We start from the raw sequence: 144,179 nt of genomic DNA, 5'->3' as shown, positions 1-144,179 counted from the left end.
TATTTCCTTAACCATGAATGCATGAAAAGCATTCACTGTAACAAGTGTTATAAGGCTTAAGCCCTAAATTAAGTGCAACTTCTTTTGATCTTGAATGCTACTGGAATTTCAGACTGCTGGTGAGGGAAGGAACTTCAGTTTAAAAACAGCAGGGCTCTGCCCACCTCGAGTTTGATTTACACAAGTTGAAATTCTGGCTCATAGGGTTTTGATATGATCCCTAATACATTCTTCCTCTGTCCTCTTTTTCTAGCTGCTCACAAGTCCTTCCCCAGAATAATTAATAAAAATGCCGATGCTTCCTCTGCTAAAATGCCTACACTACAGTGAGCAAGTAGTCAGTAATGGCCTTAGTCTGGTTCGCCAAGCACAGCTCTTTACATTAATTCTGGATTGAAAAAAGCAGTCACCTTAAGGTTACAGTGGTTTTGATTTCATCTGCTCAGAGTCCCTTCCTTGAAGACCCAAATTTTAACTTCCATGATTTGTGTGAAGTCTGTGGAGTAACTTCTCTCATAATCAAATGCAATTGTTTTCCTCCTAAAGGATAATGTGGCAATCAACTTAAAGTGCAAACACAATCTCCTTCTTGTGTTTTCTCTTTAAATAAAAATGTCATGCAAATACCTGGTTGTAACAGAAACAAAAGGTAAGACAAACACAATCAAATACAGCCCAGTATTACCCCTGTAAAGTCACATTATTTCCCCAGTTAACCTTAAGTACAAAGCCATCTTTTACGTGCTCCACAGAGTAGTATTTTTTGCAAGTCACATTTCTACAGACTGAATTCTGAATTCTGTGTACTAGGAGTTATTGAGTATACATATATAAACCAATGTCAGGATATCTTGTAGGGAAAGTATTTTACAGTTCTGTGAAAAGTCAATGTTGCTTTGGTTTTATTTTTGAAGTATTGAACTACCAAGTGCAGAAACATCAGATTATGTTTTTAAAAGTGCTTTTAATAAGATCAAAGTAGGAAAGGATTATATTTCTCCAGAAAATTATAAACTAAAGATTTTTGTGTTTTTTTTTTTTTCATTAAAACCAACTATTCTTGCAAGAAGTATTGTCTTGCATAGCTGAAGTTTGGATGCTTCATTCTGATATTTGACATTCTGGGGAAGTTGTGTTTTTTCCAGCATTCTCTCTCAAGATACATTCTGGTTCTCATTTTCAGTAAACTATAAGATGAGGGCTATAGAATTCTATAATTCTGTTTTGCTGAATGTTAAAATGGCTAAGCAGCAATAGGTGGACAAAAGAGTAGAGCACAAATCAGTGTTTGAACAGGTTACAGTATGGATGAATAGCATCTTTATAATGAATATCTCAGATAGTTTATACAAGTCCACCCACATTGTTTTTAAATAATACAGCCATGACCAAAACCTCTGAGATTAAAGATCCTGTTGTGGAATTGGAAAATTTAGCAGCTGAAGGACGAAATATAACCATCAGTGGTCTGAGGTGATTTTCAAATTGTCAATAGATGAATAAAAACCTTCCTTATATTTATTTTGTTATGGAAAATTCTATTCACAAGGTGCTCGTGAGGACTAGAAATTCAGTCCAAATTAAAACTGGGCTTAGTAATAGAAGTCATTTGACTCCAGAAGCAGGAATCTGAATAAAAATAACTGCTCAAGCTTCTGCTACAAATCTGATGATATCTAGCAGCAACAAATGCAGTGAAACAAGGAATATGGCAATGGAAGCGAGTAGAAAGTCTGGGGTTACAAAGATACTGGCATGTTAAGAACTGGTCAGAGCTACTTGAAAGATAAATATTACAGAAATGAGAGGGGTGAGTTTTAGAGGCAAATACCTTTAGTTTTTCTTTTTATCCCACAAAATCTATTCAGATGTTCCTCTGGATTTTGATAGCATACATAGAAAGAGATATACAAGTGGGTTTTATATTCCTTGCTAGAGATCATCAGAAGATTTTTATGTAGGTATTCTGATGTTCTTGAAAGCATTTTTGGTATATCTTTAGAATTTCAAAAGAAAAGCATACATATGAGCATTCAAACACAAATAAAATGCATTTAAGTTTTTGTTCGTTTGCTGATGTAAGTTGAGAAAAACACTTGCTTCTGTGTTTCAAGTTTGGATAGCTAATAAAATGCCCAACTTGGATTTTATGAAGCTTTCAAAAAAAAAAAAAAAAAGAAGACATCACCTTAGGGTAAAAAACAAGTGTGAGAAACCTCAGCCTAGGGGGCCATCATTTTACTTTTATGTCCTTGAAAGCAGCATCGTGTTTCTTCAACCATAACAATAGTGATATTGCCACAGTGTGTTATGACTTGCAGCAAGAGAAAGGCAGTGGCTGTCTGTAATGAAGATGATTTTATCATGAAGTTGGAGAGTAATTCCTGGGTAGCTAAGAGTGAAAACTAATTTGACTGGCTCAGTACAGAACTGCTTTTATTTTAAAAAATAATCAGGATTAAAAAAAAATTAAAAAGGTAAAAATTTTAATGTGCAATATATATAATTTGCCATTCTCCTGATCTTCCTGTCCACTTTTCACTCTTCCATATAAAACTCATTTGCTTATTTTTGTGCCTCATTAATTGGAATTTAAGCATATATTTTTAATAGGACAAATGCACCATCTCATTATGCACTTCAAGGGGACATGAACCCAAGTGAAAACTGGAACAATAAATTCCTAATAGACCTTGAGTTCAAGGAAACTAAATCAATCAACTCATAAAGTTACCAAGGCTGCTTTCAACTTTAGTTGGTTTAGTTGATTGTACTATATTCCATTACCAACCTAAGCATCTCACAAAAATGAATTAATTTATCCACACCTATATCCCCCATATAAGTCTACAACAAGCGTTGTTATTTTCCTTGGAGCAACAGCAAAGTGATACAAAGGGATCAGACTGGCTCAGCACAGGAATTACAACTGTATGGACATCAGTTACATCTTCAGTAGAGCCAATCCTCTGAACAGAAACATCTTGTGATACACACAGGAAATTACATCACTTTTTTTTCGCTCTCTGGGGAATATATATGGAATACAGGCTATTTGCAGGACTATTCTTTCACCCAGTTCAATGAAGTAAGAATTTCCACATTAATTATCTTTTCAAATTTGTAGCATAAATATACAGGAATCTTGGTGTAATTATCATATCAAAGATTTAAGGTAAATGGATTTTAATGGGAGGCTTTTTTTTTTTTGTTGTGGTTAATATTCAGTCTTTAAAACTCACAAGTTTTATAAAAAATTGTTTCCATTTCAATTTAACCTGGAGTTCATAATCAAATACCTAAAGTACTTCAGTTAACTTAAAATATCATAAAGACTCTATATTAAAAATGAAATATAAAGTAAGAAGTATTTGTAACTAAAATGGCACATAACATATTGATTCTCTACACAGGAGTGACAAAAAAATTGGATTGCCTTTATGCACCTGTTTTTCTTTTTTTCTTGTCAGCCACATTCCAAAGTAGCATTTAGGATCTACAAACGTAACTGATCACACAAATGTGGATTGTAATGCCCTTCTGCCCAAGGAACATGCAATAAAGTACCCCCATCAATGCTTGGATTTCAAACATGGCAAAATAATTTTTCTTTGCGTTTCTGGCCTGCATAACAGATTTCTTGGATAAAGTTATGGAATCTCATAAGAATTTAACTTTTTAAATTACTTTAGATTTCAAGCTACATGTTTATATGGTTCTTGTTTCTTTTAACAGAAGAAGAATCAAATGACTTTTGGCCCTAGAGGGAAAGCTCCTTCACTGTAACAATAAATTCTCTATAGATTCTTTAAAGCTACGCTGTTAGTTTTAAATGGAGTTGGTTTTTTTAGCAGCTGAACATGTTTTAATTTTTTAAATGTGATAGATACTTTAATTTCCTGTCTCTTTTTAATTTAAATTTAATTAAAATCTGGCCTCACTGACTTTTACTTTCAGGTTCTGATTTGTCTCTGTGTTTACCCTCCAAGTGTTTCCAGTACTTTGAGCACATTAGGAATATTAAGCAGTTAATCAAGTGTAAAAAACATTAATTTGTCCCCTAGCGTCTTTCATCAATAGCTTTTTTTTTTAATCAGAGGACTATCCAACAACTTAGCCCACAGATTCACAGTAAACATTTCATCAACAGGCACCGATATTTTGGTGCACCAAGGATGGTGAAATAAATCCCTGCTGACGTGAGTGAATGGTCTTCTGTACAGGAATCGTCCCAGTCCCAGTGTAATCACTAAGACTCTCCCATAGAGGTTTTTAAATAACCTAAATAACCCCAGTCAAACGATGTGTGTGTGATTGTGTGTATGTGTGTGTGTGTTTAGAACAAGCTGATTCCTTGAAGTCATATTAAATTCTCTGCCCTATTCCTAAAAGCCCAGTGTAATCAAGCATGCCACAAGCTCCATCACTCTCTGGGTAATTTTCTCTGGTTTCTGAAGCCTGTGTCAGAGCTGCCATCTGTTCTATTTCTGCCAGTGAACCAAGGCTCACCCTTCCATGGGCTAAGTAACTAAAATTTGGCCAACTAAATGGCAACTAAAGGTGAAATGCATTTTACATGGTATATCTGGCCTAACATTCTAGCACAAACAACAAAGATACTGAAAGAGACAGAGACTTGTCAAAGAAAGAACTGTGTTGATATCTCTATTTTTATTGGGGACTTTGCTGCTATTGGCCCAAAATAAACAGCATCTGGTCCAGAAACAGCACAACTGTAGATCTGGAATATCCATTACTCCTGAATCTGCCTTATGTCAGTGTAGGTGTACTAATTCTTGGCATAAGGCTGCTTTGCCCTCGGGCACCAGCAATAATAACCAGCCCTAGCTAATGGGAGTTGATGGATCTAGAATTCATTTTGAATTCCACTGTGACCCTTCATTTGTGCAGAAACTGTTTTATGAGCTGCAGTGGAGTTATGCTTTTGAACTCACTAATCTACGCACATAGTGCTTTGTGCAAAAGTTATAAAACTAGTGCAACAATTGTTCAGATTATAAATAAGAAGCCACATTCATTATGCAGTGATTCCTTTCCATACAACTAAAAACACCTAAAAATTCTCTTATAGATTTCCCCATATCATATTCAAATAGCTATGTTTTCAGTCCTCTTTTTATCAAAAATCTTCAATCTGGGGCAAAGCGGAAACACAATTGTCCCACAAATTATACAAGTTTCTGGGGAACCATGAACATGGCCTGAATAAAGCCAAGTATAGGTTTCTGTCACTGGAACTAAAAAAAAGTTTATCCAGCTATTTGTATTGAAGTCCTTGGTGAACAAACCTTCCAGTTCAGTGATAAACACAAAATACTTCTAGAACTCTTTGGAAATGGTTTCTGATCCCTTTAATAAATGTAAATGGTTTTTGTCTTTTCTGGGAAAACTTACATAACTGACTGAATTTGTACTTTTCTGATGAAAGTATGCAAAAATACTTATCTTTTTTGTTCTCCTCTATCTTGGAGACCTGGGACAAAATCCAGGTGGAAAATTCCTGTGGGGAAGCTTATGTTTACTATTAGATTTCAGGACAGAACTTATTGAGAAATTCAGTCTTTGTCAAGATAAATACTTAGAAATACCACCCCGCTATGAAATTCTGATGGGCAAGCTGTTTTGTAAAGATTCATTGGACAGCTATTCACTGGTAAATTCAGAGTGACTGCATTGATAATACAGCTGATTCTTTTTTCTTTGTGTCGTTTAAAACTCAGTATCTCCTATGAGCAAACACTAACACTAACATAGCCTTAAATTTTGCTTTTGAAAGTAGAAAATATTATCCTTGATCCCCATAGAGAGTTATGAAGCAGTAAATGAGGCTTGCAGTGCACAAAGTGATTTTGAAAGCCCATGTATCTTACTGCTTCAAGGTGAAGTAGTCCTACTGCAGCTCCATCTCAAGGACAAGTGAGCACCCTGAGAAACAGCTGATGAATCACACAACTGCCCAGTTTGTTGGTCTAAGGCAAACTGCCTTAAAGCACTGGGCTGGAAACTGCAGGAGAGCAGCTCACCTGAGTGCAGAAACAGTAGGTTGAACAGTGGAGCAATGTCAATAGATCTGCCAATTTAAATTGTCCTTCATGAATCAGAACCTGAGGAGTGTCTATATATAGGAAGAGAGAACACTAATACATTGTAAAGTCCTGCCTGCACACACTGCACTTTGGCATCTCCATGCAGAAAGCCCTTAGGGAGAAGGAAGGAAAACAAAAACAAAGAAATTAATGTGTATATATATACATATATATACATATACACGTATATATCTCAACTGTTTGCAGACTTCCCTGTTTCTGCTTACAGAATAAGATGAATGGGAAGGGAGCACTGGAACTTGTCTGGTCCAATGCTCTGTTCAAAGAAGAGCTAACAAAAAATAAGATTTTATGTATAGGTTTTTCTAGAGAACTATCAGAAATTTCCAAGAATGGAAATTTCACCATTCTCTGGACCTTCTTTCCATGCTTGACCATCCTCTTAGTGATTTTTCTTTTATTTTCCTGTTAATCAGGATTTACCTTCTTTTGCCTCTTGCACGTTTATTTTGCCCCTCCAATGGTCTGGCTCTGTCTTCTCTGATAGTGCCTTTTGATAGAGAAAAACTGAAAGTAGATTCTCCCCACTTTCCTCCCTATAAAGCATCCCTTAGGGCATCTTAGTGCCATTATGCTCATACTCCAATCAAAATCATGCCTTTTAAAGCTAGTGAAATCTGACACATGAAATGTTTCTAAGTAGGTGAGATTGTGCAGCATTCCAAAAGAAGTGCTTTGTCAAGGTGTGCACTTAAAAGTAGAAAAAAGGGTTAAATTGGTAAAGTTCATAATTTATGCCATCTCTCTAATACTGTTTACTGGAATACTCTTGTTCAGTGCCATCTTTTTAACTGAAAAATTACATTATTCAAGGAAACATGGTCACTGCAGTATATGAAACCCAGAAGAAACATTGAAAAGAACAGCTGTATTAATTGTATTTATGAATAGAAAAATTCTAGGAAGTTACATCAAGCCACACACAAACACACACACAAAATAACAAGTCTGGCAGAGAAAATTGGCATTTTAGCAGCATATCTTACTGTCTGGTGTTCTAAATCTGGGGATTAGATAAATATCCTCTTGCCTTCACTTCTGTTCTCCAGCAACATGGCAGAAAACAATGCCATGAACATGAGCTATTAAAAATAACACTTATGTTCTGTGGCTTTTAAGCAGAGTGTTGTTCTACTAAAAAAAATCATAAGGTCCTTTACCATCAAAAAAAAACCAGATCATTTGTCCCTGCCTATAGGGATACCCAGCCTGAATAAAAGCCTCTAATGGAGGCTAACATTGCCTTGAATTATTGTGAAAGCAACACTTGTCTGTTGTACTCTTTCAAGTGTTGATACTGATGAAAATACTTGTGAAGCTGCCAAGCTAATTTAATGACAGATAAGTCAGGAACCATACATAAGAACCTGATTTTAGGCATAAATATAATGTCTAGCAAAACATCTGGGGAGGAAAAAGAAAAAAAAGAAAAAAAAAGAAAAAAAAAAAAAAACCACACAAAAAAACCCAAAAACAAAACAAAAAAAAAAACCAGACCAGCATTGAAAAGAAGTAATCAGAAGATCCTCTAACAATGCCAGCAGTGAAGATATCAGTGCCAGGTATTTATCACTAGGATTATAACAAGTTTACTAATGTCCGTAAATTGGAACAAGAGATACATTAATTCTGTTCATTAGGTACCTCCTGCTGTTACAGTTTGATTATTATTCATAGTACTTGGACACTTCACTTAGGATTAGGTTATTAAGAATTTTAAGTACTGCACATAAGCACAATAAAAGCCCAGTCCCAGCTCTGCTTTACAGCCTCAACAGCAAAACGGATTTAATTTGCAGTTTGGGAATGGGTACGGGATGAGGTTTTGCAACTTACGCCTTCACCAAGAACTGAATAAAGACATTCTTCATCAGCATAGACCTGTACCTCAATGCCTTACCTTCCCTTTGGGTTTCTCCCACTGAGGTGACATTTTCTTTTGCTTCGGCTTTTTTATAAACATCCAGCTAATTCATGTCAGCGGCAGCCATCACACACTGGAATGTCAACAAACACTGACAGATTTGCACTGCTGTCTGTACCAAGGAATTCCACACCACTCCAGGAATTCCCACTTCTCAAACAAGGTCTAGGTTACTCTGTGGTAGCTCAAGTGTTACAGTGTAATTCCATTTTTGGTAGCAAAGGTCCAGCTGCAAACCTTAGCATTTACAATTGGCACAACAGTGTCATTTTCCCCCTTAGCAAGTGTCCAGTACTTCTCTGTTGGATTTTATATTCCTTCAAGAATGTCACAAAATATTTAGTACCCAAAAAAAACAGGTAAAAATACCCTAGCTAAAATGCTGTTTCTCAGAGAACATTTAACAGGGTTGTATGAAAAATGTCCAGGGTAGAGGCTGCTCTCAGAGGCTTGTATCAGCCAGATCTGGATCTATATAGCATGAACTCTCAGAACACACTGTAGATCAAACTTGAATAAAATACTGAAGTTGAGAGGCTCGTAACTGGATTAACTGCATTGATACATTCTTCTTCATCATCATCATAAATATGAAATTTATCTGATTTTGGCGTAAACAGGCCTCAGTGCAAATTTTGAATGTCTTTGTGAATCATTTCTTTCTCACAGTTCTTACTGCTAGAAAAGTGATTCTCTCAGAGGGCAGAAATGAAAATCAAACAAACACACCAACAAAAACAAAACCCAGACTACCCAAGACTGTGAATAAAATTGCTTTATGACCCTGCCAAAGGGATATTCAAGGATTTTTTACCTAGGTTAGAACTGCGGAGTGCTGGCCAGTTATCCTACTGTGCCCTGAGATTTTCTTTATGCTTTTTGCACAGAAGGACAGAGATATCCAACAGTGTCTCTATGAGTCTGTCCTGCCCTTAGAACCAGCTCACCAGCCAACAGAACTCTGTTCCTGTTTGCTTTAGCAGTGTAAATCCAAAGCAGATTAATGCAAGAGATGAATCACATGAAGAATTTTGAGGTTGTGAAAATTATTTCCCCCACTTATAATCTTTCTTGGACCTTTTTTAGTTTAATTTTTTTATCATTATTATTAGTAGTAGTAGTAAATATATACCCAGGCTCTAAAATTTCTGAATGCTTTAATCTGAACTGGTAAAAAGTCATGATGTTCAAACATAAGTCCAGAAGTGTAGTAACCCTAACTATAAATCAGCTCCCTGGAGCATCAAACACAGCTTGTCAGCACAACACAAAAACCTGATTTTATTTTTACAAGATCATCAGATATAAGAAGGAAAAACATTGTGCTTCTCTCCTCTCTCACTAAAAATAAAACCATTTACACAGAAAAGAAAGGAGTGGATGAAAGAGACTATTTAATGAGCATAAGCCTGATAAACATTTTTGCTGGGAAGAGCACACTGATGTCTGAGAGGAAGTGCTCAGGTGGAAGAAGGTAAAAAGCATGATGTAATTCCATGTAATTCTTAATGTAGGAGGGGGAGGAAATCTACTTCAGCTTAGATTTAATTTTACAGCTACTACTAGTACAGATAAAATTTATAGTTTCATAACTGTAAAGGGTTTAGATTTAATTAGAGGAACTGGTTTCCATTTATGTGGCAACTTTTGCAATGAGGAATGCTCTGACAATTTGTATTAGTGTGCTTCATATAATTTTTACTGAGTTTCTTGTTGTGAGCTGATAACTAACAGTACCGTATTTTAGAATAAAAATAAGAAAAGCAGCCTTTAATTCCTTCTTGCTTACATTGGGAATTTGGCTGTTATTGATTGATTCTAGGAATGATGGACACAGACAAATATTTCCATGAGCATGTCCATTGATTAGGTTTCAGTACGCTTGCAATAGAAAATTCAGTATTAATGAAGTTAATGAAAAATTAAGTCAGAGTCTTTCTAAGGGGTTCATTAACACCTTCACATGATAGAAAAACCTCATTCTGATACCTTTTTTTTTTTTTTTTTTTTTTTTTTCCCCCTCACTTTCTGGTACATACAAGGGGAGGATTTAAGATTTTCTTGATGACATATGAGTTTATATACCTTCAATGATGTTGCGGTCTAACTCCTGCTGGCAATTCAGCCCCACACAGCAGCTCATTCACTCCTCCTCAGTGGGATGGGGGAAAGAATTAGAAGAGCAAAAGTCAGAAAACTCTTGGGTTGAGTTATTTTAATAATTGAAGCTAAACAAAATTAAATAATAAAATAAATATTTAAAACATTAATAGGCAATTGTAATGAAAATGAATATATCAAAAAAAGAGAGAAATAAACCCTATCTTTAACAAGTGGTTCAAATGAAAAATAATCTCTTGCCAGGAACTGACTGATGCCCTTGGCCAGCTCTCCCCCTAGTTTGTATACTGAGCACAATGACATTTGATACCTAAATTTTAAAGTTCTACCAAGAATTTGCTTTATTCAGGATACATTTTTTCCTGCTTATTCTCTACATTGTTCAATACTAATATTTCTGGGACATTTCTAGGTTCGCTAATCATTCCTCTGCTTTTTAAGTAAAAAATGGTACTCTCTTACATAAGATAAAAATACATTTTCCTTCTCTTTCATTTTGTTCTCTCTTGTGTTTTGTTTATAATTTCTTCCTTCAAATTGAATAGTGATAGCTTCTTGTCTTCTTCACAGACTGCAGAATCAAAGTTTTTTGGCCATCAAGGCACTTACCGTGCCTACTATTTTCATTCACTTTCTTCCCCCTAAATCCTCCCAATTCTTTCAGAAACCAAGTCTTCTAAAAAACTGTGTATTTAAATATAGTACTAGCTTGTGCTGCTCTATTTTTTTTTGCTAACTTAAATGTAATCCCATCAACAGCATTCCCAAAGTAATTGTTAACTTCCATTATGATGCTTAAATCTTCATCAAAATGGATTTGCTGTTTGATATTTTGTTTTATTAGGTCAAAATTATCTATATTTTATAGAAACTAATGACATTTTATTATTTGTTGCATAAAGCTTACAAACTGAATTTTGTATCCATAATGTTTTTTCCTATTCTTATATTACTATCATTTAGGAGATTAAAAAGGAATCCCTTCACTGGAATTTGGTGGCCCATGAAAAATATCTTCATGGTCACTACAGACACTACATGTACCCAAATAAATTTGTTTAGCCACAGTTAGTAGCTGACAGTAATATGTAAACAGCTAGTCAAAAAAAGGGTGAGCACCAAGAAAGCAGAGAGAGACTACACCAGGCAGTGCCTCATGGAAAATTCTAGTTTAAAATTATGCTTGTGTCAGGATCACCTTACTAACAGCAGGCACTTTTTGGCTACCTGAGGAAAATTGTTTTACTCTTCCCAAACTCACTGATCTATTAGGATTTCAGCTAATGCTAACATTCTCTGAATGTTTTCACAGAATCACAAAATCACAGAATCACAGATTATGCTGAGTGAAAAGAGGACCACAAGGATCAACAAGTTCAGCTCCTGGCCCTGCAGAGCACCATCACTACAGGTCACATCATGTGCCAAAGAACATTGTCCAAACACTTTTTGAACTCTGCAGACTTGGTGACTCCTTCCCGAGGTAGCCTGTTCCACTGCCCAACCACCCTCTGGGTGGAAATCCTTTTCCTAACATCCAACCTAAACTGCCCCAACACAACTGCAGACCATTCCCTTGGGTCCTGTCCCTGGCCACCAGAGAGAGGAGCTCAGTGTCTGCCCCCCTGCCTCACCTTGTGAGCAAGTTGTAACTGCAATGAGGTCCCCCTTCAGTCTCCTCCTCTCCAAGCTCCAGATCAAGTGACCACAACCTCTCCTCATATGGCTTCCCATCCAGGCCCTTCACATCCTCATAACTGAGAGGAAAACCAAGTACCTTAGTATTTAAATTTTAAATCTTAGGTAATTTAACTAAATCCAAGGTGCTGAGTCCTCTCTGTTCAGTCTCCAGCCTAGCTATCCATTTTGGCTTCAGCTTTGAGTGACTGATGCTGTAGGCAAGAAAACCTGGGGGCTGAGGTGGGAGGAGAAACACAGGGAAGTTCTGGATTACACTTGGGCTCTGTTGCAGGGACTTTGTCCTGAAGTTCAATGACAGGTGGCAGAAAAACCCTGGTGTTCAACCAGAGTAGCAACAGTCCCAGTAGAGCACCTCTTTGTAAGGTTGCATGGTGTCTCCTCAGCAAACCTTCAGGCTACTGTAGCCTAACAAACAGTTTCATTATTTTCTTTCCAACTTCTATTGCAAACTTCACATGCAGCACATTTTATTGTATTTAGCTAGGGGTGATATAGTTCTTGAACAAGTTTTCATCTCTGGAAGGCACATAAGAAGGATTTATGGGAGCAATGTAAATGCCAAAAATGAGCACTGCCAGTTATCCTGTCAACATTCCAATTTCCACAATGAAAAGGTACTGGTGTCTTCTAGGTCCTAGGTGTTATCAGTCAACCCCAAAAGTATGTCTTCGAACTTTTAAAATAGATATCTATTAAACATGTGAATTATTTCCTCTGTGGTGGCAGACAACAACTCTTCCTATGTGTATGACTAGCACAGTACTGGTTTTGCAGCCAGTGACAAAGATGTCACAAACAAGAAGCCTCACAACATCCCGCGGGTTATGATCAATTCAGAAGTGAAGCTACAAACTGGGCCCAGATCTTCAGGCCGCTCTGAGACTCAGCAGCTGATTCCCAAACCATGCATGGCTGCACCAGCTTTGGCTGCTTGGAATTGCAGAAAGCTGGGTGCTAACTTCAGTAGGCAGCTCTCTCTTTCTACCACTGTTACTCCATTTTTCCTCTTTCTTCAGGTATTTGCCTAACTCTTGGCCTTTCAGCTTCCATCAGTCCATGAATTCTCTTGAACATTTCAGAGACTGCTTTTAATTCTTGAAATACTTAAAAGTACAGGTATTTTAAACAAGTTTCACCGATTTGTATAAATCCAGCAATCTACTACTAGTCTGTCTACACAAAAATCAGAATTTAGATGTTGTTCATCTGCATTCATAACAGGCAGGCTCCTTAAAACCAAAACTAAGCTGATTCATAGGTTCCTCCACTTTGGTGGTTCTTTAGATGTTGATGTTGATATGTTGAGATGGATATCAGTGCAAGGTGGGGGTTTTGTTCACATTATTTTACTGGGTTACAAAGGAATATATAAATCTGTCATATGGATACTGGAACTCTGTCTCCAGAAGTTTCTCAAGAACATGGTGGTAAGAAAAACCAGACTGTGTTTAATTCTAAAGCTCTTCATGATAACCAAGTGAAGCCTTCCCAGCAGCATGCAAGTTAGAAAAAATTCATGTCTATTACACATGAATCTCTATATTTAATAAAAAATTTTCTGCCAGTATCCTAAAAGCTTACAGAATTACCTTCATCCCTTTCACGTCAATGATCACTCCTTTAAGATCAACTTCACTGCATTATCTCTGTAATACTTTATTGTTACGTTTTGTCGCTGAAAGATGAAAGTTTTTTATTCTTCTTCTCACCTCAGTGACCACTCTATCTGTGCTGGTTTTGGCTGGAATAGTTTGTTCATGGTAGCTACTGTGGGGCTGTAGTTTGGCTTTGTGTGCAAGCAGTGCTCATAATTCATGGTGTTTTCATTGTTGCTGAGCAGTGCTTACACAGTCAAGGCCTTTTCAGCACCACCCATCAGTGAAATGGCTGGGGGTGCACAGGGAGCTGGGAGGGGACAGAGTGAGGACAGCTGACCCCAAGTGACCACAGGGATATCCCATCCCATATTGCATAACGCTCAGCATAAGGAGCTGGTGGACAAAGAAGGGAGGGAGGGAACCTTTGGAGAGATGGTGCTTGTCTTCCCAAGCCACCTTTACATGTGATGGAACTTGGTTGTCCTGGGAATGGCTGAACCCCTTCCTGCCCTTGGGAAATGGTGGATGAATTCCTTGCTTGGGCTTTGTTTGTCTTTGCTTTACCTATTACACTTTATCTCAGCTGATCAATTTACTCACTTTAATTATTCCACTTCTCTTCCCCATCCCATGGGCAGGAAGTGAGTAAGTGGATGTGTGGGGGGGTCAGTTAACAGCTGGGACTAAACCATGACACCACTTCAATTTGTTTACTTTAGTTTAAAGTTGAACTGATGGGCCAAATTATTCACAGGGTTGCATAAAAATCCCAGCTGAATTATAATTAAATACAGTATACCTTCTAACAGAGTTTAACTTGGAAGTTTAATAATTACTTCAAGAAAATACAGTCTTTAGTAAATTCTCCCTGTCACATCTTCTCAGTCATCAAATTCTGCTTGTATTTTCTTGGGGATAGAGAAGGATTACAGAGCAGTCTTCTGTGCAATGTCTGGCACAATAGGTCCTTTAGGTTCTACCGGAGTGCAAATAATCACCACATTCTTAGGGTGTTTAAATATCACAGAGATGTGTTTAGTCTAACCAGGTGCACAGTCAGATGAAAGGAAGATTTAACTGGAGAATTCCAGCTTCCGAATAACTGATTGGATTTTTCACCTCAATTAAAATTATTAGCAAGGTCTAATGCACTTTCATCAGAGGATGTTTACTGACAAATGGGTGAACCTACTGTTGCCCAGATTAAACAGAATGTCTCTTAACTGCTTAGAAATTACTAAAGATTGAATTTACTGAACAAAGAAAAGTGGGTTCCTCTGGCAGAAATTCCAAGGATCTACTTAAAGCTCAGAGAATAACAGGATTCACTAACCCAATGCAGGGCTTCCAGTCCAGTGAACTGCATAATCCACTTCAGGTGACTCCAGAACAATGAGCAAAATAATCCACTCCAGTCTTCATGGGATTTCAGACCAATGAACAACATAATCCCAATTTTTATTAGAAATTATAGACAAAGGCAAAAGGTTTTAAGAATAATCAATATGTAAATGTGCTCTATATAGTCAGAAAGGGAATTTGTACTACAAGATGTTAATAAATTAATTTTAACACTCAGAACATCTGTGGACTCCCATTAACTCAAAAATAAGAAAGCAATGGCTTCATTAACCATAACATGCAAATATTTCTGTTCCAACTGACTATGGGTGATTACCAGCCCGGGAGGACATGCTTATCATTTCCAAGTGTGCTCATGCATACTCTTGTTGTTGCCTTTTATATTTTATTTTTTTTTTTTTTTTTTTTTTTTAATCAAAACCACCCAAAAGATGCAGAATTAAAGACTGCAAAAGCAGTTCTTGGAAAATTCCATTTTTGCCTTTCAGGCTGATGCTAAGGAGATTTACTAATGAAGAACAGAATACTACAAAGGTTGTGTCTGGAGAAAGGAACAAAGAACTTGGTCCTTGAGCAAGGTGATTTGGCCCCGCTTTAGCAGGAGATGGGCATAGATGACCTCCAAAGGTCCCTCACTCCTAAGTTAGGCTAAAACAATGAACAGTAGTTAACTCATTTCTATGAAATTGAGTGAAAAATGTTGAATAAAGAGAGTTAACATTTGCAAGCAGACTTCTTCTGCAGTCACCGAAGTCTCATATAAACTCTGAGTGTGGAAGGTCTGTGTTTTTAGTACTTCTCTTCCGTATCTAATTTGCCTCTCCCTTTTTTTAGGATGATTTTTCTGTTTCTTCTAAATATTCCATTAAAATCTTTCTGAGATTTTCCCTAGTAAACACAGAAGTATATGATAGAAAGCCTTAATTATGTTCATGATGAAATTATAATTTTTCAAAACAACATTTAAACTCTCAAAATTAAATTTCAAAATTGAACAGTTCACTGAGAAATAATGTATTATAATAAATTAATCAAATAAAATATTTGGTCATTAAGTGGCACTTCTGGGGGTAAGAAAGGGCACTTTTCTTTTTTTTTTTTGCCAAAATTTCACGTTTAAAATAGAAGCTTTTTCTCTCAGCTGAATGAGCTCTGAAAACAATGGGAGCTCCCATGTGTCTGTTTTCTGCTTATTCCTAAAAACTTTGATAATTAAAGTTTTCTATACTAAAAAAAAAAAAAAAAAAAAAAAAAAAAAAAAAAAAAAAAAAAAAAAAATTAAAACGTACCAAGATACCACATATTCCCCAAGGTGCAAATTATCTCCTGATCACTTTGAACTGTTAAATACTACTTAAAATGTCTTCTTATCCTAAAGCTTATGTTTTTCTTTATCAAACAATAATTTTGAATACGCTTGGATTCTGAATTTGTATATGGTTTGCAGAGATGTCATTGTGACAGGGACCATTCTAGATGTGGACATTAGTATTACATGAATGAGCTCCTGCCTGTCCAAAATACTAATAATATGTCCTTAGTTCAGCCTATTAATTAATAGATTAGCCTATTAATTATTTTAAGATTCTGACATTTAAAATGCTATGGAAGAGCAAAAATGCTGCCATGTTGTCATCCAGATAATTTCCTTCACTTCAAGCTATGTGGCTCTCAACCACTTTGACTGGCACCGAGAAATCTACTCAGCCACCCATCTACTCGACTGTTAGCAAATGGAGAGTGAAAAAAACCATCCAGCATCTTCGGAACAAGGGCGGTTTGCGGACAGATTGTCTGGCCACTGCACTCTGATTCCCATCCAACTCTGAAAATGTTTGCAAGGAAGAATAAAACTGCCAAGGAGTTTAAGGGCAGACAGCTAGTTTAAAGTGGTACAGAATTCAGTTTCCTGGCAAATGCTCTAACAAGCTTTGCTACAAAATGTCAACATTTGGATTCACAGCATCCCGAGATACCTGTTAGTTGCAGCTCTGCTGAAGCTCTGAAGGTTTAACTATCTGAACAGTGAAAAATTAGTTATAGCTGGAAATATAACAGCATTGAAGCCTAACTTCTCCTGAAAAATATGTGCAAAGAATAGGCAAGAATTCTTCTAAGCTGAAACAAACATACTAGCTCTAAAGTGGTTTCTGTGCTTTGGTAGTGTTCTTTTCTCCCAATACAAATACCATTTCATGAGTTATGAGATGGAAACTTTATCCAGTGAACTGGCTCATCATGTCATGTGTTCAAAAAATAACACCCCAGCTTCTTCTGCTTTGGTGATAAGAGAATTCATTGTAGAGCTGTGTTAAAAGTAAAAGGACGTGAGTGTTCAACCCCATACCAATTTGCTAAATAATAGGTTAATGATATTTTTCAAAGTGCCTGCTTGATACAGAAGCTTGAAAGCTGTGTTCATAACTTTCAAAGAAGCACAATTGCCACAATTCTCTTGATACCTTTATTTTTATGAAGTCTTTGGTCTAACCAAGGTTTAATAAGCAGTAGTGAAATTGTCCACTTGAAATGACAAAAGTATCACAGGAATTAAGAACTTAAGTCTCGTGGACTATCAGTGGAAATCTTTGAAGACCCTATTTTTAAAGATATTTAGGTGTGTCAGTATCCTGACCGTCTTGTGTTTAAGGATCTGTAGACTGTATGTGTTTAAGGATCTGTGAAAAACTTTAAAACAGAAAGTTTAACAAAAAGTTAGGGGTACTACAGTATTAGGATAACCTGAACCAGGCACACATTCCTCTTGTGTTATGCATTGCACAGTCTAAGCAGTTTCAGCAGGCACCACATTTGCCAAAAAGATGTTTATGCACACTATAGTAGGAAAAAATAAAATGGCCTAGGCCACGACAAGACCAAGGCTTTCAGAAATCCAGTTCTGGGGCTGATTTCACACAAGTCAGGCAGTTCATGGTCTGAGCTGCCTGACTAAACAGTAGTGCAGGGAAGCAGACCTTGCTCAAAGGTCTTTTTTTTATAAAACGGGGATTTGGAACTGGTGGAATAACATGACAGAACACTCAAACACACACACTGATCAAGACCAGATATAAAAATGTATTTCTTTCCGTTGGTTTTGTTCTCACAGGACCCAGATATGGAAGTTCTGAGCCGCTGCCTGAGAACTGAAATGTAACAGCACACTGTAGTATCAGGTGGCAGCTTGCAAGAAGCTGGGAAAATACAGAAGATGTGAATGAATCTCAGGAACTTTCAGTGAATTAGATCCGAAGTTTCACCTTCAGTCTCAAAGCATACTTCATCTGCAAGTTGGTAGAAATTAACTGTGAGTGGCATTGTATATATATTTTAAAATTAAATTAACATATGCCTCAATCAAGTTTCTCAATCTGCCATCCTGTATGACTTCAATATAACTCAGCTACAGCAGAAACCTGTTTTCAGTAAACATTCACAGTTAAAAAAAAAAAAAAAAAAAGAAAAGTGAGGACTGAACAGAATTTCAGGTGTCTTAAAAGAATTTCTACTACACATTAAACATAGCAGTTACATACTTAAAGGAAATTAAGCATGCACTGAGTCTCATTAGGGTAATAATAACTGAAAAAATTAAAAAAAAAAATCTATGAACTGGGCTGACTAAATATCTTATTGTCCCCAAAGTGCGATGAAGAATATCTTTTCAATAGTTATGAAATAAAAAAGACATAATCTAATGTCATAGTCTTTTTTTCCCAAGGATCATTTCTAAAATTGATGCTGCCACTTACCCTTCTGCAGTATATGTTAAGTGCTGAAGTCCATCATCACAATGTTCTTCCAAAGGATTTTTGAGGACTTTTAAACATTTTGCTTTTCCATCACTGAGCCAATACATTGCTGCTGAAGTTGTTTCCTGCAACAAATTTCTTCCAGTCTTCCACACACATGCTAAGGAAACCTGGGTATGAAAAGAACACCCAGGTTTTCTTCTGGAGCAGAGTTTCACTGCTCAAATTACAAATTACAATCAGCAAGAGGTACTTAATAATGAGAAAATAAAAGGAACCACGCAAGGACAGTCCCAATTGCAGCAATTGATATACGTATATATAAAACCAATAATTTCAAGTGGAGAAAAAGTTAAATCTTCATGGGAGAGAATGTTGGTGGTTTGTACTTTAATTATATGGATCCCCTGAAACCTGATCAGTCTTTAGTGTATTTTTGGACCTCTTTGGGAAATGGTTTTAACGTAATACATCCTTCATACTATATATTTATTAGTGTACTTTATGAACATGTCATTAAGGGAGCCATGTTTTAAATAATGGATGGGATATGAAACTACTTAAGCAACATTAAAAAGTCCCATTCCCAAGAGTTCCACATCATACTAGTTTAGAAATAGTATTTTTGTGCTATTTTATGGCCGTAGAATGTTTGGTACTGGCTAAAAGCTCAATTGCAAAGCATAACTAAAAACAACCTACTCCTAAAATATAATGAGGATCTGAGACCTTTTCCATATATACAGATCACAGTCTGTATAATTACTTTATTTTTCTATCAAATATCTCTTATATTTGAAATACCCAATTCAGAAAACAGAAGAGTAAAAGAAAATAGTAGAGGCACTTGGACACTTCATAATGAAGCAGATATTCAATTGGAAAATGTTAATAAGATAATAGAGTGTTTTAAAATTTGTAGAAAATTTCTAGGAAATTTCTGAGCAAAACATTTAAACACACAGAGCCACAGATATAAGGAATAAGACCATACATTTTGTAATTTTTGTAACAAGATACTTTGAAAAGGACAGTGCAACTTTTTTCCTCTATTCTCCATTTTTCTAATAAAAAATCAGTTTTATTTCTCATTTACCATGCATTGAGTTTTGTGCTAATACACAAGAAAATGAACATTTTAAGAACCAGGAGTTCGCTTGCAGATCAGGAATTGTGATATTTGGCTAATTCAGAAAATACCATGCACAACCATTTTTATTACCTGCTTCTAATACAGTAAAATTTAATTGGTTTTGACCAACATATTCCAGCCTTGAAAGTATCTGTAATGTGCTCTAGCTCAGGATTGAGACTTTATTCATTTATCTGCAGAAACAGAATGAAGAAACAAAATATTGTTCTACAAGTAAGTTGAGGGTTTTTTCTTGGTTTATATTTTGTAGGATAAGTTCAGCTTGCTGGTCAGAGGCAACACAGAGAAGGAAATTATTTGTCTCAGTTTAAGTAATTAAATCCTCTCTACCTAGAACAATAGGACTATTATTTTGATGGGGCAGCAGAGTACCAGCACAAGCCATAAAAATCTTAAAACTACTACCATGTACACTACAATCCAACATTAACTCTCCAGAGGGTTAGTATAGAGACACTATTTCTTCTTAGCTATAGCTACTAAATATTTTGGTGATGAGCAGAGTTTTTGGGGATGTATCTGAGGATATATAGATGAGGATCATCTATGTCAAGATGACCTAATTAAATACTCCATAGGATGTCTGAACCTTAAATGTAGGCAAAGGGGTCTTAAATGAAGAATCTTAAATAAAGGCAAAACCCAGTTCTAGTAAAGAAAATTTTCTAAACTGTACTAAATTTAGAGTAGAAATACCTTTAATTCACGTTTTTCTAAACATGGATTTTCCTCACATGAATGACACACTGCAATCCCATGTTTTTACCAAGATGTCATTTATTGACGACAGTCATTTTTGTGTGAAAGCCAGTGCAATGCATACGTGACCTCTTATGACACTCCAAAGAGTTTGCTGCTCTTAACATCTCTAAACTACCACAACAAATTCTTAACAATGTCAAAAAAGAAGACAAGTGGGCCTTGTCAGGATAACAGAGATTGTATCCTGTAAAGCAGATGATGGAAACTAGAGTCTCAACTGACAAGTAACACAGATCTATTTTCTAGTAGTCCAAGAGCTGATTTGTTATTTAAGATCTAGATCTTTGTATGTCCAGTGCATTCTATGAGCAGAGCCATTGCCTGTATAATCCACAGAATGTGCACCATGTGCCAAACAAGCAGGTAGTGTAAATGGGTCTAACTTTATTGATGGCCTCAGAAGTGGCACGATTTGCATACATTGAGACCTGGCCACCCATCACAGGGATGTGCGTAAACACACATATTCTGGAGTATATTTGCTGTCATTTCTGCAGTGGGAGCACACTTGAACACAAGAGATCCTTATGGCTGCACTGAATTAAACCTCAGCTTTATTATAAACCATCTTGGAAGGTGGCTAAAGGCATACTAAAAAGATTAGCTCATAAAGAATTGGGTTTGCCTAGTGTTTACTTCATGCTATTCTCTAAACTAATAAAACTGCCTCCTGCTTATGAAAAGAAAAAAAAAATCATCTACATCTAGTATTCTTTTCCTCTGCTCAACCATTTCCAGAGAACACAGGATAATTAGTCTAGTTTTCTGTGTATATTGTTCATTTAATTACACTTTCCTTTTATCATCTGCTGTAATCCTGACTGAGGGTTTACTACCAAGAAACATACATCAAGAAAACAGACTGATAGGAAAGCATCCTTATTTTTCCAAATGATTTCATACACATAGCAATTTTCTTCAGGGAAAAATATAGAAAATGAAGCAAGGAGAATTGAGTTCTACTCCTAGCCTTCCCAAACAATGCCCTCCTCACCTGAGGAAAGTCACTTCACCTCAGTGTACATCTCTTACTGGTTTGAAAACATAAACAGTAATGTGCAATCTGCTGAATTGGAACAACATTGTGAGCAAGGTATTCTAAAGTCAAAGCTCAAATAAATGCCACAAATTTATGTTGATTATATAAAAAAATATTTTAAAGGAGTCAAAAATCATCTGTATTAGCAAATGCTTCCCAAAATATTTAACGGACTCACAGAGGGGTTTTATTCTTTATGACTTTAGTTGGAAATTCAGAGTTGTACTGCTGACTCACTTGGCAAGCAGAAAAAATGGGGTCTATTAGCTGTAACTCAGAAATACAAAAGGAATCTATAAAAATTCTTGTCACAATTGAAAAAAAAATAATAACAACAGCTCATATTTCAAATGTTTGTTTCTGCTATGCACTGGATTTGAGAGTGAGCAGGGCGGGAAACAGAAAGACATATCCAGCTACCCCCACTATATCAAAATTAAAATCATTGAAGAGACAGCCAATCAAATCATGTTTTGCTGCATATTCTGGGACCTTTAGCAGATAACTAGACTTCGAGGTTGTAAGGGGGAAACTTAAAATCCAATATACACCTGTATCTATATATCTATGTATATGAATGTGATGTGTATACACACATAGAGGGGCCTCGAGGAATAAACACCAACACCAAACAAAAATTGTAATGTCTAATTCTAGGAAGTTGAGAAGATTTGAATAATGATCACTTATGCTTTTCAATACCAAACTAGTCAGGTTTAATATTAGCAAATGGTGTTGCTCTTTCCTTTTCACTATAGACAGATTTTGCTCAAAGGCTCAGTTAATACCGTTTACCCTTCTACAATAATATTCTCTCTGTCATGCATAGAAGCCTATCTGCAAACCAACTTGCTTCGCTCCGATATTAACAATGATAACCAGTTATCAAGTGAATGCTCACACTGGTTTCATCTGACAAGCATCAGAATTAATAGCTATGAAAGGTGTGATAAAGACAAAAGAGAGAGAACTCATTGATGGATGTGTTGAGATCTATCAGGTAAAAATGAAACATTTTTAGATGTCAGTTGGTTTTCTGTGTAGATCTACAAAATAAATATTAACAACAAGTTTTAAATTAAGCACATGATTTACATTTCACCTTTTCTACTCCATTCGTTCCATTCTTATAGTATGAGTCAACCATTGTACACATCAGCTTTAGCAGGCCACAAAAAGTAATTTTTGGCTTCAGATTCAGTGATAAATTTCTCATCAGAAAATTACACGTCAGTCTAATTTCATGGCTGTATTATCCTTCTGTCTAAAATTTTAACGAACTAATTAAATTCTGAATTAACTGAAATCAGAATAAGCCCCAGACACTAGCTGCTAAGCTGAAAAAAACATCTCTTGACAGAAAATAGAATTAATGCGTGTCTCATGCTTTGGAGAAGTTTTCCAAAAAGCAGACCCCTTACTGTTTCAGGCACATGGCCTTGTTTCTACCACAGATGCTGTTTGCTGATATAGTGTTTCTCTTTCAAAGATGCCAATGCCCCTTTGTAAGGAATTCTAGCCTTGATACACCAAAGGAACGCAAAGTGTCAGCCTAGAAACTATACTGTCAAGACAAGAGGGTCAAGTGGCTCATTTTTTTCTTAAATTCATATAAAAATGAATTTTTCACATAGTACAGTGTTCTGCAGTCCTTTTGCAACTCTTAGGATGCTTGAAGTGCAGGAATGCAGAGACTAGTATGACTTTTTCACAACAGCAGTAGTGTGGGGAGGTAAATGAGGAGGATATGCCCAAAGGAGGCCTGGACAAGAAAAAACAAGGAGACGAAAGCTCAGAATGTGAAGGTAGCTATACATTCCTTTTCGTTTCCCTATGTAATTTCTAAAGGAAGCGTTTCCCACCTGCACACTGTCTGGGTGACCCCAACAGCCCAAATGGCCAGATGCAGCACTCTATACAAGAGCTTAACTATAGAGCTAAAGCAGATCTTATATTACTGCAAAGAACTGTCTGGTATATCTGCACGTGTACAAATATCTGCTAAGGGTGATTTGCACCTACCAGGTCCCTTAGCCTGCCTTTCTTCCTTGTCAATTAACAGCTTTCACTCTTGAGAATTGTACATACGTTCTGTGGCTGTTGCCAGCAGGACATCTCATCTCTGCCTCCTGGCTACATTTAAATGTTAATGACTAATTCTATAGCTAATACATGCAGTTGATTTTATCTTAATGTCTATCAGTTAAAAATGTCACTGCTTAGACTTGTCTGAAATGATTTTTTCTAAACCATCTCTTGTTAATTATCTTTCACCATTTATAGTTCTATTTAATGGTCTATGTTGCCAACTGGGCTGCTAACAGGCAGTTCTGCTTTCTGCCTTTGAGAAGGGGAGGTGGAACAGCCAAGCCTTCAAAACAAAGCATAATCTGATGTTTCCTGATGTGAAAAGGACTATTTGGAAGGACTCAATAAATAGAAGCCAGTAAACTTGAACTTCCAATGCCATGAAGTTTATCTATGTCTTTAGCTGCAGAACATTTACCTAAGGGATGACTTGCTTGTTCCTGAAGCCTAATAGCAGCCTTTTTGTAAGAAAATGATGATCCACAATCATTAATTTCAAGTAAAGAAAGTAAACAGGAAACGAAAGATCAATTTATATGTCATAATTGCCACATTTATAGTACTCAAGAAAAATAATATTCTTAGGCTAGCCTAATTTATAGACTGAGTATAGAATTTTCTGTATAGTTCTGTTCATGGACATATGAGCAATTTTGAAAAAAAAAGAGCTTAGTAAAAGGAAAAAATAATTTTGAGAGTATCCATTTTCATTGTTTTGCTTTTAGCTTTTGTTATTGTCTTAATTGTCAAAAACAATTTATACAGTAGATGAAAAGTCTCATTCTCGAGTGGAAAGGTATTTCTCTCCTACCCCCCTGAAACTCATGCTCCTTGTATGATTTGAGTACAACGAGGTGAAGACTGGAGGTAGTCATGAAGAAGGCAATAATAAGTTCTTTATATTAATAATGCCATAGGTAAGGTTAACAAAGACCCCAGCTAACTGAGCATGTCCAAACTAGGACTTAAAAGAGCTGATATCAGGACATTTGGTGATGGACAAAAACATAGTAGGTGTAGTTATCACCATGTTGGACAATTTCAGTGGCTTGAATCCAGATGACGCCACTAAGTCTCTAAACTTCCAGTTATCTCCAGAGCATGGGCTGAGGCGTCCTCCCAACAAATGCTCTACTGTTTCATACTTTCAAGGAAGGGCAATCTTGCCTTCAACAGTGGGTTCAGATTTGCATTTGTCAGGAGCAGTGCAGAGAAATCTCAGCATCAGATGCACATACAATAACACCGAAAATGAAGACAGGGTCCTGGAAAACCATGTGAGTGTGGAGTGAGTAGGGACGGGACAAACATTTGACACATTTGGACAGAGAATGCTGTTTTGGAAAGAGTTAATAACAAGACCCTTATTGTAGTCATTGAGTGCACCAATATCTTTGCAAATAGGATCCCCTGTGCCTTGTTACTCTGTCTGAAAACTGTAACGGCAGCACTTCACCATATCACAGAGGAAGTGTACAGTGCTCAGATGTCATGGGTGCTGTGAGCCATATATATGTTTAAGAGATTGTCTACAGAGAGATATTCATGCAAATTAAATCCTCATAAAGACATTTTAGAGTGGAATATTAAATTCTGATTAAATTGCTGCTCTCTAAACAACATTGCCTCTTCCTAGAATCCTTCCAGAATTCAGTAAGATTTCTTAAATTTTCTTTGCCTCAATTAATTTTCAAAATTAACCAGAAATTAACTACTTCAGTGCAAATAAACATTTTCTTGACATGTAGATCTCAGGATCAACAGATTCATATTCCATTATGAAAGATTTTCAGTAGGCTTCCAGTTTAAAACAGAGGGCCTGAGATGTACATTTTCATTTTGAGGCAGTTGACAACAGTTGCAAAACCTTTTTTAACAACGTCTGTTGATGTAAGAACACTCAGGGCTACATAGTGATGCTAAATCAGCGATAGATCTGGAACATTGGTTTTAAAATCCAGCAGAGGCCTAGCCCTGATTTACAACTGACAATATTATTATCTGTTCCATGTCGCAGTTGGCACTAAATTTCTTTCTTATGAAAATATGATCTTGCCAAAGATGAGTCTCTTAGGTTGTGATATGGTTCATCAAATCCTGTTGCCTATTTCTTTTCTATTTATTTTCAGTTTCTAGGATTGAATTAGATAGAAGAAGAGAAATTTAAGAGCAGTTCTTGTAGCAAAAGCTGTGGGGATCTCGGTCAGCAAAGGTTTCTTAGTTCTGTTTACCTGTGCAATAGGTTCCTCCAGTCAATCAAAAAATTATGAGTTGTAGTTTGTCCTCTCACTGTATAGTTCTAAACTATCCTGAAAAAGCCCAGTAGATATGGCTCTCTGACTATCATGATAAAGCACTTAAGAAACTCCAACTCTGCTAAAGCTCCTTCTGCTCAGGGCTTTAAAAAAGAAGGGGGGGGGTGGGGGGGTGGGGATGGCGCGGAAATCCAAAGAGGAGATAAAGGTTTTATCCAGACTGGAATGTGAAATGGAATGATGTGCATCAGCAAATGCATAAAAATGCTACCACACAAAAATCTGTTCTCACAATAATGTGTCCTTTTCTGAAGTACTTTTATTTAGCACATAAAATTCATGTGTGAGGTGTGCCCACGCTCTCAAAAAATTCATGTGTGAGGTGTGTCCACATTCACAAATGCACACATACACACATATAACTCTATAGAGACAGGCATGAAAGGAGGGCACCTAAATCTGTGGAATCAGTCATTCCCAGCATATTTAGGAGGAAGCACAAACTGGAGGTAAATTTATGAGGGTCAATGCCAGCAGCTGCTGCCACCTAGAGAAACTCCAGGAAAGCCTGTGAATGGTGAAGAGGGGAACATGGGGTAAGTCTAGTATTTGTACAGACCTCTGATGCCGGAATAACTCGACGTGTACCCACTTGCAATTGGTTAGTTTGTCTAAAGTTGCCCACATAATTTTTACAAACCTCAGTATAATTTGGTGGGTAAGGCATTTTCAAGAGACAGTGGAGGACTCTCCAATTGGCGGAAGTGTCTTCTTCCTCCTCCTTCTGGAAATAACTAACTTTTTCATGTGGTCAGAAATGGCTGAGACAGCAAGAAGATCTGACACTAACTTTTCCTTGGCTACTACTGCTGCTGAGCAGTATTTAATCTTTCATAAGCAGGTTCTGTTCCTTATTTATTTAGAACAGTTTGATTCCACAGGACTTGACAGTTTTCTGACATCCTCCAAATTCTTTCAATAATAACAGAGATAATGACAATATCATTAGAAATCTCTGTCATGGTGTATGTGAATAGAGCTACATATCTGAGTAAGTAAGTAACAGAATAATGAAACAGCAAATTGTTTTGTAGAGGGACCTGAAATTAGATTTTACTATGCTGCCAAAAGAGACAAAAAGAGACAGATAAATTTCGGAAGGACAAGAAATTGTTATACCCATGAGAACTGCTGGTTGCTATTCCTTACCTCAAAGACATACAAGCTCTTCCCATCTTGGTGAGAGATAAAAACCCTGATCAATTCATAAACCTCTAAAATTCTATAAAGAGGAAGCAAGCAGTTCCTTCCACTTAGTGACTAAAGTAACTCAGCTGAGAATCTCTACCTGTATATTTGCTGATTAAATCAGCAAATGCTACTGAGAGCCACTGAGAATTCAAGCCCTCAGAAGCAGTCCTAGGTGATTCTGCTGATAGAAGTAACTCTCCTCCCCATGTATTCCACAAGACCTTAACCTAAAGTCACATAAATGTTTTCTTTCCCAGCAGCAAGCAACAGTCTGGAACTTGAATGGTCTTGAAAAATAAGCAGAACTATAAGCAATGGGATGAGATACAGGGCAAAAGGGATTTCTTACTTTAGCCAGCATCCTGTTCCGGACTGAAGCCAAACCCAGCTTTTTTTAAAAAGACAACCAAAAGGCCAAATTCCCAGGTGTTAAATTTTGTGGAAGATCTGATGATTTATATATGTGTAAAAAATAATAACATTTAGGTCCATTACTCCTAAGGAGCACATGAAGAAGAGGTACAAGACCAGTTAATTAAAATTATCAAAAAGCAAAAGAGAATATGCATCAAATAATATCCTTGGTGATGTTGAATGTGTTTCAGAGCTATTTGGTCCGAAAAGTTGTATATTCTATAAGTTTTCCATTCATGAATGAAGTATTATGTTTCACCAATCATTATGGCTCATATCGCAGCAGAATCAGAACAAGGAGTAAGGGGGTGTAAAGTTTCATTTCACTTCAGTTATTCGCTGTTTGGTGTATGTTATGCTGTATAAAATGCAATAATGTCTCTCCCTTTAACATACTGCCAGTCTCCCATACATAAAAGAGATTTTAAAAAATCTTATAAGGCAGAGCTTCAAGTACTTGAAACAATTTTGCAAAGGCTAAAGGGTAGGACCTGTAAAAACTCTTTCATATCACTTCTTAAATACACTGCTTACTATATTTTTATGTTGTTTAAATACATGTATTATAAATTATTCAAGATTGTCTTCTGGTGTAAATTAGAATAGCTCTAGGAGATGTAAAGTAATGGAATTGCTATTAATTCAATTCAGTACCTTCAGGATTATCAATTAAATAAAAAGGCAAAATCTAATCTTCCATTACCACATTGATACTTTTTTTTCTCTTTTTGCTTCTTTATTAATTAAAAAGTGAGTATTTCATTACATGTTATTGTGAAAATGAAGGATGGGAATAAAAATAGGCCAGAATGAGTAATGCTTTGAGATTTTAAAGAGGTATAATTTCGTGTTTAGAAATACTAAGACGTAGGCAGTAGGGGGGTTTGAATTTGGGACAATACTCTCAGCTCTCATCTGGCCATCCTTCTGCAAGTAGGGTTTGGAAGAGTAGATACAACTTTTGTCTTTTAAGATTAACTGTAAAGAATATTGAGATGTTTTATGAACACATTTCTAAGATGTAGGAAATACTAGGTCTCTACTGCATATATTTTCTCCATTTGGATGGGATTCCTGTGACATATTCAGAATATGAGGAAAAGAGTCTTTTGGATATTTTCGCCTCTCACTCTTCACACTGCTAAATCCATAACCCAAAAAAAAAAAAGTGTGTAAACTTCAAAACTGGACTAGCTGACTTGAGAAGAAACTCATCTTGAGGGAATGAATTCACAAAGGGATAATCCCAGAAAGACTCATCAAAAGGAGAGGAAAGAAGAGATGTAACTTGCAGAGCATGAGCACTGTGCCATAATTTATCAGATATTCATGATTCCTCATTGCCTTTGGCACTGGGAACCTAAATCCCACATCTGACTGCGTAAATATCCTGGATTTCATTACATTGCCTTGTCGTAAATTACATGTGAAAATATCTTTTGTCTGAGTCATTGTCTTTGCAAGGAAGAATTTTCCCCATGTGATCATTAGATCCCACCCAGTTCATATTAGAAGGCACAGGACGTCACTCTTTCCTAACAGTGACTCTCCAAAGCCCACCTTATAAGGACTAAAGCCCAGAAAAAGGGACATTATATATAGCAGGTGTTATATACATAAAATCTGACTCTCCATCATTACTAAGGTGTGAAAACAACTATAATGAATCATCTGAAACTGCAAAAGGAATCAAAACTGAATTCATTGCAATTACTCAAGCTGGAATTTGGCCAGAATATTACGGTTAGTTTTCCCACCTGTGGTGAAAAGCAGAGGATTTTTAATGATCATGAGATACCTCTGACCATTGTTCATCTCTTCTTCTTCCTACCACACTGAGTCCTTACCACACAACAGAGACCAAACTTCCCAGTAGCCCTTTCCTACTGTGCCACATGATTTCAGTAATCCTTGGGGCACTGCATGGTTCTTTAACAGACAAAACTCCTGACTCTATAATATATGGATGATGAGTTGTGTCAAACAGACATGCTGACTCAGATTATTGTCAGAAATAAAGCAACTGTCAGGAATAAAGAATACACCCCTGCTGGTTTATAACTGTTTTATCCTAAAAATCAGACCCAGAAATCTGCTGAGATGCTTCCTGCATGAAAAAGAATATAGTTGTCAAATATTCTAAGACAGATTTGTAACCTTTTTTGGACATGGCTTCATAGAGCCAGATAATCCAAGCTGCTGTGATCAGTAGGAAGCTGTTGGAAAGACATTCAAGGCTTCATGAAGGCTATTTCCTTTGTACATAGATTCCTGTGTCTTTCAGATTGTAGAGAGGACTGTCAGATACAGCTTCTGATGGAAAAGGGAGACTGCTAATAAGGAAAAGTCTCAAAGAAGTGGACTGGGTGAAAACAAAATCTTTATCCTCACAGAAACATCAGTGCTTGCATGTTTCTCTGCTTCCTGGACATTCATGCCTCCTGCACAAGTGTACCTTCTGTCCATTCCTACCTGCTCTACCTCTCCTGGCATTGATAAGTTACTCTTCAACAGCATGATTTACAGAGAACTTGAATGGAGAAGTGCAAGCTAATGTACATGGAGACCTGGGGCTTCATTTGTGTGTAACTGGAAGGTGCAGACTGGAAGGCCTGCACTTTTTCAGTTAGGTGGCCAGATAAAATGCAGGGGCTGTTAACAAGCATAAATTGCTCATATTCTTACAGACTCAGTAAAAATGGATGTGCACAACAGTTAAAATGTGGAATATTCAAGTTTCTCACAGCATCTCTGACCTTTTAGAAGGACTTAATTTGAAAGATATGAGGCTGTGGGTCTTTAATTGACCTAAGGTAGTTAGTTGATGTTTAATTGATTTGGGGCTCTGGGTGAAAGGAAGAATGAAAGATAGAATAATCTTTAGTATGCAAAAGGAAAAAAATAATCTTTTTTTTTTATTCATGTACTAAGATATTTTTTGAAAAATCTCTTGGTTTTTTATTCTAGTAGAAAAAAAAGTCCAATTTTGGTTGGTTTTTTTTTTTTTTTTCTCTAAATCTACAGATTTTCAGCATTTTCAGTATAATTTCTTTGGATTCAAAGTGTCTCTTACTGTCTCTTACTTGGCCAAATAGGTTGTCTTAGAGAAATTAATAACCCCAAAATTTACTGCTAGTTATGACTTCAGATGTGGTAAATTTATTTATAAAAGACAAAAAAATCATTTCTGGCTACCTAAGTCTCTTTAAAATACAGATTTGAAGTTATTCCAAAGTTGACACACTGTAACTAGTAATTTGCCATATTTATCTGAAAAACAAAAAAGAAGATGTCTACAGGTTTTCATAGAAACCACTCCTTTCCGTTATTTTCCCAACTGTTTTGGCTTTCCAGTTTCTTCACTGGTTTCAAGGAGAGCATGAATTCCTTTATTATTCCTGTCGTCACAGTTGATAAAAATGTGATCCAGCTGTCATCCTGCCCTACCTTAATTGCTTAAAGCTTTTTGTCTTGTTTTCCCCCTGCCAACCTCATTCTTCTGCAAAACTCTCTTGTGTGCAAGTCATAAGACAGAACACAGATAAACCAATCTTTGAGCACATTGAAGATGCCTATTAAAAAGCAGTGTTATTCCTCTCTTTAGTTTAAAACATGACAAAATCAATTTTTAAAGCTTCACATCTTAAAGTGATTTTGAAGCTCTGAACCTTTTAAGTGATGTGCAAATGGCAGAATCATATCACATTGCCAATCAGTTGCTTGCTGCTACAAACTCCATTTTCCATGCTGCTTCAAAAGCCTGGTATAATCAACAAGTAAGCCTTTAAAATGCAAATTAAACAAAGTGCACCTTTAGATTGAAACAAGAAATGACTCATTTTTTCACACACCAAGACCAGAAGAGTCTATTTCATCACATCACTTAGAAAGTGGCACAAAGTTATTGGAATATTTCAGAGGTTATTTTACCCAGATGCCCCAGTACTGAAGCCCCTTGCTTTAATTTTTAAGACCTGTGATTATTTAATGTAATTAAAATTTGCATGCTATCCACACAGAAAGTGTGTTGCAAGTATCATGGAACTATTCCCGTCAGACACGTGCTCTTTGCTTCAGAGAACATGGAAATGAAAAATCAACAAACAGCAGGATGCCTTTCTTATAAAAAATATGGGAGGAAAAACTTTCTGGTCTTCTCTAGAGAAGAAAGCAGAAAGGGCAGCCAAAGCCATCTTAATATGTTCATAATACTGATAATTGTGCTGAGGGAAAAGCAGGAAATTCAATTGGTTTTCTCCAAGCTGCCCTCCCCAAGTCCCCTGCCACCTCCCCCAATTACTGAGGGGGAAGTAAAATGTATTTATGCTTTCTAAGACAGAAAGGATTACCATTCCTGAAAAAGACAGCACTTCTTCACCATAGAAGTGTGTTTAAATAGGTAACAATGCATTACTTTGCATGAGCAGTATATTAAAAAAAAATCTCTTCTTGCTTTAAAGGCATGAATGATTGCAAACCTGAAATCTTACAATAAACATTTGATTTACACTTAGTCCTAAAAACTGCTTCTCGTTCAATGTTGACTTTGTGTAGTTTTCACTTCTCAGTGCTAGGTCTGGTTATCCTTTCTCACTAAAACTGATATTCTTTCTTCACCCTCTGCTATCAGACATTTTTCTATAGCTTAAATAACTATCCCTGGTAATTTAAATTGCCCCTCAACTGCCTGTACAAATTTCCCTCTGCTTCCTTGAATTATTTTCAGCTATCTTTTCATGAGTCTTCTGCAAGGGCACATGCCAGAACTGGATACTGTACAGAGAGCATTTAGAAACAAAGCTGTGTTGGGGTTTGGTGTTTGTATCACAGAACAAATAAAACTGCTGGAATGCATACCAAAACAAGAGTGGAAATAAAGTTTTTGTCCAAATTGTATAAGAACACTCAGGATACCTTTAAATTATATGTTAATAGGTCAAAACTTATTTGGATCTCAAATCTGGAAGCCTAATCCTGGATTAAGATTTACCATGGAAATCTTGCTTCCCAGGACACCTAACCCTTAACTCCTCCTTTCAAATATCCTCTAGTGGCAAAAGTGCTACAGTCTTGTGACTACAGGAGCTGAAGGTCAGTGAGCTTATTAGGCTAAAAACAATTGCCAAAACAGGCTTAATGGGGCACTAGACAAATTCAGTTGAATTAGGGTCTGGTATTTTGATTCCGAAAATTAGGATAGAAATACGAATAAGTCTGGATGTTTGTATTACAAATGCTCCACAGTGAATTCACAGAGTTGGGAACAAAGCAGCCGTGAATAATTATAGCAGTATGGAAAGTTTATTGAAGGCTTGTAACACAAATTATTTCAGCAGCCTGAGATAACAGAAGGAGGAAAGTGAGCCTCGCCTTGCACAGAACTAAGATGTGCTAACTGCTCATGAACTTAGCTCTACTAAAGCAGTGCTGAGAAGTTTGACTTTTCAGTACTGCCCAATAAGCAGCAAATTTTGACAATCCCCTGCTATAAAGCTGAGTTTAAAGACTTGTCACAGCCTTTTCTACACTTGAGATGATAGCTTATTTCCTTTAAAAATAAGCCACATCCTATTATGCCACAAGTCTGACTTCTGGAACATAAAGACAAGGGAAAAACTGCAAAAACAGGACTGGATAGAAAATATTATCTTCAAGAAAAAAATAGACCCTATTTTTTTTTTTTTTACCAAGGTACGAGTATACTCATTAGGTTGAATTTTCATTTTCAAAAGAAGGGAAAGAAAAATATGAACAGCAGTGCATGTCATGTGGCTTTTCCTCCTCACACCTGCTAAATGCTTTCTGCACATCAATGCCTACCCAGGAGAACGGCTGCCAACTCCCAATCTGTCCTGTGCGTGACCAGCCAGCAAGCAGGGTAGTTCTTAGCAAAATGCTGATATTTGTAGGAAGGAAAATTCCAGCGCTCCCTCAACAATTGCAACCAGTTTAAATCCATCCTAGCAGTTGTTCTCATTGATCCACTGAAATCATTAGTAAATATTCATGTTACAACTCATGGACTAAAACCAATACTGCATCTATATGTTTTGTTGGACACCAAAATTCCCTTGATGCATAAAGCATATGGATAAGTGCTGAGCAGGAGTCCATAATTTTGTCCACTTGTACAAAAGAGACAATAATGCCCCTGTTTCAGGAGACACAGTAACATAAGTTGAATGATCATTTTTCCAATTAATTTGTTTGCGGTTCCAGCAGCAGAATATACTAACTAGTTTACCTTGTGAATCTAAGGCCTCACAATCAACTTGAATGGGAACATCTCAGCACGTGATCTTTAGACTTACTGGAAGTTTACCTTTATATTTCTTTTCTTTAAAACTGGAAAAAACTCACCTACTAGAACCTACCACCAAGGCCTCATCTCTCTCCATTGAGTATTTCTAGTTCACGAGCCTTTATAGAGATAAAGGTCAGCTTATAATGTCAATTTTTAATGCCTAATAAATAGACATAGTCCATGATACTGGGCTAGTTTGGAAATGCTGGAGAAGCACAGAGCTTTGTTGAGGGATTTAACTGAATTATCAGAAAGAACTCTTAAGTGCAAAAAAACTGACATAACACTTTTAAAAGACATCTAATAAATGCTTTCAACATCTTAAGGAAACACCTAGTTTAGTCTTAAAATAAGCTTGGAAACTCCTAATAAAAACTGTGAAAGCACCTCAGGTTTGTGACAGTAGGGTCTCTTCGGGGTCCCTTTAACAACATAACTTAGGCAGCTACAGCCTTTTACAGGGACCCTTTTGCAGAAGTACTAAAAGGAGCCTACAGGGTTAATGAAGTGTCCTGCTTGGTGCTGTTTCCCTGTTTGAAGCAGTCTTACAGGCGTTAACAGCTCCCTGGAAATAACAACACCCATGAGTTTAAAAAGCTGCCATCTTAATTGTAGCTCACTCTTCATCACAGTATCTGAGTGAAAAAGGAACCCAGGGGATTACAAACACAAAATATAAAAGCATGTATGTCTCTCCATGATCAACAGATATACTGATCCTATTTCTTCATTCCAGACTACACAGCATACAGTGGATAAATAAAACAGTGAACTGAATATTTCAGTTTGCTGGACAAGAGAGTGCCTGCATATGTGTTTGTGCACACACGTGAGATTTTTTTTAATCTTACGCTATCTTTGGTAATGACTGAAAAATATGAAAAATCAAAAACATGCAAAATCAGAAATAAGCATTTTCAGTACTGGACAGCAATCGTTCAAAATCTGATGCTTTAAAAATGCAAAATCATTCCTTCCATGAAGTGGATTAATTTTTTCTCTTCACAAGACTAAACAACCTCTGCATATTCCATACAACACAAACCAAGGTCTGGTTGTTTAGTGCTGTTAACAATTCCAGAATACCTCTCCTACTCCAAAGATCTTTTTCCTTGGGACTGGATTTGAAATCCAAAGTTCTGAATTTCTGTTTATCACAGCATGGTGATTTTAGACAACTGCCTTATTTGTAAGCTAGTGACAGAATACTTGGGATTCTGCTGTCTATCAGTTTTAGATACAAACTACTTTTGCCTAAGTAGTTGGCTGAAGCTTGCCCACAGTCTATATTCTCTAACAGAAAATAGCTCAAGACCAACTGGAGAAGTCCCCTAAACAACCCCATATCACTGTGATGTAGTCAATTTCTTTCCAGATTATCCTTACCCCTACAGTGATGTATTAAATATGCAACCCACTGAAAGGAAAAAAAGGAAGAAAGATAGTTGACACTGTAGCAAAATCATCATGAAATTATTATTTATTCTGTCAGACACAAATGATCTGAACTCACAGAATTGTGCAAGGAACAAGATAAATATGCAGTTTAAGAAGAGAGGTACTTGTGACAGTATTTTTGGGTTTAGGAGTTTGTTATACAGGAAAAAAAATCAGGTGTAGAACAAGTGAGAGAGATTAAATTGAATAGATGCTTTACTGGAAATCACGACCCTTCACACTGCTCACAAAAGGAGAATCACACCTTCACACCTAAAACATCTTCTGCTTACAGAAGAGAAATCAGTAGTAGGTTTCCCACTGCTCTGAAATCCAAACAGTAGGATTGTGACTGCTTTGTTTCCCGAAATATTTGTTTCCTGATATTCCAGAGTCCTAAGGCAGCTGGTTGCAATAGTTGCCAAGCCACTCTCCATGATACTTGAAAAGCCATGACATTCAGGTGAAGAGAGAATTCACACTGATCTAAATCTCCTCAACTACAGCAGCAGTGGGGCTCTGATGGACTGTCTCATGCCAAGACATACTTTGTCTCATTTGATGGTAAATTATTCAAGCTGTAATTAACTAGGAATGGGCACTGTTGACCACCTGCAGGAATTTCTTTGGGCTCAAGGTCAGCATGCCTTTCTGAATTCACTGCCAGTTTGCCTCACAAAGAGGCAAAAGACCCTAAACCAGCATGTTCAGACAAGTTGCTGGCTGCTTACATGGATTCCCAGTAATACTGGTGGGCAAATCATAAACTCTCATCATGCAAAGACATCACTGAACAGTTGTACCACTTCAAGGGTGTACCTACGGATAGCAGCTCCATATGAATATCCACAAACTAGGTCTGGATAAGCTGGGATCACTGCTTGGCTCTGCATTGCACAGTGTACATGGTGATCCTCTAGTTCAGGCGTGGTAAGTGAATAATGTCTCTCCTAATTCAATTCCCTGAATGTTGGCCAAGAGGGTTTCTGCCACAGGAGCAGTTACAGCAGCAACATGCAATCAATCAACTTGCTTTAAAATCCTTTAATTTTTTTCTGCAGCTGTTTTGAACAGCTTCTCTACAACTACTAATCGATCAATAAAAGAAAGGTCTATATTCATTGAAAACAGCACAGGAAGAATATTCAACACAGAGCCAGATGGATTATTACTTTTTTCCTTTCAAATATGTTGAGATGCCAAATATTGTCAGTGTGTCATCCTCGCATTTAAACAAAAAACGTGTAGGAAAATAAGATATTTCAGAGATCTTATTTGATGTGGTGATGAAAATACTGAGCAAAGCAGTACAGAAGCCTTTGAACATGAGGAAAAATGAAAGTTTGTGAAAGGGAGTTTTCATCTTATCTCCACAGTCAGGGAGAAAAAGGATAACCAAAAGAAGGTTGGAAAGGCCCCAGGTTAAATCAGTTTCCCTTTCAAGGTAAAGCTTCCATTTTTAAAACATTTACAGGGAAAATTGCTTACAAATGTGAGTACAAGATTTATGGTTAAGGAACAGCATTTGCATCATAGAGAGCGTATGCTTGGAAAAGTAGATATTTTTCATTCAGAAGGCATAATTATCAACCCCAAATAGAATAAAATTTGGCTCATTTTCACTAACTGATCTTTTTAATAACTTGGAGATTGCATAGGACAACAAATACGGTAGGATTATAGATGGAAATGGAAGCTCTGAATATGTGTATAAATAGAAATGCTTGTAATATTTCAATCTGCATCTCATATGGCACAGCTGAGTTCTTGAGGTTAGTGTGTAACTTTGAGGTTTGGGACCTCTGTCACACCTGTTGAAGACCCTTACCTTATTCATGGACATATTCCTGTATTGCACAGTCTTCAGACAGCTTTATGCATGACACAGTTTCCCTGAACTCAGAGGGCTTCAGGATGAAAAAATCCACATATTTCTATCAAATGGATTTAGCAGCTTCCCAGAACTACAGATTAAGGCTGTATATATTAAAGTATTCTGAGACTGGTGATGTAGTTTTCTTTATGTGAGCACTGTACATAGCACAGTAACTTTTTATTAGATCTCTATGTAATTCTCAAATACTCATATTTATATTGCACATAACATTTCATATTATGCTATGAATATTTAGCATGCATAATGGACTTCTAAAGGGCTTGATGCAATCTGAGCATATTCCTATAAAACAAAGCAAAACAAAAAGAAAAGACACAGAAGAACAAATTTTGACCAACTGCATGCTCCATCCAGGAAAACACTTTAGCATCTGTTTTATATCTTCTCTGGGGAGTCCTTCTATGCTTAAAATTAAGCAGCCTCTTAAATGCTTTACTGGATTAGCTCCCTAGAGCAAAAGCACAAAATTCTACTGTTTGTCACAATATTTCTGATTTAATAAGTCCCTGCGCTTTTGTCAATTGGCTTCTGAACATTAATGTTTTCGTAGGGTTGTTGCTTGAGTGAATACGAGTAGTAAAAATCTGTAGTGTTGCACAAAGGTGATTGATTCTGTCCTTTCACTTGCCAAAGTATATTTTCTGAACCAAATTAATAGTGCGACTTAATTGTAAAGTAGCAGCTGTTATAGTATTCTTGAACAGTTTCTGAATGCAGTGTTAGAAGGAATAAGGTCTTGAAAGACTACGCATATCTTTACATTCTCTCTCCCTCTTTTTTCTTCTGTGGTCATTATTTTAATGAACAGGTTTAGCTAACACCTCACAGGGAAGGTAGGCATTAACAGACCCAATTACTATAATATCCACAGCTAATCAAGGGCTATGAAGTGGCTCAGCAGGGAGTCTAACTCATAGTCTAGGACTGATCTCTTCAGAATTTGTGTGTGGAAATAAAATTATCAAATTCCCACCAAATGCAGCTTAAGGCACTGTGAATATTTGCCGTCCATTCTCTACTATCTCCCAATCTCCAAATCCTCTAAACAGACATTGGTCCAACAGAGGAAAAAGATTCCAAAATAACAATAACAGAGACTAGGAATGCCAATCCCCAAACAGAGAAGGCATTTTTTCTTCTCGTTGTCTGCACTCTTTCAGTCACTGCAAGGTCCAGTACTACATGGTTACTGTATTGCTATGTTCTCTCAACAATAACTGGTAATAGAAATATATTGTAGGGTTGGGTCAGCTTTTGGTACAGATATTTAAATTTTCTTACTCTGATATGTGCAGCATAAAAAACAACAACAACAACAACCACAAAAAACCCACAAAAAACCCCACACCTTTACAATTTGAGCCAGAATAAAGAGCTGTGACTAAAAGGATAGTTTAAATATACACATCTAATTAACTTACTAATTGTAATTCATTTAAACCAAATCCCAGTTAGCTTAATATTTGCCTAAAGAAAGATTTGACTAAGAACTTCAGAATCTGATCTTCTTTCATTTTCTTTTTACTTTTTCTTCTTTTTTTTTTCACCATGTGACAACACCACCATGTAAGCTCACTGATATAAGAGAGAAAATAACAAATTTGTCACTTCTAAGTTATGTAAATATAGTAAAGATCACAGGCAAAAAAAAAAAAATGTTCCATTTCATTTTACATCTGAACTACAAGTTTAGTATAGAAATTGAAAGCAAAATTTTAGCTGCAGGAAAAGTTTTCTGAACACTTTAAGAGATCAGATAATATTACAGGACACTGAATTTTAAGAAAGAAAAAAAATATTTCTTCAAGATTGAGTTCCCCCTTAAGCTAAAGGCAGAACATCTGTTTTGAGAAATGCAATGCAGAATGTGTCATGTTCCTTAAGAAGTGAGAAGAAAGAAAAAGAGTTTTCCGCATTGTTAGCAGATGACAAGAAAACAAACTATATGATGAGCCAATCTACTTTTGGGGTAATCAATGTTAGCTGCATGAAAGTGTCATTTTAAGCAAAATAAGAGTCCAAGTCCACACCACTGCATTTAATTCAAGACAAGAGGATAAACTTGGCAGCAGGGAAAAGTTCTGGCACAAATATTTGAACACATTCAACATTTTGGTCAGTCCTACTGCCCTGAGGTGTCTGGCCAGACCTAAAAGCTACAATTGTGCATTTGTAGGCTGAACTTCTCAAAAGTAACAAAGAAGTTCCCAAAGCTTTAATTGTTAGTTGTTTACATTAAGAAAATATATATGTTGACACTGATTTTTACCCTATAAAGAATCCAGGTACAAAGCCCTCTATGAGCACCTATGTATGCAAAAAAAGATCTCCTAGAGCTAATGAAAGCACAAAGGTTATCACTAAGAGGCTGACCCTTTCACTTTGATAGGAAAATATGGAAAAAAATGAAAACAAGTCAGTTTTTAAAGGAGCCAAATTATTTCACCTCTGTTACAGTTACCAGAGTACTTTTTTCCTAGGAAATAACCTTCTGTTTAGGAACTATATCTTGCACAAATTGCTTGTGTTTTGCTGGGTTTTGAATAAATAATTTTGCAGCACAACTGTGTATACATATACAAATATTTCTAAGTATTTCTAAATATTTCAAATATATATATATATTTGAGAGAAGGAAGGTGATGTTTATTTTCTCTCTTATGAAAACATAATTTCAGAACTAGGTCATAGAAAATTATTGTCAACCAAATAATTATTTTCTTTCCCTGGGTCAAGATACTTTTGACATTCTACACATCCTATGCAACATGTCCATCTAGACCTAATGGCTACTACAGTGCTTTCAGAGGATGGTTCATGGTACAAAATTACAGAGAAGCAGAAAGAAATTGCCTCCATAAAAGTAGTTATTCTATCTACCTTCTAAAGCCATAAACACATCAAAAGCAAGCCCTTACTAATCTGCTTTATTTGCTTAGTACTACTGCACAAATTTTAAGCCCAGGGTATTTCACCACTTTGCTTCTAGACACACAACAGTTTTTCAATGACTCATCTTCCCTTCTTAGGAAAAATAAACACAACATCCAGCAATGTAGAATGAAAAATATCTACAAAAATGTTTATTTTATTTTAATTTTGTTTGCTTCTTATTAAAACAAATCTCTTATGTCATCTTCTCGAGCTGAATAAAATGCAATATAACCAATGAGTTATTTGAACAGGTCATCATAGCAAGATTGAAATGATCTGGTCTCTCTACTCACTCATGAATGTTTCCTCTTACCCTCCCGGGAGGAACTTGTATCAGACTTTTTGTTACATGGTACCATCATAAAGCACGTGACTAAGTCAAGATTGAGCATTATACAATTCAACATCAGTTTACATCACGCTATAAATTCATCTCAGTCAGCTACCAGATCTCAGTAGAGTTTGAACCAGCATGTTTCAAACTCTGAAACAAGGAAAACACCTGAATATATACATAGATATAGACAAATAATACATATACTAAAAAAGAAGAGATCATGATCTTGAGGTTGCTTGTTTTTCCAACATTGTACCTAAAATAGTAAGTACAGATGCACAAGAAACAGACATGAAGAGATATGTAAGAAAATTAAAATATGTTTATTTCTAATTAATTACTTATTATAAATCAAATGTGATTGACTGCTAGATTTTTCTTCAATGAACAGGCTTTATTTATTCATTTTTATTGAAACTGCCTCTTTTCCCAGCAACTTGTAAGGATTACTATCTCCTTCAGCAATAATCTGAAAAAATGTCATGAAAAATGATAGAAAATGTTATCCTGACTTCAAAGATCTCAAACATAAACAAAAAATGAAAAGGGGCAAAAAATCATCTCTACATAGGAATGCAGCTACAGTTACTTACCAGGTCTGTACTTCTATAAATATTTTGTCAGTGCAATTTCTACTGAACTCTGTCAAATTTCACTTTAGGATTTAGCATTTTGATTTATTAGGAGTGTGTGTCATTGATAATATTTTATCCATGCTCTGGGAATTTTTTAAGAAATAAATAAGGAACTAAAAGAAAAAATATTCTTTTTAAAAATATAAATAATTGATAGTTAATATCTGCTGAGTGTAAAAATGATATTTAGAATCCAGATTCTTAACAGGAAATAGGCTCTGAACTTTCAAACCTTTGGAACATTCAACTACAAGTGTCAGAATAAAGCAAGAAAAGTTATTTTTGTGTTTATGAGTTCTGTCTGATTTCATAATTGATAGAATACACATGGCTATGTTTGATAATATGAAAGAAATAAATTATTGCTGAAAAGAGTGGATTAATTTCTGGTACACACACGAGCAGCAAAATGTTCTGAAACTGTACTGGGAACTGAAGATTACGCCATATAGTCAGGCTAAAATATAAGTCTTGACTGCAGGCTTATCAGGTAGCTAAAGGAAAGGAGGAATTCTTGAAGAAAATGTGTAATTTAAACTTCAAACCATTGATTGTTTTTTTAGGATAGAACAGTAAACAGCAACTATTGCAAGCTGGACTGGAAAGAAACCATTAACAATAAGCAGAATTTTGCCACAGGAATTACAACATAATTTTAGTATTACGGATAATTTATTAAATATATTTATGAAGAGTTAATAGGTAACCAATAGATTGTAATTATCCTAATCCATATTCCCAATAGGTTTCACATGACGACACTTTGAAGAAAATGCTTTTTTTGCATTTTGCATCTTTGGAGAAAATGTAGTTAATTGTGGATATTTTCATCCCATACAGACATTTGAATTGTATGAAGTCCAACAACTGATGAAAACTATGCCAAATCTGGGTTGCTGATACTTTTAAAACCACAACTGATAGATACTGCAATTTTAGTTTAAAAAATCAACCTTACAAACACATTTCAGACAGTGTAATTTTTCCCAGCTAAGAGTGGACAAAGAAGAGGTGTAAAGCTAGAAACATTTTTTATCCTGCTTTTTCTTTGTTCATAGTGGTGAAAATGATGATGAGAAAAAGTAATAGTTTTATATAAACTACAGTGATATTCATATGATTTCACGCAGGAGGAAATTTTACTCAGATATTCAAAGACATGAGAAAATTCAAAATTATTTCTATCTCCTTGAGTTTTCTTCTCATGGCTCCCTTTTTTCTCCCAGCCAATCAGTTCAACCTCTAATAAAATACAGAGAAACACTCCCTGAGTATAGAAAAGTGAGACCAGGTGGTGTTTCAAGTGAAACTGGAGATCAGTTTGCAAATTCCTCTAATTGCACATTAGTGCTTCAAAAATGACACAGCAGGGAACTAAGCACAAACCTCATAGAAACACTATTTTTTCCCCTCAGAAAACCCTACTGCGCTATGCCCTGTGGGGGACCCAGTCACCCTACTTAATTCAGTTTCTTGTCATGTTCCATCGAAGAATAACTTCAAAAAGTACCCTCTTGTTTCAAAGTAAGACTAATTAAGTTTAAATATACTTGAGTTCTAGAAGATTGGGGTTTTTTTTCCTTGAATTACATCTTCAAACCTTCCTAGAAATTACTCTAAAGACCCTCAGATGTATGCCTGACCGTTCAGAGCATAGTCCCAACCATAACATGTTTGGAGGTATTCGTCGAGAGGAACTTAAAGCAAGTAAAAGCCTCACTGTACATCAATGCAATGACCAGTAAAGCCTTAAGGGGATATTTGTGATGAATATGGTTTCAAATAAGGTCATGTTTGAATGGGTATGGCTGGAAGGACAGCCTGTTCAGAGTCCCAGCATAAATGAGGTGTGGCTGGAATGCCAGTTCATGCATATATCTAACTGATTGAATTTTTACCTCACAGCCTGAAGAATGCTCATTTAGACACTGGGAGCCTTTTCTGACTGAAATGCAAAATGTTCACAATATATTTGGATGTGACACATAAGGAGTAGCAAGGAGCACAGACATTCCATGGACATACCTTTCTCTAAATAAAAAAGGATAAAGCAAAAAGAAAACCTTAGAAGGATATCCAAGAAATACAGCAAGTGGGGGAGAAACGGCACTTCTCAAGGTTAGTCAGAGCAACAGTCTGACAAAGGAAATCTCTGGCACCAAAATAAAGGGAAGTCTGCTTGCTGCCAGCCTGTGGCTGGTATTTTAAAGGGTAAAGCAATAAAGAGCACACAAAGTGACAGGGTCAGAGGACCATGAAGTCATATTTATGTGTTTGGGTTTATCAGCCTTGAAGACTCTGCAAGGTAATTTTACTTTAACTTTCTTGTGAGCAACAAGAGTCTGGCTCAGTTCTCAAAACTACCCCAGAGAAACTGTGTGCAAATGATTAGAATAAAAGTAGGTGCAAGCATATTTCACGCAGTCATCTCTGTTTCCCAGAAATACCAGCCTTCATTTGAAAGATACAATTTTCCTGCTTTGTCCTTATATAAGACACTTCTGCCATTGTTCCTTCTCTCATGACTGGCTGATGTAGGTGAAACTGAAGCCACACTGATCAGCGAGTGACTGCCAGTCATACAAGGGTCATATAATCTTGTATGCTCTAAAAACAAAAAACAAAACAAAAACAAAACAAAAAACAAAACAAAACAAAAAAAAGCCACAAAAAATCATTAGGAAAAGCAGGTCTTAATGCCTTATTGGTCAAGACAATGTCCATAAGATCTCTAAACTGCATTGCATAAGGACTAAAAAAGGTTGAAGTAGATACCTAAAAGCTGCAAGCCATACTTGGGAAATAATTTTTTATACTTTTCCACGTGAGGTTTTTTTCCCTTAAAAGTACACAGAGTCACATAGTGTGAATGTATGTTATAAACATAAGATGAAAAACAAGAATAGTAATAATTTGCATAGCAAAAGTGGCCAATAATGTGGATATTTTCTTTTTTTCTAACAATCTTCCCTGACAAAAATATACAGAACAGGCTAAGTGCCTTTTCTTTGTCAGGTAAGAGTCTGGATGTCCTAAGCCATTTTTATATTGTGCACTGTGACACCTTGCCTTTCATTCTATTTGTGGTAGGGTGACCCTGATATTAAATGGCTACTCAACCATTAATGCTGTTTAAGAAATACAGTGGCTCATACACATCTCATTAGGTTTAGAATCAAGAAAGTGACCATTTGAGTAGGAGAGACAAAAAGACTTCACTGTCCTCTGAACCCGATAACTGCCTTAATATGGCGTACAGCCGTAGACTCAGGAAATACAGAGGCTACCTTTCCCATTAAATGTCTAAAGGATTTACTACCTTATGCCCTTAATATACCTTTCAAAATTACTACAAAGTTCCAACCTTCTGGCTGTCAGCCACTAACACAAACCTACTAATTTGCTTCTGTCCATTTTATTTTAATTGTAGCTCACAGCTTGCACACAACATCAGTCCTCTTCTTCAAGCCTGATAAATATGAAACATAACTTGGACCAGACATTTCCTTTCTTGTCCCACCAAAACTCCAGTGAGGGACACAGAAGAGCTGCTTGCAAGCCAAAGATGACTTTCCTGACTGAATCATCATCCAGACTGAATATTTTGCCAATGATTTTCCTGAATGCATGCCAATGCCAAGCAGCACCACTGCAACATTTAAATGGATTAAACATATAAATGATTTATATCAAAGGCACAAACCCCAAACTGGATAGCACATGGGTAGGTGCCTTTGCGCTGTTCCCCACAGAAGGGCATGCCATGATGCAGAGGACAGCAGGTCCACCTCAATGACTACCTCTAACACAGCCCTTGACATGCAAAACCTCTATATTCACTAAAACTATACTGCATATCATTTTCCAGTTCTTCTGGTGGATATTGGTCTCCCTGTGTCAACATCTGTCTGTCACTGCTACTATGGTCATGTCGATGGCTGAGACACCTTCTCAGGTCAAAGATGTTATTACTCACTTAGATGTTAAACAGTTCCTTATCCCTGAAAGCAGTTTTGTCAATGTCTGCAAAATGCTTTGAGCAAGTTACTCCCCCTGTCCAACAGATGCCTCCGATGGAAGCTGACTTGCCTGAACCCAGTGCAGGAAAAGAGGGAGGCCTGCATATAGGAGACAGGCTTTCCAGGATGAACAGCAGCAGAACCTGAAGAAGTGCAGCAGATGGGCATGGTTCAATGTAAGTAGCACAGAGGATGACAAGGAGAACACCGGGAGCAGCCAGTACTAAAATGGTGTTCGTCAAACCTTTTTTAGTTTTTTTACAGTTTGTTTCCTGTCTTTAAGCTTTGCTTGGGGGATGACATCCTTTTTGTATTGAAACAATTAGCAGCTTAATGCTAATTTATTTGACCACCATTTCGCTGCGGTGTTCATCTAATACATCTATCTTTTTCTCATTACAGATATTAATTTAACCTGTGCGTGGTACGCAGCCCGTGCATGAAATATTTAATCACCCTCATTACTCCTCAGAAAACATACAGACATTTACAATTCACCTTTTGTTACAGTTATGAATAGAACAACCTTCCTTTCAGTCATTACATTCTGTGCTTCTTGACCAAGCCTGAGAGCAAACACAAAACTGATTTCGGTTCTGCAAAGATGCAAATGGCACTAGTGGTATGAGGAGCAATTTCACCACTTCTTGATATTTCAGGGTTGATATTGCCTGACGCTAGAGTGGATTTACCTGACTACAAAGATGCCCCTCAGCTTTTGCTGGTCTTTACCCAGCACAGAATTCCCAGCAATTCTTGAATTCTCTATAGGGATATCAGACTACTTTTGTCAAAGAGACATCCTTTAGGACAATTTTGTGCTAACACAGCAATTTAAAACACCGTAACAGAAAGCCTGAATCGTAGCTCAGATAATAACAAAACAGGTGCAAATTAGGCACATATAATTCCCTGAAGTTTGTTATTGGGTTTCTTTGACATTCATATCCATTTCATGTCCATTTTTTTTTTCCAAGTTACTTGCCTTTCACCAGTATCCAGTGCCTTGGATTTTGTGCAATTTTTAGTGGGCTTCAGTATCACCTCAATTACAAGTGCAGCATTGTAGTTATCATTAGATGAATTTCCCCTTTACTTTCAACTCACTAATGAAGAATCTTGTGCCAGAAGTAAATCTGGCCCAACCTAAACTGAGGAAATGGAGAGACTCATTTGGTAGAGGATTAAAATTATGCTTCATTAACAACAAACCAGAACACAGCCATGCAATCTGATTAACAGATTTTTATTTCTTGTGTAGCCTTCACTGATTTTTTTTCTCCTTTGTATTCACTAATAACATGTCTCTGATTTTCTGCTAATGAATTAGACTTCAGCTGTACGGCATTAAGCTTTTCTTCAGCTTGTTCCACTGGATACATTGTTTGCTTGAAATAAACCCTTTACAAGTGAATGAATATTAGCCCTAAGCCCATACTTATGAATGAAGGCTTATTTGTGATAGCAAATTGTAGTACAGATAGACCTTTTGATGTAAAGCAAAAATGCAATGTTATCTAACACAGAATATTATATTAGGGTAGGAGAAAAAAAAAAAAAAAAAACCAAACACCTCTTTACTTTGATTAGGACTTTTAGATAATTACAACAATATTTTTCCTTGAGGAACACAGACTTCATTAAAATACACTTTTTTCATTAAATGTACTTTTTTCACCTCACATATATTTCAAATTAACCTCTTTCTAAAATAACAGCTACAAGTTGGCGCATTTGTGATACAAAAAGTTTGCTACACCCTGATGATTTATTGTCCACAGGCAATAAAAAAAAAAAATCTTTACTATCTTAATCTCACTTGCCTGACCTCCAACTACAAACTACCATTTTTTTTTTCCTTTTTACCAAGAAAGTGGGTGCAATCCCAGTAGGGATGACCTATATCCTCAGTAGGTGTTAGATGCTTTACTGCAAGAAAGTGATTTTGGCCATAGGGTGCATTGGCCTCATCTTCTGTAAGCCATATATTGCAGTTGGGTTTCTCAAGGAAAAAAAAAAAAAAATAACCCAAACCAACAAAAAAAATCCCCAAAGAATCCTACCATGGAAGTTTTCAAGATAAAATTTTTGACTAATAAAATACTTCTTTTGTTTCCTCATGCACAGTCATACCTATACTAGAGAAGCAAGAGAGGAGGTTGTAAAATAAAAACGACATTAGCAACTTAAAACAGGCAAACACTTGCTAAACACCTTACAAATCCTTAAACTGTTTTCTGCAGCAGCCAGTAGCAGATATAGGATTGAATTTTATAATTCTCAGGTGAAAGTTTAGAGAGAAGAATAACATTGCCCTTTTGAATGCACTTGCCCTTGCCAGAGAGTGTGTCCTTCTCATCCAGGCAAGGTCACCAGGCACAACCCTTTTGTCTCATCAGCTGCATACTCTTATTAGTGTGCTTTGAATCATTGAATTTTTCACACATCACAAGCAGTAAGACCATTTCTGGTGGAATTTCTTCTGATGAGCTCAGAAAAGGCCTCTATTCATCTCCTTTGTTGGAAGTAAGAGACACTTTGTAGGTGAGCACTGTCAAGAGTACTCTTTTATTTAGGGGGAAGACTTCTCATTCATTTTCTGGTTCTGTTACTGAGGTGTGCTATATTTATTGTACAGTGTCTTTTGAATTTCAATTTGATTTCAGTCCTTTTTTAAAGACTGGTGTTCAGCAAAAGCACAGAGACCTGTGAAGAAATTAACATCCAAAAATCACACTTCTGAGTGTTTAGGTAGTGGCAATGAAATCAGTAAGACACTAAGCATATGTATATAAAGTCCTCCTGAGCTACAGCTGTTCTCAGGGAGCATAAACAACAAACAATGTCCACACAAAGGTCTGGGGTGCACCTGGCAGATTTTTGGGCACACATCCCCTAAGATTTATAAAATTATAATGGGTAAAGTTGCCACTCGATATCTGTTCTTGCCAGCATGTCATTAGACAATGTAGACCATTGTTTTTTATGACCAGTGAGGCCATAAACCAAATCTGGTACTCAAGAATTTTAATCCACTCTACACTAGACAGCAAAAGAAACTGGACTGACATATTACTAGAAGAGATCTTTTCATCTGCTACTCTTAGTCCTCAGTGACTTCTTTACAATAAAAAATTGATGGCATTTTTTTTAACAGTCAATATAAAGAGAGTTTGTTGTGCTTCATAGAAATGTCCCCCAGAGAAAAAATCTTTTATCCTATTATTTACTATTTCTATACACACTGAAACAATTTAAAGTTAGAAAGATTTCTAATGTGGTGGAGGCTGGAATACAGAGGTGAAAGCCTTTCCATCACTTGGAAAGGGTTCTGAAATATCAGCCAACCAGCACCTACTCGCTCAAATGCACTGCAGTCCTGATGGATGGATAGCTTAATGCTGCTATGGTGCCCTGCTGATCAATTTATCACACCAGCTATTTCTCCACCATGATCCCCTCAAGGAAAAGAAGGGAGTAGGGAGAAAAGAGCCAGGGACATAAAAAGAAGTAAAACAAAAATAATCTCCATCAAGCTAGTAGCAATTTCCCAGTGGCACCAGCATCTGACAGGGCCTTTGTACGATATAATGATGGAACCTGTAGTAAGTGGTGTGTCAGCTTAGAGCTCTTAGATGCTTAGAGCATCTTAGAGTTAAAACTGCAGGGCAGAGGGTGTCAGAATGACAGCTGACAAAAAGAACTTAGAAACTGAATTTCATTTATAAGGGATTTTTGACTAAAACGAGTTGTTTCAACTAGTAGCATGCCATTATTTTTTGTTGTTGTTTAAGCAATTCTCTTTTTATGAGTGCAGATCTCCTGTCAAAGTTAAAGAGACTGTTGATGTGTGGGTTTTAATCTTTTGCTACATCGCACACTTAAAACCTCCTGTACTATTCTTTAGTAAATACAAGAAGACAAAGATGGTAAGCTCTGCCTTCAAAGAGGGAAGTTTTGTTACCCTGTTAGTTCTTGCTGAAACACCAATAATGAAATTTGGACTTAAAAAGGCATTTTTGAAACTTTTAAAGCTTGTTCCATGTATAAAGAAAGAACATTTAGAAAGAGCCTGGTAATCTTTTTCACGTAGCACAATGACAAACTTTGCAGAATGACGTATTCAAATCAGTGGTTACTTGCACTGAAGAAATGAATAAATTAATCGTAATGTAAATTCCAAGAGCTGAGTTTGAGTTTGGGCAGTTTAGCATGGTCTGACAAATTATTCTAGGGAACTTACATGGATCTTCAGTCACTGGTAAGTGAACTGATTTTGAGTCAGTGTTAAAACTCCTACATTTGAAAGACAAAGGTGTAGAAGTACAGATTAGGCCACTCTGGATAGGGTAAGAAAGGAAGTCTAAATAATATTATTTACTTTTTCAAAGCAGAACTAGGAAACAGATCTGATAAGAGATTTGGCTCAAAGCAGTGTATATTCAGTGAAGGAGTCTGGAAGCAAGAACAGTAATTTCCAGTAGAATGAGTTCAGATATCAAATGGAAAGCAATAGGCTTGGATGATAGAATGGCAGTTTCTTTTCTGTCCCTTCTTTAGCTATCAAAAAACTTCAGTAAAAAAAATTATCTACACTATTCCATTTTCTGAATTTTACAGAGGCAATAGGTCTAGATTTCACATTATATTTTTCATTAAAATGTTATTAAAATAGTTATTTCTCTGCTGTTTACAGTGACTCAAAGCCAAGGATTTGTCAAATGAAGTAATATGCTTTGAAATATTTTGAAATATGCTTTTAATCATATTTAATACTTGAGCAGGGAAATTATTCCCCTTCCTCTCCAAATCAAGAAAGAAATAAAGAAAAACAAACAAAACCAAACAATCTGTAGAGTACTTTGATAAGACTTTTGCTGTCTAATGCTGGAAGAGTATTATGAGATAATGTATTTGCCCCATTCTTTTGTTGTCTCTTATACATCTGATACAGGCCTTAGCTGAAGATGAGATGCAGATTTAAATTAATCTTTCATCTAGTATGTTCAAGAGGAAGGTGGTGCATCACTGGTCACAGAGAGAAGCTATACCTTGTATCACTGGAGGTTTTCAAGACAGTCACAGAAAGCCATAGCTGACTCTATCCAATTATTCCATTTCAAGCAGGATTCTGGACTATAGATCTGCAGAGGTATCTTCTAACCAACATTTCTGTACAGAATTCCATGAATATCATTATATTGCTAATTATATTCTTATAAAATACTTCCAAATTTTAAATAAGTTGAAAATAGTCATGTCAAACATATCTATACATTTTTAAATTTCTAATTTTTTAATATTTAATAGAAAAATGAATAGAATAAAAAATTCCTTAAGAAGTAAAGTAGTGTTTCATGTTTGCTATTTCAAGCCAAATAAAGCACACATTCCCTGATCACTCATTCACAAAGAAATTAAAAACACACCTAAGCAGAGGTGAGAACAAATAGGTCCACAAACACCTGGTGGTCTCCAAAATTCATAAAATTAACTTGTAAAGCATTATTTGAATCCATTATTTGAATCTACCACTATAAAGCAGTGAGGAGAAATTATGGCTCCTGCTAGACGGTGGGTTGGGAGGACAGATTTGAAGTGTCATGAAACAGCTTGCTAACCTGTGTGTGGTACCTAACAGCACAGATAACCCAGAGTCTTTTTCCACTGGAAAAGGTGGCAAGTAGAGAAAAAAGCTTTTAGAAGACTGCAGATGAAAACCCTGTCTGCAGCAAGCAAGACAGATAATATGTGCATCCTGCTTACATTCAGATAAAGGGAGAGCCATTGAGCTGCACTGCCTTAAAAGCCCTGAACTCAGGGTGCAAGAACAGAGAAAGAGACCATTGGTAGCAACCAGATGAATTACTATTTAGCAAACTGCTTTAGATTGCAACACAAAAAGGTTCCTGCTGTGGGTGCTGTACTTCAGTAGAATAGTAGAGCTCATCGACATGTGGTTGTCACTGATTTGCTGCCTGATACTAAAACAAGAAGAGAGAAATCATTTCTGTGAGCTTTTAGAATATGTAAGCTTTTAGAAATCCTTTCTTTCTGGTTACAAGATGGTCATAAACAAATATATATATATATATATATATATTTTCCTGCTTCATGGGAGGGAGAAAACATTTAAAAAGCCTCAACATCCTGCATCCAGATGTGCTTTTTTAGTACACATAATGGAGTTCTTCCTAGGAAAAAGACTTTTTCTAGGAGTATTTGTTCTCATTTTCCCAGAATATTCTCTTTGTTTACTGCCTTACATTGAACATGAGCTTAAAAGTTATTTGCCTAGAGACAGCAAAAGAATGGGGGTTTGGCTTTTTTTTTTTTTTTTTTTTGCTTTCTGAGCCCCTAACACAGGAAAAATATTATGATATTTACTATAATTATTTCTTTTAGTCAAGGACTTTCACAAAGACATAAATATGATATTCACAGCCCCTTTAGACACCTCACTTAAGTAATTGTATCTTTTGCTCTTCAAGAGTAGTCTATTACAAAGCAAATTGGTGCTTTGTTTCTCTTTAACAATTTTTCTTCTGTGATATCCTAATCTTGCCAGTCAGTTAGGAGGAGCACGTTCTTCCATTTGCTTGAATAAACTACTATAAAAAGTACTCAATGACCTACATGAACATAATGTTCAATTTACTCCCTAGTAGGACTGAATGACAAAGGAAAGGTGACTTTTAATGATTCTAAAAGCATTGAATGAGATCAATAAACCATCAAAGATTTGATCCCAGGAGACCTCTTAGCAGCTCTCCTTGCTCATAGTTTCCTTTCAGAGAAGATTGTATGTGAAAATGAAGTTCTCTGTCTGTTAATGGATTTTTAGACTCTCGCGTATGCATTAAGTAAAGTGTAATTAGCACCTGCATTCTTCAAGTTTTCAAGAATGTTACTTGTGTCTGTCTGCTATTTTCTCGTTTTGATGAAAGCTGCAACCCTTCATCCTCAAGAGTTTTGTTATAAAAAATATTTTCTGCAGGAAAACTGTGCCATAAATAATTACTTGATTACTGATGATAGCAAGATTTTTTTTTTTTTTTGCACAGAAAAGTCTTAAGTTTATTTTGAACAAATGGATTAAAAGCTAAATACTACAGATAAATATAGACTCTTCTAATGTGTCTCATTCTGTTCATTAGGGGTATTTGTGTTTTTCATGGCAATGTGAGTTCCTTTTTAAGTCTATTTTCCCTGAAGAGAGAAAGCAGGATGTCTAGGTAGTTCCTGGTTTCATGCACCATGGGAATGGTATCCATATGAAAGGGTATTTTGTGGGGAAAAAAAAAAAAAAAAAAAAAAAAAAAAAAAAAAAAAAAAAAAAAAAAGTAGCAAACAGTTCAACAGCAACTGAAATTAACTAGTTTCAACAATAAATTAAGTTTACCAGAGGTTCTGATTTTTATTACTTACTCCCACTAAACAGATTGATACAACAGCAAAGAATTACTATTTTAAAAGTCTACATTATGGTAACATCTATGGCTTTGGGTTTTTGTCTTTTTTCCTTCCCAGTTCATAGGGATAGCCAGAATTTCAGGGGTTTGACAGCTGAACTTTTCTAATGGAAGCTTCTTCCATTTAGCAATTATTACTGCTTTTGAGTATTCACTTGTATAAAATCTGCTTGTAATTGAAGCAGCTTTTTATTTAATTTCAAATATATAATTTCGGCGACTGGAACACAAATGTTCCAGTGTTCTACTAGCACATTAGAGACATAAAAAGAAAGCAATCTGAAAAAAGTGGAATTGTTCTACTTCTCAAGCTGAGTTCTATACAGAATCCACATCTTTTAAACTAAATTATATCCACCTATTTTAAAATATACATATGTATTTGTAAGACAAGAGAGAATGAAATGCATATGCATAGATAAGTACAGTAACTGCCAAAATGAATGTAAATAGAAACTAACTATATAGAAACCAACTTACCTGACACGCTTTCTCTGACAGAGGTACCTGATACACCAAAGAATAATTAGATCTCAAATCAAAATTTTCAAAAGAGAATTCATGTTCATAAAACTACCCTTGTTACAATTTGATAGAATGGGGATTTTGACATGTTAGATTACATTAATGGACACATTTTGACAATATAATCTTGTCACCCTTTCTTTAAAGGAACTCTGTTATACGTTTAGTTATGTAACACAGTTACGAAGCTGCAAGTTTAAGGATCAAATGGACTTGCTCTCTGTTTGTAAGTTAAATTGACATTTAAAGCAGTTTGATGGAGTATGGCTACCTGATTCAATGGCAGGCCTGAATTTCAAGGTATTTTCTGAATTCTATTGCTTTCTGCATTACTTCTCACAGAACAACAAACCCACCACTGGCTGTCTTTTCCTTCATTTCCTCAGTGGAAAAATAGAAATGACAAAGCATAGCCATGTTTTTAATTTGATCAATTCACAATACTCTCTTTGAGCCTGAGGCTGGCAGTCAGGAAAGCACACACATGCCAGTGAGAACAAGGAGACCCATCTTCCCTGTGCTCTTTAAGGATTATGCATGTATACAATATGCACACAGGCACTCAGTAATATTTCTTACTAAAGGAAAGACACCAAAAAATATTGCTCAGATAAATTGAATGCTTGGTTATGTTATTAGGGAGTTGTAATTTTACATGGAAATTTATAAGCAATTTCTTGTGTAGTTTCCCACATGCTTCCTTAGAATAATCCCATTATACTAAAATGAAGCCACGTTCCCAGAAGCATTGGTGACTTTTAGGCTAAACTAATGTACTTGGAACAAGGCCACGGAAGTGATTTTAGCAGTATTTAGAATTACAACCAGTTACTGAAAGGTATGTTATTTTCCCACTGGAGCACAAGCCCTTTGCTTTACTAAGCAATAGAGGAATTTTTTTTCTCCCACTCTTTTCACTAAACTCCTTATCCCTCCTACATTTTCCAAACCTAAAATGGCTTTTTGCAATGATCGTTTGGTAGAAGAAGTTCAAAATTAACATTTTCCACAATATTCTCTCCTTTCTTTTTTGTTGTTAAATTTTCTATGAAAATATAATTTGAGAAATTTAAACTTGTGTCCATTTTTCTTTACAGTAGCCATTATTTTAAAAAGTAAAAAGTAATTCCCTGATTCTTGTAAGGCAAGTCGGTTGGATTCAACTACAAATCTTCTCCTGGTTTCAATATAGTCAGACAAATCCAAATTTCATTCCATATCCAATTGCAATTATGAATTCAGGTATGTTATTTTAACTCTTTAACTCCCTTGTCTCAAGTGAAAATCATCAAAGGTAACTATTTTAATTTGTGCAGTGACTGCACATCATTACAAAAGGATTTACATGATGGCACACTTAAAAAAATAGTATTTTTTATTAATAAGGATCCTTCACTGAAGTCTGAGTGCATACATTCCTTCCCTGTTTTATCTTCATTTGCTCTTCAGGGAGACTCTTTATCAAAGGAATATAATAAAAAGATGCTTAATCTCATCTATACCCTGTAGGTTATGGACAGCAATTTTGTTTGGCATTGACAGCAATCTCTGACCTGTTCCCAATAATGCAGCTCTAAGAAATCTAAGTACTGGAAATTAGCAGGTTTTAAAATCAATGGAATCACACTTAGAAGTTTAAATCAGAGCGCTTAACTGGGCTCTGTATTAAAATCAGAATGCTTCAGATAAACATGGACACAGGTATTCTCTGTTCAAGATGGGAAATGCCTACATACATAAGACCTGGCTGATCTGAATTAACAGTAATCATGCTATTTGATTAAATTAGAGAGAAATCCAGGTCTCCTATTTACTATCTCACTTAGCTCTACGTCAATGTAATTCTCTTGTCAAAATATTGACTACAAATAAAATAAATAGCATCAGTAGTGGCCAAACAAATTAATCAGTGCATGTTCTGGAAAAACAAAACAACACTTTTTTGTGTCTTGAAAAAGAAAACTACTTCCTGTCAACCCAATTTTATTGAGAATGGTAACATGTACTGGAAAAATTAAATAAGTAAATAAAAGCAATTATACTTTTATAGAAAAACAGTCAAAGATCACTATATTATCAATCAATCCTCATAAGATAGAATCAATCCTCATAAGACAGTAGAAACAACTGGCTTTTTTAAAGACACTTTGATGGAGTCTAGGAGTGGTAGATACATTTCACATGTATATTATCTAATTTGTACCAAGTTTCCAGTACCTTTTAAGTATCTTTTTAGACAGAAAAGGGACTGCATTACTGGCTGAGCACTCACCATTACTGTATACACTTCAACTCATCTATTTTCTGGAAAATAATTTTCTCTCCTCCAGAGTAAAAATAAATAAATAAATAAATAAAGTAAGTAAGTAAGTAAGTAAGTAAGTAAGTAAGTAAAGCTCAAAGCACAAGAGCATTTCTACAGAATCTATAATATCACAGAAAAATCACATCACTCTGAAGAACCTTCAAAGTAGTTCTCGTAACTTCTTCCTGATTTCCAGCTCACTAAAAGAAGACTTTTAGATGTGAGACACATGAGAGGTTATTGTCTCCCAGCAGGCAAGGGAAGCTCGAAAAAAATCACGCAGGTTCATACTAATAATGAAATCAAAATTAGGACTAATCCCATGTGGTTGGTTAATTATTGTGTTTTCACATTTAATCTATTTTATTTTTTTTTCCTTTTGTCCTCATTCTTTTTCTGTTTCAGGGACTGGCAAAACAAGCAGTGCTGGAAGATCAAACTCATGTGATTCCTTCTGATTCTGAAGGCTCAAGCTTCAACTTCACTTTTCACAAAAAAAATCCTTACTTTTTAATCTTTTAGAAGCACAATTAACTTGTGCTGATTTGTTTTCTTTGTTTGCTAAATACAGAAAGATTCAGTATGGTTTTCTAGAAATTTTTAAACTTTTTTTCCTGTTTATATTTCTTATGAAGGCTTAAGAAGATCATTCTATGCCTGGACTTTAGCAAGAAAGAAAAGGTAGAAAAATACCACAAATGACTTATGAATGCACAGGGACCACAACTTCACAGAGATATCAGCCAGCTCACAACTCAGAAAAAGCAAAAACCAGCATGAACCTAGAAGTAAAAATGTCACCTGTGAATTTAGTTCACCCTTAGTTAAAATGAAACAAAATGACACTGATTAATTATACATGGACTGGGGAAAAAAAGACTCTTCATAGAATACAGCCCTGAAATCTATTTAGGGAACATGACATGGGCTGCTATGATCCAATACCTTCATACATCGTGTACCTTTACATGCTGCTGAACAACCACAGTCAGTGTCAAAAACAAGTTAAATGAAAACATTCTGACAAAACATTTTTGTCATTTTAAAAAGCCCCCAGTAAATAGCTTTATTTCAATGAAACACCCTTATGTCAATGAAACTCTTTTGGAAAAGAGGCAGTCAGGAAACAAGCTTTTTCTCTCAGCTTTGTCATCCCGGTACCCTCCATACTTCCAGTTTCAAGGCTTGCAAGTCAGCGCTCCAAACCACCCCAACTGAAGCAAAGTGCTCTCAGAAAATTTCTACGCCACAAAACTGGGGAAGTAACCAACTTCAAGCCTTAGCCTCAACTGTTTAACTGTGAGCTCACTTTCTGATGCTGCTTTTCTCTCTCTTGCCTGAATGCAACTAAAGCTGAATGATGCAGTTGGAATCCTCATCTCACTCTTACACAGCAACACAGGCAAGCCTCAGTTCTCTAAGGTAGCCAAGGTCTGGTTTATCACCATATTTCCATTCCTGTGACAACTGTGAAAGTCAACAAGAGGTAAAGTAGATTTGATTAATCTGAGACAAAACCAAACCAAACCAAAACAAAACAAACAAACAAACAAAAGTTTAAAAAAGTAAAAAATCTCTCTCTTCAGAGTACCAAAAAGCTCTGCTGATGAAAATTCTAATACCAAATAAAGTGGTCTTGGGCACAGATCCCTAACCATGAGGGTAAAATGATAACAAAGGCAGATTTTATATGAGTACTCACCTTCATCCCACATGTTGTTCTTATTCCTATAGTCTTAGGCACAGGCTACGCCCTGAACCATATCCAGACAACAGAGGTTTCATTCTTACAAAGTCACACTAGTTAAGCAAATATAACACAGTTTCTGAGCAATAGAGCACCATCTTCCACTACATGTCAGGTCTTCTCAAAGTTCTTCCTCTATCAAAGAATTTAGGCATATGTTTAATGGTGTTAAAAAAAAATGAAGAATATTTTAGTTCCTTAAAATAAAGAACAAGATCAAGCATCTGCTGAGCCACAGACTAAATCCCTAAGGACCTTGGCACTTGTCTGTACAGAAATCACTCCCTTTCCTGCTGTCACAGCTGAGGCTACATCTGTCAGCACTGATGGTCAGCTGCCTGCTGTTGGCAGAGGAGATCTCTCAGCTGTGACCCTCTGCCCAAATGACCATCAGAACTGGAATGGGTTGGGCTACTGTCATTGTAGGCAATCAAAAGTTCAGCAAATTATTATACACATGTGTGTACACACATTGTAGGTATATACAGATAGGATCTTGCTTCTTTGATAGATGTGTAGTCAGTGTCAGATGTGCTTTTTTGAGTAAATACATTTTGTCTTCCTGGTGTCACATAAAAACCCTTCTTCCTTAGGCCAAAACTAGTATCCACAACAGAAAATTACCCATCATTTGAATGTCTATCCTGTTAATTGTGCAGAACTCTAGATTATTTTAATCACAGTTACTATATAAGACAGTAAATTCTAGATTTTATATTTTGTCTCATGAAATCATTTTAGCAAACTTTGGGTTTTTATAAAATTGCTAATCTAAATATTCAGTGAATTTTGAAATTTAAAAAAAAAAAAAAGGCGTGTTATTTTCAGTTAGTCCTCCTGATTATATTGCTATTTGCAGTGTATAGCAAAATCCATATTCATTCTAATTTTGCTGGCCAGCTGGTAGAATTGCTAAACACCATTATTTCAGAGAAGATGGAGTACCAAATTAATCCAAATATTCAAACAGCTTTGGCCTGGTGGAGGCTAATTTGCCTTTTAGCAGTAAAAATCAAAACGACGTTATCAACAAACATGCAAGTTGTTGTTTATAAATTTTGCAAGTGACACTCTAGGGAAAAGGATGACCACTTGAAATGAATTCTTTATTGTAATTAAAAACATAATATTTTTAGAGAGACCTATATTTAAATTGTGTTTACCCAAAGCAATGGAGATCTGATAATTTCATTGTATTATTTAGAGCATTCGGTAATCTACTCTTTGTGCAAATAACCCTGCATGTAAATCCTACAACTTGATCATATGTCCATTTCCTGTCTATGGGCAAAATTCATACAAATGGCCCTGTGTTAATCAGGTCTTCTTTCCCACCTTTGGTCTTCTCACTTTTGTTTTATCAGCATTATATTCCAGCCTTAAACAAATTGCAATTGCCACTGGCAATTAGTTAAACTGAGGATTTGTACTGAATATAAGAAAGCAGTTCTCCAGCTAGGGAAATAGGGACTCTCCCAGACGTATGTGCAATCTGGGGCTCAGGCAGTGCCATGATGATGAAGCCCCACTGAAGCCAGAAAAACGGCATAGCAGGGCTGTGCAGTCCTGCATGGCGGGTTTGGAATGCACACAAACACCAAACACACACGGGTGTAGCACAGGATATGTCATACACATGGCACACATCATCCCTGCTCTTACCAATGCCCATGGCCAGCTTCTGTAGACCACTGTCACTGGACACAATGTTAGCCAGACCTCTGATTTGAACAGTTAATGCTGTTCTTAGACATTCTTATAACTAGATAAAAGCAAAGAAACAAAACTCTGGACATGGTGTTAGTTTTTACAAATGCTACTTGAGAAGCAGCATGCAGCAGTGCAGGGGAATGTTGTGAATGTCACTGTAATATGAGGTGGAACATAATGAAGTCTCCATGAATAATTCTGTTGTTTTTCAGTACTAGCACAAATTCAGAAATGTTCTTTTTATCTCATTACAGAGGACTTAATAAACAAATTGTACACCACAAAGCCTTGACTGTTCTCTCAACTATTGTTGCTTTTGCTGCCACAAAAGGAGTGTTCATAATTCTCTTAAAAAAACCCAAAAACATGTAAGATCTCTCAGGAATTTTGAAGAAATTAACTTAATTTGATAGTCTGGAGTCTACTCAAAAGTCTTGTGATTTTCTACAGCTAAATGAATTTCAAACAAAATACAAGCTCTCAGTCAGCTCAGAGTTTATCTGTTTCACTTATGAAAGCTGTTCTTCTCACTTAATAACAGGGCACTTCTGGAATGCAGAAGTATGAAAACTGTTTTCATCCCAGATTATTGAAGATGCAACAACTACCCCTGACCTTCATGTAAGCATGGAAGAAGTCCCTTCTGTTCCTCGGTCTTATCAGCTGAAGCAAGTGCCACAGGAAACAGAGTGAAAACTCCACATATGTTCAGGTTGTTGCTGACAGTTCTGACAGTCAGCTTAAAGAAATCACTTGGAACTTCATCCACATTTAAGACAATAATTTAAGGTATTAAATGCTTTTAAAAAAGAATTTCACTTAGGTTACAGAGCAAATCATAAAATTCCCTTATGTTCTTCCCCAGATAGCTATTGATTTTTTTTTTTTTTACTTAGTGATACTGGCAACTCGCATATATTCACTAAGAGTTATAATGACTCTGGTGAGAGTCATTTACCCATGCTACAAAAAAGGACATAAGCAACAAGACATTCTCTCTGTATTTTCACTTTCTTCTCAGTGCACGGACACCATAATCAACAGGCAAAATAAAATCTTCTTTCAGGGCTGTTCATTTCTTGTCTACTTGCAAAATACTACTGCATGAGACTCCAGTTTGTCAGCCTCCAAGAAGTCCTTGAGCTGAGAAAGGGGTGAGAGAGGTATCTTGTGCTCCAGTGCTTGTGTGAGATATACATGGGCACAATCTGTAACACAGTTACATCTTACTGCTAATATAGTTTAATTTATAATCTGATAAAACATGATAGGTAAATATATTTCCTAATTAGAGAGGATAATATTGCATCAGAGATAGAGAAAAACACTAAATAAACACACTGAGCCTCTAGGAAAGATAATACTTATGTAATTACTTTGAATATCTGTGTAATTAAGTACATGCTCATTCTTTTTAATGTTTTCCATTCTGCAGTGAAATCTATTGCTTTGAGATGATCTTTTAGTATAGGATAGAAACAAATGCCTTCCCTTCTGTTTCCACCAAGAGATAGAATAATGCATCATATGTATAGAAAGTGTTTCTCTGCAAGATTTCAGAGATGAAAGCTTCCAAAGGTGCATATCTATTACTATTTTAATTTACTTATTTATTTTCACTAACCAGGACTTTGAACCCTTCTTGATCAGTCCATGTTCAGGGGAAAAAAAAACCAGGTGTTTCTGTCATTCTAGGTGGTGGAATAAAGGTTTTGATGAAGTAATCAAAATGCATTCAGATTGCAAGAAGGAAACAGTTCTACAATATACTGCATCATTTTACACACCACTCAGAGCTGACCCATGGCCCTTCTAAATGTTCAAGGCTTATGAATCCAGACTGAGAAAAATCACTTCCTGACAGAGAAGGTACAAGTGACACTGAAGAAAGCTGCATCAGCATCTTTTATCTAAAAGCCCCTGGTACCTTTTCTACTTAGCCTCCCATGGGCAGCTCCACACAGCTCTGGCTCTTCCTCTCCCTTCCTTCTACAGCTCCAGCTCGCTCCTTCCTGTCCGAAGCACAGCCACCTAACCCTGTCTGTCCCTCGTACAGCGTCTCATCCTTTCCGTCCCTCGCACAACCTCCTGTCCCTCCCTCCATCACAGCCAGCAGACTCCAACTGATCCTCTATCGCCGAACTCCCTCTTTTGTCTCACCCATAGCTGGGAGGGCAAGGCTGCTCCCACTTTTTGGTAATTAACACAGCTCCAATATATCTGTGGCAAGATTGCCTTTAGCACTATCTTTGTCTTCCCACAACTTCCTTCACAAAAAGTTGTCACCTCAAGAACCCTGAATTATGTGGAAAACATGCAGTCAGGCCAACTTAGTTCACTGGTGTCTGAAGCCAGAACTCAGCTTCCAGCACTTATAAGGGCAGGCTCTACACAGAGCATTTTGAGGCACCAACACCAGCGGGGCAAAAGTCCTCAGTACAATCCACCTTGATATTTTCTGTTAGAAAACCAGAATGCTCTTATACTGAGGGGTTTTCCCAGGCTCATTGCAAAATAAGGAAAAGCAGGTCTCAAAATAAGAAAAACAGGTAAGCATCAGATTGGTGGGAATGAAACTCAATCTTCCCACCCACTCTTCCAAAAAGTCATAATATTTGTCAGGGAAGTGAGACCCATGTCTCTAAGTGAACTTCACTCAGCCACCTGTGCCTCAGACGTCTGTGCTCACCTCAGTAGGAGTTAAATGGTAACTGGAATGCATAAAGCAGAATACTGACTTGACTTGCTGTACAGACCAAGCTAAAGCCATGGGCCATCAGGATTGTATTCAGATGCTGATAAGACATGAAGATGCTTTCATTCAAGACTTCTTGAAAAGTGAAGTGGGATCTGAATTCCCAATCAATTCAGCTTGATCAAGAGGACCACAGTTTAAATTTTTAAAAGAAGCGTACTCAAGTCATCAGTCATTTTTGTTTAACTGCTGTATGAATTACCAGACTGACTAAAATACAGGACAATACTCCCTCACAGCCTGTGCTAGATCACATTATTTGTGGTACAGTAAATGTACATCACTACTGCCCACAGAGTGCCAATGCTTTACAACATTACTTCAAAATACTGTCATCTTCACATACATGTGGTAATATCTGACAGATAAATACTAGGAAATAGGCTGTAGCTGAAAGAATAGCCAAAACTTGAATAAATTGCCTTAGACGGGTTAAAAGACCTCCATCATCAGAACTGTAAAAGCAGATTAAACATATGTCTGTCACAAGTGGGTTTTTCTGCCTTGAGGAGGCTTCAGCAAGTCTTCTACAAGCCTTTTTTCAGGATTCTAAAATACTCCTATGCAACTCCCAAACATATGAACATGAAAACAAAAACACAGGGTGTAAAAACGGCAAGCTTTTGGTCACCAATATACAAACAAATCTCAGAGAAATAAGAGGATGATTTTCTTTATTTCACTAATGAAAGAAAAAAGGTCTATTATATTAAATTGTTTTTTCTATTGGAAACCTGAAATTTTCCCCCCAAATTAAAATCTCCAATAATGTTTCTGATGTAAATTGTGAAATTATCCATTTAGAAATTACAGAGGATGTGACACAATCATAGTACCATCCAGCCAGGAACCAGATATGATAGAGCATGACTGATAACAATGTTGTCTGAAGTACAGATATGAGTTAGTAAATTTTTGAATTCTCGTATAAAAGCTGATTTTTAAATTCTTTTTCCAGAATAAATTTTCTGTAAGAATATCCTGGTACATTGTACATAGAACTCAGCAGTCAGTTTAAATTCAGGGAAAAACTAAACATTAAATATATAATTTCAAAATAATTAAATTCTCCACACTGATTCAGTGGTTAAACATTGCACAGTTAGAAATATTGTCACTGTTCTCCACAGCTGCTGATCCAGCTTCAGGTAACAGATACAGATAATCCTTCAAATTTTCTGCCCTAAACAACAATGACAAGGTTTATTAGTTAAACTTATTTCTTAGACTGCAGTCTTAATCATGTGTCTTTTGGTTTCCATTTTATTTTTTTCCACTTTCTTTAGGTTTTTTGAAAAAAAATAAAAAAAAAAAAAGGTGTTTTCACTGCTCAGCTTACTTCTTTCTTTTAAAACAGAAAGATAGAAAAATAATTTATTTTATTCCAAGATGCCATCCAGAAGAAGCAGAATAGTATAAAGTCTCCAATCCAACTTCCTTTGGTTAAAATTGTCAGTTCTCAATTATCTCATCTCATGTCTTTACCATGGAATCTGAAAAATCCTTAAACAAGCCAATTGTTAATTCAATCATGTCTTCCATGTCACAAAGCAAGAAGGAATGAAGTGTATCTCTTCATCTGAGTAAAGGCTTAGTAAATGAACATTTATGCTCATTTCATTTACATGCTTGCAAAACACCAAAAAAAAGATTTCCAACATCAGCACAAAATCAAGATGAAAGATGATATAAAAACTATGACTCAATCCCTCAAAACACAGTATTAATTCATAAAATATACGTACTGCACTTCACTAAGATGGAAATGATCTTTGCAACCACTGACCTAAGTCAAAACAAAAAGACATTCAGAAAATAAGTAGGAAATAACCGGTAAGAACACAGAAGCTTATGTTAAAAATTTTCACTGACACCTGTTAAGGGAACTTATGAAGGTGATCATCCAGCTGGAGATAAGGTAATCAATGCAGGTGTTGAGCACTACTCCAGTTATCTGGACAAGAGTCCTCCCAGTAATACATGTTTCATGCACAAGAAAAATATTAAACTGTCTGAACCCTGAAACATGTGCTCTGAAAATGAGACGCCCTCAGCTACATTCTCAAACTAAATAATGACTTCTTTTGTACTTAAGGATCAAATCAAGGTTGTGGATAATAAAGTCTGCCTGTCAAACTCTATTGAAGTTTAAATAAGACTTTGTGTTGCAGATTACATCTACATAAAATATCAAAGCCGTGAGGTCACAAGAAAAATAGCAAAGGAAATAATGACAAGTGGAATTAAAAAGGCCCAGACAGTTTTTTGAGTGAATACATGGAAACATAAAAGGTCCAACTATACAGCCTTAAAGAATAAGTTGTATAGTTATTACTTCTGCAAAGATTTTTGCTGTGCTCCAAATAATTTCATTTCCCTTGTTCCTTGTCAAAATAGGCAGACTTGCTAAAGAAAAGACAAAATTCTTGCAGAAGAGGGTCCAGAGAGGACCTCATTTTCTGCGGCTCATTAGCAGGACTAGAGGTTTGACAGTGAAAAACATTAGTCTTCTAGGCCCTTTGTAGTGAAGAGACAGAAATCAGCCATACCATTTTTATTCCCTTTCCTTCTATTCCCACTCAATCCTACTTCACAAGCAAAGTAGCTGAGAAATTCAGATTGTCTGGCAACTGTCTGCTAGTGTGGAATGTGGTTAACAACAAAAAGAGGAGGAAATAAGCTGTTTGTGATTCAGGCACATTGGAAATTACTAATTTATTTCTCTTTCTTCCATTTCTAATCTCTACTGTCAAAATCTGACTCCCTGAATAAATATTTTCAAGAGAGCTTTGATAATCTTGAAACAGTCTGAGCTGGTATAAGCACAGACTGGCAGACACTATCAACCTTCCAGCCTTCTCATCAGAAGGCACGAAATAGATATGTGTGGTGGCCTTTTGCTTATATTTTTCTTCTTTCCATGAGAACAGAACAGTCACTTCATCCTCTAAATAATTTTAGAACATTCCTGTCCTGTATCTAAACTTGGAATGCCTTCATGTTACTGAAATTTCTATGCCCACCACGAGTCCTCAACCATGTATTTCACAGAACTGAACACATCAGTACCCAGTTCATAAATAGCACTGAAAGTGGTACGAAAATGATTACCTGAAGCAAGAGTAAGACAGATCAGGTTTCTCTGTGTAAGAGGGCTTCCATCCCAGGATCATTACTGCTATGTTTCACCATGTTTTGTGTTAAATGCTGAAAGAGTCACGGGAATTGGGACATGACAACCATCTCCCCCATTTCTTAACAGCTAGCCTAAGCTGCACTGCACTGGATATCATTCTGGTGACAAAAATAGCTTGTTGTTCCTTCCCCATGCAGAAATTCAGCAGCTTTTTTTTTTTTTTTTTTTTTTTTTAAAAAAAAAAAAGAAAAACTGAGGCCAGGACAAATAAAACCTCTGTGGATCTTTCTAGCCTCAGTGGATGTCCATGACAGAAACAGGTTCAGTCATAACTAAAACCACTTCATTCATGGCTCCTGCCTGAGCAAAATGATGGTGTGGTGCTCATCTACTTGCCCTGGGCACATGTCAAAATGTCTGTGAAACTGGACCTAATTGGACAGCCTGATACTGATAGTATTAAAAGAGATTATGCAGAATTAACTATCTGTGGGGACAGTGCTTCACCTCCACTGTTCCAAGTGTTTTCTGTGTGATGGAGCTGAGCCTCTCCAGCAAAGCAGTCTGTCATAACGCTGGTGTTCTTATTCCAAGGGATCTCTGTACTGTCAAACCAATAGTCTGGTAACACTGACTTAACTTTTCCAAAAGAATACACATATAACTTCTGAAATTCCTGCAGAAAAAACATTTTCCTTCTAAAGGATTAGGCAAGAAGTTCTATGAAACCTTATTGTTCATCAACTCCCCTCCCTCACCCTCCTCAGGGCCCACTGGGAAATGAGATTGTGTATCTCCTAAGGCCATCCCAGAGAGCAATGTTTTAAATAAATAACTAAGACCTATTTGTCTTTGCCAGGAAATATCTTTTAAATAAATCTCTTCTTGTCCCTGATGACTGTCACTATGCACAGCTGCAATTCGTATTTCCCTGACATCCTATTCCATTATTGTTCTTGCCGCTCAATATAGTGTATGTTTCTCTTTTACTCTCATCAAATCCCTTTCTTATCAGTTTAAAATCTAATTTATTTTCCTTGGTTACAGTTTCTCTCACCAGAGATTCCCTTTTGCATTAGTATTAATATCTAAAATATAGCTGATCATTTCTATACTCTTTTAAAATCTTCATTAAAGTTATCTCTATTATAAGATAAGGATAGCAATAAAAGCCAGAGACACAGATGATTTTTTTATTCTTGACACAGTACAGGAACATTCTTTAGGGATGGGAAAATCAAGTACAGATTTTAGTGCTACTCAGCCAACTGAACACTGCTTGAATGACACTGCTGCAGACTGTCCACCTGAGATACAAATGCAATGTCAGATTTGTGAGCAATGAGAGAAGAGACTGGGATCTATGGCTTAACAATTAAATATTGATTAATATTAAAGATTTAATTTGAGCAGTTTCCCAAATTTTGGACTTTACAGAAGTGTATTCTATAGGACATTCCACCCAACACACACCATAAAGTACGTTACCATCTTACAAACCTCATAAACAAGTTGGCACTTCTGCAGAGAGCAGCATTTCTTACAGGGAAAAAAAAAAATTTAAAAAAATTAAGACTAAATAGACAACAGCTGTATCCAATGTTTATTAGAAGGCAGATTTGCCTGTCTCTGCCAGCCTTTCTGGTACATTTCTGTAAAATGACAGCTAGTTATCAGACTCTCTAAACACCACTAAGGACCAAGGCATGCAATATTCTAATGACTATTAAAGACTACCAGACTAGAGTCTACCAGAAAAAAAGAAGAAATGTTCCTGTGCATACTCCAAAGTACAGCAGTCTTCAATCCCACAGCCTCATCCTCAAATGTGTAATTTAGGTTGACTACAGACTTCTCAGAATGATCCTTATCTGCTAAAAAGGGTAGGCATCTGTGAGCTTACAAAGTATTTGCAACACAATAAAGAGCTAGTTGAATCCCTGCCCTGATGCACTGAAGTTTTTACAATGTGCTCTCCAATGAATCATATCTTGGCACTCCCTTCACTTTTCAGTTATAATTGAAAGACCTAAGGGCCTGAGCTTCTTCTCACAAGCATCAATACACTGACATAATTCCACTGGATTTAACTCATAGTCATACTAATGTATTTTTACACCATTTAGCTTTAAATTAGATACCAACATACAAGAGTATTAATCAGAATCAGACACTGAAGTCTTGACTAGAATTCCTCATTTAGACAAAACTGAGAAAACAATCAGCAGTTGAGACTTATTTTAAAGGCAGAGGTTTCCCTTTCTATAATGAAAGGAGCTGTGAAGCTCTTTAGTCTGACTGAAAGCCAAAATACCTTTTTTCCTATGCTTTGCGGCTTTTTTAACCATAAAACAAAGCCAGGAGAAAAAGGATGATTAAACACCCACTACTGGAAATCCATGGATGCAAAGCATTTCTCACTTGGGCTCTTAGCTGTCAGGACTTTTGTTAGGCAAGGGTGGTTTGCAGCAGCATACACCTGTCAACAGTTACAGAAGTTACTTTAAAGTTTATCTGCATCCATCTGGAGAAAATAACTCCTAGTGACAGAAATGCACATACCCTCAGTCAACAAAGATGATGGCAGTGAACAAGTCAGAAACCAAAATGATAGCCATAAAACTCTTTGTTTACATTTGCAGAAATATATGTTTTCCATAACAGCCTGAAGTTTGGAAGGCTGCAATGTCATATACCATCAGAGACAAATGTGTACCTCTCTCTCCCAGGATTTCTCAAGGCACACACTGCATCAGAGTTATAAGAGAATAAAGAAGCAAAGAAATACAGCAAAAGGTAAAATGAAGGAGAATAAGCCCAAGTTCAGTTAAATCAGGCTTTCTGAGTACCAGATCAAGGGAGAGGGTGTTTCTTAGGGAACAGAGCAATGAACTTGTAGTCAAGAACAATGAATCATATTTCTGGTTCCCATATTCATTACATAGCTTTGCTCAAGTTACTGAATTTTCCCATTCTTCATTTAACACAGCGTGCTGGTTTTGACTGAGATAGAGTTAATTTTGTTCACAATATGGGGCTGTGTTTTGGATTTGGGCTGGAGCCCATGTTGATAATACAGAGGTGTTTCAGTTATTGCTGAGCAGTGCTTGCACAGAGTCAAGGCCTCTTCTGCTCCTCACATCACCCCACCAGCAAAGAGGCTTGGGGGGCATCAAAAGTTGGGAGGAGCTGACCCCAGCGGACCACAGGGATATTCCATCTAGTATCATGCTCGCCAAAAACAGTTAGAGGAGGAGAAGGAAGGAGGGACATTCAGTGTGATGGTGGTTTCTTATTTCCCAAGCTTCCTGGCGATGGCTGAAACCCTGCCTGCCCATGGGAAGTGGTGAATTAATTCCATGGTTTGCTTTGCTTGCATGTGCAGCTTTTGCTTCACCTTTTAAACTGCCTTTATCTCAACCCAGGAGTTTTCTCCATTTTACTCTTCTGATTCTCTTCCCCATCCCACTGTGGCCAATGAGCAAGTGGCTGTGTGGGGCTCAGCTAATGACTGGGATTAAACCACAACACACAGACATGCACACACAAAATGTCAGGTTCAGTTCATCATTTAGTTGGTCTGAAATCCTCAGATAAAGCCTACTGAACATGACTGTTCTAAATGTCAACAACTTGCACAGCTGAGGCAACCTGGAACCTCTGCGATGAGGAGAGGTGGTTGAAGAGCTTCGCCAGGTGCTGAGGAAGATTGAATGCTGTAGAGAAAAAAAATCTTCTTCTGTAGAAAGTGAAAATTGGTAATATTTACCAGATGGTAAGAAAGCTTTAGTGTGGTAAAGGAGAAACTGCAGTTCTCTTCTGGGTTACAGCTGAATAAACTTTTAGTAACATGCTATTTTACAGATTACCTGTTTCTGCATCTTAAATAGAGATATGGTGTCAGGGAAGAAGAGAAGGCTTGGGAAAAAGTATGAGTCTTGAGAGTCACACTCCCTCTGAGCAAATGGTTTTCTGCAAAATGCTTCACTGTGATTTATTTTATATAAGAAGAAAATGTGCAGCATCACTGAGGAAAACAAATTTTCAGACATATTTACTACTGCTTCATATGAATCATGCTTGGACTTGTACCTGTAAGCTTGGATTGCCTTAAAATAAAGTCTAATTTTTTTACAACATGATCCTGCAATGAGATTCCTTTGTGTTCTAACTCCAGAGTGATTATTCTGGAGGAGATGACCAATATACTTTTTAATACTTTGTTTCTTTCCAGATCAGACCACTATTCACATTGACAACTTCACTATTTCCGAGACACTAATTTGAACTTTGATATATTGCCATTTTCATTTACTTTCTTTTTCCACTATTTGGACTTTTAACAGAGTGTGCACAAGTGTTTCCATCAAAGCAAATTTGGAATTAATCTTTCAAGTAGGAGCTCATGTCACAGTATCAGATGTTCTAGTCACTAACATAATGCATCTGCTAAATTTCTATCATCCCATAAGACTGTACTTCTGCTTTAAAAAAAGCACTGACATTTTTGCCTGTCAATATTTTCTCATTGCTCGTGACATAGTTCTCAAAACTCACAGTGAATCCTTTCTCTGTCTATATACACCATAATTATGCAGGAAGGAAAATTAGATTTAACACATATAATTGCCATAATCATGTATATGGACTTATTTTTTGACTTGGAACAAATCTTTTCCCCAGTTTTTCCCTTGCCCCAGCAAATACCCACAGATCACAGTAAATAAAATGAAGGTCCAGTGTCTGCATCATCAGACCTTCCTTTGACCAAGCTGTGCAGCACCTCACTGGCTTTCACTCTGAAGCTATTTGGAAAGCACCCTAATCTATGTTACCAATGGGTGTGCTGTCTTCCATTCTTTATGAAAGACATTCTAAAGGTAAAGTCAATTAAGGCTACCAAGTTTATATGAAGCAAAAATAGTCAGTGAATCATCCTTTTTCATTTGCATATAGCGCTTATTCCATCTTTTCATTTTACCAAATAGGCAATAAGGACGGCATTTACCTCACCAAAAAATTAGACACTGCTGGTATAGAGTTATATCTGATCACATCACCTTTACCTCCCTCTCTAGCCAGCCAAAAAAACTGATTTGTTTGAGAATGATTAATCTGGTCTACAGGGAATGTCTAATTCTAGGCAGAGACAGAACCAAAAACTCAGTACTCTGTGGATAACCAAAGAGTGAGCCCCCAAAGGACTTTCTCCCAGTTAAAACAAGATCTTATATGGAACAGTATTCAAAGTGTTGGCTTTGGTGGTTCCTATTTTGATTATTTGACATACAGTGAAGAGAGTGTTAAAAGGTGAAAGTACTTTCCAGAACCAAAGTACATAAAATGATAAACTACTGAGTTTATAGAATCATATTAATTTATTAAGTTTTATGATGATGGATGTTTTTCATTAGTAGTACTACTGCTATTATTAATAATGATTACCATCTATGACAATTTTTATACAGAGGGGAAACGCTGGTGATGTGTAATGAAAAAGATATTTCCAGTTCCTGAATGTTTCTCATTTGTTTTTGCAGTTTGGTGAAACATGTTCAGAAAGGAATCACACAGTCATGGGGTGAAGCACCCACCCAGCACATTTCTGGTGCAGTTCTGCCCTTCCTATACTAAACACTAAACTGTTGCACTTCCTGAAGAAAGCACGGGCCTAGGAAGGAAGCCTCAATGTTTTTTTCTGATAATGATTCCTTTGTGAAAGAAATCAGTTCTTTTTGTAACAGAATATGTTCCTACTAAACTGGAATTCTGATGCTTAATCATGCCATCACTCCATATATCTGATGGCAAATATCAAAGATATTTATAAGGCAGCACAAATCATCTGCCCCATCTTCATTTTTTACTTTCAACAGTTGCCATCCTAAGCTGTTCTCCCTCTATTGTTAGCTATGTTTCACATTCTGTGGATAAGGGTTTTAAAGACTCATCGTTGTCTGAAGAATTCTTATTTCATCAGTCTTTTTGAGTTTTCAGGTCTCCTCAGATCAGAAGGGGAAAATCAGGTGTCTGTGTGAAAAGTCCAAGATCCCAGTGAGTAAAAATTTCTGAGAGAATGTTTTAAGTTGTTGCATTCCTTCTAAAGCTCCCTGACGGTTCACCTAATATTCAGATTTTTTCAAATTCAATGCTACTGTTTTTTTGTAGATCATTCATTTCCCTTTCCACAGGGTAGTACCAATCTGACAGGGAAAATCATGATCTGTGTTTATATAGTCTAATAGGAACTGTCAAAAATCCAGCAGTCAATCAGTCATCTGTCTCTCATTTTTCAAAGCATTTTATAACCCTTTGTGGACTTGTATGGGTTCCAGACAGACATGGCACAAGATACAGTTGATTTAGAATGTCATGCATTAACAACGAAAACCTTCAAGGACTCCTTCTTTGTCTCATTATGAAACAGAAGGAAAAGTGCATAACAAGGAGAATACTAGACATGAATAGACATGATTTTTTTTTTTTTTTTCCCTGAATCCTTAACATGTCATGAAACATAAGTCATCTTGATCTTTATTTAATGTAACACAGAATGGCTCATACAGCTCACTTGCCCAGAGGTGCTAAAGAGCTTTAAAGTGCAGTATTGCTCTGCTATATTGCTGACCTCTCTGCTCCCTTGGGAATTGTTCTAACTTTCTCTTCCATTCTGTCAGAAAGAGTTCTCATTGCCTAGAAGAGTGCTGCCTTTCTGTCCTGCATTTCCTAGACAGACAGCTACTTGCATGTGCTTTGCAGCAAGAAGCAGCACCTGTCATTCTTTGCATGTGCTGCACATGTAGTCTGAGAACAGGCTGTGTGTCCAGATAATTGGAGACATGCTCATTAAAGGAGCAGCAGCCATGCTTTTGTGTTCTAACTGTATTTCATATTTTCACCTGGATGTATAATTTATAATTTAAGTCTAAGATCAAAGGTTCTGTCTCCGGCTTAATTTGCAGAGAATATGCCTACACTGAACAAGGAACTCTCAAGGTAAATTACTTATAATCATATATTATGTAAACTGCAAGGATTTGGAACAGTTTCCACATCACTTACACATGTTGTTAACTTCTTGACCCTTTGTCACTGAGGAAGCTGCTATGTTGTTCTTCCAGGAAGGAAGGAATTGGATCTTTCTAGACAATGATAAACAAAACAAGACCAGAGGCTGATTTCTTTGAGGCTGAAAACAGGTATAGATAACTACTGACCAATCTCTTTATCACCAGTTTCAAAGTTCCTTCTGAAGTCAATGGAGACACTTTGCCTTCTGTAAATTGAATTAAGCCTTTAGTTTACCCTCTTAAAAATGGACCAACTTCTCAGTTTTGGAAAGACTTGTTAGAACCAATGAAGGAATATCCAATATCCAATATCCAGTGGTGTGGGGGCTTTTTAAGCTCACTCTGCTTTTATACTTCTGAGAATGAAATAATGTCAAGATTACTGTCAGCTACAGTGTGTGATAATTCAGGACAAAGAGTCCGCATATCCAGACATAAACAGCTCAAGATTCATGATCATCATACTACAGATAATCTGAGATCCCATCTCTCACAACACATAGCTGGGATACAAGACAATGGCATGCATATCAAAACTCCTTTTCTTGTTTAAGCCCAAACTCTTGCTTGCTTGAAATGTTCAAGATTCTTCTCAAGATAAAGCCTGTTAGAAAGATCATATATCATGGATCTATGGAAGCTCAGCCAATATACCCAAACTCAAGAAATTAGCATTACTCACCTAAATCAGGCAATCTGGAGCTTGCATTCTGTATTAATAAACTCTGAGGGATGGGACATCTCCAAGGTGCAGCCTGACGCAAACTGTTTTTTGGAACCACCTGTTTCAATTGCCTGCAGGAAGCATCTAAGAGAACTAACTTGCATGCCATAGTTTATAGAGGAAAAATCTATGGCACAAAGATTATCTCAGCTGGCCAAAATTTTACACTGAAAAAGAGGGCTTGGCTTTACTTGTTTCTGCCTACTAGCCCATGCTCTTTTTGCTCTTTTGCATGACAATGTGATAAAATGCATCACATGCAGTTTATTCCTTGACTTTTCTCCCTCTCCTATTGTATAACTCTAGACAAAGGATGATCATTTAATTGCAACCCCTTGCACAGAAACAGCATTTCTTTCAATGTTTCTAGACAGATGGTAATGGCTTTGAAGGAACGTTTCACTTTAGATGCTGAGGAAATACAGGAACGGAGATTGCAACTGAATGGTACAAGAAAGGATTCTACAGTAACATTACAATCTCAAATGTTACTTAATTAAAATCAATAGTGAAATGCTTCAAGTGCTACCTGGACCACGAAGCATAGGAAAAAAGAAAAAAAGAAAAAGAAAAAGAAAAAGAAAAAGAAAAAGAAAAAGAAAAAGAAAAAGAAAAAGAAAAAGAAAAAGAAAAAGAAAAAGAAAAAGAAAAAGAAAAAGAAAAAGAAAAAGAAAAAGAAAAAGAAAAAGAAAAAGAAAAAGAAAAAGAAAAAGAAAAAGAAAAAAAAAAGAAAAATTAGGAAGTCTGGCAAAAAGAACATACATGTTAGAAAACACATTTTAAGTTAACTTTCCCAGGGAATGAGTACTGGTTTTGTTCTGATGAAACCAAGTCTATCAGATTGCCGTGGAAATTAATTGTAATCAACAATCATAATGAAGAGCCTAATAAAAACTTGAAGAAATATCTGAAGTAACTAATTTTTTTTTTCCTTTCTGAGCAAAATGCAACGGCCAATCCAATTTTATGATTCATCAGGAATGACAGGAATCCTGTAGCTAGAATTCTTTATGTCTATGTTATTTTTCCCTCTTGCAAATGTAAAATCCTTTAGAAATGTTTCAATGATGAAAGAGTTAGACAGTCAGAATTGTTCAAAGTTGTTTCTTTCAACCTTATTTTAAAACTAGAAGTCAAATAGAGATATTTGGAAGTACACAACTGGCCTGAGTGCGACACTCTTAAAATAATCTTCCACTCTTAAAATAATCAGCAGAGGAATACTTTACTTAATAGGAAACATGCAAAATGTACCCTCCGGTTTTGGTATAAACCTACACTGCCGAATTACAAAGAACCAAAGATCACTAGTTACTATTATTAACTTTTATATTTAGCTTTTGCTTTTTGCTTAGGGTTTAAATTAAGAAGTTTAGGAGACTCAATTCTTCTCTCAGTTATATCCATGCAATTTCACTGGGAATTTCGGAACTGAAGGGAAAGCAGAGTCTGATGATATCTTACAGTGGAACTTACCCAAAAGCTGGTAATTTTTACAGTAGTATTTGTGTATTGTTCTGGATTCAGAAGCCAGATTGCATATATAAAAAGCAATAAAAACCTTCCAGATAATATTAGGAGTGGTGTTGCTTCTTTTTTATTTTCCTAAAACACTATGATGGAGGTCAAACTATGAAAGCACATGGATAGCACAACTAAGGGAATAGTGGGATGTTTGTCATAGTCTAACTGCCCCTACAACCTCACTTCCTCCACTTACAGAGGAGCGGTGTCTTAGACCTTGTTGCAAAGTAAGAATGAAATGTTATACACAGTCTCTAATGTGATTTAAAATAGATTCATGTCATAGAGGAGCCATTGTAAAAGTTGGTATTTGTTAAAGAACTACATAAACTGGAATTAACTCTAGATATTGAGAAAACAATATTGCAGGCTGGTCTCAACAGGATCTATTAGGTAGAAAGGCTCAGTGTGGGATTTCAGTTAAAGAAAGATATAAGCAGATTGCCAGGGCTCAAGAAACATGTCCCATTGAATTTAATGAAGGTGAGTTTGCTTAATCTAAGGAAGAAGAAATGATCAAAAGTGTTTCAGTATATATGAAGCTATCGTAATGGCATTCAACTGTTTGTGAACATTGGGGAATCAATCAGGAAATCAAATTAAATGTTAGAAAATGAGCATCCTCCACCAATACTAAAAGGAAAAAGTGTGAATAAAGTATTGCACCATAGGATATCTAAGGAAACAATCTCCTTCCATTTGTCTCCAGTGGTGGAAGCGCTTGATCCTGACTAAATGTGTGAGCACAAACAAGATGGTCTCTCAAGGTCTGCATTTCTGTGATTCCAAATTCACACAGAATTCAGCCTTTAGCATAACACACAAGGGAAACTTGGCTTTCAAATAGCCTTGACCAGACTCTGATCTAGTTAGTCCAATCTTCGTGTAGGAAAGCTTCTATAAATCCAGGCCCACTTTTCAAAGTATCAAATAATTTTATTTCAGCTTGAAAAATTCAGACATTTCATCTCCTCTAAGGGGCAGTTAGAAAAATTTTCATAGTTAATAGCTTTTACCACTCTCAATTTCTGATAATTTACCTCGCAAAATAGGCAGAAGATACATGGCCCCTCCTTACAATGACTTCACAAACAAATGTTCAGTAACACAAAATGAGAAAGTAATGAGATGGGACTGAACAGATAAGAAAGGAAAGGTGAAATATTATTAGGATTATGTATGACTACCTACTAAAGGGTGTTAAAAAGCTGATGAACTAAAAAGAGTATTTTCAGGGGAGGAGTCAAATGCACATAGTTCTGCATTCTATTTGCTGCAAATAAGCAGCTGGCAAATTGTTGAATTTTAGTAATTCTTGTTATTTATATGCTGCAGCTGAAATAATGCTAAAAACATATTTGGTGTCTTTGCATTTGTGGGTGTTTCTTATTCTCCTAGTCTTTCTGTATTCTAAATGATGCAATTTATTTTTTTACAGTTGAGGTTTCACTTTATATTTTATTCATAGTAAATGTATATCCATAAATACACGTACATGTACACACAGACAGAGAAAATCCTTTTACCAAGACATTAATGACTTCTGTTTGCAAAAGATAATTCTGCTAAAGCCTTGGTACCTTCTCAAATCTTAACATGTGGACCCTAATAGGTAAATGTAACTTGTTATTGTATAAAATTTCTATTACCATAAGTGTACAAAATCGTTTTAGAGAAACAAAACTGGCTAGCATGATAACTGCATGGTTAGCTGCAATACAATTCCATTAAATCTTACTGCATTTCTTCCATATTGATGCCATCCCATTAATTTACCCTCTATGTGCACCCCTTGTGGAAGGAATTATGGCAGCATATATAATCTTGGGAGGAGAAACGTGCTCTTGGGATGACAAACCACAAAAAAATAACAAAAACCCTGCCTTTATTGCCAGAATTGGGAAAAGAATTTGTGGTACTGCGCTCCCTCACCCCAGCAACCAATGAGAAAGCTTAAAAGGCAGAAAATCTCTCTTGTTAATTGCGATGTTGGTAATAGGAAGTGCATCAAAATAAGGATACTATTTCCTCCTTCTAATCTAATTATAAAAAGTTTAAAAAATCATCTGAAAAAGCAAAATTCACAGCAGAAATTAGAGAAGCAACTCAGAGACACAGAAATGCAATAATACATTCCTTCTGTCTAGGGAAGCCATGTTTTGCTCCTGTGAAACAGAGCCTCAGGGCCTCAGGTCCAAAGCTGTTGACATCACACAAAACATGTTTTCCCCCCACATTAATGGATAGGTTAGCTACCCTAAGTTCTGAAAAACATGTTAATCATGTTTGCAATTTTAGTCGTGGAATTATATTCATTTATATCAATTTTAAACACTCAGTCAGTGCAGATAAAACTTTGAAAGTCCAGTTTTACACTTGGATATCTCCTAGCTTGATTGATATACAGAGTAAAGTAAACCAAACTCGTTCAGTAGTAAGACTGACACAACTGACGTGGAGACAGATTCAGACAACAGTCTCAGAGATACAAGTGGAAAGAGAACTAAAAGTGCTCTAATAGTGGCTAACTTTGTGCTAGTCCTGGGAAGCTTGGAATGCTAATAAAAAAAATTCTAGGCTGAATCAGGATAAAGAAAAAGCCAAATATTCTCTGCCAAAAATATAAATAAAATATATTTTTTAAAAATATTACATTTCCAAACGGCCTTGTGACTTTCTGACTCAAAAAAAGTTGTCTTATGTTCAGAACATTTCAATTTTGTTAATTTAAATATAATTACATGCTGAAAAATTTACAACTCACTATTTTTGGGGCTTTTTGGTTTTTTTTAATTGAAAGTTTTCATTTGTTTTGAAATGGAAAACCCTACGTGTTTCAGAAATCAAAAGATTGGGTATTAGATAACCTTAGCTAATGAATTTAAGAATCATCTTTCAGTCAGTCTACACCAAACTTTACTTTGGTTAGTGACCTATTTAACTGAAAACTTCACAAGCTGTACCTTGTATCTGGCAAATCAGCACATCAGATGAAAAATCCAAAAAGACGCTTTTTCACAACACCCAGTATAAATCTTTGTGGAAGTATGTAACTTAGTGACAAATGTATTCAGAGTGAGATCTTGCTGAGACACACACTTGAGAAATTTTGGAAAGCATCCTTAGACACACTCCTCTGTAGTAACCAGACATCATGTTAAATCTATCACTCAGAAGTACTTCTCAGCAAACTCAAATGCAGATGTTAATACTGTGTTTGTTTCACACTAAGGGAGATCTTGTTTATTTTTCCTGGGAGAAGGAGGTGCTAATCCAAATAAACATTAAAATTATAAGTGCATATCCCACTTTTCTTCATTAGAAACAAACATATCTAACATCAAGCTACTGTTACAGTAATATGAGCAAAAAGGCTCTGGAATTTCACAGTTAAGTGGAAAAAACCACAACCTATCTCAGCTTACAAACACTGCAGGGATCACAAAAGTTTGACAATAATAAAAAAGTCATATACAAAGACCTAAAAAAATCTAGACATTGCAATTTCAGCTCTTCTGGAATCAGATTGTGTCTTGTGTGACTTCATTAGATGCTAGCTACCGAACCATGAGAAACACTACAGTAGCTTTGTTCAAATAGATTTAGTTCCACATTTGAAATCAACCAGGTTGAGGAACAAATTCTTAAAATATTAATTTTCATTGTGGAGAGAAAGTCCAGCTTCAAGATAATCCAGGCTTGAAAAGCAGGGAAAAAAAACAAAACAAACAAAAAAAACCAACGCAAATGAGCTGTAAAAAACTTTGCTCCTGCACACCCATTTTCAAATTTGTCGCTGATTTAGGTACGTTTTGGGAGTTTTGTTTTGTGGGAGTTTTACCACAAGTTCTGTATTTTCATTTAAAGTCATTTGCTTATTTTCTGCATCATTTTCTCTTTCATGTCACAAGGTTTTCAAACGAAGTATCCTCCTGGGATTAATAAGACATATTAGATCAGTACTTTTCTTCTAGACTTGTGCTTCCCTACACTGAAGGCAAAAGAGGCATAACATTTTCAATGCAATTGTGTTTCCCTCTCAGTGCTGTGTTTTATTCCTGGTACTGATTACAGAAGTGCAAACAATTACAAATCAGACCATATTCTCCCCTAAGTATAGAACCCTTGCACAGCTTTCAGTACATTTTAATTTATCAGCCTCATGAAAGAACACAGAGCATAAAAATGGACTTAGTGTTATAAGTATTGATTGTACTGAGATTGTATAAATTCTGCATCTTTGCAAGTATCAGTATCAACTTACTTGTAAATATAAGGAATCTTCATAGTCATTCTGAAAACTTCTAATAATGTTCTAATCATAGCTATAAAACAGAGAAAAGTGGAATGTAAGGGATCTACAGAGGAATTCTGAAGTGATCCAACCACCTTGAGAGACCAGGTTATTGAAACTCTTCAAAAGATTGCATAATGGTTTTACTTTTATTTTATTGCAGAAAGGCTGTTTAGGTCTAATGGATATAAATATTTACTTCCCTAAGATCTGTGGACTTGGACAGGTGACCTTAACATTTACTTACGAAGATGTGAGTTTTCCATGTCTCTCTGATAGGGTGCTTTATATAATTTTGAGGGGGTATTAGTGATCTAGCTTGGTATTAACTAATTTAGAAAAAAGTGGAAGACACCTCAAAACTGATAAAAGCAAAATGATTTCCTTAAAATACTAATCCCAGATCAAGCAGAGAGCCTGGCTCAGCAAAGCTGATGTGACTGTCATCTTGTTTATCTTCAGCCTTCTAAAAAAAAATCTGAAAAGAGACAGGAAAAAAAAATTCCATTGTTCAAAAAGGTGCAGGCAAAATCATTAGTTTGTTTTTTAAGAAACCAGAAGCTGAATATATGGCCATGTTTACAAAGACCAAAATTTTCATGCAATTTTGACTTATAATATTGATATGGTTTTTAAATTTACTACTGTAAACAATATATAAACATTCACATTAAAATATTAATCACTGAATCCTCTGGCAGAAATTATTTTTAACAGGAAATTTCCCCAGAGTTATACCTAATGCAGCCCTTTTATAAGTGTCACTACTTAAGAAAGTAATTTAAATTTCTATATTCAATGGTTTTATCTCTGCAGCTCTATGGAAATGTTGCTATAACTCTGGAAACCATGACAACTGATTTCAGTTTCTGATTTCATCACAAGGTTACATCTTACCCAGGTTCATGAACCTTTCATACAAGATAGACTTAATAATTTCACAACTAAATCTTTCAAAAGGATGTGGTTTGACACAACAATACTGTTTCATTTGATCTCTCAGTTTAAAGTCACCATTGTATTGATACTGCCGTGCTTTTCCAATTGTTTTCCAGTGGTGCCACTATTTTTTTTGACAAAAAAACCCAAGTAGAATAGTGTCCAGATACAAAATACCCTCATGAAATAAACTGTGTGAACTTATGGCCTCAATACACACTATATCTAAACATGGGCCAAGTTTGTCCCACAAACATATCCCTTTCAGGGGTTACCCTTTGCTAACTGAGTAGTTTTTAATATGAGCTCCCAAGTTTCACTAAATCACCAGCCCCCACACATGGAAGTCTGATGTTCCTGTCATTCTTTAGCATGTACCTGTTTTGTTTTGTTTTATTTTATTTGTTGCTAAGTCTTCATAAAATGTCAATATTGGCGCACACTGGGAGAGTGCACTAAACATCAAGCTGTTACCTTGACCAGTATCACCTTTCCTTTTCATTGTGCTTTTAAGAATGGACTGCTTTAAAAATTCACAGCTTAAGACTGCTAGTCCTGACAATTTATAGAGTTCCCTACAGTTAAGAACACATACAAAACAGAGGCAGGATTGGGTCAAGCAATTGTCCTCTGATTATGTTGGTATTGATATGATCTTTTGGTCTGATCACAAAGAAGCCTAAAAATGTAATCTGAAATAGGTGACTTCCACCAGTCCCAAGTCTGAGGCATGGGCAGAATTTCTCTCAGAAGAGACTTTTTTTTCTTAATTCACTGCTAAATATGGACTGCTATAATTTACTGTAACAATTAGTATGTTAGTACTTAACCAGAAAACTTTAGAATAACTTTGAATGCATTCTGATAATCTGTTCTCTCCTGTAATCCTCTGTGACTGATGGTTACTAGGTGTAAAATTTGAGAGTAGATGACCACTGATCTTGATCAGTCATGATCAATACAGCACTTTGATTTTGACTGGGAAGGAGCTGCAGGTACCAAGTAGTTCCCAATGTTTGACTATCTAAGCCAAAATTTTTCCAGTCAGGATCACAAAGTGTTATAATTAACCTTCAAAAGGGAACAGTTTCAAAAGGGAGTGTTTTGAAAATATTGAAGGTTGCAAGATTGATGAACAAATAAATATTTGCATTCTGATAAGTAACTTGAGAAAAGAAGAAAAAGGTTTAGTCAAAGCAAAACCATTCATTTTATCACAGCGCAGAATTAAAAAATAACTTTGTTGCTCAATGAATGATATATTTTACCAGGTCTCATCTCTATGTTTCCTCCTTTCCTACTTTTCTTTCATGTTTAATCTTACTCTAACTTCTCCTATTCATTGCACCGGAGATCGTTAATTCTTTTTTTCAAATCTCCTTCCAACTCGCTTTCAAGTAACAGCAGTTTTGCAGCTGTCATTCACTTATCAGGAGAAAGCAGGTGAGCCTGTAGTGCTTGGGAGTTAGAGACTTTATACTTCTGCCAGATACTGGTTCAGCGAACTTGGGAAGTAGATCAAGATCAGCTCACTGAAAATAGTGCATTAATTTGTCTCACCAATTTGAGACATGCTGTATTTAATTTTAGTATATTTACAGTGCAAGTGCACCGGTATCTCCAATTGAAGTCACTAGGAAATGCATATGTTCAGTAACTCCACCGATTTTTATTTTAAAATATTACCACTGTTTGCTTCTCATTGAGATAATGAGCTGCTTTCACCCGTAGGCTCTAAGCACAAGTCAGAAACCAATGTATGCAACTGTCAAACTGTGCAATCCAGCACAACCTAGAGCAAAGCTGGCTTTGCATGTATTCCTGAGTCTCGGCACATGAAAGAAGAGCAGACAAGTACCAGCTTCTGAAAGATACCAGTAAGTTACCTCAGCAATAAAAAGTGGGAGGACCTTGATTACATATAAAATATACGTATTTTACTATCATAGTCTTGGTTCACATACCCTCGTCTTGTGGAAAGAAGTTTCTTGTCTGTATTTCACTTACTCTTGCTGAGGATAGAGCCAGACATCTCAGCCTTTGCCACTGTAAGGCAGTGGAGAAGCTTTCCTCCAGGTCTCTACCACCTCATGTCTAAAGAGGCAAATATAATGAAATTAGTTCAGAGAAATGCAGTTGGGTGAATTCCCCAACCTACTGTAGTCAAAGTTTTGCTGCTGACTGTTATAGGATCAGGACTTTTCTCAAATTCTTTCTAACCTTTATCTTTACAGAATATCTAGCCTTTACAGCCTGTCTAGCAGAGCTCAAAAGTACAAAGAAGAAGAGGTGAGAATGAGTATGATGCTGCCCCTCAGATTACATTTGGGCAGGAAGGCAAATACTGTGCTGCTTATCTCCAAAGGGCCTTGAAGATAACTTTCAGGCGTGCATCTGTTACTTCATGCACTCTATAGTGGATTTATGTGCTTTAAAGCAACATATCATTACATTTAAAAATAAACCTGTGATTTTAATTCTTTGTCTAGACAGTGGTTCCAAAAAGCCCACTCTATTTGCAGTCATCCTGAAATTCAAAGGTGCTTTTATTATAAAATGTTAATGACAATGACTTAAATCTTGCTCTGGAGTATGAGTAGGGACAGATTGTAATTACCAGGCCTATTTAGGGTTCATCTATTTCCCAACATTTTACCTTTACATTTAACTTCTTCCCTCTCTAGCTTTACTTCATTGATCCCTGTCTTGCCACCTTCCAAGGCTTTATAATTCTATCTTTTATTTTTATGGTTACCTTGAAAGTGTTTATAGACTGTAGAAGGTATTTATAGACTTTGATCATGTCCCCCCTGAGGCTCCTCTCCTCCCAGCCATATATTAGTTTAGTTCCCTGTGTGTTAGTTCCCATATCTTATTTTCTTTTGTGTGCACCATTTTTGTTGCCCTGCTTTGTAGTTTTTCCTGATTGTTCTATGTGCTTCCACACACTGTAAACCCATTGTAATACATGACACAGAATTCCAGATGTTTTTCCCTCCAGTGCTACATAAACCAAAATCACTATCATATAAACCCTAAAATTGTTTTCTCTAGTTCACTGTTGGTTGAGCTTGATTTCACAAAGCAGTTTTTAACAGGTTCGGTGCAGCTTTGGAATCTGTTCTACTCAAATCACATTAACAATTTGTGGGGCTGAAACCTCTGTTTTTTCCTGTATTTTTTGTTGCCAAGTAATTTTACTTTTTGCCTTGCTCTTACAGAATTCAGGCTGTTTTCACCTGGGTTCACTGCTGTATTTCCAGACCAAGGAGGAATATGAAGAGACAGTTTCCATTTGAACCCACACTTTTTAAGTACTTGCATAGAGCACTGGCTTTTATGTTCACTAGTCCACTGCCCTATAATATCAATATTAATGGCAGCTTTGCTTTTAATTGCGGCAGAAATAAAATCAGGTTGTAGGACAGGGTGACATGCCCTGGGTAAAGGACTCTTGTGCTCTAATGAGAACTAAAACAGTACTTATTTCACTGTCCTTGTTCTGGTAAATCTTTTCCTGCCATGTCAGCGTGCTTATCAGTAACACACAAATGCTGTCATTACTTTTGTGCAAAGGGACTAACTAAGAAGGCTTTCTTGAATATTTTCTTACATAGATTGTGCTTATAACGTCTGCTTTCACACAGTCTCACAGCATCACTAGGTATTACAGCATGAAAATCTCTCATGTCCCACACAGAGATTTGTCCCTTGAAAAGTCCTTCTAGATTAATGAAGCACTATTGAACTACAGAGGGGAAAAAAAAAAAAAAAAAAAAAAAAAAGGACTAATATTGCATATTATTTTCCATTTCCGATCAATTACAGATGTTCTTACAAATCTTTTTTATATATTTCAGATATATTTCATTTTTTGCTGAAGATAATAAAGCTTTTTCAAAGTTGTTTTCTCAAGAACCAAGTAATACCAGTGCTCCGACAAGTTTTGTGTACAAAATGATTACCTGGGGGAAAACGCCATTCAGATTTCAATGTTTTATGCAAACAATCCAAGTATGCAATTAGACAAAGCCTTGTTAACTAGGGTTAAAACACATGCAATCAAATGGTGCACTTATTTGGTAGAATTTAGATAAGCATAATTAGGTTGCAAAATGAATCTATATGTAAATAAGTGGAGTTCTTGTATTTGAGGATAAACAAAATCAGAGATAATTTTAATCACCAAATTTATTGTTTATAGAGTGTAGGTTCATAAAGAGGTTTGAGGATTTCATTTCCCAGCCAGAATCTAATAAGATACTCATCTTTTTTTTTGCTATCTTGCCTCCTCCTGTGCCATATTTAGAATGACACACTGAAGATGCTCATGAATCTCCTTTGATATTATATGAAAGTCATCCTCTACTTTTTTATCACAATACATTTACACTACTAAATTCCGATGTTCAGTCGAAAACCTAAATCAAATACATTTTTTGGCACTTGCTTATACAGAAATGATTTTGTTTGGCACTCAAAGGGAACCAGTCAGAAACTGAAAGTGAAGATACGAAGAAAGCACTCTCCCTCAGTATTTTCCACTTGATAGCAAGCCAGTGAAATCAGCTGTCAAAACTTTTAGACATTTTCTCTCTTGCAATGGACAGTCAAGTGACATGTCAAGAATTTTAAATTCTGCAAGGCTAGTGGTTCTAGTATTGGTTTGGCTTTGTGATTGTTTTTTGGTTTGGTTTTTTTTTTTTCTTGTTTGTTTGGGTTTGTGGGGTTTTTTTGTTGTTGTTTTGGTTTTGGGGGGTTTTGTATGTGTTTTATTTTTTATGGCTGTTTTTTGCCTTTTGATTATAAAGGAAAATTAAACTGAACAGCGCACTGGCCATATTTACAGTACTAATCCACTTCATATAGATGTTTTTCTGGTTTATCCCTCACTGACAATGGAAAACACCCACAGCACATACTCAGGGAGCTTCTGGAAACATTTCAAGTGCTAGTCTAGAGTGGGGTAGGAGCTTTTGTGAGATTAAGCCTCCCACTGCTGTTTTGTACTCTACCTCTTCTACAAAAGGAACTTATTTCACTCCTGCGTATGTTTTTAATCAAGTTTTCAACCTTTAATTTCAGGTGCTTGATTTTTGTAAATCTTACCTTGTTTGTTTGTCTGTTTGTTTTTGTGTGTTGGGTGGGGTTTTTTTGTTGGTTTTTTTTGGGTTTTTTGTGGTTTTTTTTTGTTTTGTTTTGTTTTGTTGTTTTGTTTTTTTTTTTTTGGGTTTGTTTTTTTTTTTTTTTGGTAATAACAGATCATTTGAAATAAACACTAGCTAGGAAAGCAAACACACTTAAGGTCATTAGTACCATCTTCTGCTCGGTGGTGGATCAGCAAAGTTTATTTCAGAACTGGTGAGGCCAAAAATCATTCCAAAATAAAAATAACAAATGTAATGTGGAACAAGCTGTCCGAGGGAGGCTGAGCCAGTAGCCTCAGCCCAGGGGCTCCTTATGAACATTTTTGAGAAAAGTTGATACGGAAAGAAAGGCACAGGCTTGTTCCCGTGTCAGGCCAGAGGTGAGTCGCCTGCCTTCCCACCTCTCAGCGTCACTGGAAAAGCTGCGCCTGAAAAAATTCCAAGCTTTTGCTCCATGCCGAGCAGGCACACCTACCGCAGCATTGGCCTCCCTGTGCATCCCCGCGCAACCCCGCTGAAGGACGGGATCCCGGCCCGGCTTTCACCGGCAGGACGTGCCCGCTGGGACCTCCGAGGCGCTTCCTTCTCCCTCAGCTTCCCCAACAGCCGCTCCGGCCGCTCCCAGGGACACTGAGCACCGGGCACTGGGGTCTGGGTACTGGGCACTGAGGCCCGGACACTGGGCACTGGGCTCTCCGGACACTGAGCACTGGGCACGGCCCCAGCGCGCACGGGCCGGTCCTGCCACCCCCGTGAGGGGCCCTCTGGGGATGCCGGGAGGTCGGGATGTCGGTGAGGCTTTCCTCCGAATCCCCGCACCGGTGATTCAAAGCTCCTTGCACAGCAGAAGGAGCCTGGATGCCGGAGTTGCGGGGGCGCGGCGCTGCGGCGTGCCCGCGCTCCGTGCTCCGTGCTCCGGGGCGGGATGAGCGCCCGGGTCCGTGGCTCCGGCTGGAGCTGAGGGGAGCGGGACACCTGCGGGCACCTCACGGGCAGGGGCTGCGGAAAGCGCTGGGGTGCGGCTGAGAAAGCAGCGCCTGGAGCGGGGGGAGGTTTTTGGAGCACCCCTGGGGGAGATGCCTCACGCAATTCCCTGATCTTGCTGTTCCCACTGAGGAGATCCTACCGTGGAAATACCCAAAATGTGGAATTTGCAATTCAGCCCGTTCTCGTGTTCTCGGTGTTGTGCCGGGTTGCGGTCCAAAGTTTTTAGTCAGAGTTCAGGTTATGACAGCCTTAAACTTGATAATTAACATACTGAGACAAGATTGGAGTTTGTGGTGCTCATCTGTTCAATCTGATGTAGCCGTGGTTTGCTGTTGGTGTCTTGGTGTGTATTTTGCAGGGGTGGAAAATATGTTTTGTGGTACACACATACTCAGTTTGAGAATGCTGGTATGACATTGTGAAAAATGAAGAGATATATTCTGAGTGTCAGTGAGACACCTTTAGCAAATTGACATTCTACATATCCAGATACCCTGTGATTTGCTTCACAGCTGCCAGGCCATTCAGTGACTGAATCTGAATATAATAATGTCAGTTAATTCCTAATTAGCTTCCTCAGTTGGAAGCTCTGCTCCTTTGAGTATGTTACTTTTTGCAAGCTTGTTTGAAGTTGGTAGAAAACCCCCATAAGGATTAAAAATACAACACCTGGGAGACAAATAACCATATGATTATTTAAACTTTAAACCCAGCAGACGTCAGCACGTAGCCTGGGGCAAGGCTAAGGAGGTCTAAAGACACTAATTATTGTAGTCATACAATTGAAATAATGGGGACTTGACAGTGGGACTGATAAACAGCTAGAAGATTAATGAGCAGAATGCCTGTCTTCCATCAAGGACTGTCAAGCATCTGTACAAGACACCACAGACAGCACTGACATTATGTGCAGACCAAAATACTATTTAAAGATTTGTGGCATGAACTGAACACATGGTGCTGCTAATGACTGGAGCTTGTGTGCCCACTGTGTAATTAATCACTTTAAAATTAAACAATGGGAGATTATAATTATTTTTTTAAATACATTATATACATTGTATACTGTATGAAGGAAGGAAGACATAACTTGAATCCTGTAGGTTAAGGATGCCAGACAACACAAATACTTTTGATCTCTTACAAATTTTCTTTTTTTTTTTCCACTGTGCAACTTTGTAGTTGCTCATACAAGTAATCCGGTTTTGAGTTGACTCTTGTTTCACCAATTAAGTGTGAAAGAAACAGTTTTATGGAAGAGAGAGGATTATAGAAAGCATTTGGAGCAGTGTCAGGGTCCTTGGATAACCTGTAGGTCCAGCAGTTACCAGTAGTTACTAGCATGCTTATAGTGGCTAGTCGCAGATGCAGAAGAGGCAACTTATATGAGTAATTAAAGTTATCATAAATTTGCATCCAGGACACTGACATAACTTCCTGAAGAAAGGCTTTGTATACTCACTGACGTCCCTGGAGGTATTGTAAGTGCTTTAGCAGGGAAAGTAAACAAGTCAGTGGTGTCTTTATTAAGTCCAGTGGCATGAAACCTGCCATAAGTGAATTTCAGCTTCACATCTGACTCATCTTCCCTGTCATAGCATTGGAACTGTCATCAGAACACAAAGCTGTGTATTACGTGGTCCATCAGCAGCCAGATGCTTCAGAACTTCCAAAGGCCTTTTGTATTAGGCAGGTGTATATAATCTTCCTTCAGTCCTTCTCCTAAACCCTAATGGTAGAAAGTGATTGAGGCCTGAGAGACCCAAGAATTACCTGCTGTGGCTGTGTGATCATTCCTTTTATCCAAACATGTTTTGGCATACTTTGGTGAACGTATGATCTGTTTGTGGGCTTTAATGCCACCTTCCTCATTCTGTAGAGCCATGGACCCTGAAATGCATCTGGCTGTATTTTTAAGGGGTGTCTGTGATACAAAAATGTATAGCCTTGTGTTTCCTTAGGGGAAAAGATGATCTCTTGCAGTAGGGCAGAGCAAACATACGTCCTTATGTTGGCAAATCTTACTGTGTGCTCTCCCAGAGTAGCTGAGATGAACCAAGTCTTCAAAGAGTCAAACTAATCTGTGCCCTGTTGTCTGGCACTGACTGTGGGTGTACATCGGGAAGCTGAGTTAGGGAGTGTAGGCTTTCAGTGTAGGGCCTTGGTACGCTGTTGAAATATAAATGGTAAAAATGAAACAGAAAAGGACAGACATTTTCCCAGATAAGTAAGGGTTTGGTATTGAGTCTCCATTGCCAGTAACAGGCTTTGATGATTTCAAGAGGCCTTGGATCAATTCCGATATATACAGTTTGAAAGAGCCTTTTGAGTCATAATTTACAGTCATATTCCCCAGCAAAGCAACTGTTTGAGCTCTTGATTTTATTTGACACACATCTGTAAATGGTTATCTGAAAGACCTGCTTCCAACCTCACAAAAACCTTACACGGCACATTCTAGAGTTCTCAATACTTTCCTAAATGCATTAAAGGGCAGATATTTCATTGAGGAACATTAGTGCCATTAGCAGCAGTTTTACTTTTCCACTTTCCAGGAATTTAATAACCTTCAAATGCTTCTGGCTTCCAGAAATGTCAAAACATGAGCAAAAGGAAAAGGACACTGTATCTATTCCATCACAGATGTGGGCTACTACAGGAAATGCGAGTTTGTCCCTTGGACTGAACGAGAAGGTTGATGGGTTTAGTAAAACGCACACCATTCATGTGAATCATTTGTATATTTTGTGCTTTCACAGAACATTACCCATTTAATTGCTGTACATGGTTTATTAGGACATAAGGCAGTAATATTCATGGTCACCTATTTTGTTTGTGGGTTTGTTTTGTTAAACATTCTCTTATAAACTAACCAAATCTGTTAAAACACAACCCAGAAATCCTTGAAAATGTTTCAATGCAAATTTTATATGTACATTCTAAAAGCAGTAGTGCAATGGTCTTGTCTTGCTGGCACTGTCACTGTCACTGCATGCTCTCTAACAAAATAGGATCTTCTGTTAGAGAATTCAAGGTGCTACAAGAACAATAAATTAAAAAAACAATGCAAATGTTAGACAATCCAGGCCCCTTCCCTCTGCTTGTGGCTATGTCTCCTGCTGTGTATTCTTAGGAAAATCAATCTCTAAACTAAGGAGCAACAACAAAAAATCACTTGATAAGTGTCTTGGGAAAAATATGAGCTCTAGAATTTTAAAACATTTGGGGAAAACAACAACAACAACAACAACAACAAAAACCTGCCAGCTGAATTACACAAAATTCTTGTTTAGGAAAGAAAATCCAGTCTATAAAATAGAATGACCTCTCGTGCAAGAAATAAGGCATTTCCAGGATATATTATACTCAAGAAAACTGGAGTAAAAATGGTGAACTTGAAACTATAACAAGCTCTTGACCTTCCCTGGCCCTTTATGCATTTTCATGAAATGATGTAATTCATTACTTCCACTGCTATCTGCAGAGCAGTGGACCAGTTTACTTTGTATTCATTTATTCAGTCCTGAGTAATCTGTGTTTAATAGAGTGTTGGAGCATGTCAGAATGAACAATTAAACCTGGTTGTTATAGAAGACAACTTGCCATTATTGCCACCATTAGTTGTGTTTTATTTTTTTAATAAGGAAGGCGTGTTGCACATTCAGTATATAATCCCATATTAAAATCTTGCACTTTTTTACTTAGAATGGCAGTATATTCTGAACATTTGAGATTGTTGCGCTTTGCGTCAAGCTCTCAATTGATGATAGAGGCTGTAAATTTTTGTCAAAACTGTTCTGCAAGGATGAGCAGACTGTGAAGACAGAACCAAGCTCTTGGAGAGGATTGTGATGGAGAGATCAGCTATCTCATCAAGATGCAAGGTTTTGGAAGAATATTTTCAACAGCGCAGAAATTGAGTGGGTTTGGTTACTCCTCAAAGGGGAAAAAAAATGGCAGTCTGTTTTAAGGATATTTGATAAATCCCTCTGCCTGGTAGACAAAGAGAAAAATATGCAAAACCCAAAAAGCATACAGGGCATGCAGTCACGGTGCTCAATGTGTACTAGGGAAATGAAGAGGATCCTTCAAGACCTTCCATTGCACCTCCCAGCTGGGCAGGGGAACAGCGATAGGAAGAAGTGCAAGTGTTCAGGGACAGCTTCCCACAAAGACACTCTCAGTTTCCTTTGTCTCTAGTAAATGGAGTACTGATTTTTTGGCAAACCTGGAGTACTTCATCTTTCCTTTTTCTTAATATAAGCTGGAGTGAGTGTCCTGTCACATGAATGAAGGTGAATGTGTAGAGATAAACCAGATCAACAGAATTATCTGCCATCATTATCTGGTATTCCCAGTAATCACCAACCATGTGCTACATTTCCATGCCCTGTAGAATTATCAAGATTATCAAGATCTAATGATGTTTCACTGCAAAGCAGGTTAGAGAGGTGGGGCACAAGTAAAAGTAAGAAAAAAAAATTTGAATCTTGAAGGCACCAAAATCAGAGCTGTTTGCCAATAGGTTTCTTTGCTGAGGTGTTCAGTTATAAAGGGAAGTTATCTCAGGCTGCATCAAGGGAAGTATATGTTGGACATTAGGAACAAGTTTTTCACGGGAAAAGTGATAAGGTACTGGAATGGTCTGCCTGGGGAGGTGGTGCAGTCACCATCCCTGGACGTGTTTAAAAAAAGACTGGATGTGGCACTTGATGCCATGATCTAGTTGAGGTGTTAGGGCATTGGTTGGACTCAATAATCTCAAAGGTCTCTTCCAGCCTAGACATTCTGTGATTCTGTGATTCTGTGATTTTGTGTCAAGAAGCAGGTGGCTGGAGGAAGTCCTAAGAGAGCCCTGTGATCCGTGTCATCAGCTGTGCCTATATTTGTTCTCCTGTATTTGCAATGAAACCTTATAAATTAGCAGCAGGAATGGTGTCTGGTGTTTATGTGTTTATGCATGTAGCCAGCTATTAAATTTTTAAGATTGTAGAATAAAATTAATTTTGCAATAATGAAGATTTTATCTCCGGTGACAAGGAATACCAGCTCAATGGTTCTATTCAGAAACATGGCATAGAATGCAAACCCAAAAGTAACAGAACAGATAAACATGAGAAGGCCAAACCTGTGAATGCTATGAGATTAAAAAAATGTGAGAAAGGAAGTAAAAAACTGTAAAGTTTAACATCTCATGCATAGAAAACTATTGCTCCCATTCTTTTCCATTTGCTTCAGAAGAGCTGCACAAAACAGCACTGGAGAAGTTACAAGGTACATCCTATATGTTTGTGCAAATGGGATCAAATCTTGTAGACAATAAAAAGTGGTGAGCTAGATGAGGTAACAACCCCTCTGCAGTGATTTCACCAGCCATTTCTCACTATTTTGTTGTTGATTCTTGTGATGTCTTTCACTTAGCAGAATTCTTGAGAACATAATATTTTCTCTCAGTACAAAATACCGCTTATTGAATGATGGTAGTGTGCCAGTTAGTACAGAATATGTTTTACAGCTGACCAAATTGCCAATGTTTCTTTCCTGAGCTAAAGATGGTCCTTCCCTCCATCCTAAAATGCACACTTAAGTCCCTGGCAACCTATAGTGATGTTGGGAGTTGTAAGCAGGTTATTCTAAAGGTAAACAGCAACTCATTGTCCCTTATATTGTCCAGCAAAGACAAATTTACAATCAGCAGGCTACACACTTCCAGCTAGAAGCATGAGAGCTATATAGAATGCTCTTAGGATGTGTCTAGCATACTGGCGCAGTTGCTTAGAACAGGTGTTTCGTTAATTGTGGTATATCCAGAACTGTACCCTGTGTTCAAAATGACCCTTAAATGACCACCTCACACCAGTGAGTGAGAAGATGTAGTGCAGTGAGCTGTGAAATGAAGCAAGAAGGAAAGATGACACGGGCCCAAGACCTATTCACCTATATTCATTGCCAGTCAGAGCAGCCTTTTTTTATTATCTTTGATTCTTTTCCTCATGTTTTTTGTTGTTTTGGGTTTTTGTTTTTGTTTTTGGTTTTTGTTTTGTTTTTTTTTAATTCGTATTTTGCCAAATGGTTGTCTTTAAGCAAGCTTGTAAAATAATTTGAACCAAACTCTAGGAATCCAAAAGCTAGAAGTTCTGTGGGTTGAAGATAAGAAGCATGTTGCTCATTTCTTTGTTTTTTCAAAAGGTAAGCAATGCTACATTTGAAGCAAATATTTCTCTACACACACCTGTCACACCTAGAAGCACTTAGATTCTGGGTAAAAATAGGACTTTAGACTTGCACCTTATGTAGATCAGAAGAATTCAGGAACATAGTGTAGCAGAGACCAGCAGAGGCAGGGTCTGCAGCTGATGTCACACAATGACTGTAACAGTGAGTTACCTTAAAGGAAGAATTAAACCAGAAGGGGCTGTGGATGCACTCAGTGCCTGTTGCAGCACAAGGCTGCTGGGGCAGGGGTTGCTGGCTGATTTGCTCTGCCTGGAGCAGGGGCTTCACCAGCTGCCCCAGGATGCCCAAAAGCTCAGGCTGGGTAGGGCTGAGGGACCTTTGCAGGCAGCAACAGGAGAGCAGCTGCCCCAGGAGAGCCTCTGGGAAAGGTAGGCTGCTGAGCAATGAAAAGGCACCAAAAATCACAGGTTAATTGCAGTTTAAATCATGAGTTAACTGATTTCAACATACAGACTGCCTGAGAAAACTGAGTTCACAAAGGAAGAAATTTTTTTCTTTTTTGTCTTTTTCCACGCAGAATACTTTAATGTGTTTCTTTATGACTTCTGTCTTCAAACAAATTTTTCTTTTAAAGATAAATAAAATGGAGGGGGGAAAAAAAGGCTGGAATTGAATATTTATTTAGTCCCCAGTTTCTCCCCATTTGTTTACTTTTTTGGCTGACAAACAAAAAAATCCATTTTTCACGCAACTCTGGTACAATATTAATCATCACAAGTACAAACAGCAGAGTCTAAGCCCATGTCTATTCATACTGTGTTGTGCTGCTTTGTGCATCTGCATACTGAATAGTCCCTACTCTGGATGTAGAGAAAATAAGGCTGTGTGTAATTGAACGTGAGAATGATGCTGGCAGTTTCAGGTCAGTCTGCTGCTCTTGGGATTTCAGACATTAACACTGTTATTTGGCCTAAAGAGATAATAACTGCAAGTCTCTTTTAAATTCATAAACCATACTTTTTTTTTTTCTTTTTTTTTTTTTTTTTCCCTCACAGGCTTTCAAACAGAACTTCTTGTGGCTGAGGGCTCACTGCAAGGTAAAGGAAAAGATGCAGATGGTAACAAGGCAACACACTTTGACGGGCAGGCACAGAGGGGTTTTACAGTTCAGAGGGCTCCTGAAAGTGTGCAAAGCAAGGAGAAAGATATAGTGCCACCTCCCTGCTAGGTTTCATCTGAATATTAGGAAGTCTTTTCTTCACAGTGCTGAACAATTCCATTTTCAGGGGAGAGGGAAAAAAAAAAAAAAGTTAGGATTTAATTTTTGAGCTGCAAGATCTGATTCTCAAAAAAACACAAGCCACTCTATTCTTAAGCATTTAACTTTAAGCTAACAAGATGAAAGCACTCAAATTTCCTTCTGTCCTGTTTACAAATGTTCAGATTTAGTAACTTGAATTACTAATTGCCTGTAGTTTGTTGCTTCTTCCCAGAAATCCCAAGATAGGTAAACGTGAGTGAAGAAAAACCTGTGGCCAAAGAAATGGCCCTACTCACCTCCCCATTTCTGCTGGCCTTCTCAGAATCTGGGATAACTTTCATTGCTGAAAGCAAAATCTAACAGCCAGACTGTAAAAACCAAAATATTAGGTCCTGAATCACTTTCACCTGTAGGAAACTTTCTTCCAAGGTATACCTTCAGCAATGCAAAAAGAGTGGAATCTTTCATACAGGTGTTTTCTCAGATCTTCTGGTGTTCAAACCATTAAAATACAGAATAGTCAGAGAAACAGAAGGGTTTCTTAAGGCATGTTTTATCCAGTGCTTTGGAAAGTTATTTGCTTGTGTTCATTGTCAGGGACAGATAGATTGATGAATAAGTAGAAGTCTGTCGGAAATGTGGATGAGATGCATAGAAAATAATAAGGGTAACATAGAAAAAAGAAAGGTTCTATAGAAAGTTGTCACCTGTTCTGTAGTAACTGCCAGTGTTTGCACTTCTCACAAGTAGCTAATCCAGAGAAAATTGGTCCACAATGAAAGGAGCTTAAGCTAAGTCCTGCCTAGATCATATGCTTGAATAAAACATGCTTTCAAGACATCAGTAAAATTCTGCATCTTTCTGAGTGAATGCGTACTTTTTGTCCACTATAAATGGGCTTAGGCAAGTAGGAAATTTATGACTAACTCTCACAAGATAAACTCTTCAGAAATATTCACAGTGTTGTGATACGATGCAGCCAAAATCAAGCAGGTCGAGAGTTAAAGAAAAGACAAGTAATATGTATCATGATTGAAAGTCCACCTTTAAACTGTAGGGAAAATGAAGTAATAATAAACCAGGTATTTTGCTGCATGACAAAAAAAATTAATTGAGTCTACTGTAAAAGATGAAACACAGTTACTGTAGAAGCTGAAGCAAAGCATTATTTAAGTACAGTGGAATAGCAAACATTTCTCAAAAATGAGTCTCTTTTAGAGTTAAACAATAGCGCTTCTATTTTAAAGGGCAAAATAAAGGTGTTAATTAGTTACTGTAATGCCTCAGAGCTGCATCAGTGTAGCTGTTTATAGTTATGGATATGTCTGATATGTAGCTATTATGTGGAGACTAATGTTAAGAATAGCTTAATGCTAAGAGTAGTGGCTGTTTCAAAAGCTTTATCCTACCCAGATGTTAAACATTTCTGCTTATGCATTTTTTTTCTCTTCTAACAATCCAGAAGATCTGAAGCTCTGCCTTGAGCAATGGAATATGCATAAGGTCCACCAGCTGACAAGGAGTCTCAAGAGGCATAGTGCCTAACACCATGGTATGTCAATACAGTAAATTCACTTTTCAATCTCCTAAGGAAGCACAACAATTACATGAACTGATATCTGTCACACTGATCATTCAAGTTTGTTTAAAAGTAATCGTCTGGGGTGAACCTGTTGCATCAGATTTCATATTCCATCAGATTCTACCTGCCTATATCACTCTGATTTTAATTGCTAGAGCAGGAGCATAATCCCAAAGGCAGGTACTCTTGCTAAGGATCCAGTTTCACATTACAGCAAATTCATGGTAAGTACCAAGAGGCTGTTAAAAGAATCTGCTCCTCCATCTCCTGTCAGCAGCTCACTCCCACTGCCAGGTATGACATCAGTGTGGGATCACCAATTCCACCAGGAAGAAGGGCAGAAAAGGGGATGCACAGGACAGGGGGCACAGCAGTAAAGCATATTCTGTCAAAGGCCTGCAGCAGCATCAGTGAAACAGTGATGTGTTATCACACCCTAAATTCAGCAGAATGGCAACACACATGTATGTTTGAGTCACATTTAAAATATTGGGCTGCTGCACCCAGGACATTCAGAACATGTGGAACAGTCAAGTGAATCACAATTCCTCCAGTGCTCCCTTGCCTACTGCTAGCGAGGAGTCACTGTCAGTGCCTTGTGTAGCAAGTAATTACTGCCACAACTCTGCTTTCTTCATTTCACTGGTGACAGTGATATTCCAGACAAACTTCTGCTGGGGAAAGACTAACAGAACACCACTGTGCAAGTCAGAATCTGCTTAAGCACTCACCTAAGCTGCTTTGAAAGATTTTATTAAAAATGTAAACTTCTAACCTCCCTAGTCTATGAGTTAAAGTACAGCCCAGATGATTTTTTCTTTCACAATTACAGTAACTCCTCTTTAGCACCAAATTGCTCAAGCCTCTTAAATTCCTTCTCTTGAAGGAATTTATTAGTTCCTGAAGTCATGCCATTTATTCACAAATATCATCACTGGCTCTTGAACAGAGCTGCCAAGAGACAGAAATAAATAAATAGACCAGACTTCCTCCAGGTTTTCCCCCTCACTTGTTTTTTCCTACCTCTCCTGACATTTATAAAATATTATATAACTTTCTACCAGGAAAAACATAAAATATTTTTACAGTATAGTTGATTACAAAAACATTGTTGCAGTTGCAATAAAGCAATAAGCTTGTAAATCTTCTCTGTTATACTTGTTGTTCAATAATTTAGTGGAGTGATAGGTACCACTCCACAAAATACGGTATTTTTGTGGAAAGGTGCAAGACATACTGTTTCCAAGCCTGTTTCTTATAGCAAGTCAGTCAGTTGTCACACTAAATCTTAAGTGCAGATGGATGAGGATTGTTGGGAATATAATATATGTCACAGAGGTGCTGGGTCACAGAGTCTTTTATTTTTCAACAAGAGCACTTGTTAGACAGTATCACATACACTCCCTGCACCAGTGATTATTTTGGCCAGCACGCAAGCTCTGTGCTTCTTTACGCACATTGTGAGGATCCAAGCATCCCACTTAAGGTTTACGAGCTGCCAACAGATCTCAGTGCTTGCTACTGCTGATATGACATCAGTAGTGTGCTTCTATCCTTTGCACTGGACATTATTCACTGCTGTTCACTACCAGCAGAAGTTGTTTCTGCAAGGAAGATTTCCATGCAGCAGATTCCAGTGAACCATTGACTTTGTGTTTGATGTTCATAGTGAGCACTTGGCTGCTTTAGACTGACTGTATTTGACTTGTCTTTGGGAAATGGACCATTCTACATTACAAAGAAAAGAAATAATATAAGATTAACTTGTGATAAAGCAAGAAAGGAATCAAGGGTGTTTGTACTTCTGTGCTGGTATGCACACAAAGAATTAGACATTAGTACTGAGAACATGCTGCCCATGTAAATTGCCTTTTTGACTCCTGTCAAGGACTAAGGAGTTAAACTGGAGAGCTGAGTATTTATCTCTTTAAGGTTTTGAATGAAAGGGCAGAATTTGGCTTCAAGACATAGGAATTTAGTTCATTTTATTCTTCCAAAGAAAGTAGAATTTGGCAGGGAAGGATGCTGTACTAGACGTTGGTCTGAAACCCATGTCTGAAAGTTTGAACAGTGAGAAGAACATGGATTTGGCTTTGCTTTGCTTGGCCACCTGGCCAAAAGTCGGTTCCAAAGGCTGTCAGAAGCCTGTGCAAAGTGTATGACTGTTTCAAGCACAGATTTGAGGTAGAACTGACTACCCTGTTTATGGGTTCCTACAGGCTACTTTGCAGACCATGCAGTATATGTTTGCAGCTGCTTGCAAAAGGCACTATAAGTCACTATTATAACCAGGGACTATTGTGTCCCACTGGTGTGCATGGAAATTCTGGAGCATTTTCTTCATCATGTAATATTTGTCCTCAGGCAACCTCTATGGGAAGAATATGAGCTTTTTCAAGTGTCAGTGTAGGTAGAAGGTTTGCAAAACTAACAAATATAAATCAGCAAATTTGTGTATCTACAGAAACAAGCAGGAGCTTTAGTTACCTATGTTGCAAAGCCTGGATACATTCTCTGTCTTCCGTTTCTCTTAATTTCTTGGTTTCACAGAGATCTCCAGTATTTATTTCTGGTTGTTGTATTAATACATCAATTTTATTTTTCATTTGGTATCACTGTGACTTTTAAAGCAAATACAAGCAATAAAGCTTAATTAAAAGAACAAAAATGCATCACTTAAAAAGAGGGATAGTGTATGCTAAGGTTTCAAGTGTTCTAAAGCAGGTACAATTTTAAAGTAATTACATTTTTAAAACCCTACAGGAAATCCTTTTTCCACTCCCCCAGATTAATATTCTGTAAAATTGCCTCCTTAGTGAAATTTCAAAGTCACCAAATGCATTGCTATTTAAGGGAACATGCCTTCAATCTGTGTCTGAGGAGAGTGCACAGGGAGGGTATCATTCAAATAAACAGGACGAGCCAAATACTGAGATTAGTATAGTGCCATTGCTAATTGTCAAGATGATGCTGAATAGACAGAGGCACTTAATTGTTGTGTTTGTGCTCCATTGCATCATTGTCTCTTTGTGTTGTTTTTAATTTGTTTTCTACTGTAACTCATGAAACTTACATTACTGCCATTAAGGTGAATTTTTTGAAGCTGCATCTGCTCATTGGTTTGCCGATTCCCTCTCTTGAAATTAGATTGATGTAGTGTTATATATTCATTCCAATCTAATGACTTTTCCAGAGCCCCAGAGTAAAGAAAATGGGTTTCATTAATTTCCCTAATAGCATCACTGAAAGACATGTAATGTGTGAAGTTAAAACTTCTTTTGTTTTTAATCTCTTAATGATCTTTTTTTCCCTTTGTTCAGACTACCCTTAGTTTTACAGAAATAGAGAGGAATGAAAATGTCTCTTGGTGGATTTGTCAGGGAAGCGAGACTTCAACCATTTTGGTGGAAATGTTTCATGGCATTTTTATGTTCTCTACTGATGTTTATTCCGCTATTCAGTCCATTTATTGCTCCATAAATTGCAGTGTGTATGGTTCTTCTATTTTTTTCACATCTCAAGGAAAATGAAGACCAAGTTGCTCAGCCGCATCCTATTTAGCATCCTGAATTTGTGACTTGTCTCTGAATAAAAGTCTAGAAGTACTCTTACAATAATAGGACTCATTCTCATTGTGGGGAATACAAGATCTTTATACGTTGTTTTTTTTTCATCTGACCTAACTTCACAGCTGGTGAACCCAATTATTTGAAACAGAATTTTTTTATGAAATGCTCTCTTTCTGAAAAGAAATTCCATTATTACAGTTATGCTCTGACTTGGGCAGCATAAAAAGGGATAAATACCTATAGAATAGACTGTCTGAACCTAGAGCTTGCACCAGCAGCAGAAATTGGGTGTTTTCATGGCTTAGTTGTGGGATGTGGAATGAAAAATCTTTGGTTTGAGGTGGCCCAAACCTTAATTCATCACAGAAGTTTGTTCAGTTTAAAGGTGAGGTTAACAATTAATTACAGACTTCATCACTGTCAGGGCAAATAGTCTATGATCATTTCATGTGCCTTTTTTTGTACATATTTAGATTCATTTTGAACAACGAATGAAAAAAGATAAATCACTGTCAGTGTTGTAAATGTTCCCTGTGCTTATTTGCATCACCTCTGGGTTTTCATTCCATAAGAAGTGGAACCTTCCATCCTCTCTAGCAATGTAACTGTAAAGGTTTATTTGGTCCCACTTTATGTATATAATCTCATGGTGTAGCTACACCATGCTGCAGAATGAGATATGACTATGTCCAGACTGTCTCAAATCAACATATTTGGAAGGACTGAAAAACTGCCCTTACTGAAGTACTAGACATGCAGACTCTGCCATGGCCTTGTGCTGATGTAGTTTGAATATGAATTAATATTTATTGACTCAGGAGTGTTATGGTGCCACACAGAGCCTAGTCAGGAATCAAGAAAAATGCAAGTTGTGGGGATGTTGCCAGCACTGCAGATACTGATACTGAGCACTGTGCACAGAGTGCAGTTTTCTCTCTGGTATACTCCTTGAGGACAATAGACATGAAAATACCCTTTGCCTCATTTTTACCCCTGAACAATAAACACAGCTCCATTAGGAGATGCAACAGACATTTCAAGCAGTCAGTTCTACTCCCAGCACTTTGTAGCCACTGACAGCCATCAGTCTGTGCTAAAGTGACAAATGGAGTTCAAGCTTTGTCATTAAGCACTGTTGCTCAGCAAAAAAGCACTAGAGGATGAACAGTGAGCCATCAGTGTTTGTGCATTACACATTGGATTTTCTGACGGGGAGATGGAAAAGTGAGTAGTAATTCACCTCTTAACAAATATTTCTGAGTCTTGGATTTGACTCATATTTTTTCCTAAACTATCTGAAAAGTTTCTCACTCATTAAATTGAGCATGTTTCAGTGTATTTGCCCAACTTATCTAATTCCTTAAAAAATAGTTTTCTCATGATATTCTACTAATTTGCAAGTTCCAGGGATTTTTTTTTATGCCACTTAGTATTTTGCAGTGAAAATTCACTGGTTTACAGGAGTCATCAGCACCACTGACCTACTTTTCCTCTTATTTACTAGTCAAATAATGTACTACAGAAGCTTCCTTGACATGCTCCCTGGTCAACTCCTGCATGTTCCAAATTTGATGGAAGAGTCAGCTCATTAGTGCACTGTCTGTGTTTGTGTAGGAAAAGTATCATCCTATTTTAGCGTGATGTGTCTGACATTTACTTTCAAATAGTATAATACAACAACAAAAAAAATAATCTTGAACTTACTCTGCTCACCAAGTATAGTGGAAAACTGTAATTATACTATCCTGACTCTATTCTGCATTTTGTTAGAAGTCCCTCAAGTCTGCATTACAAATTAATTAATATTTCAGTTATGACCTAAAGGAACTGAAGTTTGGGAAAAATTCTCAACATAAGGACAAGCAGAAACTCAATTCTGAATAGTTCAGTTTAGGCATACGAATTACCATGGCAACTTGACTGCAGCTGGTAAATCTCATTGTATGAGTTCATGCATTCCTTCAGTTTACTTGGTTATGTCAGATTGGGATTTGTGATGATCAGACAATGTTTGTCTTCAGCTAATGCTATGAAGTTTTCCATGTAGTTATGTGTGGCAACTTTGTCCAATTTCCTTAGTGCCATGGGACTTTAGGTTTTATGTGTATGTCCTTATTCATGTTTCCGTAAACCTTTTGCTCTATTTAAGCATGAAGCAGACGCACTGATTTTATTGCTTTTCATTGCTCTGAGCCTTAACAGATCATATCTTCTGCATCTTGCCACTGTCTAGGTTGTAAGGACACTTCAAAGTGGAATAATTACCCAAAGATCTTCATCAAAGTTCTTCACCAATGTCCAAGACTTCTAAAAAAAATTAAAAGAGCAACAGTAAAACCAGACTTTTTTTTCTTCTAGGTTTTGGGGTTTTTCTAAACTGGAGACACACTTGAACTTGTATAATAGTATTTTTTTAGAATTCTATATCATCTCTTTTCCTTTTCCTTTTCTTTTTCCTTTTCGTTTCCTTTTCATTTTCCTTTTCATTTTCATTTTCCTTTTCCTTTTCCTTTTCATTTTCATTTTCATTTTCATTTTCATTTTCATTTTCATTTTCATTTTCATTTTCATTTTCTTCTGTCAGGAATAGCAGTCTTAAAATGAAAGCATTTTAAGAATTATAATAAATCATTAGAGAGCATTATTTAAAATAACAAGAAGCCACCCATCATATTCAGTTTCACAGGAATGTATTCTTTACTGGAAGCTCAGTTTGATAACTTTCCTCTTAAGTTGCAAAGTAAGAAATAAGGTGGTTCTCATTTGTTTGGCTCTCTCAGCTATTGGTGAAAGCCAGAGAATACACAGGTTTTTCACTATAAGTATATAGGGCTGCAGTTCAACTGCCTTCAATGGAGGCTACAGTTATCAAAGGATAATTACTTTACTTGGGGGGGTTTCGTTTTTTGCTGTTATCAAAAGGCAATTGCCAGCAAAGGGCAACACCTTTACAATCAGTCATATCTGTATTTATAGTACTGGGCCCATCTCTGCTGAAACAGAGAAATGAAAAATTGCCATGGACATCAACTCACTGCTAATCTTTGTCACTGATCTCATTGACTGACAAAGCTACAAAGAATACTGATATGGGCTGCTGGTTTAATACCTCTAGAAAGAACTTTTTGCAGATATGTGTCAGGTTTAGCAATCCTAATTTAGATAGTAGCTAAACCATCTCTACTTGATTTGTATAGACACAGAAGAATAAAAATCAGTCAGCAGATAGTTTACTCACATCACCTTTCTCAGCTGCATTGGCTGAATCAAGTAACAGCAACCTTATATGCAAGAAGAGACTTAATTTATTTTATGAACCTAGATTCATATGCACTGCATTATAATCTCAGCCCTACAATCTTTGACCCCACAAGGAGATAATTAAAATTAATAAAATTCATTGGATTATAAAAGAAGATAGAAAAGTTAAATGGTCTGAATTACATTTTATATAAGATTTTTATTTTCCAATAAGCTTTCAGAAAACAAGGCTGTCTGTCAGAGGAAGGAATATATTGCTGCAGTTCAGAACGTTTCAATAACCTCAGCCATTCACAAATGATTGTCGGGACATTTATAATTTAGGGAAAACATTCCCCCATCAAAACTAAGATTTCTTTTCCAAGATGCTAGTACAAGCAACTGCTTGAGGGGTCAGAAAACTTACTTGGGACGTGCTTTAGGAAGGTACCAGTGGCTGTCAGTATAGTGCAGCTGTATGAAATATTTGGAGTTGGACCTGGTACATGTAATTGTGTACATCATCTCTGCTTTCTCTGCTGCATTTCTGTTCCTCTTCACCAAAAATTGTATCAGAACTTTGGCCTTTGGCACACCCATCCTTTACATATAAAAGAGAGACCTCAAAGTTCACCTTTTAAACCTACATGAATCAATTTCTTAGCATTGTTTGGTTTTAGTTCAGAGTGGGATATATGCGTTTCAGTCCTTGGGTGATAGATGATTTTTTCCATTATTCTGTGACTGTCTAATGTAATATAATTGTTGCTCTTCAGAGCACAGCCAGTGTTTCATCTCCCAGTCATTAACGTTTCTAGCATACACACCCTGAGCACAAGCTAGAAGCCATTTCCTTCTTTTTTATTCCAATGCCTGTGGGATTTTTACCTGGACTGTATTGTGAATCCATTGTAGATGGCAGCACCCCAAGAGCAGCTTTGATTCATGGTGTTTAATTGCTGCAGGAAGGACAAAAGTTGAGCCAGTTCCCCTTGGCAAAGTTCCAACAGCACCTGGACTTTCAGGGACTCTGGAAAGCTCTGTGATCCAATTGATGGGGCCAAGAAGAGCTGAGCATCCAAAGAACCTACTCTCCATCTGAGCCCTGGGCTTGTAAAAAACTGATATAAGGATAGAAATATACCCCAGATATTAGGTATAAGGAAGAAGTTCTTCACTGAGGGTGTTGTCAAGCATTGGAACAAGCTGCACCAGGAAGTGGTTGTGTCACCATTCCTGGAGGTATCTGAAAGGTGTTTATCACACTTAGGGACATGGTTTAGTGGTGGACTTGACAGTGCTGGTTAACAGTTGGATGCAATCATCTTAAAGGTCCTTTCCAGCCTAAACTATTATATGATTCTATGATTTTGTCATATTCATGAGTTGCAGTTTCTGAAAGAAGTTCCTATTTTTGACTGAAATTTTATTTTAAGAGTTAACTGTGCAAGAAAAGTGGTGGTTTAATATGATGGACTTCAGCCAATTCATCTCCTATTGTAGTTGCTTGGCTGAGTTTACAGAGGGCAACAGCCAAAATCAGCTGAAGGGAAATTTAAACTTGGTCAAATGCATTTAATGGTAAATTTTGCACTGCTTTAAGGTGATTCATCCAGGTTTGAGTTTCTTATACAACACTTTTGCATAGACAAGGTCATGAACTCTGCAAAGACATGATATTAGAAGGACGAATGGCACACCCTCTGATTATTTGAGGCTCAATCAATACACAAGATATGCTTTAAGATTTGTTTGTTTTGCCAAGAATACCCAATGAATCTCAGGTATTTTACCAGAGTAGAAGAGAAAAGAGGGAAAGTCTCAAATTTTAGCCTATGAAAAGCAGCCAGTCAGTATGTTTAGCTAACTGTTAACAGAGCTTAACCTGCTCTGTTAAATGTCAGTGCAAAGCATCTCGGTGGGTTTTGGCAGCGCAAAGGTGTGCTGCTGAGACAATATACACATTCCACTGAGAAACGGTCAATGCAAATTAAAAATCTGGACCTACTTCTGTGGAAATTAATGGGAGTTTAATCACTGACTTCAAAGGGAGCAGGGTCAGAAATCCAATTTCTTGCTATGTTTCCTCAACTTTCATTAGTGGCAGAATGTAGGAGGGGTGCAGAGAGAAGACATTTTATTTAGATCCTAAAAACCTTGCTTTTCCACAAATACTCTCCTGTAAATTTTTAAAATTTTATTTACATCGGAAACATACCTCAAAATGAGCAGCATGCATAGGGTATTTGAGAGTTATCTTTGTAGGTGGATGCTGAATTAGCTTGCCTCCAATAATTTTTTATTTCTTTAAAGAGCTTTTTATAATCAGTGACTGATAGAAGAGGGGTGTAGAACAGGACATCGTATGTCTAGTCTGTTTAGTCTGTTTATGTAAACATCAGATGGTCACTTGTCACAGAGAACTGATGGACACCTTGTGTCTGTCTTTATTCAGCTATTAGGGTATGGGACACTGCTAAAAATGGAAGCTTTGAAAAAAAAAAACCAGAATATTTTATTTTTCCTATAAATGTTAACTTACATCAAGACTAAATAAAAAAAGAAAAAAAGGTGGGGAGAAAGAAAAAAAAGACTATCAGATCAATGTTTTGGTTAGATTAGGATCAGCAGTTCATATTTAATTTAACTTCTTGTTACAGTCACTTGTAGTGAGAAAAGTAGGCATCTGATCTGTAGACTACAGGGCCACCTCAGGTCACCAGTGTGGTTTCAGCTTTTTCAACAGAGCCAAGAAAATGTCTTTAAGCCTGCATCATAGGCTTGCAGAATGACACTTGACAATTCATTCTTATGTGGTGCTGTTTTAGAGAGCATGTGTTTTCCTGGCTTAATCACTTGACTTTGTCTCAGCTATTAGACTTAACAAAGGACTGTAACACTGAACCAAATCCAAGTATGTGCCTCCTCTGGCACTTGTCTGTTTAAAAAGCACTTCTCCATTCTTGAACAATCAAAACCCCTTTTTGGGCAAATATATACTCAACATCTTTTCCTTTTTTTTGTCTCAATAAGATTCTTCTCACAGAAGAGCCGTCACAGTCTTACGCTCTTACAGGACCTGGTCAAAAATGTCACAGTTACACAAAAGAAATTACAACCTTAACAGAAAAATGAGAGCCTGTATTTTTATTCACAGTAGGGTTTTTTCATCAGAAATTCAGTGAAAAACAAAGGATTCAGCCTATTTAGACAAAAAATATTTTAAATCTAGCTTCATCTTTCTACTCATCAGACTGTTGTTTCTCTTAGCCTTTGAGGATTTTATAATGCTAAATGTTGGAACTCTCTGGAGCACAGACAATTGGATATCACCCTTAGGTCTGGCATAGTCTAACAATAAAGGACTGTCCAGAGAAAATGTCAGCTTAGCGTTTCTAATGAGGAAATGATTCCTTAAATACTGACACAGCACCAGTTACAGGAAAACGAAATTACATGCAAACAGTTACTAAAACCAGCACTTTTCAACAGGTTCAAAAATATCCTGTAAAGTGTGACGCACTTGAGTGCTTGCTGGAATAGCATCTCGTGTTTCATGATGCGCTGGAAAACACAGCCACCTGGCTTTGGAGCTCTTTATGGAAGAAAGGATTGATGCTTTTGATGAAAATTCTTCCTTTTGGGACTTCAGCCTATGGTGCGTGATTAAAAATAATTCACCTAAGAGCTTCACACAGATAAAGGAAAAGCTTGGAAGGAAATATTAACTGCCTTTGGCACAGACCTAGGCTGCTTTTCCCCAAACACAGACCTTTAGTGACAACTGTTCTACTTCATCAAACACATTGCCGTTTTCCCAGAGAAGGAACTTCTGTCATTCCCCTGGGCTAATGCAGACTGAAGGCATTTGCCCTTCATGCTGCACTCCTGAGGTCTAGAGACCCACAGCAGAGCCTAAACTCTAGTAAAATCTGTTCAGAGAACTTGTTTCAACAAAACATATTTCTGCTGAAAAACACTTTGAAAGCCAAAAAGTTTTATGGAGAGAGGAGTTCTAATGGAGCTATTGAGGGGAGGAAACAAAAAATCACCTAAATTTAAAATCTGCCCACTCACTTCCAAATGAAAATGGAGTTTTTAACCTGATATCCTTTGGGGAATACACTGAAGAGTGGGCAGAGAGCGGCAAAAAACTGTTTAGAGGCATCAAAGTTGTAGTAAAATTAAACTTTTTTTTTTTTTTCTCCCTCTATTCCAATTCTTCCTGTAGCATGAATTTCATCTTGGCCTTGCTTTTTCTGGGCCTATTTATGTGGGCCTGGAGTTAACAATTTTGACCTCTAATGTATTTCAGAGATAACAAGAGATAACTATAGTCCTGGCAGGTTCTTCTGAATTCCCTCTTTCAAATTTCAGGGTGACATCTGCAGACTAGCACTCTTAATCATTTTGAATTTACAGTCACCACAAAAAAAAAAAAAAAAAAAAAAAAAAATCCTTAGTTATGTTTTTAGGGTCTTTTCCTGAGTAGATTGCAGAGCCACAGAATTCTGCATATTACAAGGTGTAATCAAGTGCTGTAGAATAATAACTATGGGAGAAAGATGTATTTTTTCTCCCGAAAATTACTTTCGAATGAGGTCTTTTCAGGTTATTTTCCAGAGGAAGACTATGGAAGAAAGCAAAACAAGGGTAACAGAGAGTGCTTGAGAAGAACGACATATCATAGTTAAAAATAAGCAAAAATTTAAAAAAAAAAGGCAACTCTGAAATTTATTTTTTTTATTTGTCTTAAAAAAATTCTCTTTGTCTTCAGCATCCTGAATTTGAAATGACAATTAAGATTAAGCAGTGGCTTACAGAATGTGAAAACATTGCTGAAATAGGAAATTCTGTGGCCAAACAGGTGAGTGAAGGAATCTGTTTCATCTACACAAACCACTGGCCTCTACACCCCTGCTCAATCTCAGTGTTTGAATCTTCATAAGTGGGGAGAAAATATATAACTTTGTTGGTTTTCCTCCTCTTTATTAAAGCTTAAGTAATTTCTTTTCATCACTGAATAGATTATTTTCTGCCTTAAAAACTTTTCAGGCTTAGATGACATCCTATGAAAAATAAGTTTTGCATCCTCAAGTTCATAAAGTCCTGGATGTTTCTGTAATGTTTTCCCTTTCTACTTTTAGAGACCATAGCTGAGTGCCCTACAGCATAGCATGGGTAATATTCTTATCAGTTAACATACCTGTCAATCAAATCCTTGTTTCATTACTTTGGTTTTGTCCTTTTGGCAGGAGACATTCATCTTCCTTACAATCAAATTTTGTGGTGCCAAAGGTTATGTTTTCTTTTCTAGGTCTTCATGGTCCTCCTTATGCAAAAGTCCCTATCAAGTGAGGCCGTGGAGTAAGTGGCACATATCACACAAACTTAGAATAGTACTTTCTGGTACGCATCTTCTTCACTGCTCACCAAAGCTTAAAATCAAAGAATTGCACTGGATGATGTCTCTCCTCTATTGCTTTTCAATCTTATTCTGTATCGCATTTCACAGTTGCAGATTGTGCCCTTGCTTTTCTTCCCTGGATGGGAAAATCCCCTCATTTCTCTCAATATCTGAAAGCTTTCCTTCAGCGTGTGATGGACCAATACACAAAGGAAGTTGATCCTTTAGGTTTTGGAAACACTCTGTTATTTAGTGCAATCAGGTGCATCCTGAAGATAGTGTGAAATAGTAATTTCCAAATTGGAGAGACCAGTAATACCTAGAGATCACTGATTTTTTTTCAGAAATAGAGGAATGCCCATCTCATTTCCTCTGGTTAGTTTAGACATTTTGTTTCTCTTCCTCAAAATAGTGATATTCATCTCTTATCCTTACTTCATTCAGGCTGACAAACAAGTTTCTGTTACCTGAGTCCTGAAGCATGACTGGAATATAATTCCTTAATACGCCGTTTTATAGTACCAGCTCCTGGATTTGTATAGGCTACTGGAAGCTTTGCAGGAGATGGGTTTCCAAGAACTGAACGTCATTTCTCTGGTGCAAACCAACGACTTTAGTTCCCAACCACAGCTACTGCTGTTGCTGCACCACACAAGTGATGACAGGACAGCTACTCAGCTCACCTCAGTGTTATTGCCTTCCCACACAACCCAAGAGAAAAGGTACAGGATGAGGGCAATTGCTCTTTTCTGCCCTCTTACTCCTCATCACAATATCATAATGAGGATATCTGGTCACTAGAAAACTGGTGGAAATGACCAGTTTCATATGGTAGTACTGTTCCTGTAATAATTCCAAGTCAGGACCAGCTTAGATTGAAACCAGAGATGCAAACCTAAAAACATCCAAAAACATTCAGAAACATTCACTGAAAGCTACTCCCTTTCATATGTGTTGTTCTATCCTGCCCTTCATTCTGTTTAGCTGGTTTCTTGACCACCTGAAGACAGTCAGGGGAAGCTCAGTGTGCAGTGTCACTACAAGGTGTGTTTGGGAGCCAGGCTGCTGCACACTGAAAGATCTGTTTCCCACATCACTGTTCAAATTTACATGTTTTCTACTTGTCATTTTTCTCAGGGTGCACCTGAGGTAGTCTCTCTGAGTCTTCAGGATCTGGATCATGAAGACCCTTCATATCAAGACCCTTTATGATACAGCAAAGGTTTTACATTTCCTGCACAAAATCCTTATTAACCAAAGAATAGGCTCATCATGGTCAATAATAAATATCTGTGACAAAGAAAAATCATATCTATGTCACACAAATAATGCAAATACAAAGTTAATGGGAAGACTGCTTTCCCTTATCTATTATCTGATGGATTTCTTCTCTGCAGTATGTATTACTCATTATGATATCAATTTCAATTCTTATAGCCTCAAGTCCCCTTGAGGGGAAGGGACAAACAGAAAAAATATGCTGAGTGTTCAGCCAAAAAATTCTTATACCATGGTGCAGTCGAATGGACTGGAAAGGAATATGATTACTGTGCCAGTGACTTTAGGCTATTCACATCTACCCAAGAAATTAGTAGAAAGATCCTTATTTAACTGTCTTTTCCTGATGAACATCACTGAATAGGAACTGTTCTTCACAATTAAATTAACACTTTGCACCAGAGAGAGACCAATGCCAGTTAGAATCCCACAGAATTCTTCTGTCTCCTTAGCAGAAATGAAGAGGTATCATAAAATGATGTAATCTTCACAGCAGAAGTAAAAGTCTGGAGTTCTTAAATTTCAAAAAGGCCGTTATAATTAAAGTATATGCCTACAGTACAGGGCAATTTCCATCTGATCATAAAGAAATAAATCAAACTGGTCTTAACTTTTAATTTTCTTTCCCTTGCTCTTTTCTTGTTGGTTCAGTCCCCAAGGGTTACAGCATTTTAGAACCATGAGCACTTGCACATTCTGAAAAAAACCTCTATTTCACAGTGAAAATCATTTGAAAATAGAGATCTAGGGTCTGTTTGCTGTTGACTGTCTGTAAGTAGAGCAACATAAACATTCATGATTGGCTCTTTTTTATTTTCTCATTCAGATTACAATCTCTCTTCATATACAGTTGCATAGGGAAAAGCATGCAGCACTTTGACAAAGCCATGTATGGGAAGATGGTTTAATGAAACAGGACTAAACATGTCAAAATTTAAACTTCTGGGAGAGCTGATATTCCAGTTGATTAAAACAAAATAATTAAAAATTCATCACAGTATTTACTTTGTCCACCTCAAAATTATTTATATGTTTTAGTTCCTCTTTTCCTTCTCTCTCTTATAATTTTGAATTCAAGCAGGTTTTAAAACAATATAGATTCAAAGGTTCAAAATAGATTACCAAGATATTTATTTCTTTTAATTTCAAAATTTTTTTTATTTAAGAGCAAAAGTATTTAAATTAACTTTGACTCAGACATTTAACCATACTTCCTTATGATCTCAAAATAACTTTATACAGCTGAAACTTCATTTTTCTGCAAGAAACTGTTCTAGTCACAAGTACAAATGTCCTACTATGACTTTGCCAGCACTTTTTTTTTCGTTTTGGCTGCAAAGAAACAGTGCATGAGGGTGAAGAAAAGGAACTGAACCAGTTTTGCAGTCTTTTAAAAAGCTTCATTTTGAAAGTGTTGCTTGGCATAATTCAAATTTGGTTTTTTTCAGTCTGGTGCTGTGACAGTCTATAGCTGTGATATCTATGATATGTTTCAACTGTCCCTTCACATATCTTGTTCATTCTTACAGCATTATGAATATACTTTTTCCCATCTCTGCTGAAAGATTTCCCTTCATTTCAATGAATAAAAATGCTAGTAATTCTCTTTCTCCCATCAGTTTTTTTAGTGTGAAATATCAAATAAGAGATTAAACTATCATCATCTAGGTTAAGTTATCATTAGATTTGGCTTACATGAGATAAGTTCCTTTATCAAGATACAGGGTAAAAATAGTGTCATTATTTTTGCACAGCGAAATCTGTAGTTCATAACTAAAGTTCATCTTGGTTCCCATGGAATTTCTCTCTTCTTCTGAAACATTCCCAATCTTTCCGTGTCTGTGTTTGGACAGTCCAATAAATGAGTCTGACAGCGTAGTCACATGTAAGATGCCTTATCATCACATCAGAGTCTCAGTGTTTATGGAGAATCCACTGAGCAACAGCCTTCATGGTTCAAAGAATTTAGGTGTTTTGTTATGTCCCAAGGCAGAAAGAAATGGAGGCATTTTAGTGCTGTATCCCGTCATGTTGGCAGAAAGCAGTGGGCATATTCAAAAATTAACTTTTATACAGTGTCAAAAAATATTTGCTGCTTCTCCTATCGCAATTCTTGTGGTTGATATTACCAGAATACCCTGCTTTTACTCTCACTTGACTTTTTGCATGTTGTTTTCCCTGTTTGACCCTAGGGATACAAATGCTTCTGCTTTTCATTTCTGAAGTGTGATCAGATTCCTTAGTTGTATTTATATATAAGTGTGGATAAAAATTCATTCCTTGCAAAATGCGGTATTCAACTGGCAGAAGAAAATCACCTTTTACTTCTTAAAGCTCATTTTATCACCAATAGCCCTGTTGAAATTTATCTACATTTCACATATGCACTGGAAAAGAAGGCAAAATGACATTCCTAGTGGTGGTTTAACCTCAGTCGACAACTCAGCTGTGCGCAGCTGCTTATTCACTGCCCCCCTCCCTCAGTGGGATGGAAGACAGAATCAGAAGAGTAAAAGTAAGAAAATCCTGGACTGAAGTAAAGACAGGATAAAAGAACAAAAGCCATGCAAGCAAGCAAAGGAGTTCTTTCACCTCTTCCCAAGGGCAGGCAGGGGTTCAGCCTTCCCCAGGATAGCGAGGTTCCATCACACATAACAGTGACTCGGGAAGACAAACACCATCACACTGTACATACCTCCTTCCTTCTTCTTCCCACAGCTGCCCTACCTCTCCCAGCTTCTTGTGCCTCCCAAGCCCCTTTGCTGGTGGGGTGATGTATGGAGCAGAAAAGGCCTTGACTCTGTGCAAGCACTGCTCAGCAATAACTGAAACACCTCTGTATTATCAACATGACTTTCAGCCTAAATCCAAAACTCAGCCCCATACAAGCTACTCTGAACAAAATTATCTCAACCAAAACCAGCACACTTGCAAGAATGCGGTTCTAGAAGCCTTTCTTTCAAGTGTTCTCCCCTCAAAACCTTTCCCTCCAGGCAACTGGGAGATAAGAGACTCTATTACAGAAAACCACTGTAGAGAATTGTAGGAAATTGTTAGACACAATTATCCAAAATGTGCCCTAAGAGAAATATTTGAATAACAAGTCATAAGTTATTAGTTCTAACACATGATACATGTTTCTCAGTCACCCACTGAAATTGTATTTACAATGCCACTGGCATAAACATTTGACATCAGGAAAAGATGAATGCATAGTTCATTTTATAGACTTATTTATAAACTGTTGAGCCTATATTAAGGTCCACCAATCAGCTTTGGGCTTTACAGGTAATGAATACACCACCAGAAAAATTGAGCATGTGCCTCTGATCTGAACATATTGTAGCATTTTAAAAAAAAATTAAAGCTAGAGAAGAATTCATTTCTCATCACAAGGTTTGAGTAAATTCCAAACAGAATTAATAGGAAGTTTTCCATTAACTTAAATGGAGCTAGAAAAGATCAGTGCATGTGCTGTGTGCTTATAATGGCAATGACATTATACTTTCTTTAACAAAATAAGGAAAATAATTGAATTCTGAAGTCTCAATAAGGCAAGGTGAGTTGTGGATTAAATTCAGACTCAAATTAGGTTTAATACACAGGCATTACATTGCTACTTCGTCTTGTTATACTGAAAACATGTTAATATGTTTCAGAGAAGTTCAATGGAGTTGTGACTTGGCCAGACAAATCAGGTTGATCCAGATGGACTTTGTCAGCCCTCCAAAGAAGACCCAAAGATACCCAAACAAGTGCTTTTGTTACAGCAGTGGTACATCACAATCACACCTAGCATTTATATGGGCTATTTCCTCTCCGTTTTTAGTCTTGGTCACAATGATAGAGAACTGGCAAAATATTGGAAATATCTTGCATTGTTGTACCTACTGGGAGAAGGATTTTACTTTTTCTACAGGCTACTGCTGAGACAGATGTTCTTAAAGTTCATGAGGAGATAGAAGGTTTTGTGATATTTGAGATAAAAAAGTCAAAAATCTTCCCACCTGGAATTTTAAAACATCTAGACTCTTGTGCAGTTTAGAGGTCTCTGAGGAAATAGTCTGGGATACTTCAGTGGTGTTGAGCAGGATTTTGCAGGTTTAGAGACAATCTCTGAAAAGGAGTGCATTAAGCCAATTTCACTTTTTCCATCGAGTTGCTCCAAATCTTCTTTGAATCACTATGTTAATGATGTCAGATCAAGATTTTTTTTCACTGTTTTATGTCCATGGAAGGTTTCAAGCGTCTGTTGTATTTCCTTATTTTATTAATCTGCAAGAATTTGTCTTAAGGATTTCAGTGTTAAGCCTCAAGCCTGTAACTAATACACATACTATATATATTGGTGAGTGTCTTGAAGCTGGAAGTCATAGCCTATCTTGCCTTACATTTACACCAATTGCTTCAGACCAGTACTTTGCACTGGTTGCCTCCAGCACCCTGCTTCTCCTCTCCTGACTGAAGCCAGAGAAGCTGAAGGTGCTCAGCACTCCAGTCCAGGGCAGTCTGCTGCTCTCTATTATTTCTGAAATACAAGCTAATTACTTTTTTGAGATATCTCTTGCCAATATCTTGGTTTATATAAAGCATCTGGTGAAAGCCAGTGGCATATATGAGAAAGAGAGCTAGTGCTCTTGTCTGACCTAGCTGCTTTGTGATTTCACAGCTGAACTCACACAGCCACACTTTACTTTTTCTCAGCCTTATGTTTTTATGCTGCCATCAATAGGTTTCTTTCCATAGATAGCATTTTTTTATACCCCTAAGTATCTCTAAAACGTGTAGTCCATGAGATTAGGAAGTCACTGAAGTAAATACAGACAGTTGTGTATTTTTTTGTGTGTGACTGCTTTGCGAGTGAATGCTTTGGCTGGACAATTCAGATTAATCTAACCAGGGCACTTTGTGCTTCATAACAGTGAGAAGAAACCTTGTTTAACTGAGTTGTTAGCTAAAGGAATTCAGGAGCAGATATGTATATTATTTTGGAAAATCTAAACACTGTAAATTGCAGTTTCAAAAAGGGCTAACAAATTGTCAGGGTGCGACTCATTTAGGCATTTACTGATGTCTGCTGTTTGAACACGGATCCTTTAGCAAGAAGTCTTAGTCTGAAACAGTCTCACCTGTGCTCCACCTATTCTGTAGCAGATGAGAGCCAATTTATCCTTATGGAAATAAAGTCCATAACTACACACAGCTTTCTTGCTACTGCACTGTAAAGACTCAGCAAGACATGGTAATTTATATATGCATCTATTTAAAGCACGTTTCATATCAAAATATTCCTGAATTTAGGGTAGTTTTATAATAAAGCCATTTGAATTAAGTTGATCACAAGTGCAACAAAGGAGGTTTCTGTATTATGAACTATTCAGCAATCCTGGCTCCTGCTGTGTATATTCAACGTGAGGAAAGCTGTCCTCACGCACTAACCAACGTATTGCACAAGCAAGCTAAAGATTTGTTTAATCACATATTTTACTGCTTAAACACATATTTGTCCATGGCTAAAATCACACTTAGAGACAGCCCAGTGTCTGAGGTTGTTTAACCTGGAATAAAGCAGCTCAGGGATGATCTTATCCCCCTCTACATCTACCTGAAAGCAACCTGTAGCTGGGGGGGGGTGGTTTCTTCCTCCAAGTAGTAAATGATAGGATATTAGGAAATGGCTTAAGTTGAACCAGTGGAGGTTTAGATGGAATATCAGGAAAAACTTATTCACTGAAAGGGTTGTCAAGCACTTCAACAGGCTGCCCAGGGGTAAGGGTAGAGTCACTGTTCCTGGAGGTACTTAAAAGGCTTGTAAATGTAACATTTAGGGACATTAGTGGTGTGCTTGGCAGTGTTGAGCTCTTTGTTGAACTCAGCGATCCCAATGGTCTTTTCCAACCTAAACACTTCCAGGAAAAGCTGAATATCTCCACAGAAAAGATGACCCTTTGCTCTCATTTTCAAGAGCATTAATTATTCTCCCAAGATTGAAAGCTACAAAGATCTAGCACCAGCTTTGATGTAATATATCATAAACTCAGTCCATATACATGCAGGAAACCTCAGGGACTCATGGAACAACTCTGTGTTATTCTTAAATTTCCAAGAATAAAATATCCTGAGGTGTGCAGTAGACCTACCAGATATTTAGGACTCATTGCTTAACCTTTGAATCTAGACATCACGCTGGTACAAAATAGAAAGGCAGTAATTATCAGAATTAGAAAAAATAATGAAAATTTATTAATGAATAATCTTTTCCCTTAAGCTGTACTGTAACAAAAAGTAATCATCATTATAATGAACAGTGTTATTATTGGACCACATTATGAACACCAGTGATTTTGTACCAAGCTTTTACTGTCAGGGGAACGGTTCATTAACCACAAAGAACACTTCACATTAGGGATTCAGTTTATCTGGCCAATTTAGACAATGTTTAAGTAATTTTTAATTAAAATTGGGATCCTGCATTTTGGAATGGTGTACTGGTTCAAAGGAATTGTAAGCACAATTACTACAATCAAGTTGTTAGTAAATTTTGTCGTTCCAGATAAAAGTTGGCCACTGGTCAATCTGCTAAGCAGCCGTTCTGGCTTACCCTTCAGCTGCAGTACCAATTAGTGGGGTGGATAAGAAAAGGAAGAGTGAGGCAAAACCTTTTCATAACATAGAAAGTTTTCTATTTGGCGAGGGGTAGATAAATGAAATTCCCTAGAAAATGTGTTGTAGACAGGGAAGGAACAATTTTTCTTGTAACCCTAATATCAAATACTAATTTCCTTTGATGAAGCCAGCTGTATGTCACATTATTTGTTGCAGTAAAAATCCTTTTGGGGCAAAATTGAAGCAGGGAAAAAGACTTTTATTTATATTGTTCACAGTATTTCATCTCATTACAAGATAATATAGAATTAATGAAAATTGCCTTCTGACTGAGGAACAGCCCTGGTCTCGCAAGCACCAGGCAAGAAAGGTGCAAGTTCTGTATCTTAAGCAGGATTCAGATTAAATCCCCATTCAGTGTAAGTGTTGAATAATTTCATGAACTTCATTGTCTCAAGACCTGTAGCGGATCTATTACAACTGAAATGTGGAGTTCCCACCACCTTAGGCCTCACTTAAAATGAGAAGTATGCATACTGGATCCTGTAAATAAATCAGACTGTACACTAAGATCTGCCGTCAGCAAGAAATAGCAATTCCAGTTCATTAAGATCAGGCATCAGTGAACTGTGAACTGCTGTGAGTGTTTACACTGCTTTCACTCACCTGGCAGCCACACTGGGCTCAAAATGCCATCACCATGTTCAGGATGGATGCAGTCATGGAACGCCACTGAGCTGCAAATGATGTCTTGTGGTGGGGCTCTGGAAGGGTAAAGGCTGTGTCTGCGTGAACTGAGGATTCTCCTGCAAGCAGTGCCAGCCAGATTATGTCCTTAGAAACTGCAGAAAGTCAAGTTAAAAAAACAAAACAAAACAAAGCAAACAAACAAAAAGCTTTAAAAAGGTATAAAGTACCTTCAGACCTTAACAAGCTCTGCGTGGTTGGAGTGTAGAATGATGGCCACCATAATATTAAAAAATTAGTCATCAGAAAGGCACTTCAATACACCTGAATCTGTTATCTTTCTAAGTAGTGCCAAAGCTCATGCGTAACTTAAAATTTAAGTATATGTTTCAACATAAAGTCCTGAGGAGGAATAGGGTTTTAAACACAGGTTTTTAGAAAGGGGGATGCATATTGTGGCAACTTGCCATTGTAGTTAGCCAGACAAAACTGTTGAGTTCATCATCTATGAGGCTGATTTGCACCAAAAGTATCTAATTCATTTTCTTCCTCTTGAGATTAATTGTGATAAATCTCTTCCAAATGTACTAAATAATGAAATGAAATAAAATTAAATGAAACATATTCTTCATGCCTAAATGGATGGTTTCTCACATCCTAATGGAATATTGTTGAAGAATTACAAGAGACGAAAGCGGTTCAAATACATTTGTTAAGTAATAACAAACAAGTAAAAAAAGGCCACAGGGATTCCACCAGGCTGGTTTCTCTTTGATTTGCTCATTTTAATTCACTTCTTTTCTTCACACTATTCCCTTTCCTTTCTTCACTAAATAAGTAATTGAGATGTCTTTTGAAGATTCTAATGACTCTTGCAGTCATATTTTTTCCCTAATATATTTCATGTGTGTGTTCATCCTCAGGAAACAGCTGTGTCCTCTAAATGGAAGAAAATACTTTTTAGAAATCTTTGATGGCAAAAGAAGGGATAGGGATAGGAGCAGGTGTGTAGGGAACATGCAAATGACAAGAAATTCTTGTGGTTGTCCTATATTTAATGAATGTATTAAATATGTTATAATTAAAGTAATAAAATGCCTTTCCTTTCAGGAAGGTGGGAGGGATAACCTTTGATGCTGTTCACTTCAGCCTCGCTAAACTCAGTGGCTGGTGCCTTGATAAGAGAAGTGCTCATCCCACCCAAGCTATTGCTATCTTTTAGTTTGGGTGTCACGAATACCTTATACACACACAAGTTAAACAGGGTTTCTCCTTTCTTGGATATGTTTAGTGGAGTAGATATATCCAAGTATGTCCTCCCTGAAACCTTCTGTAGACCTGGCCAGCTTAACCATTTGCTCTGACATTAAAGTTTCTCCAGCCTATTTGTTTTCTTTATCAGGGACTCTGAGGTTACTTTTAGTGGTAGGACTTCAAACTCACCTCTTGGCCCCTAACTGTATAGGCACTTTTAAATTTCTTTCCTATAAGTAGTCTTCTCTGAGTTTTTCTGAATTGACTTGTTCTTCTTGACATCTCCTACCCAGCCTCTGTCAAGTGTTCACTATTTGCAGTACTCTGTTAGTGGCCTTGGAGACCAGACTCAGGTCTTCACTTGCGTCTACGCATGCCTTTAACTCGTCTGCATAAAAGGTAGTCTCTGCTATCAAAAAGAAGTCTTCTGTTTCAAAAACATGTGAAAAGCTCCCAAACCTTGGAGATAAAAATTTCCACCTAAAAATAAGTAAACCATGTTTAACAGCAGGGGTAACAAGAGAATAAGTTACACAACATAGTAGTAAACAGTTATAGATCTGAGATGGAGACTGATAGAACCAAAACAAAACAGAAATTTAAAAATCATAATTGGGAGCTCAGAACAGAAGAGGCTGTAACAGGAGATGGTGAAAGACAGTCCAGAAGATGAGAGGAGAAAGTCTTTGATTGGAACAGGAGGAAAATGATGTAAGAAAAGAAACAAAGGTGTCAAAAAAGTATGATGTGTTGATTTCTTCAATGTCTTTTGTGGCAGTTTTCAAAACAGTACGGTGAACGTCAATCAGATGTGGGCACCTAATTCAATTTATCTTCCCTGAAAGGTCCTCAAATGCAAATCTATTCAAATTAAGAGCCAGGAAAAGAGGTGGTGGGGGCTGAAAGAAGAAACACAAAAGCTTAAGCAGATTGATATTTCTTTTCACTCTTCTGTGTGATGAATTGAATTTGTGTTAGTAACTAGCACTTTTGCAGATGCTTATTTAATGTCATGCAGGGGAGAGGCAGTAGGTGTGGGCAAGGGAGGTGAGTCATGCCTTGCTCAAGAAAGAACCTGCTGTGATGTTCATAATGTACTGAATCGAGTTCAGAAATATGGAAGTTTCTTTTCCTCTTTTCCTTATACGTTTTGTTTTCTCGTGTATGACAGACACATAAATTCATGACAGCTTCTTAATAGTCATTTGTACAATTGATAATTAGGCCTAAATACAAATCTAATCCTGAAAGGTGATGAATTGTTCCTTATTTTTACAAAAATACAGTAAAAATTTATTGTCTTTTATATCATTGCCTGGTGCTAGAACTCTTTGCAGAGAACTGGGAACTTGGCCACCTTTCTCAGCAGCAGTCCAAACTGGCTGTGGCATATGTTGTTATAGTTTTCAGATTTAAAGATGTGAGGCAGTCGTCTGGCTGTTTCTCTACTGGAACATCCTTTTCTGATGATCTGAATAAAACCCAGACTGTTTGGGATTTAAATCAGGAGAGCATGTAACACCACAATTCTCTGTCATTATAAGGCTGGGAGTTGTCTGAAGACATTGCCATCTGGTATATAGAAAATAGGAGACTTTGATGTTTGGGGAAAAAAAGCTGTGGCAGACTTTTGGAAGAGGTGTGATTTGTTTCCCTTGCTTCATTACACTAATTTGTAAGATTCAAATGCCCTTTTTAAGGTTCAAATTGAAGTTGTTTAAGCCAGGGGGAAAAGAGTGTTGGTGACAGGAATGGAAGACTTCTCCCTTTTGAGACCCTACTTGGACACCCTTGTGGATGGAAAATATCATTCAAATTAAAAATAACAGCTTCAGTCTGGGATGTGTTATGGGGGCACCACCAGGCCTTAAGTTTCACATTCTCCCTTATTTATTTTATTTCTCAGTGAGCCAGTTGTCCATGCAAAACATGACAGTTAATTATGCCTCTCTGTTTCCCTCTGACAAATAATGCGCAAGTAATGCCAGCAAGGATTAAACTGTTTGCTTTTGGTTTACAAGGAATTAAAGCAGTGTGCAGTAAATTTTTCTGTAAAGGTCTTTCCTAAAGCTGTAGACTAGGGAAATAATATTAGCAGCTAATGTTGTAGATGCACAGCTCGGTTCAACAACCTTTAAATAAACATCCCATATGTTTTTCCCTCTCAATGGGCTTCACTCAAGGTGTGTCACTTGGGCTTCAGCACATGTGAGTGTTCTACCTGTGCATCCTGCCAACAAAACCCATCCACATCCACATCAGAAAGAGGGATGAAAGAGGATTGGGAAAGTGGGGTGTGTGGTGGGTTATCTAAATAAAGTGCTTGAGAAGTAGATGGGGTAGTAGTGTCCGAACACCTACACACCACCTCTGCAGGATTAGCCACATGGATGTACAGCATAGGGTAAGAGTGCTTATACTTTAGATTTTCTGTGGAAAAACAAGAATCAGAGGCAAAAAATATTGCATGTATTTTATTGAAGAATAATCTAGAAAAGTTAGCACAAATACAGATCTAGCCTGCCTATCCATAGGCATCTGGAAAATACACCAGGCAAAATACCGCTGTATCCTTGCTCATTTCTAGCACAATGGCTGTGTAATTATGCATGCTCAAAAAATTCTTTCATGTCTTGTTTAAAAATAAATAGTAGTCCTAAGCCTTAGACTGTTGTCAATATCTGTTATTGAAACAGTTAAGAAAGGAGAAACTGTTAAGGTAGAAAAAAGAGAAAAATAAATTCTGAAGCACTTTAAGGTGCAGGGAGACTGAAAGACCTAGCAATAGATTAAAAGAAAAAGGAACTGCAGGTGTAATATTTAATGGAGTGTTAATTGTGCAGTGGCTAAAAATAAATAGGCAGCACAGAGTTTGTTTTTGGGTGAGTGGTTGATTTACAAATGCTAAGCTCCACAATTAAAATTATAAATGATGAGCTCACTTTTCTGTCCTGTGGCTTTTTTTAGGAGTTTGATGGACTTCCTTGTGCAAAGTCTAATCAAGCCCATACTGAAGATCATAAGAAAGCACAGGTTGTGGAGTTTGGTAATTTACCCAATATTTATTCTAATGTTTAAGAATATTTAAAAATATCTGCTTTAAGAACCACCCCTGAATTTCTAAACCTTATGTCTTATAGTTAATGTGAATTTAGCTTCAGTTTAAGACAAACTGGATTATTTCAAGTAAAAGGGTAAAAGCACTTTAATTAATTAATTAATTGTTTTAGTAGCACTTTAATTGTTAACATTGCTCCCTCTTCTAATGACAGGAAATTCTTTTTCGTGTTGGATAAGAGCTTTCAGAGAATCTCAGAATCACAGAACAGTTGGGGTTGGAAGAGACCTCTGGGGATCAGCTCCATGTTAGCATTCAATCTATGAGACATCCATCACCACATGGTATATTTTATCTCAACTTTTGATTCAGGTCTAGAGCTGAGCAAACACCAAATAAGCCCCTAAGTAATATTTTTATTAAGGGGTTGATCCCTGAGAAAAACCCTAATAGTTTTTGAATTTAGTCCATTAAATAAGTAATGTCACCCTTTGGTTAAGGTAAGGGACTTTAAGTACTAGGTCTTAAAATTGTGTTGTTTGTTATTTATGTTAATCTTGCTATTTAAAAACACTAAAGTAAAATACAACCACGGGTTATATTTATATGAGAATATATTTGGATATATTTGTGTTTTGTTTTAGGAAGAATTGAGGGATCTTCCATCTCAGCCACATAACAAAACTGCAGCAGGAATGTGCTGTATCCTGTTGTTGCTGAGGGAATACATTTCTGCTAGTATGATCTTCCATTTTCTCATCTGCTAAAGCATGAGGATGTTGATGCTGTATATCACTCATGAAATACCATCCTGTAAGCAGAAAAAAGTACTTTCTACAGTTTGCACTTGAACATGCCTGTCCCTTCCCCACAAATTAAGTGAAGCTGATAAAATAGAATAGAATGGCCTTCTATTGGAAACACAGCCCACTGAAAAAGGTCAGAAAGTTAAAAGTAGATGTCTATAATTCACAGGAGACACAAGACATTAAAAGTTACTGCCTCATTCATGTAACAAAGATTGCGTCAAGAAAATAAAATAGTACAATATTTATCTATTCTCATGAAAGCATTCATCAAAAGATGAGGAAACAGCTATAAAGATCATTCATCAAAAGCTACAAAGAATTTTTAGCTGTACAATTCACCACAGAAGTTGCAAGCCGCTGCTTTTTTGAAAGCAGAGCAACAACACACGTCCAAACTGTGAAGGATTCAAAGGAACACAGCATTTCTTCATCAGCTGTCACAGACCTCTAGGGTCCTGCTGTGGAAAGCATTGGAGAAACCAGACTGCAAATCATTCCCTTTTTGGGGGGGCGTCCCAGGTTTGGCTGTGGCCCAGCAGGTAAGGAGTGGTGTGTCCTTTCCAGCTGGGTATCTGGAAAGTATGACTTGCCCCCTGGAAGTGCCCACCCAGTGGCAGCCCCCACAGCTCTTGGGTTGCTCTGCAAGGATGCCAAGTGGCGAGGCAGGCTGGGAATTGCACCACTGTCCTCACCTGGATGACCAGACTGGTGCCTCATCCTTCGAGTCCTGCCAGGAAGCAGTGGCTTAGTCTGATGGGCATTGTTTTTAACCTCTGACCAAGGTAACAAAGCCTCTTACTGAAGGGGCAGTTTAGCAAGGCAAGGTACCTTGGTTTCCTGGGGATAATGACACCAACTCAGAAAGGAAAAGGCTTCTTGCCTTTGAATTCACTGGCATGTAATAATTAGCTTTTGCCGTGTAAATCCCTTCCCAGAGGCCACATGCTGCCGCTGCTTAACCTGACCCTTACAGCATTTTTCAGGTACTTTGCATTGAACAAATTTAAAACCTCTCTGAAGAGATGACTGGGCATTTCTTCAGGTTCAGAGCCCAAAACTTGTTCTGATTGCCTGCCTGTGGGAGCACGCTGCTCATACTTTGGCAGTGCAACACTTCTAGCAGTCTGTGGGTGACTCTCACTACCTGTGCAACTCCCCCTACCTGTGCAATAAAAACAACTCTCTTTGAAAGAAATCTGACAACTGTTGAACTTTCTTGCTGTATGAAAGTACTTCAGGAACTGTGTGTAACTAACTAATGTTCCATTACCCACACACCAGTCCTACAGAATAGTGACTGTTACACTATTGAAAAAATTCAAAGGTATAGAAAAGCAAACATAGCTTATTTGCTTAAATATTTCTTTTAACTTCAACCTTGAGAGCTTCCACAGCATGTCAGAATTTTATGAGCCTTTGCTTTAACACTAAAGAAATTGGCCATGACTCTATCAGGCAGGCCTGAACCTGATGTGAGGTGGCCAGGAGTTGCTTAGAACAGAGAGAGTGATTTGATCCCTTCAGCAATTCCCTTCACTGCATCCTTCAGGACATACAGAGATCTGGAGACTTCACAGCTTCAAAGTCAGTATTTTTTTCAAGCATCCTACCAGTTTATTTATTGGCATAATTCTAATGTCAGTAAGATTAATAGAATCAAATTAGAATTATTAACCCTTCCTTACAGGAAAGTTTGTATGTTTTCAAATGCATTCGAATAGCTTTGTATTGTCAATTTTGTTATTTCATTTCCTTTTTTTTCTAATGTGGGAGATTATATCGATTTTTTTTTCCCAATGTAGAATAACTTTTTTATTTGCTAAAGCATACTGCATAAAGCAGAAGTGGTTTCATTCATGAAAACTACAATCTATCATGGCTTTTTAATTGCCTTTGTTATTTATATCTTGAAATATAATCCATTAATCATTTGTAAGCTATTCATGCAACATTTGTATCCATTAAAACACTGGGTTGCAAAACCAAGTAGACAACTTTTGAAAAAAAATGCTTATTTTGTTGAAGGAGATCCAAAAATAAGTCAATGATACTGCATTCATGTAAATAATTGGTATTCTTGTGACCAATTCATATCTAGAAATTTGGTGATAGTAATACAATACATATGCTATATACAAATTAAAGTATAATTTAAACTAATTTATATAAAATCAGATAAATATTTATACAGAGAATATAAATTTATTAAAATATTACTTCTATATTTATTTTTATATATCATATATGTAAATTATATATATATATATATATATAGCATATATATATGTTTCTATATATAAATTTGTCAAAAGAATGTCTATTCTCCCTTTATAACTATTTTACATCTTGAAGGCCATATATATATTCTTGATTTGCTAAGGTTATTCAACATTCAGATTAAAATAAAAATATCTTGAAAAGCTTGATTTGAAACATGACTTTCAGCAAAATATAGTATAAAGAAACCCTGGCTATTTTGGTTCTTTTCTTAAAAAACAAAAGTTGCCATTTTTATTTACAAGTTATTTTGACATTTCTGAGAGGGTTTTCATGCATTTCAAAATGAACAATCTCTGAGTTTTTATTCTCTTTATGGAAGGGGATTTTTTTTTTCCCAAACATTGGGAAAAAATGGGTGTGGAATAACTGATCTGAACAATTCTTAGTTTAGCTGTTTTGTCCAAAGGTTTTGTATCTCATTATTCCCACAGATCAATAATCCACACACTACAATACACAAGGCTTCCCTTTAGGATTTTAATCTTAATCGTAAAGTTCTTCCCAGAATAAGTATTTCTGTGCATCTGGCATGGCAGTTGATTGTGATGAGAAAGGAAAGTTCTTGAAGAGGATAATGAAAGATTAATATTGCAAGTGGGAGTCAGAATGGCAGTGGTAGAGCCTGTTCTTTGGCAGTCTGTGAGAAAATTGTGTTTTCCTACTGCTGGAAGCATCTAACTCATAACCAAAGTATTGTCACTGATAATTTTCTTTTATCTTGATTTCAGTATCATCCATCCATTTCATACGAGCTTTATGTTCCACTTTTAAATCAACATTCTCAAGGGAAGGTAATCAGACAAAAAATACAAATTACTGGTGATCCATAAGATACTGCAGGATTGCCCCAGTAATGGATGAGTATCTAAAACCCAAAACACTTGCATGTCTCCATATGCATACATAAGGAAACAAAGAAGGTGGGATGAAATGAAAAGTTAATGGTAGTGGCAGCCCAAGGTGGACTCTCAGGTTGATTTTACACCCCTTTTACTTTGTTCTGCTAAGACTGAAAGATTCTCTCATTTAAAAAAAAAAAAAAAAAAAAAAAATCTGATCTAAAAGATAAATGACAAAAACAATATGACACATACAAAGATTTCAGCCATGAACACATTTCAAAGACTCCCTTTCAAAAATGTATAAAAGACATCAAACAAAAGCTGCACAGATAATTCAGAAAGCCTGAAACCTAACATCATTTGAAATTTCACACTGCAAGGCCATTTTGAGGGAGGCATGCCCTATATTAATTATATTTTACATTATAGCCTGAATTACAACTTCTTGTATTTATCATAGTATAAATAATAAATTTTTCTTAGTCTAAGAACTAAAGATAGTTATGCTGTGTTATATGAATGAGACAATAATTCTTTTAGCTATAACAATCAATACCTGTTACTAAACTTTTCATCCTCAGAATTAGTAATTAATCCTTATAAGCAAAGCTGGTTGAAGGATCTGTCTTAAACAATTTATCAGAAAGTGCATTATCATCTCTTTTTTTTCAACAATTTCTTGCTGATTTTTCTTCAAGAAGTGGAATTGAATGAAATTCACATGTATAGTTCAAATTGTGTTCATTCTTAATGAGGTCTTACTCATTACATGGGATTATTTTTATTTCCAGATGACCATTAGGAATATCCACTGACTTTGGAAAGCATCCTTAATTGTTGGTTTAGTTTCCCAGTGTATGAACAGAAATTAGTATTTAAGCAGTGCAGTCACATTTGAAAGCCATTATTTACACTCGAAAGCAGAGACATAAAGGCTGAAATTATTGACAGCTTGCCCAGATATTCAGAGGAATGTTGTCTTTGGTCCTGCATCTCTGACTGACATAATTGTCAGCTTAACTGACATAAAAGGGACTTCGTCATTATAAAATAAAATCATTTTACCATATTGATACTTCTTACTGTGGTGTTCCTTTCTCTGTGAGATTATGAGAGTTATGTTAAATTAGGAAGCGTTTGGCCCTGAACCTTCAGAGTGTAAATCTGTTGCCTAATTGATCATGACCACATTACATCTTTTCCAATATGATTTTCTTTGTCTACATGAGGCTATAACAGCTGCTTAAAGGATATTAATGTGTTAGCAAGCTTGATTTAAATGCTTTTTGTTCCTGAAGTCTGGAGAAGGAGAACAGTAGGATCAATAAAGACAGTTGGTTTTTAGCATTACCACTTAGCTGTTGTGGTTTGGTAATGATTCATCCATCAGATTTTGTACCGGGAACTAAAGATGCATAAATATCATCAGGTAAAATATTTCCAACTACTGTTTATTCATCCAAAAGAGCTTTAGTGAAGAATGCTTGGGAGAAGATAAAAAAAAAGCTTAGAATAAAATGCTTGCCTAGTTCATTCTTGAAATGTATTCTGAAAGAGTTTTTAGGCCTTGTGCTTCCACACTGTAGATGTGATGTGGCAGAGAGGTCCTCATCTCTGCCCCATCCCTACCTTCACTCTTAGAGATGGCAAGCAGGCAGAGAGCAGCTGCTGTCCCCAGGCAAGAGCTGGAGGAGCTCGTGCCCACATTTGGGAAAGGTAATGAGCTGCTGCAAGTACAGAGCTGAGGTGTGTTCAGGGTCCCTGTCTGCTCTACAGGTTGTTCTTTTGCCTAGAATAGAGATTATGATTAAAAATAATTGTTGGCTGCAGACGGTAGACAGTCCTGTCATAAATATTCTCTCTAGGCAGTTTACACTTTTGTTTCATGTAAGTAGCTCCTTCCTTTACTTTGATATCTCATTATCCCTGTGTTTCCCAAACTAGCTGTACAGCAGCAGCAAGGCTGAAAAAGACTACTTAGCTGTCAGTCTTTAAAACTGCAGAGAATAAGGAGGATGGGAGCCCTCTCTGCAGGTATTGTTTTGTTGCATTTTATTAGATCTGTTCCTTGAAGGAAAAGTCAAATTAAAAAAGCAGAGAATGGATTTTTGCCCTCCACCATAATAATGCTCCCAGTACAAAAGGTCAGTTGTGGATGGGTTTCTATTTTTTTATTTTCTATCAAGAAACAGCTAGGCTTGAATTTAGCTTCCCATGAAACAAATAACTTGGACAAAAATGTGCTTCTGACATAGAAAATTTCAAACATGACCAGAGGCACATGGAGCTCTATGTATCTATACTGTAAAGAGAGGATGGTTCTCTCTTCCAAGGACAGATTTCACAGTCCAGCAAAAAAAGAGGAGGGATGAGAGCAGTGCTCCAGCATAACTTGGTGGTTTCATGTTTAAACCAAAAGGAAAATAAAGTATATGCCTGCTTCCGAGTCTGATAACAAATATGTACTGAGACACCTAATTTAGGGCCAAACCTTTCTTGCCTCGGCTTTTCCCAGGTTTCTCTCTCTCTGAACCCATGAATCCAAGGCTAGACATGAGTTACATGTGAGGGAGGAGGGATGGGCCAGTCGTAGCTCATGCCTGTTGCAGGTCTGTGGGCAGTGACTGCTCTCCTGCCTGTGTTTGTGAGGGTTGCTGGGCCCATGGGAGCCCCTGCAGCACCCCAGGGACAAGGGGAGGATTTGGGGAACGCTGTCTTAGTTGCCAGATACCTTGTAATTACTGATGTCACTGTCATTTCCTTTCTGATGAGGACTTTAGGGAAAGTAACAACTTCATAAGCTTCGGGAAAAGGCTTGAGTAAATGGTGGATACTGATACTGATGTCTACTGATTGATGATAAAACTACACAAAGTCCTGCTCTTTAGAGCAGAACAAAGGTTGGTCATGGCAAACATTTCCATGTCAAAATGGGATGTTACTATTAAAAAAAAAAAAAAAAGGAAAAAGAACAAAAGGTGTTGAAAAAATGTTATAAACATTTTCTTAATTAAAAGAAAAATTAGCCCAGAAATATTTTTGAAATGTTCAGAAAACCTTTTTCCTGAGTGTGGTCTCTGCTGGCCAGCTGCATGGTAACATCTCTCCAGAAACCAGCCTCTGACCACTCATTCAACCAAGACCCATAGCCTCTACTGTCAACTTGTCCCTGCCCACTGAATAAGTCAACTAGGGCAAATTGAGTGTTCTCTCCCCTCTGAGAGGCTTAGATTGCCCCATTGGATCCTGGTAGATAAGTTTTTCATTACTGTTTGAAAATAACCCGCAGGACAAGCAGGCTTTCTGAAGAAAAAGTCATACATATATAATTATATTGCAAGTTAATCCGCTCCTTATCATACAAAATAAAGTGCTTTTGTGAAAGACTGTATCCATGTTCTGAAGACTATTGTGTTTACTGGATAAAAAACCAAATCTCCTGGGGAGGAAGCTGTATCTTTGACTTAAGATACATAATCAATAACCTTGCATGGCATTCAGGCTACATATTCACTAAGGAGTTGCTTTAATCAAACACATCCATGTCTCTTTTAGGATAAATCCCTGTTGTCAGCTACACTAAAACAGTATTTTCAGCTCTTGTTTTCATAATGTTAGTCCTACATGACAGTTCTGTGTCATCTGACAACCCTAATCCATCTCAAGGTTAGAATCTATTTTGTATTTCAAATCTCCCAAATCTCTGACCACTTAGTTTAAGTAGGATTAACATAAGCACCAGAAACCACAGAGAAGCAACGAAAGCCAAGATTATGCTTTGATCTGCTCAAGTAGACATTTGCTGAACTCCAGCAATACAATGAGCAGCAGAGCAGAGAACAGGAAAGCACGGCCTCAGAGCAAAGCTTTGTGATGGATGTGCACTGGTAGGAAATTACCAGCTACATTGTGTACCTCATTAAATTTTTTTACAGAGAAAGTTAGGAGAAAAATGCCAAAACTGTTCTTATCAATGAAGCAGAAGCAGATTTTTTTTCGACACAATTTTTAGTCCCCTCAAGAGACTAAAATCACTCAGGAAAGCGTTCCTTATAGTACTGGAATTTAAACAAAGGTCCTATATATACACTAACAGGCATCAGAATAAGAAGTATTTGTCTGCGTAAAAGTGCAGAGATTACCTTTAGCAATTGCTACCAGCTCAGTCAACAGGGTTGAGTGAGTTCTGTCTGCTGTGCACCAAGCCCTGATCCCCCATCTCTGATGCAGGTTTGATTTAAGTTTAATTAACCAAACGATCTAATGGAATTGCTCCGATTAATTTTCTGTTTGCTAGACTTAGAATTAATTTTATAGGACAGCTTTTTGTAGTTCACTGCTCATGTACAGCGCAAAAGGAGTTTTATTTACTGATAGCCTAAGAAAGCAGATTGTCTCTTTATGGTCTTTCCTGAGAGAAATGTAAAAATAAACTATTAATTAAAACAAGATTTTTAAGTAATTTTAGTTATAACTATATTTTTCCTATTCAGCTGTTAACTTATATAACCAGTAACATGTTAATAATCACTTTAACAATCATTTACCATTTGCATTTTTTCTTTAACAGTATGATTTTCAAATGGGAGCCTTCCACTGAAGAAGGATAATTATATTAATCTCATATTTAAAACTACAGTGTGAATGTTGCACATATTCTGAATATGAGCTTTTGTAAAGCATTTTACAGAACACTGTCTTATTGCCTAGAACAGAGAACATATTTTAGTTCTGAAAAACTGGGGATTTGCATTCATTATTCTTTTACACCTTCAGAATAATGGTGTTGTATTTCCTATACCCTGAACTAACTAATATTCTTCCCATTTTTATTTTGTTTTGGGTTTCATTGGGTATTTGGGGCTTTTGTGTTGTTGTTGCTGCTGCTGCTGCATTAATGTGGGGTGTTCTGCCTTCTGAGTTTCAAGTAATAATAATGAGAGAAAATACAATTTTTTTACATATAGATCTATAAAATTGGAGGAAAACTCTCCTCTCCTCTCCTCTCCTCTCCTCTCCTCTCCTCTCCTCTCCTCTCCTCTCCTCTCCTCTCCTCTCCTCTCCTCTCCTCTCCTCTCCTCTCCTCTCCTCTCCTCTCCTCTCCTCTCCTCTCCTCTCCTCTCCCAGCCCAGCATAGAAATTGTGAACACTGAAGGTTTTTGGTGGTTTTTTGTGTTGGCATTGAAACAAGCGTGTCAGCTCTGTCTTTCACAGACGGCCCCTTCAGCCTTGCTGAGCTTAAATGACAGAACTTGAGCCACCTCCAAGAATAGCAATGTGTTCAGCTTAAAAACGCTTCTTTTAAGAGACAATCTCATTTGCCATCCCATTTGTGACCCACAGAGCACTTTCAAGACTACCTGCTGAAGACGTTGTGGACAGAGCAGGAAAGGAGCACCTTGGAATTATTCAGCAAACCCATCGAATTACTTTGATTAGTCTCTGGACTTCTGGCTCCTGTCCTAATGCAATATAGGCAGGCAGAAGATGCTTTCCATCTGTGCTATTAATGGGCAAGTGGGAGCATTCAAAGTATGTCTGAAGGGACATTAAATTCTTGCCAGTCTGTCACACCCAAGAGGGGAGGGGGGGGTCTCAAGTCAGCTGAAGCCTTCTGGTGTCCAGTTGCCACCTGTCCCTGTACAAATCTCCTCTGCAGGAGATTATAGGTCACCTGCAAGGGTTCATTTGGGGATGTGAGGGCAGCAAGGATGCAATTTTCCTGTTTCTACTGGAACCTCTGTGGACCATTGGGACAGCCAACAGCACCTGGAGGAGCTGCACTCTCTTCCCCTGTGTTAGGCTATTGAATGTGCTGCCAAGAGCATGTGACATGGGACAGCAATCCTGTCTTTTCCTTGTGTTCCCAGTCTTTCCAGCATGCTACCTGTCTGCAAAGAGCCACACTGAAGGCTGCCCCAGAAGCCAGTGTCCGTCCTGCTCTGGATGTGGATGTGGATGTGGATGTGGATGTGGATGTGGATGTGGATGTGGATGTGGATGTGGATATGGATGTGGATGTGGATGTGTATGTCTCACCCTGAGACTCAGAACCCTCCCACTGCTATCTGGCCCAATGAAATTATCATCCTAACCTCAATAAAGCACTTCATTATTTTCAGTGTTGTAATTCCATCAGAATGCTTATAAAGAGGACAAGATAGGAAACTGTGGGATGATGGGATTCTGCAATACAATAAAAAGGGATTATTTTTCTTAATAAAAAGGGCTTTTCTGAGACTTGCAAGCCCAATGCACTCAGCTGTCCTTTTAGTACTGAAAATCCACTTTTTTTTTTTTTTTTTTTTTTTTTTTTTTTTTTTTTTTTTTTTTTTTTTTTAAGGCTGATATGCAGTAAAATGCTCAACTGAGTCTCCTTGTGTCTTTTCCTCTCGAAAAAATCTGGTAATGTGTCCCACAATATGATGTTACAGGAAAATCGCCTTTGTTCTGCAGCTCTTAGCTGACTTTTAGGGGTGAAAGCTAGTTCAGCTCAGACCTGCTTTCACTTAGAGACTCATGCCCATTACAGCAAGCAACTCCTTTTCCTAGTGCCATGTCAAAACCAACCCATTACTACTTTTTTGTAATTTATAGGTCTTTTCAGGAAAAAAAGGTCTGAGTAGTGGAGTTTGGCTCCATCAAATAATCCTTTTCACTCAAACAGCTGTTTTCATATCGACCTGTTTCCTACTTGGGATAAATCTGGGCATTTTAAAGGGGAGGTAGCATCTGCTGAAGTCTTGTTTTGCTTTATGCATGCTAGGAATTCAAATGTTGGCTTTACAGACCATCAAAAAAAAAAATAAAATAAAAGGATCCTATTGCCTTCTTCAGACTTTCCTACAAGAAAATTCATCTCTGTGTAACTAATTTAATGCTCAGTGGGAGATAAAGAGGGAGAAAGATGGTAGTCTCATGATTTTCCTTGTAATTGTGATTTGGGATTAAGGTAGCAGGAAAGCAATGATGTTGTTATTTAATAAATTTTAATTAATAAAATTCAAGATAATATAGATCCAACTTCTCTGGTTTATCTTGGTGCAGATCTAGACTAATAAAGTGAAATAGCTTATGCCACTGTAACACTTCATGTGGTAGTGAGAGGGATACATCTTATACAATACTGTCTGGAGAAACAGAGATAACTCTCCAAAAATAGCCAGGAGGAAAACACCTAGCTCATATTCACTCTTCAGTGTATGTTGTTCATACATTAATCTGTGTGTTATTCTGTTCAGTCTAGCTAATCAATATGTCTGAATCTCCCGATAAAACTTGTTTCTGCAGATAATCTACTAATTTAATAAAATGAAATGCATGCTACAAATTTCTCTCTTTTCTTTCTGCACTCAGGGCGATGAAAATGTAATAAGTGACATCTGATCTGAATGAAAAGCACTTACTTATGGTTGCTGCATGAAACAGAGGCTTGAAGAGAGACAAGGAAAAGAGTTCACTCTATCTACCTTAGATTGCTACTATTAGACCAGTGGACTTCTTAGCTACTCAAGATCTCTTGTGAGGGCAAAAAAACAGGAATTTGAGTCAGGTTCTGTGAATCATGATCTGAAAGAACCTAGAGAGGTCTGCTGAGTGTCCAAGAGCCTCATTTCCTAGCTTGAACTTAGACTTTTTAGTCTAAAAGTTAGGCAGTGTGAACATCCCTGAATATTCTATCAGCTTTATATATCCAGCCTTCAAGCTGTAATCAATTTTTCTTTCCTTCATTTTATTTTTACTGCTCTGCTGAAATTACAGAAGCCCCAACCTGGAGTGTATCCAATAGCCATAGCTTCTCATGGATAATAAAAACTGACCCACAGCCAAGAGAAAATGGAGTGATAGAGAGGGACCTTTTTTATTTGGGCTTTGAGAATCCCATTTTCTTCTCCCTTCACACCAGTGTGAATGGCACTACAGAAATATCCCCTGCTTCAATCAATCACCTCTGTCATGGTATCTCATGTCTATGATCCCTCTTTCCATTTCATATAGTAAAAATCTTCCCATATTTCCTTTCAAAGACTGTCCTTGATGTTTCTTTATTCTTTTTACACATGAATAATCTATGAAGATGTTGATGCCCTGCACTTACACACCTCCATTAATGCTGACCTTGACATCCAACTTATATTTTCTTTCTTTCATGGGAGAAGTTCCACAGTTCTGTTCAGTGTCTTTGCTTGGGGCATATGCACTGGTTATCAACCTTTAAATCTCCTCCAAAGTTGTACCTATTCTGCATTTGAAGCTCACTTAACATTAACCAAGGATCCATTTTGCTGTGGGTTATCATAATAGTCTCACCATCACATTTCTCCACACACTCACTCTGATTGGGACACACAACAATGTTTTCTTAACATGACATGTAAAATGTATTTTAAAAGTTCCTGGACCACAGGCTGGGCACATTTTGCATGTTTTCTTTTGTACAATACAACATGTCAAATGTTCCTTCTTCTTTGAAGGAAGCTATGGGAATTTAAAATAAAATATAAGAAAGAGGGTCTAATTTTTCTTGGCCAGTCAACAGCTTGTTGCCTAAAGTAGTGCATAAGGCAACCTGTCTCTGTGTTCTCCAAAGACTGTCCAAGAATATAATCCAGTTGGACTGGACACAACACAAAAGTTCTCTGAAGTCAGCAGAAAGTCTCTCTTTGACTTGTTTAAAAGCAAATTTACACCCAGAGGGAGAAAAAGCCGATATTAAAATGCTTCACATTTCTTCATTCTGAACTAGCTGGGCTGGAGATAAAGAGAGGACAGACAAAACCTATTAAGTGTATGGAGGAAGATTCATAGTGTCTAGATTCTTTCTACCCATTACTATGCTGGCAGCTTCAAAAAGTTGTCAATTTGCTGTGCCAAAACATGGGACTAAAACCAGAAATCCTCTTTTGGATTCATGAGAAGGGAAACTATTTATTTGTGATTCATGATGAAAATATAAGCTATATATGAGTGTAAGAGTAGCCAGTTTTGTGTTGCATAGAAAATAGCCTTGTAAATATCTTTCACTTTGACTTGCTCATAGTCCTTATGCTTTATATGCAGGATAAGCCCTGGGTTTGAAGTGTGTTTATTATTTAAAGGCTTGTTTTGATATATCAAGGTCTCTCCCATTCCTCCTGATGATCCTTTTCTTTGAAGGTTCACTACCTGATTGAAATGAGAATTTCCATCCACTGCATCAAACAAGCAATGATCTCTCCTGAAAGGTTCTGTATTTAATGACACCACGTGTGATGGGAGCAGAGAGGGGAGGGGAATTTTTTATTTTCCAAATCCCTGGTCATCTTGTTATATGTAATAATGTAGACCCTACAATATTACAGATGGCAGAACTAATGTAACCTTGTTGTTTCTCTAATAGAATTCAAGCCCAGGTAATAAATTAGCTGGATGCTAAAGACAGAAAAAGAAGTTCAGAGGGGAAGGTAATGAACCCAGTAACGTCAAATACCTTTATCTAAACCATAACTATAATTCTTCAGTATACAAACTTTGAAACATGAGAGGAGACAAGAAAATAAAAGTGTAAACCCACATTTTTTATGTTGGAATATTCTCGGATTAGTACCATCCTAGTATTATGTTCTTTACCTGTTACCAGATGCTTTCCGGGAGGTGCTTTATTCTGATTTTTGGTGTGACTACCATTACCCTGTGCATGTTAGCAAGGCTTATGCAATAGGAATTCCTGATTAAAAATACTTCATTTTTTTTATTGTCCTAAGAATTCTCACATTCTAAATGCAAACCTTGTAATAACTTTTATTGACATGTTAAATCACTGGGTACACACTGAACTCAATGAAGTTTGGTTGTTTGCAGCAAGTAAGAGTCTCTTCCATTCTTAATAAAATTTGGAGTCCTTGCCTTCAAGTAGCTTACTGTTACTATAAGAATGACAAATTTACTGGGGAAGCAGATCATGGTCACCATCTTGGTTGCTCTGAAACAATGGAGTTTTCCAGAGTTCAGCTAAGCATCCTTAGAAGGGTGAAGATGAATGCTACTGGAGACAGTGTTATACTTTGTCCTACGCTACAGCTAAGAGGCAAACCTAAAGCTCATCACCTTCTTTCTAAAGAGGTGCTTTTTTGATCTTGTCTTCTGTCACTTAAAAGTATAGCAGCACATGGATGCAAATACATTCTTTTTATATACACATTTAGCACTGGTGAGGCCCTAGACAGACCAGCATGTCCACTTACTACACACACACACACACACACACACACAGAGAGCCCATGGCAGAAGTGGAGAAACCTCAGGGGATCCAGCAACCCCAGCAGTGAGGCCGGAGAGTATGATTTGCACAGAAAAACTGGTGGTGCTGAGCTTGATTACTGTGTCAAAGAGAAGGTTGAGAGATGTTTGCTTCTAATCCATTACCATTTCTAGGGCGGATAAGGATAATGGAGCCAGGTGGTGTTAACTAATATCAGGCAGCGTACCAAGAGGCCATGACCAAACTATGCCTGACAAGCCTCAGAGTGGACATTAGGAAACAAATATTTCCCCTGGAAAATTATTAATTATTATTTATATTAACATTTGTGTCCGAAAGTTCTATTTGTTTGCTACATCAGATTGTATGCAAATCTGAAGTCCTCGTTCTACCTTTTGTTCTGCCAAAGACACATTGGAGTAAATTTGGTACAAGCTCAGACAAAGGCCACAAAAAACCCTCAAAAGGCAGTTTTCAGATTGTTCTTTGCGTGAAGATTCAACTGATTTTTCGTCTTTGGTGAGGAATGAGGCTGATCATTACAATAGTCTGCATACTTGAAAATGGCAGGGTTTTTTTAATTCACTATATTGCATTTTCTTGATTTGTATCACACAGTGTTCTGATTTTGTTCTGACCCCAAAGATTCTGCAATTTACAAGTGAAAATTTATCTTGCACACGGTCTTGTATTATGTGGTTCATTGGTCTACCTCTCAGATATTCAGCATATTCTGTGTGACAATAAATAGGAGATTTAGCAGCCTGACCTCTGATGTACCCACCGAATACCCGACCCAAGATTCCTAAGGCCGTGGAAGTACTGCTTTTGATCCATAATGTTTGACAAAACCTTTGATCTAAAATTTTGATTATTTAATTAAACATTGTCATATAAACAACATTTAAAAAGAGGCTAAAAAAATGTTAACAGGTGGGCACAGCGCTGACTAGTATAGGCAGCAATGAAAGGTTTTGACATTTCAAATTCACTTGAGATCTCTCCCACTGAAATATGCTGAAATGAGCAAACAATGCTCTCAATCTTTTCTGAACAGCTAAATTTATGCTGTTTTTGTCAAAGAATTTAGCTAGGTTCCTTTTAACTCCCTTCTCTGGTTTTTGCCACCAACTTCATAGCGATTCCACATGTGAAAAAAATCATTAAATCCTCATACACTTTGATTTATAGCTTCAGCTTTAGATCTTGTTAAGATTCTTCCCTGTGACCTGATGCCTTCTTGTTGCATCAGCACCTACTGGCTCCAGGTAAAGCCAGATCCGGCATTACCCCAGCATTTTAGGAGGCTGTCTCTGCTCCAGAGGTATTGTAATTACACAGGACAAGTAAACTGTAGGAGGGAAAATGTTAGGAGTATGAGAGGATTTCATCCTTGTCAGAATAAATCATAAAACTGGCCATGTTCTTGTTCACTGAACAACCCCTCAGCCATTGTGCAAAGACATCTAACCAAGAAATATAAGACAAGGGTCTTAGAATCTTGTAAAGAAAGAGTAAAAGGACAAGCCACAGGGAGGCAAGGGGAAAAGTATACAAGTTAGGTCAACAATATCATTAAGAGCAATCATTAAAAGAAAGAAGATCGTTAACTGCTGTTTCAGATTCTGTGCTGTTCTTAAAACAATGTACTGCTATTTTCTTCTTTCCTCTAACCTGGTGTACTACTTCTTTATTTGTTTAATGACACCAGACATGTACTTAAGAAAATTGCACACCAAGGATCTGATTTATTGCCTAAGATTCTATTTGCATGAAGAAACAACACCAAAGCAGTATTTGACAGGTACATATCAATTCAACTCCTAAGGGGTGCATTTTGAGTCAATTGTGCAAGGAATTAGGCATGCAGTTACCTACAACATTTATTTAAATCTGTAAGAATTTAGTACTTCTCCTCAGGAAGAAAAATTACAAGCAGACTGTCTGGATTCAAGTGCATTGCAAGAAGAACTTTGTTGTCCTGACCCACAAAAACTCTGCCATTTTATTCTACAATATCGCAAAAATATTTCAGTTAAACTTCATTTTATCTTGGTCCTGCCATTTCCAAGCCACTAACAAAAATGATTCCAAGTTGCCTAGGGCTAGTCCAACTGGTATGAGTTCATTATTGGAAGAATGATACCCACCTGTTCCTCTCCACATCCTCCTCACAGTACATTCAGAATTCCATCTAGTAAAAAACTTTGCAGAATAAAAACCTCCTTAATACGAAGGCAAAGATATAAAAGTCAGGGGATTTCCCATTTTACTGTCAGTGAAACTTTTTTTTCTGTATTAGCATAATGGATACAAATGGATTTTGTTCAAAATCAGCTACCAGGACAAGCTAATTGATTTTAAACTGTTGGCAGAAATAGGAAAAAATATTGATAAAAAAGAGAAATAATTATTTAATGGTTACAGTCACAGCTGACTGGGAATTTTCCAACAAAACAAAAGTTGCAATAAAATATAAATTTGTCGTTACCATCTGCTCCTCAAAGTCCTAATACTTTATGAACATCGATGCACTAAGTCTTAAAATGCCCATGTTATGTAGAAAACTATTTATTAGCCTGTTTTATAGATGCACAGCTTTCTGTGGGCCGTTTACACAGACATGAATTTAATGCTCTGGGAGCACCTCTGGGTCAGACTTTCAGGTGGCCAATTTCCGCATATTATCTGTGGCATTCAGGTTTCTAAATTGCTTTTTTTAGCAGGAGAAACAGCTGCTTTGTGGGTCAGGCTTTTAAAATAATCTTCAAACACTGGTTGACAGAAAGACATGCTGATGTACGTGATATAGCCAGATAAGAAAAAGAAAAGTCCCAATGGTGCCAGCTGAGATGGAAGAATCTGACTTTATGTATTTTAATGTGTGGGGAAACTAGTTCTTTCTTCATTAGAGAAATGGCTGAGCAATGAATGAAGCATGTATTCATACAGAGAACACCAGCATGAAAGATTATGAAGTAATGCACCAAGGGTATTTTACAAGAAGGAATGTATGCAAATAGAGCATCATATTAAGGCAGGAGGCCAAGGCTCTAATACCAGACCCAGCCCTCCAAATATAAATGACACTTTGGTTAAGTTACTTAAACTGTTAGTACCATTTCTTCCTCTCTGCTTTTGTCTGCCTGTTCTATCTAGACACTAAGCTTCTTAAAGCATGGACTGTGCTTTTTGTGCTCACACAATGCATAGAACAATAATGGCTCCGTGCTCAGCTGGAACTTCTAGACAGCGTCATAATAGAACTAATTAATGGTAATGAGATCTATGGAGTATTTCAGATGCTGCTTTTTAAAGATATCTGTGCTGGGTCAGAGCTGTGAGACTTCTCATGCATACAGTGAATCAAATCCCATCCTGCCAGCTGAACAAAGAAAGTTTCCATGGCTAGTGGGTAAGGAGTTTGGTTTATTCAGCATCAAATCACATTGGGAAAATCCTACCAGGAACAACAATTAGACAAATACACTATTTGCAGGTGGAATATATTGATGATGGAAGCCTTCGTTTTGTTCTAATTTTTTTGTACAGTAACCAGCTATATAATAAGAGGGAATCAGAGTAAGTAAAAATTCTTGTGATATTATTAGCAATAAGTCTTCTGATTATGTTAGCATAGTGATGGCATTGTCTAATTCTTTCATTTGGTTTAGCTTGGGAGGCCCATAATTTTGTTGTCTGATTTCTTGAAAGGGGAAATAAGCCAGCCTGATTTCCAGGGAAGGGTATTATTTACTTAGTCATCCTCAGCATCCACTCCTACATGTCTATTCATACATGCCCTCTCTAGTTCTTCAGTGCAGTTATGCACAGAGTATGCTGAGTTGGGAGGAACCCGTCAGGATCATCAAGTCCAACTCCCAGACCTATGCAGGACACCCCAAAAGTCACACCATGTGCCTGAGAGCATTGTCCAAACACTCCTTGAATTCAGACAGGCTTGGTGCTGTGACCAGTTCACCAAGGAGCCTGTCCCAGTGCCCAACCACCCTCTGGAAGAAAAACCATTAGCTGGTACCCTACCTAAACCTCCCCTGATCCCGCTTCCTGCCATTTCCTCGAGTCCTGTCATTGGTCACAAGAGCAGAAAGATCAGTACATGCCCCTCTTCTTCCCTTCATGTGGGTGTTAAGACTGAGGTCTCCCCTTAGTCTTCTCCAGGCTGGACAGACCAAGTGACCTCATCCACTCATCACCCAGCTTCCTCTCAAGGCCCTTCACCATCCTTATCATGGAGGACTATGTAGAGCTAAACTTGGCTAATTTTCTGGAAATTTGGCTAATTTTCTTCCTAGGTTAGGAGGGCTGAGCAGTTCAAATGTTGGAATTTATTTGTCATAAACCTGTCTGTTGTTCCAGGTGGTTGCAATATAATCATGGTAGTACAGGGAACAATCATGAATACCAGTGGAGGCTGCACAGAGGAAAAGGAATTAGCATCGTTTGAGTGGGGACACATTTGTCGTCCACATTTTTTGGTCTCAAGAAAAAGTAGAGGTTTTCTCTTTGGGTTGGATGAATCTCAGCAATGCTGACCGTGGAAACAGCAACAAAAGGTTCCTTGTTGTCATTATTCTGCTATTTGGGTTTTGTTTGTTTGTTTTAGCAAGAAACTTCAGCAAACTTGATACACACCTACCAGCCTCCCTGCCCAATTCCTGTGCACGTGCTAGCTCATTGCCAAAACAGCAAATGCAGCACGCACTAAGCATGGTATAATTTTACATTAAGTAAAGAAGTCATAGATGAACTTGGTTCCCACTTGGGCTGACTTTTTTTAATGAGGACTTCATGCAGAGAAAGATGACTAGTAAAGCACATTTTCCTTGACCCAGTTTCACCCATGGGGTTATATGCTTATTTATTTTTAGATTAATGATTAGGGAGTAATCTGTAGATTTTTGGTGTTTTATATCAGTGCAAAAAATGTGGCCAATTTTTTTTTTTTTTTTACTACCAAGAAGGTATTTTTTGCTCTCCATGAGCAGACATTAACCTGTGTTCCATTTCAAATAAGAATTTCACAGACTTTAATCTCTTTTTATCTTTTCCTCATTCTTGATTTATGGTCACTATGTTTGGAAGTGGCAAAATATTTTGTTTTCTTTCTGAAAAGGAATATTGTTCTTCTGCCTGTCAGTTCCTCTTGATCAGCCTTCAGTGTTCCCACAACAGAGATGCAGGGGTAAAATTCTTCTATAGGCAGAGTTCTGGTCTCTGCCTCATTATCCATTTGAGTTACAGTTACCATATCAGAATTTCTTCTGAACTGGTATTATAGGACCTTTTTTATTTTAGGAAAGGAAAGGGTCATTTTTCTGATATGACTCTGACAAAAAAATAGTTATCTTTTATTCTGTTTAACTCGTACAGTTCTTAAAGAAGACCCAGCTTCTCAGACATGATGCTCAGTAATAGAAAACTGTGAGGGCATTTTTAAAATTGATTTTTTCAAGAACTTCCTGTCTTGCCAGAAGGGAGTATGGTGCCACTTATATTACTTATATTACTGTCATTTGGGTGACAAAGAAGATCAAAACCATTCTTTGTACTTCTTGCCATGTTCTTGCTTTCCGTAGCCCGTTTTAATATTCAGCTCTGAGTCTCAAGTTTGTTACTATTGTGGTGGAAGTGTGTCCTCCCATAATGCTTTCATCAACCTAGAAGCTATAGCAGACAAACAGCTCACATTCAACCATTGACTCTTCAACCGAAGAAGAAAATAATAATTTTCAGTACTTCCTTGGAGATTTCAAAATTACTGAGTTTTCAACCCATGCCTATTTATAATCTAATTTATCCGTTTGGAAAGAGAGGAAAAATAATAAAGTGCCCCAGTCTTGTTATGAAAAACAAAAAATTCAGCAATGGGATACCTTTCCTTCATGAGAGAATTTTGTGGACACTTGATTGTGTATAGAAGCCAGTTTTGTATGAAAGAGAATTTACTTGAGAAAAAATTTTTCATTAGAACAACCAATGCAGTTTTGGAGAAGACAAGCTTATTAAAAGTCTGTTTTGAACAATATAAACTCTGTTAAGGTTAGAGATCAGAACTCATAAAATTGTATGTTTTCCCTTCCAGTCACAATGAATAGATTTTTTTTTTTCCTTTTGTTGCTACAGGAATCCATTGTTCACATAAATATTTTGTAGGGGACAAACACTCAGGAATTAAGCTGCAAAAAGTCATACAAGATATGGTCTTGCTGCTAGCATTTCTTATGAAAATCACATCACTTAAAGAGCTCCATGGGAAAAAGAAAAGAAAAGCATCAGTAATGTCTTTTTGCTGGATTAATGACAAACTGACTAATGTGCTCTACCCACTTTGTGCCATTCCAATGACATTGAGTAGCTTTAAATATGGTTTTAATGGCATTATTGAAATGCTGTTGAACAACCAGTATGCACCAGCAAATCCATCCTTTTGAGTATAATAGATTGTATTCGCTCATTTCATGTTTCTTATATCCAAATGAGGTTAACACATACTTTTGTTTAAATGTAAGATGAGCATAGCACTCAGCTCTGTAGCTGTTATTCAGAAAAGGCTGTTTCAATTTTTCTGTTCCAGTAAGAACTACAGGAACAGGCCAGGAAGAATCCTAAATCATAAATAAATGCATTTTTATGCAATTCAGAATTCTGCAGACCTTCTCTGCCCACTGCCTCACAAGAAAGCAACAAAATAACCCAGCATTGTAGAGGGATGATGAGTGGACATTCCTCCATGAGATACATTACCTGTAATCCATGATCCATATCTCTGTGCAAATTGCCTCAAGTTATCACAAAGTAAACTAGGACATGAAATTATCTCTTTTTTTTTCAAAGGCCACCACTCATTCTGAAGTCTCCTCCACAGAACTGACAGAGAAATTTTGTGAATTAAGCACATTGCTTTCATGCTAAATGATCCCAGTTTTGCAATGAGTTAATATAAAATATAAACAACATTTTTTACAACCACTAGTTAGTGCAACATGTGCACAATTAGCAGCCTTTATGAATACCCTTTCATACATTTATTAAAGAGTCCATAAAAATGCCGAGTCCAATATATTTAGTATTTTTTCTGTTCTGAAATAAAGCACCTTAGTATAAGTAGGAAAAGAAAGACAGGCTGAAGTGCTTTGCATCCCAATCCATCATTTAAATTATGCAGGAATTACTGGAAATGAATTTTTTGTACTTTAACAGAACTCAAGTGTTTCTTAAACCATAACAACACAATGGATTTGCTGATCACTTCAGAATAATCGTGATACTGTAGCTCCTTCTGGAGCTCTAAAAGATGATTCAGATATTTTTCTCTCTTTTAAGCAGCTTTCAAAGCCCAAATTCTCTCTGCCAGTAGCAGTGTTTAACTGCCTAACTGAGAGGTGTTTCTCCATTGCTCATCAGCTCCTGTATCTGGCTCAGCTGAAACATCAGCACTAAACACAGCCTTGGAGGGAAAGACACAACAATTTTTCAGTAGGAAGGTAATTTAAAAAAAAAAAAAAAAGATAAGTTGTATACCTCAGAACTTTTTATTATTCTCCTGTTGGGTAACTGAGGCTGATCTTATGAAGATATGAACAACACCATTCTGCTCACTGTGGGTATAATAATCAAAAATTGATTACATCTCATCTTCATACCTTAGAAGGTTTGCTCTATATTTGTCATGCTATCTTATATGCCGAAGAGACAATCCTGACGTCTTCCTAAATAAGAAATAAATTTTCTGTTTATCCATCAAAAAACCCAGGGCAGAATTCACCTTCCAAGTCACCATCAAAATTGTAATTGATTTGCTTGTATATTTTGTATTTATTACTGGAAAATTATGAAGTTATCGGTAATTATAGTTGTGATGAAATTCTATTATCAGGTTAAAAGGAGTGTCTTTATAATTACAGTGTAAAATTGGTGGAACTATCACAAGCTGCAGATTTTGAAATTTGGCTAATATTTATCAGTGATCAGCATTTTGCAAGCTGTCATTATCAAAGTTACCCTTCTGGAGTTTATATCCAAAACTCTAAATACATGTCAATAACACTTGTCTCTGTAACACTTCACAACTAAAATTAAAATTTTCTTAAATACTGATTTTCTAAAACCTTCCTGAAAGCTAAGAAAATTTGTATATAAATTCTTACTTTAAAAACTGCTCCTGTCTCTGGCATGTGTGCTTCCAAATTCCTCGGCCTTTGGAGATGTTAAAATCCAGAAGAGAACTTTCATACTTCAGGCTTACATATTTTTATGTCATGAGAATCTTGCTGTGGGATCCTGACAAATCACTTCACTGCTTTTTATATCCATTTTTTTTAAGCTTTTCTTGATGAAGAATATGCCATTTCAGTGGCTTGGTGGTTATTTCTTCTCAGAAAATATTGGATGTGGTGGCCTTCAGGCCTCTTGAATACCATTGGCAGAGATTCCCATCATCTGTCCAGTTTTCATGAAAGAGAGATGATCAACTGGAACAACCCCTGGGAAACCCCTCAATCTTAAGGCTCAGGAGAGGCAGCTATGTCATTTACACATGGCTACCATAAAATGAGACTGAGCAAGGGTTGTGTTGGGGGTTAGGAACATTCTGTGACAGTTTTAACAGTAGGTGACCTCACTGTAACTCAGAACTCGATGTCCCTACTCTGAGGACGCAGCACTGCTGTTCTCAGCACTAAGCTGAAATTAAAACCAACTTCTGACCACTTCTACTTGTGAAGATTCACCACATTTTTCCTGTTTGTTTGGGATTTTTTCCCCCATGATTTAAAACTTTTCCCAAATTTGCCTATGCCTAATGTAGTTCTGTTAACACAGAACTACAAAACAGTCAGTACAGTTTCACAGTTACATAAAGGTACAGAATAGACCTAAAAAGGCTCTTAGAAGTTGTTCAGTTCACATCCCTGCCTCAAGATACCTAGAATGCACCAAACAGTTTTTTACCATGATATAGATAAGTGAGAAACCTCATTTGAAATTAGAAGCTATTAAGTTGTTGCCATATTGTATTCTGGCAATAGCTACCTGTATTATAATGGAGGGGAGAATTATTCCATAAAACAGAGAATGAACCTCAAGTGAGGTAAATCAACAAGCAGGCTGATCTCAGGCAAGCTCAGCGCTAGGAACTGATTCATAATTTATAATTCAAAGTATGTAGGGTTTAGTAATCATCTAGATGGAAGGCACTATTTTAATATAACCCCCCCTGAATCTATTATCTATTATTTGGCAGGTACTGAATTAAATGCAAACTGAAAAGTGTACTTGACAGAAGAAAAGAAGATGAATGTTTGTGGGTAGAGGAAAGCAGATTGTTGGAAAGGCTAGGATGAAGGAGAAATGGGATTTATTAAAATTAAGACACAGTGAATATTGTTCAAAGCCAGCTCTGCTAATCATAGAATCATGGAGTTACTGAGTGGGAAGGGACATTTAAAGGCCATTAAGTCCAACTCACTTGCAGTGAACAGGGCCATCTTCAACTAGGTCAGGTCGCTCGGAGATCCATTTAAACTGACCTTCAAAGTTTCCAGGAATGTGGCATTCACCACTTCTCTGGGCAACTTGTTCCAGTGTTTCACCCTGTCAGTCACCATTAATTTCTTCCTCTTATCTAGTCTGACTCATCTTTAAACCATTATCCTTTGTCTTTGCAGCAGCCCTTACTAATGTGTCTGTCCCCATTCTTTTAGAAGCCTCCTTTAAGCACTGAGGGGCCACAATAAGGTCTCCCTGGAGCCTTCTCTTCTGCAGGCTGAACAGCCCCAACTCTCTCAGCCTTTGCTTTCAGAAGAGGTGTTCCATTCCTCAGTTCATTTTTGTGGTCCTCCTCTGGACTTGCTCCAGCCACTCTGTGTCTTCTCCATACTGAGAGCTCCAGAGCTGGACGCAATATTCCACAAGCAGTGGGACACAGACTTGGAATCTCAAACTGCAGTCAGCACAAACTTCCTGATGCAGAGAAGAGCACTCTCTGCAGTGCCAGCACCTGAGCAAATTCAGCACAGAAGCCATAGGTTTCAAGCAGTCTTTGGTCTGCTTCGGCTTGCATGGGAACAGATGGATCACAAAAAAATCCCGTTTCACAGCCACCTTTGGCTTTTTTAGTGTCTGTATACAAGAGTTGAACATGAGCTACGGTGTGTCATTCATCTAGGGAATCTCTTGATTCTCCTGTCAAGATTAACGCTAGCATGGGGATGCTTTTGTCCTATCTGTGCTTTGTAGATGTTTGCCATATGGATCTAGAAATAGCATTCAGGTATCTAGCCAAGAATGCCTGGTTATTTCAAAGAAATTCCATCCTGTGATCCAAAGGCTGTTGTACAGCTGTGGGGTTAATCACTTAAGTGTCCTTAACTGGATAAATGTTGTTTGTTTGACTTTTACATTAGAAATATGAAACACCAT

Source organism: Hirundo rustica, chromosome 7 (genome assembly GCF_015227805.2).
Source record: "Hirundo rustica isolate bHirRus1 chromosome 7, bHirRus1.pri.v3, whole genome shotgun sequence".
NCBI lineage: Eukaryota > Metazoa > Chordata > Aves > Passeriformes > Hirundinidae > Hirundo > Hirundo rustica.
The sequence above is the reverse complement of the archived record's forward strand: the minus strand, read 5'-3'. Positions refer to the sequence as shown.